Source organism: Camelus dromedarius, chromosome 9 (assembly GCF_036321535.1).
Source record: "Camelus dromedarius isolate mCamDro1 chromosome 9, mCamDro1.pat, whole genome shotgun sequence".
Classification (NCBI taxonomy): Eukaryota; Metazoa; Chordata; class Mammalia; order Artiodactyla; family Camelidae; genus Camelus; species Camelus dromedarius.
Window position 1 is genome coordinate 65918447 of NC_087444.1, and position 115244 is coordinate 66033690.

Sequence of the window (115244 nt, forward strand, 5' to 3'; positions counted from 1 at the left end):
GGGAATAGAATCCTAAATTTAGAATAAAGATTATTTTTTTAGAAAAATGACTCTTCCTACGTACCAGTTTAAACTACTCATATCCCAATTGAAAAATGAGCAGAAGCCATGAACAGAAATTTCAAAATGGAAGAAACATATGGGCAGTAAACACAAAGAAAATGTGCAACCTCATGAAAATGCATGAGACACACAAAACATGAGACACACAAAGTAAATCCATATGATTGGCAAAAACTGAAGTCCAATAATGCCAAGTTATTGGCACTGGATGTGGGAAGGATGGAGGAGATGTGGATCCACAAAATCTTTTATGCTTTACTGGTAGAAATGTAAATCAGTATGATCATTTTAGAAAATAATTGAGGATTATCTAGTAATGTCAAACATTCACCTACTCTATGGTCTAGTACTTCCACGCTTGATATATACACAGAAGAAACTCTGCACATGTGTACCCTGTGATATTTACCACAATGTTAATAGCATCACTGTTGAAACAGCAAAGCCCTAGAAAAACCTAGCTGCTCATCCACAGGAGAACGGGTGAATGAATTGTGTTATTCTCACACAGATGAAAATAAACGCAAGGAAATTATGAACACAGGATTCAGGGAGATCGCTGACCTCCATGGGTGGAGTAAGGCATTGAAAATGAGGTGGGCACTAGATTCATGACTGCTTATTTAAAATAATTAAATAAATAAGTCAGATCATGCACTGACTAATGATGAAAGCATATTGGACAAAGGATGACGGTAAAGCCAAAGTCCTGAGGTCAATTAAAGGAGCTTAAGAAAGAAAAGGTGAGGGAACAGAAGGGAAGGAAAGAAATCACGTCACTTTTCATTGCTTCTATAGCCTTGTCCCCAAATAAATTATCCCCACAGGCTATCTGCCCCCCTCCCCCCCTTGCAATTCTCTGGGCTGATGATTCTGGCCAAGCAATGGTACAAATGTTCTAGTAGTTGCCAACTTACTACTCTTCCTGGGTAACACAGTCAGCTTTTCTGGCTGACTTAGCCCAACAGCCAACCATCTACTTGTGGAAAGTTTCAGGGCTCAGACAGGCCTCTGGGGGAGGTATTTGAGATCAAGAAAGATTGGCAGTGCCTGCCTTCAACTAGATCTCTGTGTGAATGACAATTGTTCATCTCTGACGCAAACCACTTCAGGCTGAAATTTGATTTCACTTTCTAAGAGTCCAGATCCTTCTTCTCTTCCCTATCAGTCTGTGTCCAGAGCACTATTTCCAGGCCCCCAGTGTGTCTTCTCAAAGACTGGCTGAGCCACTTTCCAGATGGAGCCAACATCATCCTCTATCTGATCCACAAATCATGAACAGAAGGCCGAGGAAATGAGAAGTGTATACCCACCAGGAAGGGAGAGAAGCTTCCAGCACGGGGTACACAGCAAGATCACAGAGGCACAACCTAATTCTCCAGAAAGCCAGTTCAGATCAATGACAGGACAGCCTGGTTCCAGATGAAACTCTCCTGGATTTTAAAACACAAATAAATAGTAACATTGAAATGAGATAAGATTTACCACAAATTTAATCTGACATATTTAATGATATATATTATGATAATTATGGCACCTGAAGACCAGATATAAAGAGGAAGCCACTGACATATTTGACAATATTAGCTATTCCTGGGATTCCCTGAGACAAGAGATGGGAAAGAGAAAAGATAAAGTGCATGAGCTTCTCTCCTGCCAGAAGGGCACAGGGTACTGCTCCAGTCCTCCTTCCTTAAGAAGGATTTAAGGTGTGCCACAGTACCTGGAAGGAGAAACCAGCTTGATGCCCCAGAGAGACTGATTTCAGTGTTCATTTAGAAGTCAAAGTTATCAGGTCAGATCTCTCTCTGATAACAGCAGAGAGAAGCCCTGCCTGGAGAGGGCAGTGGGGAGGGTGGGCCTTTGTTCAAACATCAAAATACTGTGGGAACAAACTGCTGGTTAGTGAGAGATGGTGGGAGGACAGCTAGATATATCAGCAAGCTGGAAAAATAGCCACATTTTCAGTACAACCTAATAATAATCTTTACTCCTAGTATTTTCTTAAAGTGAAGCTTTTTACTACATAACACATTCCAAGTATACTAGGAATTGAAATGAGAAAGTCCAGATTCCAGGGTACCTCTTAAATACGGGCAGAGGATTTTAGACTTCATATACCAGGGCAGAGGATTTTAGACTTCATATACCAGTTCCTTGATCATCAGTAAACTCGTCTCTAAAATTTGACCTAAAGGTCATTGGAAGAGTAGTTCTTAGGTTAAAAAAAAAAAAAAAAAAAAAAAGCCCAGAAATAGGTCCCTGTGCTGCCAAATGAGTTCTGAACTGGTGAATTCCTAAAAAACAGGACACAGCTTCCTGCAAATTATTAGGAAGTAGTTTTTGCCTCCAATTTACTGGCTTTGTATTACAACGTCTATCGAGGACGCTGGGTTTCCCCCACCCTTGCACTCCCTTCCTCCTTGGATGGTGGCAGATTTGGGACAAGGACCAGGAGAAAACTGAGCTGTAGTGCTAATGAGTAGATATGTGAAGAGTGAAGAGGATATATATTTTTTTAAATCTTGTCTCTGCATAATGTACCTACCTGAATTCCTCTTTTGGATTCTTTATCCTTATTTAAACCTGTCATTTGAGCATCTGAAGTAAAAATATGGGCCCAGGATCTACTTCTTAATGAGAAAAGCACCTCTTCTCCCCAACATCCTCACACGGAGAAATCAATTAAAACAGCCTCCAGTCAAAGGTCAAGAAGAAATCAGAGGGGAGCTGGGGAAATTAGCAGTTAGCAGGCAGGTGAGCCTGGCCATGCTGGGTCTTTCCAAGATCTCTAAGTTGTCTCTCATGAACGATCTTTCCCTGGCTGGGTTTGACTTTTGTGGGTTTTGGTTTAATTTTGCTTGATTTTCTTACTGTCGATAAGTAAGGCATTGCGGTAGTGTAGGATTGGTAAGGCATTAAAGTTTAGGAAGTGAGCCAGGAAGGAAAATGGCCAAGGAAACAGCCTGGCTGCCTTCAGACTAGCCTTCAAAGTCTTGGGGACAAATGGGGTCGTTGCAAAAGCTCATGGTCCAGCTGAACTCACCAGGGTCAGAAGAGCCACGTGCAAATTGGAGTCAAAGTGCTGTCATAACGAACAACACGTACTCCTTGGGGGTGGTTTTCACCTACACACAGATCTCCCTGGGGAACCGCACTCATTTGGATTTTTTTTTTAATTTGCACTGGGTTTTTTGAGTTTGTGTTGAGTTTGCATTTGAGTTTGCAGATTCTGGTCATGGCCACTTTCTTTGTGACCAACACTTATAGCATCTCCCACTCCAGTCGTGCAGCTCTGAGGTGGCTGCGGGAGTGCTGCCCATGAGTGGGCAGGATAAGCTGCGTGCACGCCCTGCAGGTCCCAGCTGGGCAGATCTCTGCCTCCTACCCTGTCCTCTGCAACTCAGAGGCACCTCGGGGACAACAGGGCAACCACATGAGGACATCTTCAGATGCAGAAAAAGGTAGTCGTCACCATGCCATCACCCTGAATCCTTAGTTCCACTCCTGACTGGTTCAAACAAACCTTTTTCTAGAGCTCTGACCATTGCGGAAAAAAAGTTAAGACACGAATCACCTAGATTTTGAAACTCCAGACTTTTCTGGTTTGGTTTTGCATCATCACAAGGTAAGAATCACAGTTTACTAACTCAGATGTGAATGGAATATGGCTTTAAAATATCCTAGGAAACAATATAATTTTACGTGACTATTTCATCTCAACAAGCAAATCAGAAATTCAGCCTCAGACATTTTGGAAAAGTCTACCCATCCCACACCAGATTGGACCGTGGTTCGAAGGCTTCACATAGTGACCAATTGGAGGGTCTTAGTCCTCAGTCGTCTGTTTATCTCCACTAAGTACCAAGATATGTGCTGTCCCTGTTTGTGCAGACCCAGACCTGGTGGCTCTCTGACGCATGCCACACTACACATGGGCCTCAGGCATCCCTGTCTGATGCAAAGCTGAGCTCTAAAGTGCCTGCGATCTAGGGTTGCCAAGTTGAGCAAAAATAATAATAATAATAACAACAAAAAAAAAAGACACTCAATTACATTTGAATTTCAGATAAACAGCAAATCAATCTTTTAAGTATGCTCCATGCAATATTTGGAACATACTTATACAAAAAAAGACTGTCTATGTGAATTTCATACTTAACTGGATGTCCTGCATTTTATCTGAGAATCCCGTTGTAATCTCTGTGCCAATATTCCTCTATGAGATCGTGCTGCCTCCCTGAGGCATCTTCTGTAAACAGGACCTGGGTCGCTATGCCTCTGTAATTATGAACCTCTTCTAACACTAGACGAGGGGAACATTTTTCTGGGGAATTATTGTTCTCAGTGGGATTAAACTGTTTCAAACAAAGCCAGAACATTCTACAGATGGTTCTGCTTTCCACCTGTTTTACTGGCCAAGAGGCAATGAATTAGTCTATTACCTTGAAATTGGAGGCAGTGGGCAAGGCAGGAATTAAGGTGTCAAATAGTTTATCCATACTCCCCTCACTTTTGTTCTTTCTCTCACTCTGTCCCTCCCACCCCTTTCTCTCTTCTTTCTTTTTGCAGTATCAAAAGAAAATGTTTGGAAAATGCATTTTTCTTTAGGTCAAGTGATCAGGCAGTTTTTACACTATGAAAGAGATTTATAAAAATACAGTAAGGTCATATGAATCCTTGGAAGTTAGAGTAACTTAAGTCACAAATACAAAGGAGAATATAAACTCATGTCACACAAAAGTTCTTTTTCTAAATGTACATTTGAAGACCCTACACTTTTTTCCATAACAATGTTATCCCATTGTAACTCAAAGCAGAAGTTACTAAGAAAATGCATGGTTGTCTGGTAACCACATATACATGTTATAAAAATATTTTAAACATATTTTATGTGCATTTGATTTAATTGTTGATTGGACTATTCCAAAAAATCCAGGAATACATTCTAATGAATGAATGAATGAGGCAACTGCACAAAAGCATGTGTGAAAATATACTCACTGCAGCATTATTTATGAGAAAGAGAAGACCAATTTAACTGTCCTTCAATAAAATATTAATTAAATTGTGCTGTAATTACCTACTATGGCTCTTAAACCTGATATTTTATTTTCATTCAATCAGAGTTCCTAAAATAAGGGAGAGAAATTAAAAGACTTAAGTAGTGGAAAAGAAGATAGAAAACTGTCATTTTTCAATGACAACATAAATATGCATGTATGAAATTCAGAATAATCTACAGATTCATTATTTGAACTAGTAAATAAGTTTAACAAAGCTGCCAGATATAATGGCAATATACAAAAATCAGTTGTAATTTTATAGCAGTGTAAATAGTTCGAATGTGAATTTTTTTTTTTTAATTTACAGCAGCATCAGAAAAAAGGAAGGGAAAAGATTTTCAAGGACTCTACACAGAAAACTATAAAATATTATTTAGTGGAATTAAAGACAAAACAGGAGGAGGGATAGATCAAGTTTGTGAATTACAAGATTCCATGTTTCTAAAATGTCAGTTCTCCTCTAATTAATGCCATAGATTCAGTGTAAACCCAGTCAACAACCAAGCAGACATTTTGTATGTGTGATCATTGACGGAGTAGTTCTAGGACTACAGAAGCATTGCAAAGGGCCAAGAATAGCCAAAACAATCTTGAAAATTAAATTTCCAAGACATCAAAACTTACGATAAAGCTGCAGTGATTATGACACCGTGGTATTGCATCAAGGATTGGCAGAGACCAATGGAACAGAATAGAGTGAAAAATCAGACCCACGCACGTGGTCACTTGACCTATGACAAAGGTGGCACTGCAGAACAGTGGGAATAGGACACTCTTCTCAATAAATGGTACCGAGTCAACTGGATTACTCAGATGCCCTTTCAGGCCTGAGGTACTCATTGTTCCGGTGGCTGGGAGAGTTAGATGGCTGCTCACTGCTCACAGCTGCCTCTCCTCCTGGGAATTTCCCGTAGCCAAAGAAAGCAGCTTCTTCCAAGATGATTCTCTCTCCCTGAGGATACTCCTACATCAATGACTGGTCAACGCAAGTATGGAAAGTCCTGACCCTTCCTGGATTGGCCTCTCAAGGACCATTCTAGTTTAAGAGTTCCCCTTGGGAACAGCTTAGGTCATGAAAGCAACTGCATCCTCAAACTTAAGTCTCCCTCCACCCCATCTAACTCCGTATACTCCCTCTCAGAAGTTTACCCCAGTAAAACTTCTGCATACAAATCTTAGAGTCCCAGATTCTGCTTCCTAGGGAACTCAACCTGGAACACACTGGAAAAAATTAACCTTGACACTACCTCATACCTTACATACAATTAATTCCAAGTGATAGTTTATCTAATGTGAGTCATAAAAGATAAAATTTCTATGAGAATCTAACATAACCAAGCCCCCACTACTTTGGGGTTGAAGAAAGATTTCTTAAACAAGACACAAAAGCACTTACCATACAAAAAAAGGCTGATAAATTGGACCACATTCAAATTAAGATGTTCTGTTTATCAAAGGATACAATTTAGAGTAAAAAGTCAAGCCACAAATTCAGGGAAGATAAACACAATGCCTATAAGCCACAAAGGATTTGTATAAAAAAATACATAAAGAAAGACCAAAAAATCAATAAGAAGATAGAAAAATCCAATAGAAAAAAAGAAAAGGGTAAGAGGTTTGAATGGGTACTTCCCACTCCCCAAAAGATATCAAAATAGCCAGCAAACAAATGAAAGGGGATTCAAAGTTATTAATACTCAGAGAATGCAAATTAAAACCACAATTAAATATTCACCTCAAACCCACTGGAATGGCAAGATTAACACTACCAGGTGTTGGTGGAAAATGTAGAGCACCTAGAATACTCAGACACAGCCTGAAGAAACTTGTGTTACATAGTCTAATAAAATTGCATACTTGCATGTATGTCTCTTTTAGGAATAGCCCCAACAGAAATGAGAGGACGTATATATCAAAACACTTACGTGTAAATGCTCATAGAAATGTTATTCATAATAACAAAAAATTAGAATAGTCCAAATGCCTGTTAATTTTTATAGACAATAAAAAAAAAACAAGGCAAGGAAAATAGAGTCAAAACAGAGGAAGCGTAATCAGGAAGTGCCTGAAAAGCAATGAAATTATGTTGAGGTAGAGGATCTAAAAATTAGGACAGTCTTGAATAAGAGAATGGCAAAGGGGGATAAAAATTTAACATTTTAGATATGGTGTCTCAAACAATTAAAGAATTATTAACACTTGATTTATTTATAGAAATGTATATAATTCATTCCTTCCTCTAACTAGAGTATTATACACACCCAGCTTATAAATTGAAATGAGCCAAACACCAAGAAAGTAATGCATCCCGTTACTGGGATCTCTGCTCCTCTGAGTTGTTCAGCACAGTAGCAGCGCACCAGAAACTTGCACCACGACCACCAGCCTGCTAGCAGGCAGCTGTCCTGAATGTAGGCCCATGATAGTTAATTTTATATATCAACTTGCCTGGGCTATAGTGTCCAGATATTTGGTCAAACGTTGTTCTTGATGTTTCTTGTGAGGGTGTTTTTTGAATAAGATGAATATTTAATTGATGGACTTAGAGCAAAGCAGATTGCCCTCCATCATATAGGTGGGCCTCATCTAATCAGTCAAAGGGCTCAATAGAACAAACACCCCACCCCCCACCCTACATCTCCCTACCCCAGCAAGACGGAATTCCGCCAGTAGACTGTCTTTGGTCTTGAACTGCAACTCTTTCTGGAGTCTCCATTCTGCCAACCTATTCCATCAGATTTTGGACTCACAAAGCCTCTTACAATCATGGGAACCAATTCTTTAAAATCAACAGATCAAACTCTCAGTCTCTCTCTGTCTCCCTCTCTCTCTTCCTTTCTCTCCCTCCCTTTCTACCCCCCCCCCACACACATGCATGCACACACACCCCGTCTTGTTTTCCAGAAAAGCCTGACTAACACAAGGCCTAATATCTGGGAACAGCCAGTTCCCCCACCTGGATGAGCCTGGCATGAATATTACTAGCTTCCTGGTCCTAAGTGCAGCCTGCCTCTTCAGTCCTTCTATGCTCTCTGAAACTCACAGTCTTAAACATATCCTTTCCTCCCAGTCTTTCAAACTCTACCATTTCCTCTGTGTCTTTACAGGGACCAAGCTGAAGACTCTCTGCATTTGGGGACAGAGTCATGTGTCTGTGCCAGGCTCTGGCTCCCCACTGAGCTTCCGTGTCTGCTCTGACATCCGCTTCTCCTCTGAGCTGGCTTGTCCTATCCTGAGTGCCCCTGACACCTCAGTCTCTTCAGGATCCTTTCCGTTGAGTTTCTATTGAACAGGTTGAAACTGTCCATAAAAGAAACTCTTCTATTTAGTGTCAAAAGCATCTCAGATTTCAATTTTTTTCTTTAATGAAAGCACATTCCCCAAGGTCAGTCAGTCTCGCTCAGCGCTGCTACTCAACAAGACAAATATTCTAAGGTTACAGTTTCTTCCCTCTGGCTCACTCCAAGAAATCCTTTGTGGCCCTAAGGTTGATTCACTACCTGATCATTCTTCAGCTTAGAATCACTCAAGGGCTTATAAAGACATGGTCTCAGGCCCCCGTTCCCAGAGTTTTTGCCTCAGTATTTCTGGGTGGGGCCTGGGAGCTTGCATTTCTAACATGTTCCCAGGTCAGGCTGAGGCTGTGGGTCCAGGGACCACACTTTGAGAACCACTGTTCTGGCTCTAGTTCTTTAAGTGCTGCCTCCTGTGCCTGTTCCTCCATTGACTACCTGTAGTCCCTAATTCTTTTATAGATATCTCTCCTGGTCCACGATGAAACTTGGAGGGGTAAAGGGAATGGGAGCTCTCACAGGCTTCCACTGCAGGGATAGGCCAAAAAAAGGGGGAATTCAATTCAACATTGCAAACACTTTTTTTTTTTTTTTTTGAGTGGCTGCTGTGTTATAAAGCACTGGCGGGGAGGGGTTAAAGAGATAAATGAGTTTCTGTTCTCAAGAAACTTAACATGTAACAAAGCGAAAGCCCAGCATAGCACTAACTATAGGAGAAGGAAACATGTATTATATTACAGTACATTCCAAAGCCCTTAGGACTACAGCCAACACTGTTGTTCTACCAAGCATGTTCCCTAGGCCGACCCCACAGGTCAAGGGCAGACTTTTTCTCAGGGTCATGAAAGTTCAGGGTCAACAAGTCCACAATCCTGAGGGAGCATCTCCTTAAATTTCACATCCTGAGGGTCTCGCTATCCTCCTACCAGTGTTGGCATGCCAGAGGTCACAAAAGAGTTCTACAGCTGCTGATGGATTCCAGCCTTTCTCTCCATACAGGTATTTTCTACCAGAGGAGTTGGCCAGGCGGGTCTGAACCACACATACAGTTGGTGATGGAGCCAAGAGCTCATGAAGTGACAATGCAAAGTGCATAGAGCAAGAAAGAGCAGAGGGCCTAAGGCTGATATGTGAGGAATGTCAGCCTTCCAGGGATGGGATTTAGAAAGCTAAGTGGGAAGAAAAGCGGGACAGTTGGAGATCGGCTTTGATGCCTGATTGAAGTGTGTTAGATGTGGACTTGCTTTCGGGAAGCTTCCAGGCTAGTAGGGAAAACAAGATAACTATTCTAGGACCAAGCACTAAATCAGCGTTAAGGAGAGAGTGTAACAAAGAGGGATAAGCTAAGGCTTGCCTTCACTTGGGCAATAGGATCCTCAGTTCTTCCATTTAACATTGTTGACAGTGATGTTGATTGCAGAGTGTTTTTATGAAAAGTACATAAAATAAACTCCTAAGCACAGTCGCTGGCTCACAGTAATCATTCCCTAAGTTGTTTTTATTGTAATTTCTGTAGTGATTCTGTTGCTGGTAGTGATGAGTCAAGTTTCCAAGAAAGAGAGGGAGTTGTGGGCTGCGCTGGGGGTGATGGGTGATGGACAATGGGGAGTTGGAAGAGTCGGAACATTGAGCAGGATTCACCTGCCTCCTGGGACAGGACACGTGAGCAAGGAGCAAGGTCGGTGATTGTCAAAGTGTAGGAACGGGCCGGAGGATCAGTTGGTTCAGAGTGTGTACTGCGTGGGGGTTGAGGCATTAATAGTATGTTTGTTTTTTGTAACTAAGAATGGTGGAAGATGGCAACCAGACTTATGTGGTGATCGTTTCACAATGTATACAAATATTGAATTATTATGTTGTGCATCTAAAACTAATATGTTTTATGTCAATTATATCTAATTTTTCAAAAAAGGAGTAGATAGGGTCCGCACTATGAATCTTGGGATAGGAAGCTTGGGCTTTGTCCTAGAGTTCATCAAGAACCTCTGAAGATTGATGACAAAAATTAACATATTATTGAAAACAATCTTTTAGTGAGATTAATTTATAAATTGCAAGTAGTAGTTGGGGAGAGTGATGCCACGTAGTTCAGCATGTCAAATATGAGATGATGCAATGTTAGTAGTGGAAATGGAAAGAGAATATTCAAGACAAATGCAAAAGAAAACATCAATTTAAAAGAGAAGACAAAGGCATTAGGGTTAGATATGAAGGTGTGGGCAGAAGCAGAGGCAACTCTTTCCTTCATACCTGGGCTTCCTACCCGGTCAGGTCTCTTAGAGAACATTTGTATAACCTGCTTGTGCTTCCATAATGGAATGCCCGACTGGGTGGCTTAAACAAGACATTTATTTTCTCATAGTTCTGAAATGCAAAAATTCAAGATCAAGGTGCCATCACGGATGGTTTCTGGTGAGACCTTTGTTCCTGGCTTACAGGTGGCTCCCTTCTCACTGAGTCCTCACCTGGCCTTTCTGCTATGCCCTCACTGTGAGACAGGGGTCCCTTCTCTTCTTATAAGGAAGCCAGCCCTATTGGATTAGGGTCCCATGCTGTGATCGCATTTAACTGTAATTCTCTCTCTAAAGGCTCTGTCTTCAAATACAGTCACATTGTGGTGGGGGGACTAGAGCTTCATCATATGAACCTGGGCCGGGGGTGGTAGGGGATCCTACTCAGCCCGTAGCAGTGGTGTCATATGCTACATGAGACAAAGGAAGTATGAAGTTTGAGCTAACGGAGAGGAAAATAGTTTTGGCATTAAATGCAATGGTTGGTTAATCTATAGAGCCATCCAGAATAACATTCTGTAATGACAAAAATGTTCTGTGTCAGCATTGTTTGTTACGGTAGCCGCTAGTCACAATATGACAACTGAGCATTTAAATGTGGCTAGTGAGTCCGAGGAAGAGAGTTTTTAAGTATATAGAATTTCAGTTTAAACTGTATTGAACAGCACAAATTAGAACTACAGGAACCCTAGGCAGCGTAAGGAGGTTTTATCAATATTTAGGTATCTAAGGCTTCTCCTAGGCTGTAAGGCCTTGTACTCTAGATACTCAACTTCCAACCACCTCTTGTCAGCCAAGAAAACTCTGAAGCTCTGAAAAGATATATGACTGTTCCAGGTTGACACAGCTGGTTACTAGACCCTAGATCATCAGTCAGGGATTAAATATTTTTATGGCAGCAGTCATGCCATTAGAAATGCTTAACAGGCAGCTGGAGATAAATAGCTGTTTGTCAAGGACTGAGATCAGTGCTGGGGAGTCAGTGCATGGGTGTGAAAATGTGGCCGTGAAAATGGATACAACATACAAAGAAAAGAAAATGGGGCTCCACGTCAAGCCTTGATAAATACTGACATGTAAATGGAAGGAAAATAAAAACAAAGCATAAAAGGAAATAGATTTTCATCTGCCAATTTTATACCAACAATTAGATAGCCCCAGATCGCCACCTCCTCAACATGCTCACAATTCATCTCAGACAGGTGGGCACAGTTAAAGAGCGAGAGCCCTTGCTGCCCGCCTCCCCACCACGAGAGAGCTGGCTGCCCACAGCAAGGCACTTAACCTCTCTGTGGTTCCATCTCCTCCTTTGTCAAATGGGGTTGATGACAAGACTTCCGTCAGAATGCTTTTGAGATAAAGTGAGATGCATGTACAGTACCAGCAAAGCCCTGGCGCATAATACAGATTCTTTAAATTTTAGATTGAAAAAAAACTTGTCTCGTCCCCAATCTTATTCCTCTTCCCGTGTCCCTGACCTAGGCCAAGAGCCTTGCCCTTCAGCTAGTTGTTCTCTCTGGAAATCTGAGTCATCTTTGATTCCTTCTTCTCCCTTAATCACCACATCCAGTAATTCACCAAGTGTTATTGATTCTAGCTGCTCCGTCTTTCAGATACAGCCACCTCTCTGTATGCCCTCCACTACAGCTCTCACACACGTCTTCTGCACTTTCTGAAAAAAGCATCCCTGTTTCCAATATGTTTGCTATACCCATCCATTCTCTACACCAGGATGGGATTTCTACACCATAGGATCTCCAGAGTGGGATTTTGAAACCTTGAGGTGTCCAGGGGAAGATTTTAACCCCAAGTCATTTTGCAGCCTTCCCCAGCAGTTTCTTTTTGCAGACAGGATTAAGTTGACATTCCTCAGCATGGCACTCAAGACCATTCACAGCCCGCCTGCAAACTACCTCTGTTTACATATTTCACCTTTTACTTTGAACCAAGAATACATAAATAGGAACCCATGCATTTTAAAAGTTCAAATGAATAATAGTCTTGTGACTCAGTGTGGACCTGGGAGGAAGAAGCAGGGTTTGTTTTTGTTTTTCAGATTGACGTCTAGGGGAAAATGTAAAATTCGCTGTCAAACCTTGCAGAGAGATTCCTTACCAGCACCTCCTGTTATTAGGTACTATTCCAACCCAGCCTTGTGATTTTCTTCTCTCATTTTTCATGGTAGGGAGGTTCCTTTTTCAGTGCCTACAGCTTCAAGCCTGCCTCCTGGAACACACGCTGCGTGTAATGTGGATCGTTCCTAGTCTATGTGAGAATGAAGTGAAGAGCCCCATAAAATAAAGGATCCCATTGAATTGGTTACAGATGGTTTGGTGTCTTTTTCCTAATCCACCACTTACATGGTCTTCATTTGGAGCTCAGGTCTCCTGTTATTGGGGCGCATGGATCCTTTCTCCAGGGGTTCCCGTGTTAACACTCCATCCACGTAGCCCGGTCTCACACGCACTCGAGTTGGCTTTTCTCTTTCATTTCTCCAAATATATTCCCTTTACAGGTTTTTCTACAATATCTTATCTTTACCTTTTTTTGAAGTAATTTTCATCAGTTCCACTCCTGTTTAATCTTTCTCAGAAGCACAAGTTCACACACACACACACACACACACACACGAGTTCCCCACACCTGTGTTTAGGTGCCATTTTACTAGGCTGTCTCTGTGTTTGACTTAACATTTTCATTATTCCTCAATATCACCGCATTCCAGGAAAGACAACCATTTTCCTGTGAACTTCTCATTTTGATCCACATGTCTCAGTAAAATGGAGAAATAGAGTCACAGACAGACAACATGAGGGCTTTGTTTAAGATGCTGGCCATACATAAATACATCGCACCTGTTCCCAAAGATAAGCCTGTGCGTCTGAGCTCTGACTGGTCATTTCTCGCCATCTGCTGGACACAAAGAGTCACAAGCTGGGAAAATCAGATCAGACTTCATGATTATCAGGTGCCCAAAGCTGACCTAGAACTGTGCTGAGCAAATTACTTCCTGCTGGAACAAAGCTTTATCTCCCCTTAGAACAAATCTCTCCAACTCCTCATAAATATCTCTTGGTTAGATTATGATGCCCAGTTGTTTGGTCAAACACCAGTTTAGAGGTTTCTGTGAACATGTATTTCAGGTGTGGTTAGCATTTAAATCAGTACCTTTGAATAAAGCTGATTACCCTCCATAATGTTGATGGGCCTCATCCAATCAGCTGAAGGCCTTCAGAGGAAAGCCTGAGGCTCCCCAAAGTGGAGGGAATTCTTTTCATGACTGAAGCGTGGAAACCCACTCTGAATCTCCAGAGTATCGTCCCTTGGAATTCAGACTCAAGACTGCAACATTAACTCTTACCTGAATTTCCAGGCTGCAGGCCCACCCTACAGATTTCAGACATGATAGAAAGCTAGACAGACAGATAGACAGAGAGTTGGATAATCTCCTATTATTTTCATTTCCCCCTTGGAGAACCCTGACTAATCATTTTACTATATCCCAGTGACAGGGGTATAGTTATGTTCATAGTTATAGTAAAGTACATTGCGGTCATCATGTAATGATATGTGTAAATGAAGTCGTTATGCTGTATGCCTGAAACTTATAATGCAGTGCTGCATGTCAATTATATCTCAATAAAACTGGAAGAAATAAATTGCAACTTGGGAGACACAGGTTTGGGTAAAACTGAATGTTTCAAGGACGGGAGTCAGGGGCTTATAAAGACAAAAAGCCAAGAGGTTGTCAAAAGTTGCCTGATGAGAATTGTGGCTGATACTAATGTGAGCCAGTCAGGAAACCTTTTCCTTAAGGAATCACAGGTTATTTTCGGGTTGGGGCTTAGTGAGTATCTTAAGTTTCTGGCAGGTGTTCCAGATGACTTCATTAAGGCAATGAATGCTCACAGGGTTGGATTCTCTGTGGGCTGAGATGTGCATAAGTCACACCTCCTTAGAGAGCCCTCTCAAGCAATGCAGATTCCATTTTTATTTTTCTTTCACAAAGGCAACCTTCTGCTGCCAGGATCAGTGACCCGACCTCAGCCTGGAAGACATTCAGGTGAGCTTCAGCTCACTGGCTTGTGCTGTAGGAATAGCAGTGTTTGCCATCGATCTCTTCCCTGCAGGCGAGGCAGCGCCCACGCCAGCTGTAAATGAGCACAGGCTCGTGCTGGGGCGGGGCTGGGGAGTGGTCCTCTACCCTTCTAGGTTCATCTGGCTGGTCTAACAGTTAAAATAACATGAGGCAGATTAACAGGAGAAAAATAAACAAAAATTGAATAACACGTGTACTTCCTGTTTATACCCCTGGGAGACAGCCAGGAAAAACTGAGTGAACTCATCAAGAAGGCTGAAGCCCTCACCTTCAACATCATCTTCAGCTAAAGACTGAAGAGGTTGCTGCAGGCAGCTGTCAGTTACAGAGGTTGGTTACATGGAATGGCTGGAGGCATGAGAAACTTCAGTTAGACAAGGGATGGAAAGGTGTCACTTTGATTTAGACATGGGAGTCATCAGGGACTCGTTGCGTGGGGATGGAGGAAGGGGAAGACACACCAGATGGGTGGGGACAGACTGCTGATTGGGAAGCAGGCAAATCTTTCAGGAAGTTTGTCATCGGAAGTAAGACTGTGTGGTTCAAGTTAGAGGGAAGAAACAGAGAGATGTTTACAGAGAGGGAAATTTGAAATCATCACTGAGAAGGAAGAAGATGCAAATTAACTAAATAAAAGTAGTAGGAACACTGGGCAGTGTGTGGTTGTCTTCAGCAGCACTTAGATGCCTGGGGGAACTTAAGGGGGAAGAATGATAATCAGTCAGTTGTGTCATTGGGAGTTTTGCCAAGTAAGTACACTGCAAGGACAGAAAAGGGAATAAAGGATGTATGTAGGAGTTATTAAAATTGTAGCTCTTGGAAATTGTTGAGAAGGAGAATATTTCCTTTACTCTCTTAGGTTCAGTGATTGGGAGACTGCAAATTAAATTGACTAAAGCCAATTACTGTGAGAAAAAAATTACATATGAATACATGCAAGAGTTTACAAAGAAATGTGATTGGGAGGGGTGGCTAGAATTGGAGGCTTATATACAATTTAATAAGTGACAGGAAAAGGAGAAAGGCATTTTTTGAAAAACAAATGACTTCTTGGTGAGAGGGGAGAGAAAAGGTGCTAATGGTAGAACAAGTGACACTTAGGAAAGATAAATAGTGCCTTAGGAGAATGAATGGAAGATGTGACAGTTTTGTGACAATGTCCACTTGAGTCTGGTGCTCAGAACTTGTCTCTAATTTTAAGACTGTTTCCAAATGTAATTAAATAAATAGAGAAGATGAAAAGCCTGAGGTAGATTTCATTTCTCCTTGAGGAAATAGCTGTGAATCAGTGTTTAAGGTAGCATATAGAAAGTTTGATGGCACTGTAATGATTGTTGTGATGCATCAGAACGCTGACAGCAGCCACACCAGATCCGAATGCTGTCCGTCTAAATCTTCAGGTCTATATAATGTGATTAACAGTGGAAAATTCAAAAAAGCTATCAATCAACACTGCTCAATATCAATGAGAAGTTTGGTGGGTGGTTGGGTGTTGTTTAAACAGCTGGCATCCGGGCTCAGTTTGAGTATGTAATACCCCAAAGTGCTGGGTTTTATTCCCAAAATCGGCTTACAAGTTAATGAGATGCAGAGAAATGTGGCTTAAAATACCACATTATATGTGCATGAGTTTTAATCATGCACATATAATACAAAAATATTTTCCTTTAATAAACATTGTCTATATCTTACTTAAAGAGAAATAACTAAAATGTTACCCAAGCAGCCCAGCAGGTAAATGTTTACTGTTCCTCTGTAACATCGTATAACAGATACTTTCTCTTCAAAACCTCCTCATATTCTTTACATGCGTTCAAAAGCATATCGTCAATTAATCTTGACTCTTTTGAAGATCCTCGAGGAGTTCGGTAGGACTCAGACTGAAGTTTAGGAGTAGCTGGAAAGAAAATGAAAGAATTAGATTCCTTATTTAAAATACTTCATAGGTAACTAAATGTCAGTTACTTTTAAGCTGAGACTTTTCTAAGTTTTAAGAAGAATGAAAAATACCTACATATGATTACAACACAAACCCAAGATTACTACTCTACACTTTGCCCAGGGTTGCACGTTGAATTAACTGCTCTTGTGGCTAAGGATCAGAGCTCCTGCTTTTCTCATTACTCATTCATTTACTCAGCAGCCATGTGCTAAGGCACTGTGATAAACACTGGAATCCCAAGATGAAGAGGACACAGTCCACCCTGAAAAATCATGTACTGTAAACTGGAAAAATAGATGAACAGGCAATTTTGGCACAGAGACATAAATGCCATGACAGGTATAAAAGAGGGCACAGGTGGAACACTCAGAAGGGACGTCCAGCTTTGTGTCAATACTGTCCACTCTTTGGTGGCCGTGATATGTAAGCAGATACCTGAAGGACGAGGAGAAAGTGTGGGGGGGGGGGAGAGGCAACAAGCAGACTCACAGAGCAGAGGCAGGAAGGGCGCCCGCGGAGCTGGAAGCAGTCTGACCAGACGCTGGAGCAGAGGGCGGAGCAGGGGAGGAAAGAGACGTGGCTGAACACTTTAACAAGAGCCAAAGTGATGTGGGTATTTTTCCTCCAAGCTAAGAAAGTTGGAGTTTTTCCTGAGGGCAAAATGTTAACCAGTGACAAAGGGAATGACAGGAAATTTAACTGTCATCCACCAGGTGACAGCTACATGAACTGTGATTGCTTGAGTCTGGGGTTGTTGGCCTCTGTCACTATGAGAAACTCGAGAAGCTGATGAGCTCCATGTGTTCTGAGAACAGTATCCATGTGCAGGTGACAGGCCCACAGGGCCAGCAGGAGGGGAAGGGTACAGCCAGAAATAGAGAACACAGACTTCTTTTTTAAAGCTATGGATCATGATGAAGAAGTGAGCAATAAGTATATTTATCATTATGAATGAAATTGTGCTTTCACAGTTTTCATTAGATACGTGTAAGCAAAAAATTTAACGTAGTATCTGTTTTTCAAACAACAGAAAGAGGTGCCATTTACTGTTACAGTGCATTTCAGGAATCAATGTCTAAATGCAGGAATGTTGGCAACATACCTTCTTTTACTTCTCTAGCTGCATTATTTCCCAACTTCTTGTGCATCTGAAATAAGTCAAATATTATTTTTAATGTTTAAGTTAAACAAGAAACACTATCAGAGGAATGACAGCTAGCTTATGAAATGTGGCCTTTAAATAATACTTTTAGAGACTTGACCTAACTTGGGGATTGCTTAAATAGAAAAATTATCAGATGAATAAAATAAAATAAATTCCTACTTACTTTGATTTTAGATAATAGAGAATGTATATATGAAAGGCTTAGATTCCTCTGATGGAAAGTACAGTAAACACTGCCCTGTCAGAGACACATAATCTCTGAGGGCGATGTCCAATCTTATTAGCACAAAGAGTTTAAACAATTCAAGTCATGTTCTACACTGAAAGCATTAATTTGCACTACTCAGAAAAACTGCCCTTTATAAAAGTTCAGTTTTTTTTTTTTTAACTTTCATGGACTTTTCCTTAAAATGAGCTTTCCATTCCTGCACTTTTATAAAACTAAAATTTTAAGGTCTGTTCTATGCTAAATATGTTTTTAACACAGCATCGTAGATACATAAGATGAAGAAAGGGGTTCTGTTATAATGTGAAGTGAAAATTCTACTGGCAAACAAATTAAACAAATGGATGTTGCTCTCTGTATATGACTAAGACATTTATGTCAGAAAAGCTGCTTGAAGAAAAGAAAAGGAGAGGCTAGCACCAGTTTTCAAACTTGGATTCTGATTTACAACTTCCTAGACTTAGAAACAAGGAAAACAATACAGAATTCTTTGACTGTAACTTTGTTTCTGTTCTAGAAATTAGGGGCAACTTTTTGAAACTTGACTTAATTAGGTATGTATTTAATTATGAAATGTGTGGGGACACTTCAAACTACAAGTGTCCCCATCTAGAGTGTTCTTTTAAAAATCTTTCTTATAAAAGTCACCCACTCACTAAACAGGGTCTAAAATAGTCCACCAGACATAATAAACACTGTGGTGATAACAGTAACACAAGAGCCGAGGCCTTTGTAAGTGTTAGGGGCAAAGACAAAATTTCCGGCCACCGTTTGCCGATATTTTCAGAGACTGTTTTCCATAACACTGTCTGACAAGAGCATTCTAGAGAGGCCTTATGCAATCAACAATGAGACAACAGTGCTAGGCATGTCCTACGAATTCAGTAACACCGAACAGATGAAGGGAGAAGCCTTTATTGAAATAATTTCATATAACAGTATGCAAAATGTAGATCACACTTTTACATGAATTGAAAGTAAGATTACTATCTTTTCCTCTGCAAGGCTATATTGTCAGTTTGTAACTATTAAATATATGTATTTTGCTGCAGAGAAAAGAAATGAGAAAGAATTTGTTGATCAAGGAGCTGAAAAATTAAGTATAGGGAAAAGAGTGAATGAAAGAAAAAGAACTGGAGGAAGTTAAGTGATTGTCTCACAAAAGATAACGCTTCCTCATTTGTCCATTCACACAAAATGAAATGAGGGCAGGAGGGAGTCCACAGGGCAGAGAACTGATACCAGAAACAAGGTCACTAAACTCTGCCTCTGCCTTATGAGAAATGAGCTTAACTACTGTGATAGTTTGATTAGAATTAAAATTCAGAGTGGATGTCCCCTGCCTTGGAAGGCTACTTGTAAAAGAAACGTGACCAGATCCTGCTGAGACACAGTGCTGTGTCATGTAAAAAGTTACAGTCCTAGGAATATTAATCGTTTTAGCTCTGGTGCACTGGTATAATCCCATTTAGAAAAAGGATTGCTAAACTGAATGGATAGTTGAGAAATTTAAAAATTACTTAAATAAATCATTAGACAATGTTTGAAAGTGTCAGTGATACACCAAAAGCCAAAAATCAATCAATCTAAAATTTAGTCTTCCTATTTAAAATAGATTTGAAGGATATTTATTTACTATTGTGGCCATGCTTCATGTTTGGCACACCAATACTTAAAACTCTTGAACATAACAAAATCTTTAAAACAGAGAAATTATGTCTGTTATAATATTGTCTGGAATTAAGTTTTCAGTTCTTAGAAAAAAATTCTATGTGCAAGAAAATCTAACAGTGATGTATCTGCTCAGGCTAATTGTAACTTTTTGTATTCTATAATAACATTATAAATAACACAGTTGACTAAAACTGTAAAATTACTTTTGACATGTAGGAGAGAACATCCCAGAAATAAGCTAGAATGTGAAATCTGAGTGTAAATATTAGCAAAACAGTTATGGGGTCCATCTGCTACCACTACAACGATGTCAAGTGACAAGGCTATACTACATGTAGCAGTAAGAGAGGCAATAAATCCAAGCGTTATGAACTGGAGAAAACTTGCTTCAACAACCAGCACGACTGAAATCACAGACTTAGAGCAATACTTCCATCAAGTTAGAAAAAAAGGCTGAGTAAGCTAGAACTTCACAGTAGGAACAGTCCAAACTGTTAAAACCTTGCAAATAAAGGAGAATGTTAAATTCAATCCCAATGCCATTTTTAACATTTTGCTTTCTGGAATCATAGCTGAAAAGCTGTGGAAGTCTGTTGTTTTGTTAAGCCCCATCCAAAAACCCATCCCTCCCTGTCATTTTAAACACTATGTTCACACCTCTCATAGCATTACTTTATGTTTTCCCAGCAGAAATCATTACATCCCTAGCAATTCCAGAAGGCACCTTCTTTCTGTACGTCTGACTAAGAATTCTGTAAACAGTAACTGTATAATAACTCCTTTGAGGTGCTCCGTAGTGGTGGTGAAGACGTGTCTTTGCATCTGGACAGAGCAGTGCCTTTTCATCTCCCTTGCTACATCTAGCATGATTTGGCCCCATGGCCCCACAGAAGAACTACGTGTACCTTGGAACTACAACACTGAGTTTAAAATAAACGATTTTCCAACTTATCTAGAAGTACTAAAAAGTAGACACCTCTTTCCGCCAAGAACATTAAAGGAAAAAACTGTCCTCCGGGGCTTTCTCTTGCACTGCTTTTGCACTCACACTCTTCCACCATCATCCTGTAAATTGACACACTGTCAATTTTTTGGTGACAACTAATGGGAACATTTCAAGTTTGCATCATGCTTAGCCACTGACAGAAGTGTTAGCCATGCATTTTGTTTCATACCACGCAGTCCAGTTTCATGACTCTGAAGCACTTAGACTCAATTTACCCACCACACTGTCTATGAAACCTGAGCTTTTTCTTCTTTTATTATGACATGAAGCCAAGTGAGAAAAAACAGGTTGAGACCTCACTTAACAGGGGCCCATGCTACCTTTCTCTACATCAAGAAGATCATGAAAACACCATCAAACCATAAACCAATGTGCATGGCTTTGAATGGCTTTTAAAATCAATGATACACAATGGAAACTAGTTGTAATTTAAAGGCTCCCTATCATTGCCACATCGGTATTTCTACAGGTGAGGGCAAGACAGAGACATAAGAGAAATTCATTTTAAAAATTTAAATATGTGTTTACTTGACTGCATATTCAGAAATGTTGTACAATCGGTCAGTAAAACATTTTATAACAATTAAAATAAAAATGCTATAGGTAAAATAGCAATTAAGGATGTACTCTTACAGAAGAAAGTGATAAAAATTTTAAACTTAAAAACGCAGCTTAGTGTTTTCAGTGTTACAAGTTTATTGAATTCATAAAAAGAATTTATCTTGGATTCCTTTAAATAAAAAACATCCATATGTGGTTAAGTATCTCGAAGCCGTTTACTTATACTTCAGGGTAGAAAAACTGGGGTGCGTCAAAACTTGAAAATTACTATGAACCAATGCCAAACCGAAATCAATCAGAAACTAAGCCAAACATTGGAAAGTATATCTCTAGTTATTAGGCAATGATACTTAATTTCTGAAGTAGAATTTAAAATGGAGCTTTTAAAGAAATTTAAAATTTGTCAGTTTAGTTGCATTTATTGAATAAAGTTAATGACAGTTATCTCTTGAAAATGAGAAGTCCAGGGCCTTAAAAAATTATAAAATTTCTGTCTCCTTTCTTTATTAGTACAATTAATTATGGCTTTTACTTAGTGTGTGTAAGTCAAATAAGTAACTCAGAATTTCATGAAATTAAAAACAAGAATTATATCAGAAATCTGAAACCCAGGGGAAAAAAGATAGTATAACTAACACTGAACAAGCAATCACTCACGCTAGTTGAAGGTTCTGAAAAAATCCTGAAGTTTGTACTTTGAGTGAGAGTCCATTTGTGCTCTGAGCTATCATGAAATTTTTCAGCAGGCCTTGTAGGAACAGTTTTGAGGACAGAACTCTTGTACTCTTCCGCCATCTGAAGTTTAGTGTTCATCACAACCAGCCTCTCGTTAATCCTGTGAGGATTGCAAAACACAGATTTCATTCATTTCATTTTTTTCCTAAGTGATGTGTATTTTTAAATTTGCTGTAATAGTAAACAGATTATCCCATTAAACTGTGTTTTGGCAACGAAAATACGTCAGCGCAGACCTACTGTAAACAATTACAGTTTAAAACTGTCCTAAAGAAGGACATATGCTCCTGGGGGGGCCCTTAACTAACAAGTACTTCAAAGTGGGGAGAGTCAGAGATGGAGATGCCTCCACAGGGGACCCCCTCTGCCTTCTGCACCAGCTGCATCTAGACATACTTGCCCTCAAGAAACCAGTTTAGAAATAAAAAATAAACCATCCCTCAAAGCCATTATCAAGTGTTTGCTTTCACCACCCTTATGTACACATTTCACTCATTACCTGGGAGAAATTAAGCATGCGGCACTGAGGAACAGTTTAGAGCCACCACCTCTGGGGGGCACCAGATGGAAGAGTCGGTGATGGGAATAAACTGTGACAGCTCCAGGGGCAATTTCAAGTGTCCCCCAATTTCCCAAAGCTCACTTTGTTACTTCGCTTTTATCAGCACCTGTTTTCCATAACGAAAAAACTCTCAAGCGCATTTTCACTTTTACGAAAAAAAAAAGCAAAAAGCCAGAATAGCGCTGGGTGTTTGTTTTAGCCCGAGCCATCAGAAGGGCAACACGCACCCCGAGCAGCAAGAGGGGCCCCACCGAGCTCCTTCCCCAGAACCACACTCAGTATCCCGGCATCACGCAGCCTCGGCTTTGGACTGTGTCTGTGAGCTCCTGTGCTTTATGCATATTTATTTTGTGCATCCACCAGCAAGATGTGTCCTAAGGTAACTGCCTCTTTGCTTTACACAGACAACTTTCATAGGAACACTCTACTTTTGGATACCAGGGAGACATGTAGCTTACAACATTGTTACTCAGGCACTAGAGGAGGGACCTGCCCTTTCTGTCTTCCACACACCCCCTCGGGCAGGCCACCGTATTCTTTTTAGCCACTTCATGAACTACTATAATGACCTTCACTCCTTTGTTAGTTTCCCCCTATTCCCCAAGCATGTCTTTACGTAGCAGAGACAAATTTAGAAGGATACAGTAATTCGTCTCAGGGTGCCCACTAGTGGTGATACCAAATATCACAATCAAGAAAGTAAATTCAACAAACACCAGAATGGAGCCCCTTGGGTTTAAATTGTACTCTTCCAAAACACAGTTAACTTTAAACGCATTAACATTTCTATTTATGGGAATTCCAGCTAGAAATTTTGTGATAATATGGCTGTCTAAATTACAAAGTTTGCAAAACCCCCAGTTTAAAGACTAGATCAGGTTAAATATATGCAAATATAAAATATAAAATCATGTAAAAGCAACAAAAGGCAAGGAGATGCAAACTGCCCTCGACTAACATTTTAAAGGAGAGTTCATTTACGAACATCATTTTCCAAAATTATACTATCTAGTCAGCTTTCACTTGCTACTCACCGCATGAACCTGGCTCAGTAAAAATTATGCCTTAGAAGCAAAATAATGACCTAAATTATTCTCTATAATTCTATGTTTTGACTTACGAGTGTAATTGACTTGCCCATGATGTTCTATCTTCTGGCTCTTCGAGGTACAGTTGTCTGTATTTTTCCAGTTCTTTTTTTTCAGCATCTAACTGAAAAGTTTTACTTTTCAGTTCAGATTCCAGATATTTAATTTTATGCTTCATTTGACTTATTGAAGCATTTTTATATTCTCTTAACAAGTTTTCTTCGTACGCTGCTTGTGTCTAAAGTGAATTAAAAGGATACAATTTTAAAAATAATTATAGCCTGAGTAATTGCAGTGTATTTGTTCTCTTTAGTTTTGAGTCAATGATTCAGACAGCAATTTTAAATGTAAAAAAGCTGAACTTTAAAGTACTTATCATCGATGTCATGTGAATTAAATCTGAATTATGAAATTAAATTTGAATCACTCTTATATCAGTACTCATGTAATGTGATAGTTCAAAGAATAGTAGGATCAACTAGAAATTTTAAAAATTGAACAATAAAACCTAAGAGTAATCAAAGAGTGTGGTACAATATTTAAATCACAATATTTTCTTTTCCTCCTAGGAGTCTTCATTTACACCAGTTGGCCATAAAAATGATTCTCTAGTGAGAATTGTTCTGAAAGATCAATTTAATGATAGTAATGATGGAAATTGAATTATTTAAAGGGAGTAACAAATGCGGCCTTCATTCCAGAAATCTACAGAACAAACTGCTATATAGGAAGTAGAGGAAAGATAAAATGTATACATCCAAACTGTAATTCACAGCAAAGTGAATTAGAGCACATTAGAGATCAATGCTTCACCTGTAAAAACTGGCTGAGTTCTTTCAACATTCCTGCCACATCCTGTTTTGCTCGCTCTTCAGCCTCCCTCTTGCACTGCACGACTTGACTGAGTTCTGTCAATTTTTCGGCTACATCACGTCTTGCTCGCTCTTCAATCTCCTGTTTGTACTGCTCCACTTGACTGCGTTCCACTGTGTTCACTTCTAGGTGATGTTTGAGGTTTACTACTTCTTCCAACTTCTTTTTCTCCTCCTCTAATGTTTCACATTTCTTTTGCATCCTTTTCATAGATAATAGCTCTTTTAGAAGGAGCTGAGTTTCTGCACTCAGATGGAGAAGGGCTGAAGTTGTCGACTGCAGCTTTGCTGTAAGATCAGCATTCTGCATGAAGACGATAAAATTGTTTGGTAATGAGGTTAGCAGACTGAGAACATCCTAACTCTAACCCAGCATCGAACATTGAAATAAATTCAGTTGCAATAAAATGGTACCTACTTTGTGGAATGGAGAAACTCATATTACTCAGAAAATCAAGAAAAAAGTTCAAACCACCAAGTGTCACAAAAATATACTGTTTACTGTCATCATCTTTGTTATACATTTGTAGTTGGTTTTACACTCTTATTGCTCTGTAATTGTTTCATGTCCTTCCTACATAAAATGACTATAAGGCACCTCTTAGTAGAAAGTCTCTTACCCCTTCCTCCCCGAAGTCTTAACTCTTCATGATTTTTAAAGATTTAGGGAGATCATATTGAGTTACTCAGGGCTGAATTAATAAACCCCTCCCAAAACAAGTCTTTGGATATAAGACTGCAATTAATACATCTTACAACTATGGATTCTAATGCCATAAGCCTTTCTCTGAACTAGAAATATTTTATGCTAGTTTGAATTGCATCCCAAGGAGCAATGAATGTCTTGCAGAGTTAAGGAGAAATCCATCTCCTAGTGTAGTGGTTTAGTAAGATGACCCATACATTTTTCTAAAAAAAAACCTAAAAAGCCAAAATTCTTTTAATCCCTTGTTACTCTTCACAAAACAAGAGAACATACTCGACAAAAACAAACAAAAATCTTGCTGGGATTTCAGTGACACTGACTTGGGAAGAACTACTTTCCTTCAGATAGGAGGGTTATTTGGGAATTCAAGGCAGGCGGAGGTGGTGGTTGTAAAACATCTCTACAAATTCCTTGACACTTCCCCTGTGAAGTTCCCTCCCCTGAAATATGTACTGACCTCGGCATCTGGTTTCAAGGTGACAGAATGTGGGGGCACAGCTGTGTGATTTCTAAGGCTAAATAGCTTCTGACTGTCACTCTGTAGGGTCGCTCTCACTTAGAACCCAGCCACCACATTGTGAAGCCCAGGCCACCTAGTGAGACTTTGTACACGCAGCTGTCCCAGCCTATGGCCCCAGCGAATGTAGTTAACCAAAGCCAGCTCCAACTTCCAGACATGTGCATGAACAAGCCTTTAGATTATTCTAGGGCCCACTTGATTCCAAGTGCAGAAGAAATAAGCTGGGTCCACTGAGCCTTGTCGAAACGCTGGTTTGTGAACCAACCAAGTGCTGTTTTGAGTCACTGGGTTTTGAGGTGGATTATTATATAACTTATTAGCAATAAATAACTGGCACAGATATTGATATTAAAAATGGGGTGCAGCCATTAAAAAAGAACCAGAAATGTGGGGATGCCTTTGAACCTGGAGGTAGGTGGAACCTGAAGAGATGTAGAGAAAAGCAAGAATGAAAAGCCAAAGTGCCCATGAGACTGTTAGTGGAAGCCTGGGGGCCTTTGAAGGGCTGAGAACAAAGGCTTCTAGGCCAGGGAAGAAAATGACACTGAAACCAGAGGAAATGGGTGTCTTGCTACCAAAGAGTTGAAAGTAAAATTGATGAGAGAGGTAAGCTAAAACAAACAAACAAAAAGATTATTGAATATAAAGGAACCAGGGCTCACTGGGTTCAAATATCTGTATCCCATTTAAAGCACTGCCACAAGCCCAATGGTCACATAATGGGTAAACAGAGAAATGGCTTCTAGGCTAAGATCAAATCTAGGGTGCTGCCAGGAAAACACAGTCTAAGGATGAAACCAAGACTTTGTTAAGACCTTGGAAAGATTTAAGGTGCTGCCTGAAATTCCTTTAAAGTTCTTAACAGCATAAGAGTTTTAAAGGCATGGTCCCCCAACAGCTAGCTCCACAGGGAGCCCAAGATGGAGAGCTTATCTCAAAAAGACTTGTGAGGTTAGCTTTTCCAATGGCATGAACCCCGATAAAATTCACAGGAAACTCAAAGTTTTAAAGAGAACTGTGCTAGCAAAAACACTGCCTGCTAGCTTGGACTGAAAGGGACCAACACAGTGCAAAATGAGAAGAGGCCTTTGGGTTTTTCTTAGAAGGTCTACAAGGAGGAAGCTGGCTTGAGAGAACTACTCAGCTGTAAACACAGGTCATTGCTCAGGAAAGGGACAGAACCAAGAGCTCAGAGAGGGCAGCGAAGGAGAATTCCTCCCAGGGTTAGGACTAAGTCCTAAGCAAAGAGCCGGCAGCAAGCATCAGGCTGCATTTGAGAACTGCTACGGACCAGTGTGCCTCCCATTTTCCAACTGTGAGTGAGGGAGTTTGTGTGGTGGTAAAAATCCAGCCTCCTTATCCTCAAGCCTCAGCACTGAGAGGAGTGTACCCAAGGGGCTGTACTCTAGAAACCACACCCAGGAACCTCAGCCCCACCTGGACCTGATGAAGATGGTAAATAAGACCCTGGACTGGAGCCTGAGCCTGACAGCATAGTGACCGAGACCTGCTGGGGAACTGAGTAGGGATAAGGGTGTTTCTCATATGGAAGCAGTAAGAAAGCATTGTGGCTAGTGAGTAGATTATGCTGGCTTTTGAATGTCTCCATAAATTTTCAAAATTAATTCCATAAAAAAGGTGGAATATGGGCCAACCTTAAGTGACTTGCTCCTGATGAAGAGAATACAGTGAAGGTGGCACTGGGTGAACGGCAGGGCTAGGTTTGAAAAGGCATTTCAGCTTCTGCCTCACTCTTAACCCTGGAACCCAGTCTTATGTTGTGGGCAAGCTCAGGCCACAGAGACAGCTTAGGTGTTCCAGGGGAGGGGGCCCAACTGCCTGCCCCATCAGAGCTGCAGCCAACTGCCAACATCAACTGCCAGACATCAGTGGATGAAGCTTCAAGTGATTCCAGCCCCCCACCTTCCAGCGGCCCCACCTGAAGCTGAGAGGAAGAGAGGCCAGCTGTCTTGGCCACACTTTTCCTAAATGCAGATTGTGAAGAAAATAAATTCTTGTATAAGCCACTGAACATTGGGGGGTTTGTTAGGCAGTAACAGATAAACAGAAAAGTGGATGCAAAAAGATAATAAGAAATGTAACTTGAATATAGTAGAAATTGGTCTCCTACAAACTGTAATGTAATAAACGTTGAGATGAACTTAATGACAAAGTGCTGATGAGAAGAAGCAGATAACTTAAAGAAAGACCTAAGAACTAGAGAGAAGGAAGATTTTTTAGAGTTCCCTTCAATTACAATTTCTTATAAATAGGCATGTATGCCTTTTTACTATTTCCCCTCAACTTTGAGGATAAGGAAGACTGGTAGGCAAGGAGACATATGATTTGAAGACTAATAATTGAAAAACAACTAGAAATAGTTTACTGAAATCAGCCTTTTTACCTCATTTCAATTAACTGAAACTCTAAGAGACAGGCAGCTTTGAGAACTTACTAATCTGGCACTCACTCTTCATTTTCCTTTCCTCAGAGAGAAAATAAAATATTATGGAACCATTTTTAATCTTCTCAGTAGTAAAACAAATGTAGTGTCCTTTGGCAGTATTTAAATTAAACACAATTTTTCCTTTCCCATACTTAAAGCTTGTTTGTAAGGGAAGGTAAGACTGTCTCACCTTTATGTTGTAGCACAATGCTTCTCCATATCACACAGATTGGCTGTGAACTTTTGAAATTCAAATTACTAATCTGTTATCTGTTTCTGATAAACTGATTGAATATTATCTGATTTTTAACAGTTGTATTCTTGAAAATTTTTCCTTGGATGCGGTGAAATATTTATTTCATCAATTATGCATTAAGCTATAGAATGCAGCTAGGCTTCTCTCTTGTTAAGTAAAAGGAGGTAGACACAGGGAGCTGAGAATGCAGGATCTACATGAAGAGCAGGATCGGCACAAGCATTACACACAAGAATGAAGCCAAAAGAGATTTTCACTGTGAACCACAAGATGATGGGTTAGAGAGGCTTCTAAAGAGGAAGGTTGAATTCATCTTTTCCAGGCTTAACCTTTTGCTTCTAGATAGTGAAACCTATGGGTAAGTCTATGAAGTATAATGAGTGCCACATAATGAAATATATTGCAGAATGCGTCAGCAGATCCCATGACCATGATTTGATGGAAACTGGAGTGAAGTGGGAGGTACTATGTGAGAAACTAAAGGTCTGAATTGGGTGTGGGGGGGAAGGAATGGACTTTATCTTTGCAAGCCTACTTTCTGTCATGTCACAGAGTCAGCAAGGAATAAGCTGGCCACAGGCTTCTTCAGGAAGCAGCAAATCTCCACAGAAGTAGAGTTACAGACAATCCTCTACACCGACTTTCTATTTTTATGTAAAACAACTGGTAATGTGCAACATGACTCAGAAAGTGTTCTCATAACTTCTGTCTTGGTACTGGCATAGGACAGACATAGATCAATGCATCACCACTGAGAATCTAAAAGAAACCCTCACATTTACGGTCAATTAATTTTCAATACAAGTGTTAACTAAGTGAATGAGACAATAATAGTCTTTTTAACAAATGGTATGGGACAACAGGATATCCACATGCAAAAGAATAAAATTCGACCTCTACCTCATACTATATATAAGAATTAACTCGAAAGAGCTAAAACTACAAAATTCTTAGAAGAAAACACAGGTGTGTGTCTTCATGCCTGGATCTGGCACTTGTTTCTTAGGACAGTAAAAGACAGAAATAGATTAACTGAAATTCATGAAGATTAAAAACTTCTACTCTTCAAAAGACACTGTCAAAAGGTGAAAAAGCATGCTCCTAAATAGGAGACAGCACTAGAAAATCCTACATCTGATAAAAGATTTGCACCAAGGATACAAAAAGAACTCTTACAATTCAATCAAAAAAGACAATCCAATTTTACAATGGGCAAAAACCTGAACAGACAGGTCTTCAAAGAAGATACACAAATGGATAAGCACATGAAAAGATCCCCAACATTCTTAGTCATCAGAAAAATGCAAATCATAACCACAAGGAGATGCCAACTCACAACTACCAGGAGAGCTAATGACGAGTTTGACAGGAATGCATACAAATTGGGAGAATGATATACTTTCGATAAAAATGTTAAATGGTGCAGCCTCTCTGGAAAACACTATGGCAGTTTCTCAAAAGGTTAAACAGAGTTACCATATGACCCATACGACAGCATTTCCATTCTTAAGTCTATTCCCCAAGGAAATGAAAACATGTTTACACGAAAACTTGGACAGAAATGTTCACAGCAGCATTATTAGCAATAGCTAAAAAGCAGAGGCAAACCAAAGGTCCATCAACTGACGGATGGATAAATGGTTTAGCCCCACAACCGAGTAATGTTTGACAGTAAACAGAAATGAAAATACTGACAAGCACTATGACATGGATGAACCTTGAAGACGTTATGTCAGATGAAAAAAGCTAATCATGAAGGACCACACAGCATGTGATTCCATTCATGTGAAACACCCAGAACAGGCACATCTATAGAGACAGAAATCAGACTGGTGGTTGCTGGGGGCTGAGGGAGATGGGGGCTGGGGGTGATGGCTAAGGGATGCAGGCTTTCTTTTTGGGGTGATGGGAATGTTCTAAAATTGATTGTGGTGACAGTTGCACATCTCTGATTATACTAGGAGATACTAACTATGCATCCTAAATGAGTGAATTATATGATACGTGATTTTTTTTTTTGGGTGGGGGAAAGTTCTTTGGTTTTACTTATTTATTTTGAGAGGAGGCATAGGGGATCGAACCCAGGACCTTGTGTATGCTAAGCAGGTGCTCTACCACTTGAGTTACACAATCCCCCCTATATTATGTGAATTATATCTCCATAAAGTTAAAAAAAATCCAAAGGCAGGATCTAGAAAATTTTCTTAATTCTCTATTTTGGGTGTACCTACACGATCTGAACTTCTCCATGCTTTTACAACACGTCTAAAATGAAAAGAAAATGAAGGCAATGCCTAACTCCAACTGGTTTGTGTAACGATTTTTCTGCACAAGTTATCCTGAAATCCATGTAATCGGTACACACAGATTCTATATCCATTCACAAAAGTGAGGATGAGACATGACAATTTTCTGGACCATGCCATGAATCATTATCCTCTGATTTTTATCTAGCTTGCCTCACTGTGGTGAGAGATCACTCAAAAAATACTGTTTAATAGGAAAAAAGTTAACGTCTGTGAGGAAAGATTTATAATTTTCAACTTCTCTAAGGATAAATATTGTAAGAAAAAAATATATAAAAAATGGCAGAATGAGAGTCAAAGTATAAGAAACAAATGCATCATAAAGATAATAAAGCTGTAATTATAATGAAGATGCAAAAGAAAGCTGTCCCTGAACAGCTAGTGTCCTATAACACCATGCGCTGTACATTCACATCTGACGTGCTCAATTTCATACATACTTGGTCTGCAATTTGATGTAATTTCCTCTCTAAATCCTGTGTCTTATTTTCTACATTAGTCTGATGACGTGCTGTTGTCACCTCCAGGGAAGCTTCCAACATGAACACTTTCTTTCGGGTGTCAGTCAGCTCTTGTTGAAGCCGTCTCACACAGGCCTAAAAGGATAACTCTGTTACTGATTTTTAAGTCACCTCATCATTAAGTTACATTAATAATATATAACTCCAACATATGGACTTTGAGAACTATCCCCACAGATGTCAATTTGCCTTCTTTTACCCATAGGTACACATTCCTGTTTACTGACTTTTGTTAAAGACACAGAAGGCATGACCCTCCTGCCTTATTGACAGTAAGTTAACTTAGACAATGAGTGCAGCCCCACCAGCCATTCCCTGCCCCTCCCAGGAAGTGGCTGAGCTTTACCCCCACTGAAGTCTCAAACAGAAAGGGGTGTGCAGGTGGGATGAGTGGTGGTAAATCCCACACTGTGGAACATTCTTTCTCTTTCTCATTAGAGGCTTAATTTCAGAGTTCACATATTCAGTTTGGTGCTTAAATCCTTCCAATAGACTCCTATCTCACAATAAAAATGAGGTTATTCCAATGGCCTTTGGGGACCCTAGACAACCTGGCCTCCCCTGCCTCCTGGACTGCAGCTCCTACAGCTCCCCCCACCCCTCCCACTCACTGCCTTCCTGCTGCTCAGGACTCTGGCCACTTCTCCTCAGTCTGAAAATGGGACACCACTGCCAAACTCGTACAGCACAGAGCGCCCCAGTTCCTCTGTACTGGACAAACTTAGATCCAAATGACAGTAACTGAGCCTTGGAATGAGAATTGTGAGCAGATTATTTGAAAAAATGTTCAAAGTAAATTATAAATAGATGGGGGGAAGACTAAGGCAAACACAGTTTTGCTAAAATTCACATTAGTCCCAAATTATGACAGAATGAAAAGTAGATGACTTTAAGGAGTGGAGAGGTCACAGCAATACATGATTTGAGATGGAAATATTTCTGAATTTAATTCCAATTGACATGAATAAAAAGAAAATTATATCAACTAAAAATGTATGAAAAGCTACTGAAGGAAAAGTACTACAAGATGCAGCATTTACACATCGGTTCATCTGGGAAATCTGGATTTGACTGTCAAAGTAATCCACACAACTGAACCTTCTCTCTCTCTCTCACTCTCTTTCCTTTTACTTTTTTTGTTCACACAACTGAAGCTTAATTTCAAACTACTCATTTTAGGTATGAGCATTTCATTTATCTGCTTCATCACGATACTAAAATGCGGTGACAGAAATATTAAAATGATTTGGGAAGTATAAGACTAAATTGCTAATACCTCCCTGTATCTGTCAACAACTTACAGCTTAATCTCTTAAAATTTCAGGCGACAAGGCATATTTACTCAAAGTAAAGCACCTCTCAGGTCTAATTTTTGTTTACTGGATACAAGATATGCTTTTACTCTGCTTTACAGGGTATATATTTATAGCCCACACATTTTTAACATTCAACTAGTTTCAACATTTAGCTTTCATCGGACACTGCTTTGAATTTTCTTTGAGGAAGTCTGAAAATTAGTTCTGTTTCTGGGTACTTACTTGCATTTCTGCTCTGTCAGTTTCATACTGATACATTCTGTCTTTTACACATTTGCAGTCATTGATTAATTCCTTGTTTCCTTCCTCCAGCATCAGAAGTTGTTTATGCGCGGCTTTACTCATATGGTCTGGAAACGGCTCTCGGATATTAATTGTCTTTTTACTTTTGGCTTCATTTTGAGCAACTTCCAGTTGCTGTCGAAGCAACATGTTTTCACTTTGTAGTTCACACAATCTGTCCTCCAAGAATGCCTGCTTTGCAGCGTATTTATTGACTTTCCCTTGTTTGTGCCGATACAAGAGTTCAATTTCCTTCTTTGAACACTGGGCTTGGGTTTGGTCTCTATGCACACATTCTAATACCGTCACTGGTCTAAGAGCATCTCTCCTGGGACGTAGCTCAATTTCTGGGCCACGGTATTGACTTTCAGCTTCAGGAAGTTGCGGAGGAAGCACCTCGCCGTTATCTTTTGGGTCAGACACCTCAAAATTCATTGTGTCCTGTAAGTGAAACGACTCATCTCTTACTCTTTGAACTGTACTCAATAAGCTGACGTATCACAATTTCCTTTGAAGTGAAAGACTAATCTCTAAGTTTATACAATAAGAAGTTTGCAATAACTGGATATCCAATTGGAAAAACTTAAGGTGGATACAAGTCTCAAACTTTATACAAGCAGAAATCCCCAAAAGTTCAAAAATTTAATTAAAGACTGTGAATCCATGAAAGTAAAAAAGAAATCACAGAAGAATGTTTAAGAAGCTGAGAACTGGAAAGGCTTTTCTTTCTCTGAAATACAACAAACCCAGAAGGCTTACAATAAAAAATGAAAAAATCTGACTACACTTAAAAATTGTATCTCATATCTAATCTTCACAGCTACCCCCTCAGTAAGAGCCTTAGCTCTGATTATATAACAATTTACCTTCCATTCCTTCATTCAGAAAAGACACAGAGCATCTACTAGATGCCAAGAACACCAAGAAATTAGTAAGTTAAGCTGTAAATGTCATAGTTCCTATTTAGGATGAGATAACTTTTAAATTTGCTTTAAATGAAAATATAGATCAATTCAAAAGAATAGTATAAATACTATTGATGAAACAGTGTTAGAGATATGAAATTTTCTCCTAAGACTAATTTACCTGACTCGGTTTATTCCTTATGCTCTTCAGTTCAAATTCTAGTGGTTGGAGAGTGCTTTCAAGTTGTTGTTTCTGGAAAACCTGTTCATTGTATTGTTTCTCCCTGAAAATTAATTTTGTTAGAAATTAAAAAGTTCATTTTATGATCTAGTTCTTCACATGCCGGTTTATTACCCTAATGCAATTTCTATCTTCTCATTTTGTTTTTCATTTCTAAGTCTCACATTTTAAATTCCTCACTTCAATCTCTTCATAAAGATATATATATTTGAAAAGTAGCAATGAAAAGACATAATGCTACTGAATTTCAGTCAAGAGTAACTCTGGTGAATAGTGTAGGAAAGAAATTTTGCAATTATTCAGTAAGTTATGAGTTAAAAATTACCCCCTTTTTCCCACATAGCCATAAATAACTCCTTTATTAGAACAGAGAATTTAGTTACTTATTAAGAGAAGTTGCTGTTTAGAAACAAGTTTTTAAGTTCATGAGAAATAAAATTTCAACTTCATGAAATACTACAGGTATTCCTAAATGGTCTACAGTGGGAGGTAACATCCACAGATGTCTTTTCCAGAACACAGATCCCCTAATTAGCATAATCCAAGGCGAGGCTGGGGAGTCTGCTACCTGACGCCCTACACTTTATGTTTCTTCTTTTGCAACACTTTGAACTTACCTTGTTGACTATTATTTATTTAGTAAATCATTTTTAAATCCCTTTGGAAACAAGGCAGGATCCATAGTAAGTAATTAAACAATAAAGAGTAATCTGTGCTTTCAGCATACACCTTTGAACTGATCTTATCTCTGCATGAGAGAGAAGCTGAAGAAATTAACCAGTAATCACTTTCCACTTTAGTTTTTAGTCCATCTATTCATATGTCAAGAATAAAACTGCATAATTTTTTTAAAGTTTCTGCCTTGAGACAATTGTTCATTTCATAATTCTGCAAGTGGGAATGTAAAGTAATATAAACTTTTTGGGGGACAATTGGGAGATAAGGATCAAAGATCTTTTTTTAAAGAAATATAGAATGAGGAGATATATATATATATATATATATTGCTGTTTTATTTCCAAGAGTCTCATATTCCACAATATTAATGAAATTTTCTCCCCTGTAAAATCCCAAAAGTTCAGTGAGCAATCATAAGACTTCTCCTACATATCTTCATATTAAATATAAAGAGTTCAAATATTTCTTTAAAACTAAGGAATTCAGTACCTCATACTGCAGAGCTCTCGTTCCCACACCACATTTTGACGTTCTAACTGTGAATTCATGTGTCTTGTTTCCAAAAGCTCTTTTTGTAGCTTGTTAACCTTATTTTCCATTTTTTTAACTTTTCCTCTAAGTAGTTCACAGTCAGATTCTTTACATTCTATTAAGCTTCTGAATGAATGAACTGCATTCTGAATTTTCAATAAGGTAGCATAATCTGCATTAGGAAGAAAACACAAATAGAAATAAGATGAATGAGTAATTTTTTGTGTATAAAGGACTGTGCATTTCGCATTCACTCATCCATACATTGAACAGATGGTACTGAGCATCTATTCTGTGGAAGACATTCTTCTAAGCTCTGCAGACATTAAAAGAATGACAAAGTATTATTGTGAACATTATGTAAATAAATTTGACAATTCAGATGAAGTGGGTAAATTCCTCGAAACAGAGAAATTACAAAAGCTCAATTAAGAAAGAACACATAAGCTAAAAATCCCTATATCTTAAAAACCAAAATGAAAGTCCTATTTAAAGACCTTACCACAAAGAAAATTCCAGTCCCAATGGTTACACTGGTGAATCCTACCCAATATTTTAGGAAAATTTAATACCAATTCTACAGAAATTCTCCTCAAAAAATGAAGAAAAAGAAATATGTCCTCATTCTAAAGAAGTAGCACTAACCTGAATCCAAAACCAGACAAAGATATTACAAGAAAGAAAACTAATGTCATGAAAATGGAGGTAAAATTTCTAAACAAAACATTAACAAATCAAATCCAACAATACAGCATCATTCATCATGGCCAAGTGAGGTGTATCCCAAGAATGCAGGGCTGTATTAACACGTAAAAATCAATTAATGTTATTCATCATATTGACAGACTAATAAAGAAACATCATATGATCATGTCAGTGGATAAAAAGAGGCACTTCCCAAACCTTAACATCTATTGCTGATAAAAACTTCCAGAAAACTGGGAACTAAGGGAACGTCTTCACTATGACAAAGATCTGTGCCAGCTCTACAGCTGACACCATGCGCAATGGTGAAAAACGGAACGCTTTTCCCAGAAGGAGGGGAACTGGACAGGAATGGCTTCTCTTACTCCTTCTATTCAGCACTGTACTGGAGCCAGTGCAATCAGGCGAAATAAAGAACCAAAAGACATCTGGATGGGAAATGAAGAGGTAAAACTGTCTGCTAATCAGCGGGGAATATGATTACATGGTGTGAGTCAGCTAACTCCAACCTGTGGGCTGGGTTGCTTGCTTTGGTAAATAAAGTTTTACTGAAATACAGCCACATCCATTAACTTCTGTATTGTCTATGGCTACTCTTGTCATAACAGTGACAGAGCTGATTAGCTGTGACAGAGAACGTATTTATTGGCTCCAAGTCTTAAATATGAACTATCTTTAGTAAGACAGTAGTTTAAAGAAGAAAAACTTGACCACCTTTGGTTACATAGAATATCTGAGACAATCCATAAAAAGGCTACTAGAACTAATCAATGGGCTCAGCCAGGTTGGAGGGCACAGAGTCAGTATACAGAAATCAACTGTATTTCTATCATCAGAAACTAAAATTTAAATTATATTATTTTAAAACAAACAAACAAATAAAAATATACTACTTACAACCGCACTGAAAAAGAAGAAATACAGGTAAACTCATGAAAGACGGAAAGACCCAGACACTAAAAACTCTAAAATATTACTGAGAAAATCAAGGAAGACCTATATAAGTGGAGAAATGAAATTTGTTCAGGGTTACAAATTCCATATTGTTAAGAAGTCAATTCTCCCCAAATTAATCTACTGATTCAACATAATCTACATCTAATTTCTAGGACACTAGCAGACTTTTTTTTTTTTTTTTTCGCACATTGACAAACTGATTCTAAAATTCATGTGGAAAGAAGGGTAATAAAATGAAACAAGATGAATCCAGAGGACTGTGGCCTTTAACCATGGAGATGTGAGAAGCAGTAGCTGGATTTTAAGCAAGGGGTTAATAAAAATCTGAATTTTAAAAACTATCTAGTAATCACGGTTGCGGTGTAGCCCAAGGTTCCAGGAGGTGGAACGGCGGAGAAAAAAGTCCTGAGGTGATTTCAGTGTTCTAGGAGGGAAGTAGTGATAACCTGACCTTGGGTGAAGGCATAGGAGCGTCAGAGTCAACAGACAGCACAGGGAGTGGGAACGGTCACAGCCCCTGGCTGGCAGCGCACAACACGTCTGATTCTGCTTTAACACAAAGCAGGTTTCTGAGACGCAGCGGACTGTTACGTACCCGCGCTCCCTGGGGCAGCACTAGGTGTGCACACGTTACCGCGAGATACTTCAAAAGGCTTTGTAGTCATACAGGGGTCCTACCTTTCCCCTCCAGGCCAAGTCGTTCGATTAGCCTCAGGGTGTTCTTATAATTAGGGTAAGGCGACTCGCAGTCCTCAGAAGCTGTTTCCGGTGACAGAGTTAAGTCATCGAGGTCACCCACAGAATTCACCTGCTCTTTGACCTACAAATAAATAATGCTATTTCACAGTGTCTCCAAGAAAGTTATAAAATATGCTCAGTGTACTGAGGTGATAAATATCCATCTTTTTCTGAGAGCAAAAACACAGACACTTCTTGAAAGAGCTGATTTTTGTCAAAAGGCTAATTTTATCAATAGTGTTTGCAAATTATTTTTAAGTAAATGTCTCTACAACAAAGGAGGATTTTCTGTTTTTCCACTCTATGTTTTATAAATTGTTTTACTAAAGGATAATATTTTTATAATTAATATTTTTCTATACCTTGTCCTTTTTAGCAGATGTTTTCTTTGAAGACCTAAAAAAAAAAACAATTCATTTCAGCCAAATACTAAATATTGAAAATACAAGAAATATGTAAACATGTTATTTTTTATATAAAATCTTTGCATTGATAACTAATTTTCAAAACAAGGGATTAAACAAAAATGGAAACCATAACATTAAAGGACAAAGAAAGTATATCAATTATATTATTAACAATGTATTAAATTTAGATCAAGTGGACAAACAAAGAAAAAGGAAGAACATAAGGTTACTTGCATTATTTGATAGGAAAAAATATACCAGGATTTTCCTGTTGTTGTCATTTTCAATAAAAACTGGTATTTAAGGCACTAAAACCTATTTGGAAAGTATTACTTAAGTCCTAATATGAAAAAAACCCTTTTCTAATAATCATGGAATTAGCTTTCTCGAGGACTTAGTACGCAACTGCTATGCATTATTATCAGCACTTTACATGTCTTAAAGACATTTTAATCCTCTCAACAATCCTGGGAAATAGGTAATACATTAGGTACTTTACCCAGGAAGAAAATGAGGCACAGAAAGGCTAAGTCACTTGCCAAAGCCCCTGTGTCTGCCCAGAATTCCAACCCAGGCAATCTGGCTTCAATACGTGCATTTCACAATATGCTAAGAAAGTAATATTTATTTTTAAGTATTTTTAACTAATGTAGTAAATGAATCTCTATTATTATTCTATGTCTAGGTATAGTTATAAATAATAATTTCTGGGGCATATATCCAGAAGGAACCCTACTTCAAAATGACACCTGCACCCCAATGTTCTAGCAGCACTATTTACAATAGCCAAGGCATGGAAACAGCCTAAATGTCCAACAGATGACTGAATAAAGAAGAAGTGGTATATTTATACAATGGAATACTATTCAGCCCTAAAATCCAACAACATAACGCCATATGCAGCAACATGGATGTTCCTGGAGAATGTGATTCTAAGTGAAGTAAGCCAGAAAGAGAAAGAATAATACCATATGAGATCACTCATATGTGGAATCTAAAAATAAAACAAAACAAAACAAAAATTCAAAACAGAAACAGACTTATAGACATAGAATATAAACTTGTGGTTGCCAAGGGGGCTGGGGGTGGGAAGGGACAGACTGGGATTTCAAAATGTAGAATAGATAACCAAGATTATACTGTACAGCACAGGGAAATATATATAAGAACTTATGGTAGCTCACACCAAAAAAAAAAAAAATTGTGTCAATGAATATATGTATGTTCTTGTATAACTGAAAAATTGTGCTCTAGACTGGAATTTGACACAACGTTGTAAAATGACTATGACTCAAAAAAGTTAAAATAATAGTAATAATAATTTCTGAATCTTAACACCTATTTTTTAAAAATTAAAAGACTTTAGACCTAGGCAATACTGGAAATCAACTTTCAATAAAGATTTGCTTTTGTTAAAGAAATTAATCAGTGGGCATTCATTATCCATTCAGCTGTTTGTTCATGCATTTGACATGTCCTTATAGAGCAAACAAAACATGTTAATGACACTTTTGGTACAGGAATGATGGCTTTTGTAATTTAGAACTTAGTAATCCAAAAGTAATCATCTGTGATAGACTGTTAATAGTTTATTATTCTATTGTATACAAACAAAATCTTCCCCTTCTTCCTAGAATCTAAACAAATATTAAGTTAATATAATCTGATAGTTTACAATAGCATACAAAACCATAGCCACCCATGATGATACTGTCAAAGACACTATAATATCTAGAATCATCAAGGAATGATTAAACCCTATTCAGTATGGCCTAAGTGTGTGTATAGTTATTATGAGTATACAATTTAAAAAAATCTATGTACAATAGTGTAATTTTAAAGTCACTATCTGCATATTGAATTGTGTAAGAATATTACGCTTCAGAACCAATGAATAAGCCCTTACAACAACTATATGTGAATAGACGTTTACTAGAATCTTTTAAAGATAATGTAGTACAATCAATACACTTTCTTATACCGGAAATGCAAACAAGGTTAAACTGAAAATCATCTCTTCTACGGAATCAATTCCAACAGCAGAGAGACATGCTCTACAAACTACCATCTTAGTATTAAAAAAAAAAAGAAAGGGAACCCCCACGAGACCCACATCCCCCTTCAGTTATCACCCAGTCCTCTCCTGCCTTCCCAGTGAATGTTCTCTAAGGGGCTGTTTAGACCGATTCACTGCAGCCCGGCTTCCATGGGGACGTATTATTGAAACGCCTTCTGGTCAAAGGCACTTGTCCTCATCTTAACCTTTCGGCAGCGTTCCTCTGATAGTTGAGAAATCCCTTGCCTAGGCCTTTGCACTATATGATGCTGTTCTATTTCCGGAGAAGGTAATCACTGCCAATATGTCTTCACCTAGAAGTAAAGAATTTGTAGATTTTCCCTGTCATGACCTAGATCTGCTTCACTTAAACTGCTGTTGTCACTCATGTGCAGGAGACCACCAGCCAGTGAGGCAGTCTTCTCAAATACATGTGAAGTCACAGATGCTTTTAATGTCTGTTTTCCACTTTCATTCTTCTTTACTTCCTTCATAGGCAAGCCAGGAGAGCTACTTTAAAACAATCCATAAAAAAGCCAATTTTTAAAAAATTATTCTACTAATAAATTTTAAGAAACCAATTTTTGAAAAATTCCAACTCTTATCCATATTCAGTCATTTAATAATTCACAAAATGGTTATCAAGTGCCAACCATAGGCAAGGAAATACAAATTCTTGCTTCAAGGCAGATTTACAATTATGATACAATGTGATACGCAAGAGCTGACATATGGAAAGTAATAAGTGAGCATAAGAAAGGCTTTACAGAAGAGGGAAAACAAGCAGTTCATGAGCAAAAGAGACAGGAGGAAATGATTCTACCTAAGAGATTAGAATGTGAGCACAAAATTAGGCATTTGGAATCTAAGAGTGTCCTTGGAACCTGGAAGGAAGAGTGCAAAATACATGGAAGCAAGTACAGAGATGAGTCTGGGAAGAAATTCTGAACAATACTAGGAAAATAATAATTATCTACTATTGAATACTGATATACGCTTACCTATCAGAAATTTCTTTCTGCAGAGCAGGTAACTGCTGGTCATCAGTTTCTCCCCTCTTCCTCCGCTGAGTTCGTCCTTTATAACAGTTGCCATCACACATGGTTTCTGATCCTTCCAGTTCACCACTTTTGTTCCTGTTCTCTTCTACTTTAACCTTTAGTGAAAGTTTGATACAAAAGGTAATTATTACTTTATTCATGATAAAGACGTTCTTTCCATTCATTTTATCATTTGACTCAGAGTTTGCCCTGATTTCAATTGATTAAAATATATTTGTTCTTACTTTAATTTTATCATTTGAAGACATTGAAATGTTTGTAAATTCTGCTTCTTTCTGTGTGAGGAAAAGAAAGGGAATTTCCAAAATTTTAAAAGGGCTTTCTTAATGTTGTGCTGTTACATCCACTCCTCTGCATGTGAATGAAAGAGACAGAGAAATAAAAAGACAAAGGCATAAAATTTGTCCTCTTCTGTCTTTACCACCTAGATATTGTATTAAACAGCCAGACTTAGAAGATGTCACACCTTGGCGCTTCAGTAACACAAAGGAAACAATCTTCTTTCTGTGCTAAAGCTATCTTTTCCCCACTACATTTTATAATTCTTGTTTCATTTGGATCCTGGGGTATCAAAAAAGTGGTGTTTAATATAATATATAAACCCAAGTTTACCGAAAGGAGCAGAGTGAAACTGATGAATTGCCAGTTAGTGTGGAATTCTGGAAAAGGAATAATGATTCCCAAATTCACATTCAATAACCATGACCATTTTATAGCTAGAGGGCATAGGAGCAGTGAGTGATCTACCTTAGCCCCACTGTCTACTGATAATGGGAACACAACCAAGAAAGGTCAAGTGATTTGTCCAAAGCCCCTAAAGCAGCAATCTTCAGCATTTCACGGTGTCAAAAGAGATGATACAATTCTCTAACACTGAATCTAATAAAGTACCAAATAAATTCATCAAATTGATCAGATAAGTTAAAAGTGTGACTTTGGCAAAGCTGGTGGCAGGGCTCATCTCCTTTTTCTATTAAAGGAGAACAGCTTCAGATTTCTGTCTACCTTTCACACTCTTTGCACTCACACAAAAGAACACACACACACATTTAAAAAATCCATTACTAGAAGTGAAGAAAACCATTCAGTGCATCTCAAAACTCAAGATTTCTCCTTTGGAGATAAATACAGATTTTTTTCCCTGAGGGTTCATACTACCTATATGATGTCAAAACTTACTACATTTTATTAAATAATACAATGTAAGGGTCTGACTCAACAGAAACACCCAAGATGGTGATTCAAGAATATGTGGGAGCACATGTATTTGTTCTTCAGTATATCTCAGAGTGGCCGTGATGGATTTCTAAGTGTCCAGTGATCAGTAAGACACATAAGCCACACTCACTAAAGCACAATGAATGGATCAGTTTAGTGAGAGTGTGTGCTTATATCCCTTCTCTCAGTCACTGCTTCCTTCCCATTCTATGGAAATGCAACTTATATTTGAGCCAATAGATTAAAAACAAACAAACCAACAAACCTTGAGCTTATTATATTTCCTAAGCCATTTCACTTGCGTTCATTCTGGCTCAGAAGGTCACGTGGCACACAGCTGAATTACTTTCCCACTCCATATGAAAGACTGACACAGACACTTAATGTTGATTAAGGAACCAAACCCAGGAAAATACTTCCCTGAATTCGTGTTATTTAGATGGCAGAAATAGTCTGTTTCTACACAATTACATATTTAGATCATCCCCGTTTTATATATAAGCTATTTTCATAAGTGGAAAATCAGATCAGATATGGATCAGAATGGAAGAGATGATTGATAAAGAGAAAAACCAGAGTAGCAGCAAAGGAACCTCTACCTCTTTTTGAAGTTGAATTTTCTTTTTCCAAAGCCAGGAATTCTACTTGTAACATGCCTACCTCATTCTTAAACCTTTGCATATCTTGGTGGAACTCTTTTAGATATACTTTGTTCTGCTACCATTTGATAGGGAAGAACTCACATTTCCTAATTTGGGGTCCATGAGTTTAGAGTTATTAGCACCGCAGTTAACTGCAAGCAATGGCTTCTGGAGCTGGCCTTGTATTGGTTTGGTTTTCTTATAAGTATTTGAAACTGCAGACATAGCGTGACTTTTTGTCTGAATCATTTGTTTCATCTCACTGGATTGGGCAAGCCACAAGACAAAAATGCTTTTTGGACCACTTACCAGAGGTGTATGTCTGATCTCTGATTTCCAGGGAGTGTTTTGGCTCCTTTTTTGTTTTCTTTTCGTATCAATTTCTTGGTTTTCTTTCAGCAGCAGCCGAGCTCGGTTCCTTACTTCATTTTCTCTATCAGTAAAGAAACCCTCCTCATTTTTGTCACAAACATGTTCAGTGTCTTGTGTGTCATTTTCAGTTAACTTATTTTCATTTAAATAAAGTTTTGAAGATGACTGGCAGCCATACATTGCTGAATCAGCCTTGGAGTAAGATGGGGAAACACTTTCCAGAGTGGGCTCTTCGTGTTGAGGGAACGCCTGGAATCCTACAGAGATGGAGGCTCCAGGTGCACCTTGTTCCTCAGAATCACATATATTCTTTGTCACACTGGAAGGTAGTTCCTTTAAGTCACCATGTAGTTCAGAGTTGCCATGTAGTGACTCTGTCTTACGATGAACAGTAATTTTGCATTTTTCACGGATTTTACTGACTTTCTGATTTAACTTCTTTGTGATAAATTTTGTATTAATTTTCCAGTGTAATTTGCCTTTTTTGACCCACATGTCCTCATGCTTCTCCACACAAGGATGTTTTGAAGATACAGGTACGTCCTTTCTGTCCTGTTCCTTATTCATTCCTGGTTCTCCAGGCATTTTTTGCAGATGCACAGGTGAAAGATTGATCTGCCTGATTTGACCTTCAGATTTCTTTCCTTTCACAGTACATGCTTGTAAAACATATTTATCCTTAAGTAGTCAAGTACAGATAAAGAAAAATTAGAAAATAATTAAAATTTAACAAACTTCCTAATCTATGTTTGGCTACTCACAAACTAAGAAGTGAAAAATAACTTGCCTTAGCCTTGAAATAGGAGAAAAATAGGAACTCAGAAACCTAACTTTGTCACTGTTTGTTTGAACTAAACAATTCATACATGTTAAATCTACCAAGAATTAGAGATTATGTTTTTAACATTACAGAGGCTTCCTCACTAAAAAATAGTTCACCTCACGTACCTTAAATAGTGAGCCCCTCCAGTGCATGTAAAGGTTTTTTAAAAAAGGACTAATAACCAGAGAATAGGCAAACTGTAAATTATTAGGTGCCAGAATCAATTAACTTCAATCAGAAACAGGAACAAATTCATAAATTTTAATGCAAACTATATACTATGATAGTGATCTACCTCAATATGTGTTCTCTGCATCCATCCAGTTGTATTATACTCTAGTATTCACTAGTGAGAGTGAATAAAAGAATTTTTAATAATATTTACTGATTTCCTACCCTGAAATGAAATAAATTAGAAAGGTTTTGTTTGTTCCCTAAAAGGAAAGGTCCAATCCTGGAAGGTTTGATTCTCTTAATAGGCAGTTGGGTTGACTCTATGACCCCTATTCTCTCCCTGATTGTAGATTATGAAATCAATTACATAGAGGTCTCAAGACAGAAGAAATCTTTCATCTGGGCATCAATGACTTGCAATTTTAAATTGCAAATTTTGGACCACTTTGACTGTTCCTTACATAAAACTAACACAGTGGTCATCACTGTTATATTGTTTACAATTTGAACTACTTAATCACATGATTTATTATTTGATATCACCTTCTTTATCATGTGAGGCAGTTATAAAAATGGAAGAAGTAAACAATATTCAGGAAGGATTTTTGCCTCAATTCCAAGGATAAAGTTTAACTATAAATTATCAAAGACCCTAACAATACTTTAAGCTTTGTAACTAGATAAAATGCTATTAAAAACAGAATATGATATAATTATTTATTGACTCTAAAAGTGTAGTTTGAAAGGCAATTTCTTTTGAACTGTGTTATTAAAGCACAGAAAACAATATTAAACAGAAATTTAAATTTACATTTTTACATACCTGTGACTGGTTGTTTTCACTTCCATCACGTCCTTCTTGCTCTTCCTTCGATGCCATTTCTAAGTCTAGGTCTGCTGGAAAATGAATATGCGTAATTAAAGTTAACTGCTTAGAACAGCTATATAAAAGGCAACATCTCTATAAAAATAGATAAAAAACATTACATCAGTTGACAGTTTAAATTAAGCTTAATCTTTAGCTGAATATTTACTTCTTTAAGTAATACTTCTAATTAACTAAAACTTCAAGGAAGTGTTTGGGAAATACTAGATGTTACCAGATTAAAGGCACACAAACATTTCAAGGTTTCATTCACAAATTCATCCACCAGACATGAACAAAACAAAGAGAAATAGTACAAAATTTAAAAATACAGTAGAAACATACAGAGTCACAATAGACTCTATTCTCTACCTCCTAACTACCTTTTTAACAACATACCAAGCTTCAAGAGCAATGCTATTCATGGTTCCCAAAATTACTGTTACTTTTTATGCTTTTATCTTTCCTTAATCTGAAATCTTTCCCTCTATTGTTGTGACAAATTTCTTTTCCTCTTTTAAGACTCAGCCTGCTTTGTGAAGTCCTCCTTGATTACAGCTATCTTTCTACAGAGACACAGGGATCTCTTTCCTTGGAGCTACCTTGGTTCTTCACAGATTTTTCTAGTGTATCTTCATCAGCTGAGCTGTAAACTATTTCCTTACATGTCTATCCTCTTTGGTCCTTTGCTGTAGAGGACAAACTCTTAAAAGTACCTTTGTAGAAACAGTCTTTATTTATTTTACTCAATAATTACTTATTGAGTTCCTGCTTTAGCAGTAGTCACTGGAGTTTAAAGAAGAATGTGGATAATAGGTGTCAGGGAAGGCTTTTCTAGAGAGAATGCTGAGCTGAGACTTCAGCAGTGAGGTCAGCCAGCTTCCCAGGAAAGCGGGATAGGAGAGCAAGAGAACACGCAAGGCTGGGCAGGAAGGGAGAGACGCACGAGAGAGGGTCAACATTTGTGTGAAATCCAGGGCAGATGAGGAGGGCATCACCAGCAGCTCAGAACAGCAGAGCAAAGGACAGACAGAGGGCGCTAGAGATGGAGAGCCAGGCAGAAGTCAGACCACGAAACCCTTGCCTGTCCCTGTAAGATGCCTGGACATTAATATGCTTTAAAGAGTGTTTCATGGTCATGTGTGCATTTGAGATAGATCACTCTACGTGCTGAATATAGCTGTAACTACTATTTATAAATTCAGAGCTAGATAAGAATAAAGCTAAGAAACCATACTTTGAGAAGGGAATCTGTGGATGGCCACCTAGGTTTCCCAACCAGTCAGAAATCTCTAGACACCATCCTCCTACCGGCTCTCAGGACTGTGCTGAATACTAGTCTCAACGAACTTACTTTCTCCTAACCCTCTTTGCTATTTAATATGCTGCTTTGGTCAGAGGATGAATGTAAATGTCATGCCAAAAGGCATTGTCTGGTTCTAGGTAGCATAAAAGGAGTAAACACAAAAGAGATCCTGACACAAAGTGATTTCTGCAAAGTCAGAGTGCGGCGAAGCCACGCACAGGTGGAATACGGCTAACTCTCTGTGCTGCTTTATTACCTTCTTTGCTGCTTCTGTTCTCTGGCAGCTGTGATTCACGCAGGCCACGGAGCGCTGCATTTTTTGACAGAGACACGGCTCCAATATTCATCTGGTCTTTATCTACTAGGGCCGTCTGCCTCAGTTCTGTGGGTGCTGACTGGTCTTTGGTCACTGATTGTGATAGCGACGGACTTTTATTGACTTCCAAATGCTCAGCTCTTTGACCAGGCACATTATTGGGTCTCAAACTAGTAGAATCCCAGTCTGAAGAATCCGAAAACAAAGTTTCCACTTATTAGAATGTGAATAACAATACAAACTTGACTAACTTGTACGAATTGTCTTTCCAGAGCAGCAGCCCCACGTCTGTCCGCAGCCCCACATCCTCCTCTCCCCCCAAACACACTGCTCCTTCCCTGCTGGTTGTACTTTACATGTCACTGCTGTTCACATAGGGAGCCACTGTCTCTCTTTTTTCTACTTTTAATTCTCTATTATCACTTATTTGGATTAACTCACACTCTCTATTAAACAGTCTATATTCCATAAGAGCTTTATGAATAATTATGAGTCTTCAACATATGAATTTTTTTAATTAACAAAATGTATGTCTAACCAGCCGTTTACTGGACGTTTAAATATGCATGGCAGTATTGTGTCCTAGAGACATGTGTTTAAGAAAACTTAATGAACCTTACTACTTTAATTACAATGACACAGTCTTTCCTCAGTGTACCAATATCTTCAGAATTCTTCCCTTAAGGCTTGGATAAACATCATCAATTTATTTAAGAAAGGATAGCCTTGAGTGACTAATTTTTTCCATAGAAAAATAGGATAAGTCAAGGTACAAACTAGATCCAAAGAGTACAGGGTGCCACGAGACAGGAAATATGTAACAAAAATATTTTCCTTTTTTTTAAAAGAATTAATTTGTCAGATTTAAACTTTTTAAGAAAAGTTAAAGAAAAAAAGGTAAGAAATGTAGAAGTGAACTTTAAAGCCCGTTTCATCACAAGGGCCCCTGTATCATTTCACATCCATGAACCCTGTTTAAACCGCAGTTCTCAAGTGTCATCTGAGAAGCCCTGCAGCCCCATGTTCCCTCCATCTAGGGAGTCCACGATGTCAAAACTATTTTCACAATAATACTGAATGCTATTTTCATTCTCATTCTCCATTAAGTGTGCAGTGGAGGTTTCCAGATACATGACATGTGATAACATCATAGCTCTAATGGCTAATGGAATGTTTGTGTGTGCTTGTATTTTAAATCTTTCAGTTTTAGTTTCTAATATACTAAACATCAATAGATACAAACCACTTAAGAGTTCTTTGGAAGTGTCTATAATTTTTAATAGTCTAAAAAGAATCCTAAACCCCAAAACTTTCAGGATTAGTGTTTTAAAAGATCGTGTCTACCAAATATTAAGGTAGGACTAATTACTTCCATCATTTTTAATAATCAAAGACACCACCCCCTGCACACACACACACTGCTAATCAAAACATCCAGTTGGCTTAAGATCTTTGGGGAAGGGAAATAGCTCAGTGGTAGAGCACATGCTTAGCATGCACAAGGTCCTGGGTTCAATCCCTAGGACCTCCATTAATAAATAAATACAGAAATAAATAAATATCATCAATGTGACAGCACTAAACTAATTAAAGTGAAATATGACTGATCTGTTAGCTAGTGAAGCTTTAACCTACGTAAAGGTCAGAATTCAGTTAAGCATTTTAAAACTCTGGAAAAACCTTAGAACCTAATAATCAATCTCTCAGAATCCCTAAGAAATATGGGGATACCAAACTGAGCACTTCAGTGTCTCCGAACATCAATAGAAATATCTGAGTCAAAACTCACATTTAAAAAAATCTTTTTCTTATGCTTATATATTTTATTCAATCATGGATGCCAATTATAACATCTGTCTTATTTATGTCATCTTTCAATTATATTTGAAAAAAAGAAAGGAATTAGGAATAAGAAGACTGTACTTCATTTCAGAGTTAAATTTGTATTGCAAAATTTACCTGATTTGAATGTTTGTAAATTCTTCATTCCTCCTGGTTTATTAGGAACAGAATCTTTCACTCCAACGGCAGGCTGAATGGTTTTTGAAACAAACCGATTAATAATGTACATTTGATAAAATTTGTAGCAATAATTTAAGGGGGGGAGTGTCTAGCTCAGTGGAAGTGTGCCTGTTTAGCAGTGCATGAGGTCCTAGGCTAAATTCCCAGTAACCTCATTAAAAAAAAATTCATGATAAAAGTATAAAAGTTTTTACCTTCAAGTTAGGATGCATTTCAGTAGAATCTAAAAGCCAAAAGGGACACATAATCAATTACATGTAAATATGAAAGCCAACTATCCATTCATGCAGAGTTAGTACTGAGCGCAATCCTCATGCTTGCTTTGGAAATGGGTACATTAGGTTTTGGTGTTTTGTTTTTGAGGGGCAGTTAGGACAGCAACAAGACAGAAATATGAATCTATTATAGATACTGAATAAAGAACAGGAATATAGGTTTAAAAAAACATGCAGTTGAGATTTCAAAAGTACGATTATGTTTCAAATGACTTTATAAGATAGAAACGTGCACATATACCAATGTGAACATGCTGCCTGAGGAGGAGAAAAGCGATCTTTAATCAGAAGAACAAATCAGGGCTCCAAGAAGACCAATGTGAAAGCTGATGGTAAAATGCAACAGCACAGCGTTCATGCGACTGACACCATTAGACTACAAGTATTTATCATGCTCTTCAACTTGTCCTATCATTTAGGAAGTCCACAGTTGTGATGGCAGTTCATTTGAAAGTGCAATTCACTTATCATCAAAGTGTGATGAATTGATCAGCTTGGATACACACTTGTAGAATAATAGTTCATAAAAATATTTATTTTTTCCATACCCACATGGGCTATTGGTATGCCTACATTTCTTGGATCCTCTAGCCATTGAAGTTTCTTGATCCACTCATGCAAGAAAGAATGTATACTGAGTTTTCAATATTGAAATCTGATGATCAAAAATAAAATTTAATTGCCACAGAATTATTAGATATTAAAAGTCTTTTATATTTCAAAACCTTTGTAGTATTCACTGAAAATAACAACTTTAACATTTATGGAAAGAAGCTTATTAATTTCTTTTGTTTCCTCTATACACAAGTCTACCCTCTGAGCGTGGTCTGAAGACCAGCAATGAGGGCATCACCTGAGATTGTTAGAAACTGCTCAGAATGTGCAGTTTTCACTGGGTCCCCAGGTGACTGAGTAAAATTTGAGAAACTCTGGTCTATACCGAGTCTGCTTCTACAGCACTTGGACTTAATTGAGCCTTCTGAAATCCTGCCTCACGCGCCTCCCTGTAACACTTCCCCAAAAGCTGCATCAGAAGTTGCAGACTTTCCAACGGACTCTTTACCAGGCTCCAGCTCCCCTGACCTCCCCGGAATGCACCGTGCTCTCTTCCTCTTTCCCACTCTTCTGTTGGCCTCTGAGACACCATCCTATATGGCAGCAACACGCTGCATGACACGAAGGTCCAGACATTTACAGCTGACCACACATGCCTATGCTCATCCACGGCAGGTACCCCCAGCTCTGCGTGATCAGGTACCGCAGTCCTCACCGCCTTCCTAATGATCGGGGGGCCGGGGGAGTGGAACTTTCTGCTGTGCTTCCCGGACAAGCTTTGGTGCTGGAAGAAGCTCACTTCATACCCATCTCATCTCAAACACTCTTCTCTTCCTTCTTCTAAAGAACTATTCTACATTACCACCTCCTGCCAGGGACCCCCTTCCCTTTAATTCATTTACTCCCCTCCTCCCTGCCTCTCTCATTCTTCACTCCATCCTTCCCTCCTCCTGATTTCCTGGCTGTCCTCAGATCACAGAGCATCTTGAAAGAAAACTAACAACTGAGCTCCTCAAACAGCATTCTACTATAATCATTGCTGACACCTGATAAGATATACAATTTACCTCTTTTTCTCCTCTTTTTTCTCGCTATATGTTCAAAAGGTGATTTTCTTTGGCTGAGAGAATATATCCGAATTCATGTTTTAAATCAACATTCTGTCAAATGACTTTTTTATAAAATACAGTGCTTACTTTCTATTTGTCCATTTAATGTATTTTTTTCTCCTTGACCTGCAGCTCCAGATAACTGATCAACATAGTTCGGTAGTTGAACCTTGGTGGTACTCTGTTAAAATTAATATTAATAATGAATTGCATAAAGATTTCCTAATCCCTTTCTAAGAAAATATTTGTTTCCTACCTTATTATTATTATTTTTTAATTTCCTACTTTAAAAGCAATTAGATTAAAAAACAAGATAAGCATACTCTAGAAACTTAAACATTTAAATAGAAAATTTCATATACACTCTCTAGATCAAGTCTATCTTTTATCTTCAGTTGGCTTTTGACTCTGTGAACTGAGTATGGAAATCCAGAGCAAATATTTTCACAGACAAAATACTGACATGTGCAGATTTCAACAAAGAATTAACTTCAAAACACCTAATTCCATTTTGCATTTCTCAACAAAAGAAGAGGATTTTTTTTTAAAATACATGTTTTTATATGTATAACTGAATTGCTTTTCTGTACACTTGAAACTAACATTGTAAACTGACTACACTTCAATAAAAAATAAAATTAAAAATATACATATTTAAATATATCCTTTAATAAGCATATGTGCTATAAATTTAAAATGTTTCTTAGGGCAGATATTGACTTTAGTATTAAAATAACACACTTGGCATGAAAAGAAGCTTTGGAGTCTGTCATGTTGAGTATTAACAGAACACTGTGGAAACTGCTACACTTCAGTAAACAAAGGCTTAGCAGAATCTAACTATTATTTGATAAAACTTTCATTGATAGGAAAAAGAGTTGAATAAGGTAGCAAAGTAGAAAGAAAAACATTTATGCTTAAATTAACAGCAGAAAAATTTTAAATGTAGTTATGCAGCTCTTCAAAAAGTACCATAAGCTTTACTTTAATATGGGAAGAATAAGAACACTGTTTATTGACCATCTGCACATGCCAGGCCCTTATCATGCACGTTGTCTTTTCTACACACACCAATGATAAAGGTGATGCTAAGGACGGTTACCCACTTGCTGCTTCCTGGCCACTCCAAGATGCTGGAGCACCGTGATGAGCAGACGGGACCCGCTGTTCTCTCTGACCGGAACATCCCTCCCCTGGACCTTCGTGTGCTGGCTCCTTCCTGTCTGTCACCTGGCAGCTTTGGTCACACTCAGCTCTTGTCTGACTACCTAAATTCCACCCTTACTCCACCCCAGTCCTAACTACAAACCCCCCCACTGTTGTCTAACCTAACTCTCTCCACGTTCCTCATAGAAGGACTTACTGTCCCTGAAAAATGGTTCCTGTTTACTTGTTCTTCTGTTCCTGCCACTACAGCCTAACTCCTCAACTGCTACATTAAGTGTCTAACGGCCCGATGCATAGCTGGTGTTCAGGAACAGGAATTTATTTAAGGTCAAAACATCTAAAATCCCCAGAGGTCACCAAGTACCAAAGCACTATATACCTATCGGAGATGTCCGATAACAGCCCACCGACACTCAACATACCCCAAATGAGAAATCCCGTGCCCGCTCTAACTTTCCCATCTTATCATCCTTCAGATTTTAAAAAAGCGTCCTCAGGATATTAGTAGGTCACTAGTGGCCACTGTCATCATTCTGTCTTACATTTCTATAGCACCGTTTACAGCTGACAATTTGTTTTCATATTTGTTACCACATTTTTGTTCATGACACATAACCTGAGGGGTAGGTGTCAGTACCATGTTTTTGAACGAGGTCACTGACATTCAAACAAGTCAGACAAGTTTTCCCAAGATCCCACAGTGGGTCACAACCAGGATGCTACCACGTCTGCTGACTACATGTACAGTGCTGTGCCACTAGGCAGGAGCTGCCGAGATCCAAGGGCTGAGGCTCTTCTGACCTCTTTCCACGGCTATCACTTTGGAATAAGTCACCACTACCCTGCACTTAGCTTCCTTCATTTCGGTCGCCATAAAGGTACTCAGTGCACGCTACTTTCCCTGCCCAAACTGGGCTGTCCTCAGTAAAACATCACTAAACCAAACTGCTGGCATTTTAACACCATGTATTTATTACTATTCCCCATGCTTTTCCTTCTCCTGAAATGTTCGTTGCAGATCTACCTGACAATCCAAACATAATAACACTTTCAAGTCACAGGCACTGTCTTTTCAAGGTCAAAGTGGTTAAACAAACAAAAAAAACACTTTTTTTTTTAAATGTAACTTGTTTCTCTCTGAATCTCACTAGGAGTTTTACACATCCATTTATAACAAAGAAACAAACATCTGGTCACAGGCTGACCAAGAATAATTCATTAGTTTTTAGAAAATATAACTTCAGAGCCCAAACTGATTCCCTGTGACTTCTAAGCCTTGGTTTTTGCACTACATACACCCGTTTCATTAGGTGAGTCTGGAAAATTAACAGAAGTTCACTCTGCAGTGGTATGACATGTAGCATGGAATGATTTTACTAAGTGCAGGTTAAAAATATGAGGGAACAATTTTGCTGGGCAAATGCAAAGGTGAGAAAGTGAAGTCAAAACATCCCTCCATTTATGTTTTAACATCACGCAATGCTTATATTAGAAAATAATAATAATAGAAGACAGTACCTCAGAGTCCCAGGATGGTTCTACAGCTTCCTTTTCTTCTAATCCTAATGCTGAGGTTGCGCCTACAAAATGTAGTCACAGATACATTAATGAGAACACGTACGACTGGGAAGTTGAAATACATATATAAGCGTATCTTCATTCATGACTATGTCAGTAAAATAAAGTGGCAGGGAAGAATTTCAGAGGGTTGAAGCATTTTCTGGAAGAAATCTTGGTCATAGTTGGGATATTTATGAAGAAAGGTGGCAAAAGAAAGACACTTGAAAAGAAAATTGTATCATATTTGGATCTACACACTTCAGATTTTTTACATTATTTTTTTTTTAATTGAGGTACCAGGAATTGAGCTATACCCTCCCCCCTCCAACCATACTAGCTTTTAAGCAGAGAAGGAAATCCACAGATGTGCACAAACTTACCACCTTTGTCATTTTTATGTGCTCCATCAATAGAAACCAATTTGTTATGATCTGCTTGCTCCTTTAGGACACTGTTAATAGTCCGAGTGCCGTTCTCTTTTCCCCCAGTTTTTGGCTTTGCTGCTTCTTCCTATAAAAACAAAACAAAATGTAACAAAAACCCAACTTCAGAAAACATCATATTCCTGCACTTGGTCATTCAGTCAATCAGTCAGGAAGACAACATATATTTACTGTATCCATGAGATCATAGGCATTATCCTGGGAGAAGCTGGCAATATGTATAAAAGACAGATTCTGCTCTATATTCTAGGAGAGGTAGAGACACATGAAAATGAATCAACACAGACAAGTATAGCCAAAAAGAAAAAAGGTGAGGATCAAATTTTCTTTCCATTGTTCATAAAATCAGCTCTATGTCCTTCAGAAGAATCTGAGCATTTTCCATGACCTGACTTTTCCTTCCCTTAATTTGAATTTGAGATTATTCTCATCATAATTTGTACTATAGAGCTCCCGCTCTCACTTAACCCCACTATTTCTGCTGTACGTGTATAATAATCTCTCTCATTTTGACACTCATTTATCTTTATATTAATCTCATCCTTATTAAATGAATCCTTCCCCTTTGTACTCCTGCCCATCTTCATATTCATTCAGCTGTTCTTTTCAGTTGCTTTCTTGTTCTTTCCTTTCTTAATGGCACACTTGAGAACTGTTTATTGCCACCAAACTTTACAAATCTCAGTCCTGCACATGTGCCTCTCTTGTTATCACTCTGTTTTCTATTGTGATCTTGAGGACTTCCATTTCTGTGTAGGATCCTTTTCATCCCCATGAGAATCAGGGGGACGGTATGGGAAAAAGCACAGGAGGAACAAGTTAAAAATAAAACGGCTTACCTCTGTAACACCAAAGACTGCTGAAGATGGGAGAGGTTCCGGTGCTTTGAAGGCAGGATGAGAAAAGCCTGGAACTTCGGTTGATGGTTCGGGAAAGGTTGTAACCACATCTTCATTTTTATGATCAGAATTATTGTCCTCAAAGGAGGTGCTAGTTCCTGGTTTCAAAACACCATCTTTTGCCTCTGCTGTAGTGAAAACAAGGTACGGTAGATGAGATTATCTATAATTTCTAGTCAGTGAAAACACAAGAAGGACACTCTTCAAATAACTCACTGTTTATCGTGGGATCTTGCCAGGCCTGAATCGGCTTTGTGAACCTTGGATGCCAGACATTCTAGGGAAGAAAATAACAGCTTTAAGAACAAGAAATATGAAATTGAATAAAATAATTATAACATTCCCCATTCCTAGAGGATCTAACACAAAGAGCACTGGCTTTGGAGTCATTCAGATATGGATTCAAATCCTGGTTCTGACCTTTACCAACCTACATCTTCTCATGGGGTGAGGATTATGAGAGATGATCTGAGGAGTCCCAAAATGTTACTTTCCTTACCCCTCATTGATTACTATACAAACACTGTGGGATCCGTTAGATGACTTTCTTGACCAAAATGATCTAGAACAAAAACTTATCCCTGACAGTTTAGAGTCCTATTGAAAAAACTAACGTTAAGAAATTTAAAGTAATTGTTCTATTTTGAAATGTGCTTGCATGATTTATATATGTGTGAATGATCTCTCATGGGGGAAATATGAGAGTTTACTTTTTAGCAGTATCTTATTTGGATGAGTTAGAACAGCAAACAGTATAAGCTACTTGTATTCCATTTGCCAAAATGCTAAAGACAAATGATTGTTTAAATTCAGCTACTTCTATGAAAGAGGAATTAAAAACAAAAGTAATTCTGAAGGGCAATGACTCATGAGTGAGAGCCACACACATAGTAAACAGAAAGCTGTAACTAAATACAGTCACAGAGGCAGAGTGAGATGGACTGAAAGAACAGACACTGAAGAAGTGTTTTCTGCAAAGAAATATTAGGTTTGGGGCAAATCAATAAAAAAAAATTGGGGGAGGAGGAAGAAAAGGCAACATGAGACATGACTAGTCAAGAACAAACATAAGGCAAGAAAAAAAGGGAAATGTAATTATAACAAGGCATGTGGGGATATATATATATTTCAGTATTTATATATATAATAGATCAGTGATGTATGAGTATTGTTAGGTACATACTATCAATGAAAGCCTCTGTTTTACCTTTTTATTATATAAAATTATATAAATTATATATGCAAGTATATATATTGTTCTTCAGCAAATTTTTTAAAAATATCAAAATATATTGTATATAAAACATATATATAAAACAGAGGACTTTGTTCATAGTGTATCCCCAGTAATACTGACGTGAATTTCTCTACAACTGTTTGTTTGTCAATACTACTATAATAAAGGGTTAAATTTTGTCACTGTTAGGCATTCAGTTGAACATGGTCGTCTCTCACTACCTGAATGCTGTAAATTGTTATTAGGGAGAGAGAAAAATAGATTTTTCAAAGTTCCTAACACATCAACTTTCCAGAGAGATAACTGATAATCAGGATTCTAAGGAGAATACATAGCTTGAAAAGATATATTGAATAGAACATGAGATGGGGCTAAAAAGAAGGTTAAAGAGTTTTCATCTCAAATTCTAAGCTCACAATTGGTGGATACTGAAAAACAGACTGTAACCTTTTCCTATTTATCATACACTTCTTATCTATTTCCTCGGCATTTATGACATATTTCCTCTCATAACAACTGAACTTTTACAACCTAAACAGAGGGAATACAAATTTAAGTCATATTTTTGGAAATCAAATGGATTTCATTATGACATAGTACACATATTATATTACCTGTACCATCTGATAGATTTCATTATGATAGAGTGTGCATTTTATATTATCTGCAACATGATACAGAATTCCATGTCTCCTCATGCATTCACATTCAAAAGATACTAAAATGTTTCTTATATTTAAGACCTTATTCTAGGTGCTCCAGGAAATGCACAATTACGTTTCCTACTCTCTAGTGGAGTATACTGAAGCAGGGGCTATAAAATGAATATGTAAATAACTATACTACAAAATGTCTGAAACTTGAAATTTTTGAATGGGACACGAGGACTGGACATACTTTTTAAAACTATAATACAAAAGAATTCTGAAGTAGGTTTCATCATATGGTTGTTATTAAGAGTCTACCTAGAGAGCTGATTGTTATTTTAGGGAAAACATGTATTCTTCAATTAGATGAAGAGTTTTGAATGAACTCTTAATGGGATAATTTAGAAAACACAGAGGAATCTCTTTATAATATGGGTTTTGAGAAACAGAATTTTAATGTCTAAATTTCTAGAATTTCAACTATTATTTTAGTCTTAATGCAGAACCAAAGGTAGAAATGAGGTTAAAAACAAACAAACAACAACAACAAAAAAACCTCTTTCCTAAAAACCCTATGCTATGAAAATAAAAAGTGTCCAAGGCGGGGGGAAAAAAAAGACACATGCTACATAGTTTTGGAACTTAAAGGCCCCAGGAACAGCCCATGATTATCACAGAGAGTAGCTGTGTGCACTGAAGATGTCCCTGAGGCACGAGTATTATACAAGTGCCATCAGTGTGGTTTAAAAGTCAAAGAACCCCTATCTTTGGCCAAGCTTCACACTTCCTCTATCGTGGGAAAACTTTTCACAGCACAGTTTTCCTGTCACTATATATTTTCTGGTCCAATTTGCTTCAGCCTCATCTTCAGTATTTACCAAAATAAGAAAAGAAAAAATCAAGCAGTCGTATTTTTATAAAATGGTTTACTCTGACCAACTTTCCAACACAAACATAGAACAATGATAGGCAGACCACTGCTAAATTTTAAGAGTAAATACTACACAAAACTAAATTCAGAGCAGAAAAATTAATTTCACAAGAGAGCACTTTACCTTCGGAGCAAGATCTGCGTCATCATCTGCTGAATGCCATGAATCATCAATACAATATATGGATGAAACACTTTGGAGCAAAAATACACATCAAAAATGAGTGAGTTCATTTCTTTAAAGAAACAAAAGTCTATGCTGAGGGATAAGAAAGCAGATTTGGGAGCCAGGCTGCCTGATGGTCAAGTCACAGGTCAACTACTTGTTAACCAAGGAATCATGGGTCAACTAGTCAACCTCCTTGAACTACAGTTGCCTAGTTACCTAGAAGTAAGCTACAACAGCACAGCTACTCTGCAAAGCTGTTGCAGTAACTATATGAGGTAACAAATGTGAAGTACACAACACAGTGTCTAACCCAGAGTAGGACACTCAACAAACCTTGTTTCTTTTCTCTGTGTTCCCTTAGTCAACATATAATTTTTAAAAATCCACAAAATCCTACCTGCTTACAGAGAGATCTTCAATCCTCAATGGAAACTTAACCCTTAAAGTCTCTATTAAAGAGAAAATTAAAATAGATTTTGTATCAGCAATAGAAAAATACAGAATACTAATAGTATAAGACCAATGTTTTGTTAAAAAGCATTTCTTTGGGACCACACCTGGAGACTACACACTTGAGTGAATATTGAGTATACTCCTGGTGGGTAATTAATGAATAAAAACCACTTCCCCTCCTTTACATTTATCAAAAAAAAAAAGATATTTCACAAACTTTGCTATCTTATAGTGAACTGTTGCTTACAAGGACCAAAATCCCAACCAAACTTTATGAGACTCTCAAAAAAATGATAATCACTAGTAGAATCAGTATCATAAACTGACAATGTCAAACTTACATAGCATGGTGTTTCTGGATGATACCCATGGGACAAACCCACCCTGCCATTTGGCTTTGTCAGCCTCGTGTTATCTGGGCACAGTCATCCCTATTCACTCACATATGGCCTAGGGCTGTTTTCACACTGCAATGACAGACATGAGAAGATGTGACAGACACCACATGGCCTAAAATATTGACTCTCTGGCCCTTTATAGAAAAAGCTTGTGCATCCCTGCTTTGTGTCATAACCAGGAAACCCTAAGACTCAAATCAAATCTTCTTACTCTTCTCAACACTCTTCAGTGAATCCGTGCAGCTGCCATTGCTGGCTCCCAGCTCGGCAACCATGTCTTCTTCGTTGTCCTTGCTGGACAACTGCAACTTTTCTTGGGTATTTTCTGCCCCAGTATGCGAAGAAGGTACATTCTCAGCTGCAAAAAGAGAAATGATTATTCTGCGGTCATCCCAGTAAATACATCTCCTTCCCCAGTGGCGTTTAGGAATGAGCATGTGATGTAACACAGCCAGTGAGATGCTAGGGGAAGCCTACCGGCAGCCTCTCTATTTTCTTCCTCATTAACAGAAAACATGCAGAGAGAAGCAGCCCTCCTCGCCTGCGGATACTGTCATGTGAGAAGATGACGCTTGGAGCTGCTGCCAATCAGCAGACCAGGAAAGGCGACATCACACGCCAGCAGCCTCACTGCTGAAGGAGGGACAGCATCTGGGATCCTGATGACATCACTGAACCTTCTAAACAACCCTGGTTCCTGTTGCTGTAGCCACTGTTACTTAGGTCTCCTATTATTATTTGCAGCTAAAAGCATTCTGACAAATTTCTTAAGGTCTACAGCAGACCTCCTCCTTCCTATAGTACTAGAAAGGCTTTCAGAAGCGTGCCTGAGCTAGGTAGTCACCTCGTTCCCAACCATTCCTACAGCATCCTTTTTGCACCAACAAAATGAAACTCATAGATCCTGCAAAGTTCACCGGCACATCTTAGTGTTTGCATTGCTGTCCTTTCTACCAAATGTAATCTTGAAAGATGTTCTGCCCACCAAACACTGTCCTTCTGCCTCCTTCCCTGGCAAACTTCTACTCGCTCTGCATGCTTACCTGACATCCTACCCACTTTTAAAACACTCCCTTCCTCACCATGCACTTAAAGAATCTGGGACATATTAAATATCAATAAAAAATACATAAAGACAGTTACAAAGTCCTAGTGGGCTCTGGGACACAAGAGCACAGAATAAAGTCAAGTCAATCATAAACATGGTGATGACTGTAACGAGCTCCTGGAGGCCAGGAACTGTGCTTTTGACCTGTTTGCATTCTGGAACGTCAGAGTGGTGCTTAGTACCTAAAACACTTGATAGTCATCTGTCAAGTGGGTGAATTCACAGATAAGAATGTTTTCTTTGACAATCCTGTTTTAAAAAAACATACAGACACTAACCAGGGACAACTCTATTGTGTTATGAGCACCTTGAAGGCCAAAACTCTGTCTATTCCATCTTTGTATTTCCTACAACAGATGTTCTATCCTTGATCGAGGTCTACTAAGTTTAAGGTGCCCTCATACAGTTCAGACTGAACAGCACGTTAGGGGTCACATCTAGGCAGAACAGTCGTCTTTTGTTTTTTGTTTTTGTATGTGAAGTATTTCTGTGCTTTTATTGCAATTTGCTGAGTCCTGAGTTGTGCTATTTGAGTATTTATTATGACAACCCTTTAACTAATGGCAACAAAGAATCTTTTCCTAAGAAAATTAGAGTTTCAAGACAAGTATCCCCCCCAAAAAGAAGAAAACATCTCACTCTCATGAAGTCAACATATCGCATTCTGTCTGCACTTATGAGGAATGAAATTGGCAACCGAGTGAGACCTTGTTGGTATAATGATGCAAAAAGTAACCAGTGCTTCTCAACAAGGCACTGCTTTTCTGACTTCTGCGCTATCACTAGGTATTTTAAAAAACAATCTCTTATTAGTATGCTGCACACTGGCCCAGTTGTGCAGTTCTAATTGTTGGCCATTTGTTTATAGCACCAGGAAGGCACTGCCGAGTTCCGTTTTAAAGACAGTAACATTTTTAGTGAGAATAATCACTATGCAATAACTAGCGTTCATTCACCCAATGTAATCCATTCGCTTTAAAAACTAAAGATCCAGTTGTATACCAAGGCCAATTTGTTATAAAGTTAGAGGAAATGTACAACAAAGTTAAAAAACGTTTTCCTTATTTACACAAAGATATAATATGGGATTTCAGGGGCTATGATTAAATAAATGAATTTCTTTTCAGACAGTATTGTCTCAGATTTTAAATTACCTACAATTAACTTCTTAAATAATTCTGAATACTAGACCATTAAGAGAAACTTAATTAAAAAATAAAAACATACATGAAATTTACACACTGGCTTTTTTTTTTTTACTGCTCTTTCATTATCAAAAGTTCCTCAGTCTTACTTCCTTATCTATGGTAGGACCAACAAGAGTAACTTATTACCTGAAATCTGTCCCAGATCGCTATTTTGAGAGGGAGTATTTGGTATCTTTCCTTCTCTGTAGTCGACAATCAGCTGGTAAATGCTATATATAAAATAATGTGATAAATAAATATTACTACTTGAATACTAATATGAAATATAATTACCAAATGTATTAAATTCTTAGATTATTTCAGATAATATCAGAGATATCAAAACTTCAATTGTCCCATATACGTCAAATTTGTACAATCTACAAACATTTAAATTTAGCATGTGTAATTAAAGAAGAAAAAAATTAAAGTGAAGTAGTCAGGAACTGAGGGTAGTACAGCTCAGTAAGTTATCTAGAGTGAGCCTGACATATGGAAAGTGTCTCAAACTCAGAAGTCCCAGCTCTATAACCAACAGCTATTTGTTCCTGGAAAAGCTGCTTCTCTTCAGCCCAAAGTCTTCCTTTATACAACTGGGATCTTACTGTCTTCTTAGGCAGTTGGTTATTAATACTCATAAGAGTATTATGAAGATTTAATGAGATAATGTACCCCCCCAGATGCTCAGAGAAAGCGTGGAAGAATGGAAAAATTTGTTCTTGAACTTTAATGCTGGAACTATTTGAGAATCCCAAATAAAACCCACTGTGTGTTTTTTTCACAGGTGTAATATTTAAATGTGGCAGTTTTCAGGACAACGTTACAAATTATGGTGATTAGCTGTTCTTCGTGGTTTATACTTCAGGGCACCTCAGCTACTATATAATTTGTAGCTAAACTTATTTATAAATATATGACCTCATACAAGCATATGTATGAGAACTAAACAAGCTGTCACGCTGGTTTACGTGTCGATCACCATGAAGACCACGGAAACTGAATCAGCACAGGCATCCCGGGAGCAGAGGTCAATCATGACCAGACTGCAGGACCAGTTTCTTTTTCCTTTTCTTCTTTTAAAATTTTAGTAAAGGTCTTTAGAGAGCAACGTCCAGACCCCAGACTCAGCTGCCAAGGAGATCCTGTTAAAACCAGTTTTAGTACCAACACTGCAGCAACAGAATCAAGGGAAACAAGAGAATGATTAGAATGCCCTCGCCCTGCCCCAATGTCTTGTGGGAGAGGACTGTCACTGTGATCTTAGGGAATCCCTCAGGCTCTTGGAAAATTCAAAAGGAAGATTATAGAAGAAAGTCCCCAAAGGAACATACAGGATTTTCTGCTCAACTAAACATTTCAAGACCTAAAGAATTAGTTAGAAAAATCAGATATGTGACATTATTTGTACCTCCATGCACAGGGGTTACACTGGAATGAAATGGAGAACAATAGGATCCCTAAGGATAAAGGTCTTACAAAGCCTGAGATAAAGAACCCTGTGCCCACTGCTCCATCTCACTAGTCTGGCCTTTTGCTGGTTTCCAGCTGATGATTTGGAGTGTCTCACTGCCATCCCCAAAGTGCCTGCTCCCAACTACGAACTCTCACCTGTCACATAACAAGTAACAGTTAGGTCATTTCCAACCTCAGTTAAGAGATACTTGGCATTTTAATGTAAACACTTACTGTTCAAACCCATTAGAATAAGCATATTGTTCAGCAGACCATCCGCGTGAATCTTGAGAATAGGGACTAACACCTTCCTGAAGAAGTAACTTGACTATGTCCGGGGAGTCATGAAATACAGCAAGGATGAGTGCTGATCTAAAAGAAAAAAGAGAGAACTTCACCCTTAGGAACTTAGTTAGCTTCACTTAAACAGTTAACTTGATCTATTTTACCAAGTTAATATCCTGCCCACCCCTGGAGAACTGACCATTTACATGCTCAAGTGCTCATCTCTGCAAATTACCTCCAAGGCCAAAATGGAGGGATAAAAAAGAAGCCTCCTGTCCTACTTGGGTAGCACACAGTAGAAGTTGCTAATTTAAAGTCCTCTGATGGACAGGAAAGGATGCTGAGGTCACTTGTCTGAAGTAGGTAAAGATTTAAACAAAGGATTCCCCATTTCTTCCCTAGTCTGAAATATAGTACTTTAAAATCAGCTAGAGGTCACGTAAGGAGAAGCTGTCTGCAGGCTGAAAACAGTAATATGAATAAAAATGGCAGTAAAACTAGTCACGGCTGCAGTTAACACGCTGAGAAGCACGTGCCCGGCACTAACCTGAATAGTCTACGTATGGTCTTTCTCAGGCACAGCCGCCCTGGAAGGATGTACGACGACCCTCCTTTACGTGTCAGGATACATATTTGTTGATAAGTCATGTCCCCCAGGCAACACACCTGACCAGCAGGAGAGCTGGGAATTCAAACTCGTCTGACTCTAAACCCCGGCTCTTTCCTCTTTATCACCCACCAATGACTTGTCTTCTTTAAAGGGAATGTTTATTCAATAATTAGAGCTATTTTTCTTCCTCCTACCATTATCAATTAAAACTAAGAACATTAAAATGTACTAGAAATGAAAAAGGATAAAAACTGATGAACCCACAGTATCTGGTAATAGTTACTCACTGAGTGATACTCACTTAGTGATAACCTAATAACATCAGTATCCTTCAAAGAAAGTAATTTAAAGCAGAGTCATCCAAAAGACAAAACAAACTCCTTTTTATTTAATATGTATCTTTTAAGACAAAAATATATGCCAGGAAGTGGTTAAAAAATTATAAAAGAATGAAGAAATTCTACACTGTCTCATAAGCAAAATTAAAATTAAAGTCCGTACTAATAAAAGTAAAATGAAATCCCTGAACTGTTGTAAGATCACATGACCAAGAAAATCAGGTTGCAAATGACATCAGTCACTATTACAAAGGAAGATGAATCCTGCTGCATACTGTTCTTTGTGACACCCACGCAGAATATTTGCTCTTCTACCTAACTGATGATGTGTTGATTCTAAGTTAATCCTCTTCTTCTTAAGTTAATCTTTCTGATTGGCTGTTATTACTCTAGAACATCATTAAGGTTTAAAAAAAAACAGAGAGAACCAACTACTGTACCTTTGCACGTTGTCGACTGCATGTACATTTGCCCCGTTCTCTATCAAAAATCTGACCATTTCCTTTTTGTTCTCCTTGACAGCGAGTAAAAATGGTGTCAAATTACTCTGTAAAACAGCAAAAACAGTTGATAATGTACAAAATTACATATAATTTTCAAAACTGAATTTAAAAACTTAAGTCTCTGAACTTAAACATATACTATAAAGTAAATAACAAGCAGCCCCTTCCTCTTTGCCCCTCTATGCTCCTTCCCTTTAAAAGGCTCCTCCTTGATCTCTTTGAAAGTTTACCTGTAAAGTCATTCTCTGAAACTCACTTAAGATATTCACTGGTTCCAAGAACCTTTGCTTCTATCGCAGTGTCTATCAGGCATTCTGTAGTTACCTTACTGCTCAACTACTACTTCTGACCCTCTAAACACTGCTCCAGAGAGAACCATTTAGCTACTGAGTCAAACATTTTTAAGGAGCCATGCTGAGTAGAAAGATACCATATTGTCTGCAACATGCATAGCCTATCCAATTATAGCTATGACTAATCTCATAAAGCTTGCAGACATTCCAATGGGAATATGATTATTTGCATGTAAAGAAAAAGGTTTCCTTAAACCAACTTATAAATTCTAATTTGAAAAATCCCATCCCACTCTTAAGGGATTATTATAAAATATGAAATAGACTATAAATTAATATAGAGTGTCTTTAAAATCTTGAAATATTTATCAAAATATATTATACAACAGGAATTGTAAATTCAAATGTTTACAGAAGCAATGTAGGTGACCTGAGTAAGTGAAGGTCCCAGGTGAGGACAGCAAACCGTAGAACACATGTCCCACTGAGAAGGGACCACCTCTGCAGGGCAGTCTGCTAATAGCCTCGGCTCAAGGGGGACCAGATTTGATTCTTCAGGAGAAGTTCTGAAATGCAGATTTCTGCACGAGTCTGCTAAATTTTCAATGTTGACTCAATGTGTGGGGACAAACTGAACATATCCAGGGCCATGTTTAGTCTATAGCCCACTTGTGTTTTTATGTTTGTTGTGTTTCCAACAGTTCGGTATAAATCAAGTATTTGTATGTAAAACATTGCCTTTCTTTAGTATCATATGTCTTACACACAAAAACACTGGGCCCCAAGATGTAATAAAAATTGAGATTAAGACTCATAATACCCAGTTTAAGAATTTTTCCAATGCTACTAAAACTACAATTTATCTGTGTCAAATTCTCCCTGATTGTTAATGAAATGTATAATTAAGATTAAGGATTAAAAGGCATAAACAATCAGGCATAAAATAAGCTACAAGGATGTATTGTACATCATGGGGAATAGAGCCAATAGTTTATAATACCTATAAGTGGAGCATATAGTTAAATTTGTGAATCACAAAACTGTATACCTGTAACATATAATATAGTACATCGACTATACCTCAATTAAAAACATAAGATATTGTAAAATAAATACATTTTAAAAAGCTTAAAATACCCCCTTCAAGAATTTTTCCATTGCCTACTAAAACTACAATCTACCTGTATCTAATTCTGCCTGATTGTTAATCAAATGGATAATTAGTTAAGAAGCTGGCTAGAACTAAATTATTAAAACAATTCCAATTTGTTACTAATGTCATGGGTTTTGATGTTTAAAACTGCCATCTTGCATGGTGTATTTATATATAATTGAATACGACTCATCCATAAAAAAGAATGAAACAATGCCATTTGCAGCAACATGGAAGGACCTAGAGATTCTCATACTGAGTGAGGTCAGTCAGAAAGTGGAAGGCAAATCCCATAGGGTATCACTTGATATGTGGAGTCTAAAATACGATACAAATGAACTTATTTACAAAACCGAAGTTGACTCACAGACATAGAAAACAAACTGACGGTTACCAAAGTGGGAAGGGGGTGGTGGAGGAATAAATTAGAAGTTTTGGACTAGCAGATACAAACTACTATATATAAAATAGATGAACAACAAGGTCCTACTGTATATACTACAGGGAACTATTCTCAAGATCCTGTAGCAAACCATAAAGGAAAAGAATATGAAATATATAAGCATGGAAGACCCCAAGGTGTACATGGAGGGCCATGTGGCCACCAGCACAAGCGAATGACCCTGCCGGATATCAAACATGACCTGAACTCACTTGCCCAAATTCTAGGACCTGGGATCCTGGGGTGCTCAGGGCCTGTGGCTTGCTGCCTCCCCTGCCCAGGTGCAGTCACCCAGCTCCCCCTACTGGGTACTGTGTTCCTTCCTCCTCCCACCCATCCCCTGTGGCACACCTGCCCCTGAAGGCAGCCAGGCCTTCACATCACTCCACTCACCGCAAGCCTTCATCTTCTGTAGGCGCTGAGCCTGCAACCCACTCCCAGACACTTCCTAAGGGGAAGATTTTTCCTTCTGGGGTAGAAGTGTGGCTGGGAGACAGAGATCTGCCCTTTCTGTGGGCACTACCTCTAGCCCCTGGCCTTGGCTTTGGAGTTGTTTCCATGATAACAGGGCCTGATGTATTGCATTCAGTATACATATTACTATAAATAAAACACTTGTAGCTAGAAAAGAACCTGTATTTCAAATATCTTGTAAATAAAGTTAGTTGAGCTATACCTTGTTTATCGCCTCGATATTTGCATGATGGCGGAGCAGCTGTGTTGCAATTGACACACTCTCTTCCAAGATGGCATAATGGAGAGCAGTGTTTTGACCGCCGTCCTCAAGATTTGGGTTAGCACCGTGTTCCAGCAGGATACCGGCACATCCCCTGTTCAGGGATTGTACAGCCTGTTGGTATCATGCCAAGAAACAGACTGTAAGTGCCAGGCATTCCAAGTTAACATTCCCCAAGTTCCATCAGTTTGTTATGTTTAAAATAGATAAGTTAATTTTTATTCTAAGTAATTAAATCGAATCCATCTCACGTGGACACTGTTGGCAGCTACATACCCTGATGAGAGCTGTCGTCCTTTCCTTGTCACGAGCATTCAGATCACAGTTGAACTGGATAAGGAGAGCCACCACTCCTGGACAGCCGCTGATGCAGGCCAAGTGTAGCGGAGTCCTGCGAACATGAGAGAACTTTTTAGGGAATAGAGCACACTAGTTCAAAGATACAATTATTCATGTAATTGTAAACATTCAACAGCATGCTATTCCTACCCCTTTAAAACTAGCATTTAGTCTTCTTATCTTAGTTCTTCCTATGGAGAAAGAACAATATTTATTAGCTCTTATTACTCACCACTTTAATGGAAGAACAACCTGTTTGAATAGAAAGGGCATGCCGTTGAGATTCAGCTCAACTTGGGTCTGACTCCTACGTTAACACTGTCACTCATTAGCTCTCACTTAGCCTGTCTGTGCCTCCGTGTCCTCATCAACAAGATGGGCATGAAGTGGTAGTTATCTTACAGGACGCCACTGTGAAGCTTAAATGAAAAGCTATGCAGAGTGTCTGGCAGTTTCTTGCACAACAAAACAGCTCAATCATTGTTAGGTAATATTATAATTGTTAACGTTACTATTTCACAAAGACAACATTTCAATTAAGTTAAATAATAGTATATCTACTTTGCTGCTGCAAGGATGAGAGACAACCCCGTACTTCAATGTTTCTAACATGTTCATTTTCTCACACTTCAACATCTCTGACATGGGAAGGCAATTTAAAATTCATGTCTTACAACCATAGTTGGCAGCTCCTCCCAGGTCCGCCCACCCCCCCGTCCCGCCACTGTTACCTGCCGTTCTTGTCTCTGCTGTCTACGGCATTTTTCTTACGTGACAGCAACTTCCGCAATGTTTCATCATAGCCTGAACATGCAGCTCTGTGGAGCTTTGGTAGCTCACGCTTATCGGTGATGTACGAAGGCTCAGGTCTCTCAAGATTCCTGAGGCCCACCCAGCTCGTGAACTTAATCACTTTCTTCATGATCCTGCCTTTCGCCTTCCGACACCACACCCTTCCCGCTTGGCCTCTTGCCACCTCCCAATCTCAGCGCTAGCGCTATGGAAAAGCCACAGAGATCGCGCTGCCACACCTTGGCTGCGAAGCTCAGAGGCTTGGAATGTTTGGTCCGGAACACTCGTAGCCTAGCAACAGACCTGACCCTCAACTGCCCCTCAACTGTCCCTCCAGAGCCAGTGACCCTGCACGTGGGCACGGAGGCCCGGAGGCCCAGTGTGCCCCGTGTGCACGTGGGAGCCTAAGCCATTTCAAATCTCTGCAATGGCTTGTGGGCCATTTTAGATTCCTTTCAGATGTCAGTGCTAGGTGGCTGAGTGTTTCAGGACATTTCCAGAAGTGAGGCTTGCCCCTGAGAAAGTCGTGTTTGTATGTGACAGTGGTTAGAGTAGGGTGGAACTACAGGATGCTGAAGGCCTCGTTCCCCAGAGAGCTCCCCACCAAAAACCTCTCCATCTCCTTATCCCTCACTGTATTCCTTTCCGCATCCCTCTGGGCCCCAGCCACTCTCCATGGACTTTAGCAGATGCAAACAGCAGGAAGCTGTTTTCACGGTTTCAGAGACTGTGGCATTATGCATCATTAAGTACAAACTTGAGAAACCAACACACGCTCTGCAGATGAAATGAAAATGTGTTTCTGCATGTCTGCTGCCCCTGCTCTGTGGCTCAGCCTTATGTTACACGCTTTCTTCACTTTTATTTAATTTTTTGCTTTTATTTCCACCAATTAAATCTTTAATCAATCCAAGATTTATTTAGGAGCATGGTACAACATTTGAGGACTTTTTAACCATATAACTACTAAAGCACCACGTCAGTGACTCAGCGAGGCCACGCTGCTGGCTGACCGCTTACAGGAGGGGTGGAAGGCAGGGCAGGCCTCTTCTTCCTGCCTAGCTCCATACTTCCTCCCTCTGCTGGCTAATTATGGTTTCTGGCCCTGCCTGGATCAAAACTGCAGAGGTGCACCAGCTCCTCCTGAGTGGCTGATACTCCTGGGAGCTCGTCTTGAGTGGACAGGACCTGGCAAGTGTTTTAAAGCTGACTCTCTCAGGGGCACTTCTGTGCCCACACCTACAGCTGCGGGCAGGAGGGGATCATTCAATTATCATGAGCAATTATTAATGACTCCATATCATTTTAAATTTCATGATCAGAGTACATAAAGAGACCTTTGGAGGTAATCCAGTACAGCACCCTCTGAAAAGAGTGTTTTTTCTAAATATACTCGAGTGAGGGAATTCACACTTTCCTGAGGAGTCCTGTGATCTCACAGGACATTCACACACACAGACAAAACACCCATGACACGTGGGCTCGGGGCGATGATGCAGGCTTGGGGATATGTTGTAGCCTTCGGGAGATGTGGGCTTGGATAGATGATGCGGGCTTGGGACATGATGTTGGCTTGGGGAGATGTGGGCTCAGGTACATGACCGGGCTAGGGGAGATGATGTGGACTCGGGGAGTTCTGGGCTCAGAGAGATGTCTCTGGCCAGGGAGGTGACACGGTCTCAGGGAGATGACATGGCCTCGCGGACATTATGTGGGCTTGGGGACATGATGTGAACTTGGGGAGATGTGGGCTTTTGGAGATGATATGGGTTGGTGAGCTGTAGGCTCAGAAAGATGACGCCGGCTCGGGAAGATGATGGTGACTTGTGGAGATGACATGGACTTGGGGAGATGTGGCTTTGGAGAGATGATGCGGGCTTGGGGAGGTGAAAAAATTTTTAAACTCTCTTCTTTTTATATGTTGCTCTTCATACGGAAGAGCCACAGGACCTAAACTGTTAAAAACCTTTAGCTAACGGATCCCAAAACAACAGTTTCTGCTTCTTTCTCATCAAGGTAAATCACTGTACATCTCTTGAGTGCTGACGACATGACAGCTGTGTTTAGGTACTGGGGATAAAAGATGAAAAGGACTGGTTATTGTCCTTGAGGTAGTTTTATTTTTTCTCTGGACTGAGAAACCTAAGTAGACGGCTCCAATGCAATGTATTAAAGTACAAGGAGGTATCAAGAAGGTACAGCTTCAAGGACTTGAAACCTACACAGTCGGCAAGTGGCTGTGCTGGAAAGATTTGTTTTCCAGGTTTTATCAGAAATATTTTCACACCATTTCAGTATTAAAAATCTGTCATCCCTGCCAACATCAGCTGCACAATGGAAATGTGTGAACTACCACAAAAGGGGATATGAAAACAAATTCAAGGGGAAAAAAAACTTAGTGTTTCTTTTATCACCATCCTCACAGTCCTCTCCCTCCTCAGTTTAAAAGGTCTGTACACATTCTGTTGAATGGCGTATGATGTGGACTGAGGCAAATAAAAGCCTTCAAATTTCTGTTGTAGACTCAAGATCTAATTTGTCCAGACTTGAAGTCTGCCTTAGCACAGAGCCTTTAAGGGGAAAATGTAAAGTGAAAAAGCTTTGACTACCCTTAGAAGAAACAGGGTAGCAAATAGGGAACTTGAGAGAACCAAAACAACAATTCGTCTAGTCAACAGGATACTTCCTGTTTTCTGGGGCTGTAAAGGTAAAAGAACACAGGTCAAAACCTCCAAAAAAGCAGGCAGAAATTCTCAGTTTCTCAATGCTTAGAGAAACAAAAAGTTGCTTTAAGCACACTGTCAACTTTTTCTTTCAGTATTCGTCAAATTTTGAAAATATACAGTGTGTGAGCCTGGAGATTTGGCTCTGAAGCACAGAACTAGAGTCCCAACAGTATTTCATTCCAAAGAAAAAGAGAACTCTCCAGGCTGTAAACCAGATGTGTGGGAGAGCCATACCCTTGAAACAAAGATGAGCCAGAGACAGACTGTGTAACTTAAATACAAACTCAGCTTCAACCCATCCTCCGTAGTAACACAGCCTTCTTAGAAGGACACCAGTCACTGGACTGGGGACCTCCCTCTATTTCAGTATGACCTCAGTAATTACTAACACCTGCAAAGATCCTATTTTCAAGTGTGGTCACATACTGAGATTCCAGGTAGACATGAATTTGGAGGAAAAATCTTCACCCGATTCTAGTTGGTATGCCCCAAAGAAAGGGATTCTGCTTCTATTCTCGAATAAAGAAAATTCTGAAAGTCATCATCATACTACTGCAAGACCATTCAGGAAGACAGACACCACTCCAAATATTTAAAAAAGAATTGATTTAATAACATTGGTTACAGTGGCACTTGGATGGTTGCAGCAGTCAAACCGGGGAAGAGGAGGTAACCCAGACGTTAGAACAGAAGCAGCCCCTCTCACTCCTGCGTGTGAGCAGAGGGAAGTGATGTTATCAGAGCCCAGGGATGCCAGCCACCCAGCAGCAGCTAAAGCAACAGTGAGCCTGCCAGGCACAAAGCGGACCCCTGAGGGGACAGAGCAGCTGGCAGGGGTGGATCACGGTGGGAAAGGGGAGAGAGCAGGTGGGGGGACCCTAGCTTTTCCTTCCCACTGCCCTCTAACTCCCCACCCAGCCTCCATTTGCCAGGCACAGCTGGAAGCCAACATCACCTGGGAAAATCAGCCTGAGAATGCTGACACCTCTGCCAAGCAAGGGAGAGGCTGGGAACAGATCGATGGGCAAACTGGCCATGGCCAGCCCAGCAAACATGGAGGAAAGTTAAAAAAAAAATCCTCAGATGTTACTAATTAGGATTTAAGCTTAAAATTAAATGTCTTAAGGAGGTAGGCATAGCCTCAAGTGCGTCCACTCTGTTCAGTCTCCTCACTGACAGGAAATGTTGCTTTATTCTTAATTTTTGGAAAACGGACAATATAATAAAACAGTTAATGGACTTAGGAAAATCCTTTAAAAAGCTCAGTAAATTTTTAAAATGTGTGCAGCCTCACGTGATACATATGGTATTGACCTAAAATCCTAAATATCTGTTTTCTAATTTCACCTCTTCTCTGGGCTTATTTTGAGCTTATATAGAAGCATTATTCTGTCAAAGAAACCACATTAAGAAAGCAAATAACTAAAAGTCTCCTTTTTCTTTCCTCCTTCCTCCCCATTAGAATTAAGAAATGTAATGAACGTAAGAGTCTACAGCCTCCTTGAAAAAAATCCCCTTACACATTCTGATTCCAACTTTCTAAGCCATTATACAGCATTGTAAAGCATTCTGATTCTCTTATTACGGTACAGAAAAAAATGGTTTTACCATACACTGATTTAGTAAACAGAATGGAAATGATATCAACATTGATATTTTGTGAATTATCTACGAGCCGAGTACAGCTCAGTATGTCCAGTAAGAAAGAGCTGGGGGGAGGGGTAGGAAGAATGAAAGAAGGGGAAAAAGAGCTTTGAAAATAATGTATCTACTTCAAAGCTATTAAAAACCATTCCATTTCGAGCAAATGCCAAACCGCACTCCTTGCCAAGTCTCTGTATTTTCATTGTTAACGATACAGAAATAAATGAAGACCAGTGTATCTCAATAAGGATATAAATCCCATGAGGAAAAAGCATGTTCACCGATTCTCCAGCATACAGAGTAATGCTCAGAGCATATGTTATATAAAAATGACAGATCAGATGAATAAACGGCAGCTTCCCTGGACACAACAGCCAGAATGCACAGCTTATTCCTCTGCAATCCCACAAAATCTAGCTTCTGTCACTGGTGTGGACCCCATCAGTCTGCCTGGTACATAGTACCCTGTGCCCTGTGTTGTCCTCCCCAGGCCCCCATCGAGTAGTTGAATACAGAGAATGGCTAATTTTTTTCATGGTAACAGCTCATGCTGTCCTCAAAACATGTCTCCGGTTGTTTCATGCATGACCATCTCATCTCTAAACGGGATTGTCCTCATTTCTGTCCTCCCTTAATTTATAGTGTAGACTCAGGTGGGTCAGAGCTGCTTTGAACTGGAGCCTGCTGTCTGGAAAAGGAGATGGTTGGATCATATGATCCAAAGCCCCTTCTAACTCCAACAGGCTATGATTATCTTAGGGCCTGAAGGTAAAAGACTAAGAAGGCCAACAGGGTCCAGGTTTCCAAATGAATTCCAGTTTGGTGCCTTCCATTAATTTGTAAAGTCAGTTGTTATGTGTTGCCGGTAACACTGGTTTATATTCAGAGCAGTGGGGAAGTTTCCATGTATAACACAAGGAGTACAGCATGGCAATGAAGCATCCATCCTTTGACGACAATCTGATCTGAAAAACAGGACAACAAAACCAAAGAACTGCTAGGGGTAAAATGTGTTGATCTTTTGTGTCTTAGGGCAGAGACACTACTGAGGAGCTCCCCACCAGACATAAATAAAATCCTTTAATGCAGAGGTAGTTTGTTACAGTCTCCACAAATGATGCAGCCCCAACACCAAAGGAAAATGCATTAGTATCAGACGTAGAATTTCCAAGACTTCTATGTTTAAGTTTTTCTTTAAACAGCTACCTAATATTAATTTATTATGTCTTCAGTGGGTGTTTACTGACTACCTGCTGTCCAGCTGTGGACTCTGCACTAGGAGCTAGGTGAGTCTGAGCAAGTTATTCCACTTAACTTGTGCCTGAGTCTCTTCATCAGTTGAAAGGGGATAATGTTAGTGCCCGATTCGCAGAGTTGTTGTTTGGATTAAATGAAGTAACAGGGACAAAACCCTAGAACAGAGACTAACACATAGTTAGCAACAATTTAAGTGACTTTTGTTGCTAATGGTGTTACTGCTGTTGTTCTTTTACTGTTACTTTCCCATGCAAGGCACTCAGCTAAATGTGTTGGAGAGCTTTTAAAAAGATATCACGGGGGGGAGGGGAATCACTAAGCAGAGCACAGAGGATTTTCTGGGCAGTAAAAATATCCTATGATATTCTAATGGTAGATACATGTCATTATATATTTGTCCAAACTCAAAGACAGTATAACACCAAGAACGATTCCTAATGCAAACTGCAGATTTGGTGTGATTGTGATGTTTGGATGCAGTTGCAGCAATGGTAACAAATGCAGCCTTCTGCTGGGGGAATGTTACCAATGAGGGAAGCTGTGGTGGAGGGGGAGAAAGGAGCACATCAAATATCTCTGTCCCTTCCCCCCAGTTTTGCAGTAATCCTAAAACTGCTCAAAAATTTGTGTTAAAGCACACAACATAATATCCATGTCTCACCCCTCAAAAAAATCTGAAGTCATAGAAGTGACAAATGACTGTATTAAACGGTAAAAGTAATAATGCCATGAGAGAGGAAAAGATAAGATGCTATGAACATTTAGAAAAAGAATTACTTGCAAAAGTTTCCATTCTATCCCTTACCACACAATATGATTTTTTTTAAAAAACATGCTTTCTGTCCCTCCTACCCATCCCTAGTGGACTGAAAGTCACTTGGAAGATAAGTGTATGGCTAATTCATCTTTCACTCACTTTGCCTTGCAAAGAACATGATATAAAGGAAGATTTCAATAAATCTTGATTTAACAGGAGTAAACATCACTAAGCTCACGTTCAGATAGTTATCATTTGACTGTGAACTGGGCATCCACATAGAGATGTCTGGAAAGAAGTCAGAAATAGCAATTAAAGTTTCTTAAGTAAAGGAAGGGCCTTGCATGGAGTCCTATACTTCAAGAAAATATTATAGTTGTCTGCAGGATTATCAAAAAGCAAGAGGTCACTTAAATTTTCCAGTGTTATTCCAGTATCAAGAAATTTAATCCAACATATTTTCAATTTTCCCTGAGTTTTACATCTTTACTAAGATTCATTAAAGTTTTTATTTTTTTTTTAAACCTACTTCAAGTCCATTATTGGAGTGGTACCACTTGGCTCATTATTAAAATAAAATAATGTTTGGACATTTGAAATGTGAGGCCATTTAGCAGATACTGAATTTTATGACTTCTTAGATAATACTCATGTTGTAGATACTCTCAGAAAGAGGGACCTTGGCTAAGAAAATATTATTACAGATTCTGTGACTGGTTTCCTATCCATCTAATCCTCTCCGTGAGGATTTGACTAAAATCTAGAACCTTTAGAAAGTAATTTAGGGCAACAGTTCCCAGTTACACAGAAAACAGAAATAATATATCAGCCCCCTCCAACCTGTAGGCACTGCAGAAGCTGTAGTTCAGGTAAAACATTCTCTCTAAATGCTATCTTGCCACACCACCTCCCCAAATTGAGATATTTGCAAAGTACTTTCCTATATTGTAAGGCAGTTATTTACTTCCTTTATTCCCTTCTTCTCCAGAAGCTCAGAGTAATTAAAATTGTATTTCCTATTTATTTCTGAAAAGACCTTGAGACATTTGTTTCTGGCCATTTGGGAATTAATACTCTGAATCCATTATGACAAACTACAACATAAAAGAAACACACACTTGATAAAGCACAAAAAGTTTATTTTTTGAAATGTATTGCTAATCCAAAAAGGAAGTGTGGAAAAAATCCCCAAAAGTAAGGAGTGATGATGATGATAAGCTAAATGAAGAGCGATAAAGAGAGTAGAACGTAACCACGGAAAGGAAAATGGAACTGAAACCATTAAGCAGCGAATTGGCATGTATATATAACACACACCACTTACTTAACTGAGTAATAAACTGAATTCAATTCCAGCTGCAGCCAGTCCCCCCAAGTACTTGGGTAAGTAAGTTTACAATAGTTCCTTGCTCCAAGTACTGCACTTGTAGATTTTCTTCCCATTTTGTTGAACAGGAGACAGCTGTTCCTAGGATTCCCCTTTAATTAAAGGAAATTACTTGCTTTCAACACTTCAGAAAGTAAGTTTTATTTTGTGGATTTGGGATCCTGAAAAATACCAAATACTTAGTAAAACTGGGGGACTGTAGGTTATTCACAAACATGAACTCTGTGGCTGCTGGCATTCCATGGATCCTATCCCAATCAACCCTATTCAAAATTAAAAATCACGGCAAACCCCAGGCCTGCCTGCCAGCCTGAACCGGGTGACAGCTGAAACACTCCTTTCTGTGCAGCAGAAAGGTGGCAAACGGCGGCGGCTGAGCCAGAGAAATTGCACTCTGCCCCCAGGCTGAGGGGCCAGGGACGCTCCTGCCAGCCAGCAGCGACTCAAGAAAGCGAAAGGACTTCGGAACAGCGATGAGAGAAGAAGGGCTCACCCAGGCAAACTCCGCGACTCGCAAGCGCACCCCGCCCCCCCGCCGTCCCGCCACCCGGAGGCGGGGAGCCCGCCCGCAGAAAGTGAAACCGAGGAAACGCCGCGTCGGAGGCGGGGGGGCGACATCAGCCCGCCGACGTCCGGCGCCGTCCTTCCGGGATAAGCGGGGGAGGCGGGGCGGAGGCGGGCTTGGGACTTGCTGAGGCTCCGGTGGGTGGGTGGGTTCAGACTAAGGGGACTGCGGGTCAGCGTTGGGCTCAGTGGACTCGAACGAAGGACTCTCGGGCAGGGACTCAGCGCGGCGCCTCCTGCCGGGTAGCAGGGCGGCCGGTCGCGGCTTCCCGGCCAGCCAGTGCCCTCCCCGCGCGGTCCCAGTCGGCTTCTCCTCGGATCCCCGCGGCCAGCGCCGCGGTGCGGGCCCCGCGTAGAGGCACCTGCTGCTGAGGGACCCCGCGGCCCGCCCAGGTGCTCGTGATGGGGCTGATCTTCACCAAACCGTGGAGCCTCTTCTGTAACCAAGGTAAGAAGGATGGAGCTGCCCAACGGCTGGCACCGGAGGAAGTGGGTCTGGCTGCCGAAGGGGACAGCTCGGGAGGCATGGCTCTCTGAGGACACTTGCGTTCTGAGACGCAGAGAATTCAGTGAGTTAGTCAAGAGGGTAGGGTAAAAACTCAGTATTTAATGCTGGGAGTAGATGCTGGAGAGACGTGATGACGGGGAGAAATGGAGAGTCAGAAAACGGGCATTTGGTCTCCCAAGAGCCAAACCAAGAATTTGGGGATTTTAGGGAAGGAAAGCGGAAAGCACCTAATGCTACCTGGAGGCACTTGCAGGGCCTTTTTCGTCTCTCGTTAAGCATCCTAAGTGTCCTGCCTGAGGATAAGTGTCTCCTTCCAAACCTATCAACTTTTTAAATCTAGTGCTGCTTTGTTTTCTGCCCTGCTCTTTAAGCCCGTGCGCCTTCACGTTCTCTTGTTTCACCTGCTCACCAGGACTCGGGAATATGTTGTCCTGTAGAGATTCACGGGTTTCCTGGAAATCTTCATTGCAAACCGATTATTCCTCTCTTCAGTGCTGGAAAACTGAATGCTTTTGGTTCCATGTACTATGTTGCTTGTCCGTAACTAGTCTAGAAGTGTTTCTGAGACATCTAAAACTTGCAAGTCCAAAGGGCTGAGAAGTTGTAAAACCTGTTGTGAGTCAGAGTGACTCAGATGTGATGCCTTCTGAAGAGAGAAAATTGACCCACACACAAAGGGCCAGCAATAAGTAAAGTTTTAGGCATTCTTTTAACAGGATGTTTTCTCAGTAATTGAAGCCAATTTAAAAACTCAACTAGTTTCATTTTGCATTTAATGCCCAGGCCTAAAAAAAGGCAGTCTTTTATGGCCAATTTGTTACTGCTAATATGGTGTGGTTTTTTTTTCCTGGACTTAATAAGTCATGAAGAGAATGAAATGGCTTTAGCTCACTTGTGCCGTAGATTGATAAGAATACTAAAATAGCCTTTTTTCAAGGTTACTAAAGATAGATACATACACATATACATTGCCTGCCTTCCTTCCCTGACCACTCTTACCACCCCGACACTCAGTCTCTGTCTTTACCATTTTTCTGAGTAACAGTTATCCCTGTCATCATATAAGCTTATTTGTTTACTTGTCTTTTTCTTTCAATCGAAACTCACTGAGGCATGAACTTTGTCTTACTACTTGTTGTAGCCCCAATAAAAAAACTTCCAATTTTTTGTTTTGTTTCTCAACATAAAAATTTTATGTTGAAGTAACACAGACATTCTTTTAAAAAAGTTATATAATGTTAAAGTCTGAAAATGATGTATATTAGTCAAATGCCTTTAATGCCTTACCCTTTTTTCCCTAGTAGTTTACTTTGATATTTCTGGATAATGTGCATATATGGAAATTTTAAACAGTATAATTTGTCTTTTTAAAAAAGTGGTAAAAATCAACATAGAATACTTTATTTATTTCAGATGTACTAATTATTTCTTATAGCAGAACAGAAAATACTTTGGCGCTTTACCCTTATCACCCCTATATAGTATTTTGGCTTAATCCACACTCTGTCTTTTCATTATTGTCACTATAAAGTTTAGTTACTGCTGTGCTGCAGTGTTCCCCTTTTTCCTACAACTTTTTTCCCGTAGAGTAACTAATATTTCATTGCCTTAGTTTTCTTTGTATGTTTGGTTAAGTCATTTCATGCTATAGAGAAGCTCTCCTGCATGTTTGTCCACACACCTCTCTGCCCGGTCAGTGTTCCATCCTGCTCCAAGTTGGACCTGTGTCCCTCTCCGTGCCTGGTGCACAGCTGTTCTGGACATGTCCTTGCTATCATTCTAGGAATTTGCCTTCCTTTTCTGTTTTATTAGAACTTATGTTTTTCTTGCTTTACTCTTTGATGAAGCACATGCTTCAGACATTTCCTGCAAAGTTTTCCAAAGTGATCATTTTTCTGCAGTTTAAAATACTGAAAATGTTTTGGTCTGTCTTCCCTTTTGATTTATAATTGGGCTAGATACAGAATTCTGAGTTGGGAAAATGTTTCTTTCAGAAGTTTGAAGATGTTGTCGTTGTCCTCCAGCTCCTAGTATTGTTGTTAACACCAGTATTTTGCGACTTTTTTCCTAGTCTTTCTAGTAGATTTTAGAATCTTTCATTTATCCTTGGCGTTTTTAAATTTGAAAGAGTTGTGCCCTGTTATGTAATTTTTTGATTCATTGTGCTAGGCCTTCTGCACCTTTTTAACACAAAGTTGCATTTTTTTCCATTCTAAGATTTTTTTTTTTTTTTTTTTTTTTTTTTTTTTTTTTTTTACTATTTAGGATTTCTACTTTCCTGAGAATCTTGTTGGTCATATGGTAGTAAATTTATTATCAGATATTCTTTTCCATTTTACTTTCACTTTTTTAAAAAAATAAGTTTGTGGGATATTTCCTTTGTCTTCCAAATCTTTTGAATATTTGGTTCAGCTATCTTATTTTTAGTTTATAAATGCTTTTTCTTATTTGCTGTTTTTTAAAATTCTTGTGGCATTGCTTCATAATGGTATGTCTTAAGTGTCTTAAGATTTTTTTTCCCTTCTGTTTCTATTTTTATGTTAGCTCTTCACTGGAAACTTTCCTCATAGATCTATTGGAAATAATTCTGTTGCATGAATATACTATGGCTTGTTTCTTCATTTGCATCATAATAGGTTGTAGTAAGTGAAACTGTTAGATTTTCCAAAGTGATTATACCATTTTTGTACTTCGACCAGCAACATTTGACATTTCTAATTATTCCACATCTCTACTGACATGTGGTGTTGCCAGTATCCTAATGTCAGTCAGCCTGCTGGGTGTGCAGTGGTACCTCACTTTGCTTTCACTTTGCATTTCTTTGATGACTTTTGGGGGTTAAACACTTCTTCATGTGCTAATTGGCCATTTGTGTATCTTCTTTTGCAGCATGTTCAAATCTTTCCCCATTTTTTTGTTTTGGGGTTTTTTTGTTTGTTTTTTGGTCAAAAAACTATTTGTATTTATTTATATTTTCTGGAATTGAGTTTTTTATAAGCTACATTTTGTGAATATTCCCCTTTTCCTCTACCATGGCTTCCCTATTCAGTGTCTTTTTTTTTTTTTCATATTCATTTTTTTAAAGGGGAATTTTGCCAATGGAGTTTTTTGTTTGTTTGTTATTTAACATTTTTGAATGAAGATTTTTTATTTTGGTGAAGCTTTAGCTTTTATGCTTACGCCCATGAGCCATCTAAAATTATTTTGGGGGTTATGTGGGTAGGTGTTGTGACTTACTAATTTTTTAGAAGAATATCTGCTTGTCCCCGTATAATTTACTGAAGATTTTTCTTTCCCAGTGGATTACTTTGGAGTCTGTTGAAACTCAAATGATTTAAAAAATTTTTTTTCTTTAAGTATAGTCAGCTTACAAAGTTTTATCAATTTCTGGTGTACAGCGTAATGTTCTAGTTATACGTATACATACATATATTCCTTCTTATTTTTTTCCTTATAGGTTATTACAAGATATTGAATATAGTTCCCCGTGCTATTAAGTAGAAACTTGTGTATGTATTTTATATGTTGTAGACAGTATCCGCAAATCTGGAACTCCCAATTTATCCCTTCCCACCCACATCCTGCCCTGGTAACCATAAGTTTGTTTTCTCTGAGTCTGTTTCTGTTTTGTAAATGAGTTAATTTGTGTCGTTGATTTTTATCTCTAGACTTTGTCTTCTCCTGCAATGACTTCAGGTACATTTTGGAAGTAGTTTCTCCCCATTTTGTTTTGTTAAACTTTTCAAAGAAGAGATGTTTTTCCTCTATTGTCTCTTCCTAATTCCTGTTGTTTATTTACTTCCTTCTACTTACTTTTGGTTTACTTTACTCCCCTCTTCCCATCTTCTTAAGGGTTGGGTGTGTGGCATTGTTTTTGCTTCTTTTTCCTTTCATCTGTTAGCATCTTAAAGCTGTAACTGTTCTGTTAATTACTGCTTTAACTTTATTCCACAGGTTTTAACATGTTATATTTCATTTAGTTTGAAACATGAAAAAATTTGATTTCTTCCTTGACCTATGGTATCTTTACAAGTGTTGTTATGGTTTCCAAATATTTGTTTTCGTGATGCAGGGAAAAACGTATGGGGGGTGTGAGGAGGGTCCTCGGTTGAGCCCTTGGGACCTGCCTGGCCAGGACTGGATTCTTGGCTTCAAGCAGGAAAGAATTAAAGAGCGAGCCACAGTTGAGTAAAGGTAGATTTGTTTAGAGAGATCCATACTGCATAGAGTGTAGGCTGTTCACCGAAAGGCCACAAGGTGTGTGGGTTGGGTGCTTAGGTTATAGTAAGAGTAGGTACACACTCCCTAGACAGTGCAGGCCATCTCTGAAGAGGAGGGAGCCAGAGGGGGCAATGAGCTTCCGTGTGGCCAGTTTTTATGTGCTCCTTAGCTTCATAAATTCACTGGTGGGAGGACCATCCTAACTACCCTGGGGAATGGGCTGGGATTCCTGGGAATTTGGCCACTGCCCACTCTTTGACCTTTTACAATTAGCCTTGGAGCTGTCTTGGTGCCTGTGGGCGTGTTATTCATGTTATTCATGTTAAGATATTACAGTGAGGATATAATGAAGCTCAAGGTCTACTCGAAGCCAAACCTTCCACCATCTTGAGCCTCAAGGCCTAATGGGAATTGAACTTATGCCATTTTGGTGTTAATTGCTGTCCATTCTTTGAATGGCTGTGCCCTGCCCTCTTCCCTCCTGTCACAGTCAGAAGCATGCTCTGTAAGCTTTTTTTTTTTTTTTTTCAAAAATTTATTGGGACTTTTATACTTCATCAAAATAGTCTGTTTGGTATATGTACCATTTGCACTTGAACGTGTATTCTGTATGCAATGTTCTATGCATGTTTGTTTAAGGTGTTAATTTTCTTTATATATTTTATATCTTAATGTGTATCTCTTGTAGAGAGCGTATGTTGGGATCTTGTTTATTTTATCTAGGGTGAAATTCTCTTTTAATTGGAATGTTGACCCAATTTATTGATATGTTTGGATTTATGATATGGTTAGATGTTAAGGTATGTTGTTGTATCATTTGTTTTCTGTTTGTCCCATCTCTTTTGTTTTGTTATTACTCTATTCCTCTTTTCCCACTTTCTTGTGGGTTAACTTATTTTTTTTGAAGGATTCTATTTTAATTTATTTTTTGCCTTTTTTAAAATTCCACTTAGCATCATTTTGATGGTCATTCTAGGCAACATATATTCTTACCTTTTTGCAGTCTAAGGCTACTAAGGGTTAATAATCTAACGCTTGGAAGTTTTAAGAATCTTTAAACTGTATATGGAGTTGTACTCTCCCCTCCTCTAGTCCTTTATACAGGTTACGTGTTTGTATTGTGTCTACGTGTGTTGTAAGTTGCAGAATACAGTGTTATAATTTTTGCCATAGACAATCACGTCCTTTAAAGACAGTAAATTTTTCTTATATTTACCCACATTACTATTTTTCATGTTTTGAATTTCCATCTTGTGTAATTGCCCTTCAAGCTGAAAAACTACCATTTTTATAGTGTGGTTTTATCTGAAAACGTCTTTATTTTGCCTTTATTCCTGAAGTATATCTTTGCTGATAATAGCAGGTCCCCCCCCCCCAACTTCACAGGCCTGTAATTTCTATATCTATAAAATCTGCCAAGTGGGCCAGGTCAGTAGTTCTGTGCATTTTTGGAGACCTGGGTTCCTCAGGTTTGCCATATAGGTGGTGCCTTTCTTGATGAAGAGGTGGAGGTGGGAGGGAAGGAGTAGAGCTCAAGTTCTGCATTCTGTTCCAAGCCATGATATTTTATCATTCTATAATAAGTATAATATAGGGCAGAATTTCTTGGTTTTTTTGTTTTTAAAATAGCTTTTCTCTTTCTTCCTTTCTTTCCTTCTCTTTCTTTCTCTTTCTTTCTCTCTCACTTTCTTTTTCTCTCTCCCTCTCCCTCTCAAGAGGCTGCCTTGCTTGGCACCTCCACATTGCTGTCTAGGGCTTCAGGTCTCAGACTGTAGTGTTATCTCTGACATTTTACTGCCTACCCCATTGCAATAATGCAAACTTATTTTCTGTATGTGCGATATTCCAGTTTGGAGTCACTGTCTTTGGCAGAGGGCATTTCTGTTTATTTAGTTAGCATCGTTCACATACTCTGTTATGTATGGCTTGTTCTCATCCCATGACAGTCTTAGCACAAACATCATGTACCTAGAAGGTAGCAATCCGTATTGCATGACATTTCAGGGAATTTCTTATATCTTAAAAGTTGGTCATTTCATCACACATTTTAACGATATCCAATTTTCATGTGATTAAATAAATGTTAACATATTATTTCACAGTAACACTGTGAAGTATTTAACTGCCAGTTAACTGCCAGCATTTAGTGCTTCTCTAATACTTTTCACATGTTATTCTATATACATTGTTTGGTATTCTGCACTAAAATTTCAAAATGAGTTTAGTTAAAAAAAAAAGGGGGGTGTCAGTAAGAGGATAAACTTTTTCTTTGATTTTTTTCTTTCACTTAATTTTTTAAAATTCCTTTTTCATCATTTTTCTTTCTTCTTTTTTGGTGGGGGGAGGTAATTAGGTTTGTTTATTTTTAGAGGAGGTACTGGGGATTGAACCCAGGACCTCCTACTTGCTAAGCATGTGCTCTACCACTGAGCTATAACCCCTCCCCACTTCATCATTTTTCTTGATAGCCATTTTACCCATATTTGTCTACAAGCAAGTGTGCTTACTGATTTTCTTTTGAAGCCTCATCCTGTATAGTCTTTATTCCTTGCTTACAAAAATATATGAGCCAGCTTTTAAGGAAATCCAGGAGAATAAACATCACAGCCAAGCCTGTAGAGAAACTTGTGTGCAAACACTTGGTCAAAATTAAACCAAAGCTCTGTGATTGGACCTTTTCCTTCATTTAATATAATCAGACATGCTTTGTGTCTGGCTCTGGAGAGACATCCATGAGTAACACTGGAAATACTATTCTCAGACCTTTGCTGGGAGGAGAGGTGCAGCTTGGTCTCTGGGAAGAGATTTGTAGTGAAATAAGATGTCCAAAGTGACCACGTGAGAACTCGTCTGTGAATTAGGGCCCCTTTTTTTGACTGATGCGTATGGACACTTTAGGGTAGGAACATCAGCTAATACTTGATGAGATGTATAATCTGAATTTTGACATTCTTCAGAGGTTAACAAGAGCAGCAGGGTTGTGCTCTGAAATGTGTCAGATCATTCACCACAAATCAGCTGATTGTGTGAAGGTTTATGTGACTTCCTTACATACCCTGTTGAGGTTCACTGGTAGCTTTTTATGCATTCTGCCCTGGGGAGGAGGAATCTTCAAAATATTCTGTATAGAGAGGTTCAAATCTAGAAAAGAAGATATCTGGACTGTTCTAAGGAGGTTTCAGAACATCTCCCACTTAACAGACTAATTAGACAGGCGTTAAAAATCATTAAGAAAGAACTGCCTTGTTTTCAGTGCATAGCAGCAGACCAGAGGAGGGAACTGAAGAGATGTTTTGTTTTTATTTTCTTTTGTAATTGCTTATTTATCCATAAATTAATGGAAGGAGTGAAAACTGGTTGAAATTACGTGCCTGTTATTGACAGGGAAAACTTCAGTTTTTATGCTTTCAGTTGGGTTTTGTTTTTTTTTTTTTTTTTAGTGAAAAAAAAAAATCTTGGTACATGTAAGTGGGGAAAACATCCAGGTGTTTGGATTTAAAAACTTGATAAAAAGCTAATTTGATTGGTAGAGGGCAAACGTGTGTAAAACATTTTATTCCTTTGTACTTAACATTTTAAGTCCTTAATGTCTTGGCTTTCCCCCCCAAACTCAGTATAAGTGATGCAGTCCTCTTGTGCTTCTCTAACTCATCTCCCACATTCTTTTATTTATAAGAGATGGAAAAGAATATCATACTAGATTGTCTCACTTAAGGCAGGTAGCCTTGACATCATAAAGCTCTCTTTCCATATCTTAATCCAGGCATAAATATCCAGTGAATGATTCTCATTAGAGAGCTTACTAATAATCATTGTTGAAAGCACGTAACTGAAGTATGCAACAATGTTAACTGTTTATGGTTTGCTTTCTGTTTGTAGAACACAAAGTAATCATAGTGGGACTGGATAACGCAGGGAAGACCACCATTCTTTATCAATTGTAAGTATGTGGGTTTAATTAAGGTTTTTGTTATTTTAGTTATTGGAACTAATTTTGTATAATTAGAATGAGATACCATTATAGTGGGAAAACTTAAGACACGTGGTTTTGTCTTCTACCAGACACAAAATTTATTAAAAAGTGAATAGTGTAAACTGTTGTATGTTTGCTACAGCCTTCAAAAACACATGTCTTTTTCCAGCCTTGAAAGAAAGAATTAATATTAAACTAAAACTAAGTGAAGCACACATCCTCGCGCTGGAACGAAGGGATAAAGTGCGTTTCACTTAGGTCTTCCCGCTCTGAGGTGCATGTGGCCAGACAGATGCCTATCTAGGAAGTTTCTGCTACTCTCCTGCCTAATAGCTCTGGAAGTTTTAAACATTTCCAGACTTGGCAACTCACCAGAAATGAAGATCGCCCCTGATAATAACTGCGTTAGTAGCTTGCAATAGGAAGAGGCTTGAGCCTTTTAGAGAAATACTTTAATACTTTAAGGAAATTTTAACAGGTCATCAATCCCCTTGTCAGATGACCTCCCATTATCTTTGGTTCCAAAGAAATGATCCTTGTTAAGCAATGGAAATGAATCTGTGTCCCTACATTGTAACGAATAGTTACTAAATGCCGCGCACCATCGTGTGTCTCTTAACCTCTCCGCGCCGCATCTTAAGTGTAGCAGCTGAGAGCTTTCACTTAAGCAGTTCTTATGTATTTTCAGCTATTTTGCTAAAAAGCTACCAACTTCTGGCTTGTTTCAGAGTTTAATAACCACGTGTTTCTTTTTTAAACATTCATTCATTGGCCATGATGTATTTTAATATGACTTAACCTTTCAGAAACCTGCCATCACTGTTGAAGTAATTTTGCACATAGCTTCAAGATATGTATGTACAAATATATAAAACCCAAGAGAGAGTTATAAGCTTTTCCACCACAGTACTGATGTGTTATAGGTAAATATGTATTTGTTGAATTAATTAGTGTAGCTTCACTGGTGATTCTGATAATACATGTGATAGGAGCATCAGCATTCTAATACGTACATTTTCATTTGCCCAAGGTGTTTTCAAGACTGCAGTTTCAGTTAATAGGCATGCAGTAATTTTTATGCCTCAGCTGGGTCTGTTTTCTCACATAAATAGTCTTCAGAATTACAGACAGCCTACTGTGCAACGGTGACTACTTTGCAAGTTGAGGAAAGTCACCTGGAAACCTGCTCTTTCAGGATGGGGCATTGGTTCTGCTCTAGCCAGTAACAGGGCACGGGAGCTACTGGAATTTTGGCCACAGAGATGCAACTTCTCCTCACAGTTGCCTTCTATCCAGATCAAGCCTGTAGTTTACTCCATTAAAAGAACAAAAAAACCAGCCTTCCTTCAGGATTTGTTCTGTCTAGGTATTTGCACAAATGTTCTCTGGGGTTCCATTTCTGTTGCTAGTGGTTACCATCACTGATGCAAGTAAGGAAGGTTGATTCATATAAAAGTACAGGGAAAATGTGCTTCAGGTTCTCGGGATTGACGAGGTTTTATGGTGTCTGTCTTTTAACAGCTTAATGAACAAAGTGGTTCATACATCTCCAACCACAGGAAGCAATGTTGAAGAAACAGTCGTGAAGAACACTCATTTTCTCACGTGGGATATTGGTGGTCAGGAGTCCCTGCGGTCATCGTGGAACACATATTACACAAACACCGAGGTACGCTACAGGTACTTCTGAATTTGAATGAAAACAACCAAGGGGTAAACCCAGAAAACAGACTGGACATAAGGCATAGTGACATCTGCCTTTCAATAAGATTCTCTTTTGTGAGGAATGTGAGGTCCTCAAGTAGAAGAGAAGGGCAGGCGGGAGGAGTAATGGGGGCTGTCGTCAGTGGAGTGCTTTCTGTAGTCAGGCTTGCTCTTGGTGGCCCCTGAGGGTGATACTGATAGAGCTCCATTGTTGGAGAAATCGGACACTGGAATAAACTATGTAAACTTTCCCAACTTTGTAAGAGGCCCTGGTTAGGGAAGGAAGAAAATACTATAAGTGTAATTTAATACAGGATTTTTAAGTAATATGAAATTGAGCATTCACAGTTTTGGGAGGATTTTGGTTTAATTGAAGAGCAAATGGATATGCAGGCCAGCCCCTCCCCAGTGTTCTCTTGTCATTTATTTTATTTTCCTAGTTCACAGTCAAGCTGGACAACAATTCTGGAATATCTTCTACTTTTGTTTTTATTTCTTACAGGCAGGTTTTTTGTTTGTTTGTTTGTTTGTTTTAAACTGTGCAGTGTGATTGAGAGAGGTTTGTCCTTGGGAATACTAATGCCCATTTGGGTCTATAATTTTTCTTTGCAAAGGGGTACACAAAATTAATTATTTTTTCTAAATGGAAGCCTCTTAAAACTTGAGTCTTTTTTGAGGGGTGGGAGTGCAGAGGAGGTGGAGTACTGACGCAAGGAATTTTGAGTGAATAAATTGCCTTTAAAAAAAGAACCATGTATTCCTCTAGGTTTATATTGTAATAGCATATGTGTATGTGCATATATAGTCCAGGGCAGTGTACGAGTGGTCACACCAAGATGGCACATCATAGATGTTCAGCAGATGTGGGAGCACTAAGTTTTTTTTTGTTTTTTGGTTTTTTTTTTTTAGTTTGCAGGGGGAAGATAAGTTGGGAAGCTAGTATTTATGGTTATAGGTTGGTTTAATGTATCTTTCTGCAGTAAAATATCATTCTAAAACTAAAATTTGTTAGAGAGTAAGGAAAGAACAACATTGAAGCATAGCTGTTGGAATGTTTTCAAAGCTGACAGTTAGCTCCAAGTGTGAAAAGGACACTTATCTTTGGTGAATAGGTAAAAGTTGGTTCTGGCTGATCCACGTATATTTACAGCATTACTAAGTGGTAGTTTTTGAAATTGCTGGAACTTTAGAAGACTTTGCGTGGATCCAGAAAGGGGTACATTATTACTGATGCCATTTGCAGGAAATGTTCTTTAAATAAACCATTTCTACAAGAATATCAAAATTACTGCAAAGAACCTTTGGCCTCTGATGTAAGCCCACCAGCATAGCACATGGCACTTGCAGTCAGACTCTTGTAGGGCTCTTGTGTGTGTGGTGGTTCTCCCATCGCCTTGTTCACCCTGGTCTTGCTTCTTCAATTCTTTACATGGAGGGATCATTCAAAAGCTGAAATGTCTCCATTTTAATACAGCGAGTCAAAGTTGTTGATTAATTCCTGACACCTTCCTCTCATTAATTTATAGTTACCTCCCCATAAGAAATTTTGCCGTGTTTCTTATATTTATCCTTTCTATTTTCTTTTCTTTTATCATTCTCAGCCCTTTCTCAGTTTATATTCAGGTTCCTATAGTTGTCTCTTTCCCTAATTTTAAAGCCATCTGAATAATCTGATTCTACCCTTCCTGTGTCGATTTCGTTACATCACTTCTCTTCTATAACTCTTGAAACCACTTCATCTCACTTCTTAGCTTTTTCTTCTGCATAAAGTGTTCCATTTAGGGGCCCTTTCTCACTTTATCTTCTTATTTTTCTTATCAAAGATACATTATTTTTAATGTATTACCTTCACCTTTCTTCATGCACAGCATTACCAATAGCTTTCTCCTGTTCTCTTTGCACTCTTTAATTTCATCTGCATCTTTAGTATGTTACTAACACCCAAGTATATTTCTACTTAGCACATTTTTCTTGCCCTTTTATTGTTGATATTGTCATGTAAGAATCTCTTGTTAGTTTTTTAAAACGTGTTTCTTGTCTTTCTTTAAAACTAGCCTCTTTCTAAGAGGCAGGAGACTGTCTTAAACATAATTATCGATTGCTTGAATGAGTACAGAGTACTTTTAAGTTTTAGTGAAAGTTACTTAAATTACTGTGACTTTCTTTTTAAAAACTACTTTTTATTACCTGCATTTTAAAAGAAATCTTAGTACATATTAGGGTATATATTATACATTCAAGCATCACCATTTGAAAATAAACTTGGGCATGGTTTTTATTTGTTGAATTATGAGTTATTTTTCTTATTAACCTTTGGATTTTGCTGCTTGATGTGATTCAGTATAATGTAAACTCCTGATGATGAAAATTCAATAGACCGTTTTATAGTGATGATGATGCCATCACAGAAAGTACTTCTAGCACTTAGAGTAGTTTTGCAGAGCACCTCACATCCCCTTCAATTTTCTTCCTTTTTCTTTTTTTCACTTCTAGTTCATCATTCCTGTGGTCAATAGCATTGACGGAGAACAACTAGCTATTACAAAAGAAGAATTATACAGAATGTTGGCTCATAAGGTAAATTATGAAAGCAAACATAAAATAAATGGAGTAAGGTATCCATATACAGGTTTTGCTTTTTTACAATGATTAATGTCCTCTGCTGTCAGTTATTTTATTGTTAACAATGTTTCATATATTAAATTGATGAAAGCTTTCAAGTCAAAATTTTTAGTGCTTTATTAAACTTAATAAAGCCTACCACATTAATTTGGAGATTAATACCATTATTGAAAATATTTTTCAAACTACTTAGCCATACCTTAAAAATTCTGATAAATTGAGGCAAGAAAGAGGAAAATATAAGTGTTTTTCCCCCTTGAGCTTATTAAAGCTGAAAATTCTTTAGTGAATAATTTGGGATCATTTTTTGAAATAGTTCTTATATACAAAGGACTTAGATAATAAAATACATTCATGTATCCACCAGTCAACATAAGATACTAAATCTTACACCTCTCCAATCTGATTTCCTTCCCTTGTCTTCAGAGATTTCTAAAAGAATTCTCCCATCCAAAAGGTAGTGATCATTACTCCTGTGTGTAATTTTATACTTTTATTACTTTTTTTATATACCTATCAGTTCTATACAATATAATATTCCATGTTGATAAAACAACTTTATATGTTGGTATCCTGTGTGTGTTTGTGTGTGTGTAATCTTTCTGTACCTTGGTTTAGGGGGTTTTTTGCACAACACTGTGATTTATCTATGTTAGTACATGCAGCTTTAGTTCATTCCTTTTAACAACTACATAGAATTCCACTGTATGAATATACCACATTTCATCTATTCTTCTATTAATGAACGCTTAAGTTATTTCTAGTATTTTGGTAGTATAAACAGTGCTGCAGTAAGCATTAATCAGTGAGCTTAGGTTATACAAAGACTAGTAATTATTGCCCAACACCTCCTAGAGTACTCTGCTTTAAACTTTGGAGAAATAACCAACCCTTAGTTTCATCTCTTCCATTGCCAACCCTTAGTTTCATCTCTTCCATTGTCTATTTTGTGTATTTCTGCTCCGATCTCATTATTTCCTTCCTTTACTGACTTTAGGCTTAATTTGTTCTTTTTCTAGTTCCTTGAACTATAACCTTAGATTGTTTAAGATTTTTATTGTTTCTTAATGGAAGACTTTATCACTATTCACTTCCCTGTTAGAAATTCATTTGTTGTGTCCCATAAGCATGGGTATGTTATACCTCCATTTTCACTTATCTCTAGATGCTTCAAAATGTCTCTTTCAGTTTCTTCATTGACTGATTCATTGTTCAGGAGCATGTTATTTAACCTCCACATATTTGTAAATTCTCCTGTTTTCTTCTAGAAATTGATTTCTTCTGGTAATTGATTTCTAGTTTCATACCATTCTGGCTTGCTTGATATGATTTCAGTCTTCTTAAATTTATTACGACTTGTTTTGTGATCTAACATGTGATCTATCCTGCATTATGTTCCATGTGTGCTTGAGGAGAATGTGTTCTGGATGGATATTCTATAAACGTCTAAATTCTAACACACCCCAAAAACCTACACCACCCTAGCAAATTCCTTCAGCCCTTTGGGTCTGAGTCTCCACTGTGCAATGGGAAGAGGAAAGGCATCAAATGAATTCCAAAATCCCTTACTGCTCATCAAGTAAGAATTAAGTCTCAAAGTTTCCTTTACCTTAATTTAAATTCAACAAACACTTGTATTCATCCTAGGCACTGAACATTTCCCTCCACCACCAGGAAGGTAACTATGGTTTAGCAAAATGAGATCCAATTCCATAGTACTTTAAGTTCCACACAGAACAATTCATATGCAAAACTAAAGGACTTAACTTTAAAGAAAACTCTACCGAGACATCACAAACCTAATGTGATAAATAAAAGTAATTTAGGGTATACCTTAAATTATTAACTCTCACTTTTTTTTTTTTTTTTTTTTTGCTGGAATGGAAGATGAGGCCTAAAATACTTACACTGTTTAGTCTATAACAAAAGACTCATGAGCCATTTAGGTAAAGCAACTAATACCACTTCTGGGGGGGGGGGGAAGAAAAAGAAATGAGCAGTAAGTTTCTCTTCCAATGGGAGTTTTATGCCAGGCCTTAGAATTTAAGAAACTTGTATCATTCTGAAACAGACGGGAATAAAATTTATTCTGAGAGGTGTTTTACAGTGATAAGCATTAATATAAGACGATAATTGAGCATGTTCTCCACATTACTTTTGAATTTCATGTACTGGATTTATACTGTCTAAAAATAAAATGTAATTTAAATGCTTGAATCTTGTATGCTAGACCTGAGGAAACTGTAGCTGAAATATTCACTGAAATTAAATGAAAATCTTAACAACAAAGTTTCTTCTCTTCTTCCATAAGAAAATCATTACCAATAGATTTTTTGATACTGATTTTTAAAAGCCTCATTTTTGCAAATAACATTCTGTAGATTCAAAATGTATTTAAAATCATGATTAAGAACTCCCATGGCTTCCCAAAAATTCATTTGTGGTTTACCCTGTTACCATACCTGTCATGTACTATTCAGTTACATTATAAAATTTTAGAATACACATCTTAGATGATAAAGCATCAACAATATAAAAAACCTTTGCCTTTTATGAGTTTGAAGAGACAGAAATGACACACTGAAATATTTTTTCTTAAATGTTTGAAGTAAACAATATAATATTTTTTAAAAAATCAGCAGCTGTATAAACAGCTCATACAACTTAATAAGAAAACTAACCATCCAATCCAAAAATGGGCAGAAGACCTAAGCAAGCAGTTCTCCAAGGAAGACATACAAATGGCTAGTAGGCACATGAAAAAATGTTCAATATCGCTAATTATCAGAGAAATACAAATCAGAACTACAATGAGGTATCACTTCACATCAGTCAGAATGGCCATCATTAAAAAGTCCACTAATGATAAATGCTAGAGGAGGTGTGGAGAAAAGGAAACCCTTCTATACTATTGATAGGAACGTAGTTTGGTGCAGTTGTTATGGAAAACACTATGGAGATTCCTTAAAAAAAACCAAAAATACACTTTCCACATGACACAGCAATCCCACTCCTGCGCATATATCCAGAAGGAACTTTAATTCAAAAAGATACCTGCACCCCAATATTCATAGCAGCACTATTTACAATAGCCAAGATGGAAACAACCTAAATGTCCATTGTCAGATGACTGGAGAAAGAAGTTGTGGTATATTCATACAATGGAACACAATTCAGTCATAAAAAATAATAAAAGAATGCCATTTGCAACAACATGGATGAACCTAAGATTGTCATGGTAAGTGAAATAAACCAGAAAGAGAAAGAAAAATACCATACGATATCACGTATATGGAATCTGAAAAAAAAAATTAGACAAACTTTTTTACAAAACAGAAACAGACTCACAAACATAGAAAACAAACTTATGGTTACCAGTTGGGGAAGAGCTTAGGAAGGGGTAAATTGGGAGTGTGAGATTTGCAGATACAACTACTATACATAAAGTAGATAAACAAGTTTCTACTGTACAGCACAGGGAACTTTAGTATCTTGTAGTAACCTATAATGAAAAAAATATAAAAATGAATATATGTATGTATATGTATGACTGAATTATTATGTTCTACACCAGAAATTGACACAGCATTGTAAACTGACTATATCTCAATTAAAAAAAAACAACAGCTTTGTTATATGGGCTTTTTTTTTTTTTTTTTTTTTCCTTTTTGGTCCTAAAAGATGATAGAGCGTAAACTATGCCCTCAGCATAAGTTGTGTGCAGAGGCCCAGAGAGCCACAGAAATGTGCTTTAAGCATATATTTATGGCAAGCATAGTGTGAAGCAGAGGCAGAAGGCCTGGATCCTATTTCTGTTGTTAAAAACTTGATATGTGATTTTTGGGCAAGTCACTCCACCTTTCTGATCTGCTCCTTTATCTGTGAAACAGGAGGAACCATCTGACCTAGGATTTCTTCCAGTTCCAATAATTAACATCTGTGTGAATCCTCAATACTGCACCTGAGGGGCACGGGACATGGGCAGAAGCACTCACAGGAGAGCGCTTACTCTGCTGGTCATGCATGCTGCCAGGAGGGGCCAGATCCTGTAGAGAGCCAGACACTAAGTGGCCTGGCTTCACGCCTTGGCCAAAGAACACCATCGATGACTATGAGGGCACTTAAAGAGACTCAGCAAGAAACACACTATTTTCTGAACGTAGTCCAAGAACTAAGTAGGGGGTATGTGAGCCTTCACAACCTCAGACCCCTTGTGTTTCCAGCCTTTTATCTTGGCTAGCAGAAGGCCTGAGTTCATTTAGGTGACCCATAATTTCTAAGCCTTAAGAGACATACTTCTGAAAATAAATGGTTCTCATCCCCAGCCCCTTGTCTGACCCTTGAAAATACATATATTTTTACACAGCAGCTATAATACATGCAGCACTCAGGACACCTTCATTAGACAGGTTAGCATAGTGGTTAAAAGTATGAAATGAGTGCAAATCCTGGCTCTACTACTTAGCTGCTTTGTGATCTTGGGAAAGAAACTTAATCTCTCTGTTCTTCAGGTTCCTTTTTGGTAAAATAGGGAAATTAATAAAACCTAATTTCATAGAATGTTGTGAGGATTGATCAAGATAATGCATGCAAAGCAGTTAGCATGGAGAGTAACATAAAATATATATTAGAGAGAGAGAGACATAAATAGATAGGATCCATCTTTCAATCCTGGGACCTGGGACTCCCTGAAAAGGCTTATGTGAAGGCCAAAAGCAATTTTCTGGAAGTAAATGGCATCTGCTGATCTTTCCTCTTCTGAGCAAACAATATGGCAAAGATTCAAAGCTAGGCTCAGCTCTTACTAATTGGATCCTGCAGGAATCAAGAGGAAATGAGATTATAATTAAACTAAGAAAGAGTTATGCTGGTTTAAGTCAAGATCCTTGTGAAAGAGATAGAAGGACACACACAGACGGAAAAAACATTTAATATGGTCCTACAGAATCGAAGGAAAGGGGTTGCTTTTCATTTATGCCTTCTCAAGCATTGCCAGTATTAACAGCTGCAGAATTTTATAACTGGATGGCTCCTTCAGACCATCTAGTTTAACTCCCTTACTTGATAAGTAGCTGAGGCCCAGAAAGATAAAGCAACTTATTTGAGGTCATTCAGCAGTAAATGACAGTGCCAAGACAAAGAAGTTTTCTGACTCCTCCCATTTGCCACCCAGTGCGCCTGCTGGTATCTTTCACCAAGTCATCATCCTGTCCTTGTGACAAAAGGGCAGTAAAATGCGCGCACGCACACAAACGTTTCTCACTTTTGCCCAGTTTCCCAAGAGGTAGAGAAGCAGCTCAACCCCTAAAACCTTCTTCCCACTGGGATTTGAGGAGGATTCCAATCTATACCCTCTCCCAGGCCCTCTTTGGAGTTTCTGCTCTCCTTTCTGTTCACTTTCACTCTTAAGAGCTCTTAGGAGTTCCTCACCCCAAAGATCAGGCACATCTCAGAGCATAAGTTACTACCTGCTAATTTGCCACTTTGCACCTTCCCACAAATGTTATACCTTGAGGCAGGAAAATACAGAACTATTATTCTTTCCTCTCAGCTCCCTAAATGAATTCAGTGAGAACTGATCCCTACCTCCCTAGGATAACTCAACCAGGTTTGTTTATATAGTGTCTGTCTGTGAAGGGCAGGAGAACCCTTAGGTATGCCTAACTCTGAAAGCAGGAGAAGGAGGGCACCAAGGAATAGGAGATAGATTGGGGGGAAGGAGGGAGATGAGTAGAAGGAACACAGTGACTAAATTGCAAAGTCTGGATCCTGGGGACAGCTATACTGTGAGACTGACTCACCGCTGAAGAGGCAGAACTGCTGAGGGGATTGCACTCTTCATTATGCGCTCTGGTAACTGACTAACAACAAACTGGCGCCCCCAAACTACACGTGTAGGAGGAAGCGGGCAAAGGCTATCCTGAAGTAGCAGAAACAATGAACTCTTTTTCCTCCTTCTTCCTTCTCCACTCTCATGAGAGGCTTGTCACTCTGCACCTTGCTGCGTACCCTGAGCTCACCAGATTTCAGTGCATCATCCCTGTCGGGGAACTCCTCTCTCTGATCTCTGGAGGGTTAGAGAGAAACAGGGCATATCTCAGCTCTACCAAGAGCTGCCCGTCCTTTGCCCCTTGCCGGGGAACTGACTTGAGAGAATGGCTTTCACAGATTGTTTGAAACTGACAAAAATGGGGCACTTCTTGTCCCTAAGCACATACGCCTGCCTGGGGTGTCCCTCAGCCTGGGTCTCTGCTTTGAGAGTGGGAGGCGTTAAGTGTCACAGCCATGCATTCCTTCCCAACACGCTCAACTAACAACAAAACCAGAAGGAAGATGTTGCTTTTATCTTTTTTTCCCTCCTTACCTGAATTCCGTGACCAGGTTAGGCTGCAACCTGTAGAAAGCAGCGGAGAGAGTGACCAGGCACCCGGGCTTGTAACTCCCGTTCTCGCACTCCAGATAAGGCGGGGACCAGTTGACATGGCTCTTGTCCCCGCTAAGCCCGTCCCTGCGCCGCCAGCTATGGCCCAGGCCCAGGGGCCCCTGATTGGAGCCGCGGCGGTGTAATGGGTCCTCCACTTGCGCCAGAGGCCGTGGAACCACTCGGTCTCCAGCGCGGCGTTGGCCAGGTGGTGTGCCGAGGAGGACAGGTCCTGGAGAAGTATGCGACTCTCCTCACGTGTGGCCTGGAGGAAGGCCCGTGGGGCCGGTGCGGACAGCGACTCCGTGCTGAAGGTGATGGCCGCCCGGGAGATGCTGGGCTCACACTCCAGGAGGCTCCGCACTAGTGCCCGGTACCACTCCAGGTCATCCTGAAAGTTCTGTTCCCGCGACTTATTGCTGTGCAGCATCATGTTGAGGAAGTTGGTGGCGTGTGTCAGCGTGTCCAGCGCCCCGTGCAAGGAGGGATGGGAGCTGGCTAGGGCAGGCGACTTTCCCGGCAGGCCCGCCAACTTGTGGCGACTGGAGCAGTTGGCTCGCTTCAGCTGGTGGGAGTTCCCGGTGTAGAGGTAAGAGGCCACGTCCATGGGCACCTCCTCGGCGTGTTTCTGTGCCAAGATGGTGCCGTCGGTGGAGCGGCTCCAGGGAGCTGAGGCGTCCGAGGCAGAGGCTCGAGCCCACTGTTGGGAGTGCTGCTTCGCCCTCAGGGTGCTCTCTCGAGGGGAATCCAGCCGACCCGGAGGGTCGCGGCTAGCGCCAACAACTCCCAATCGCAGATGAACGAGCAGGAAGCAGAAGAGTAAGGGGTAAGCCATGGCTCCCATCTGCCTCGCAGAGCGGAGAGGAGGTAATGGGAAGAGTCACTTTTAAAATTTTGGTCGTCAGTCTATCAACAGTACGACTTTTACTAGGGGTCTTGCCCCTGCTCCAGATGGCACCTAGTCCAAAAGGACTTTAACGTAAAAATGTTACAAAATACGCCTGGTTGTCTAAGCTACCGTCACAGGAAATCAAATCACCTGTGGCAATGCTGGCAATGGGTCCGCTCGGGGTTACGCACCTCGCAGCCTTGAGCCGAAAAGGTTACATCCCCTCTCGCTGCCGCCAGCTATAGTTAGCCTGCTTACGTCTTTCTGCTCAGCAGCTTCCACCGCCGCTTTCATTGAGGTGTGTTCGAGAGCCGCTGCTGCTTGCCGCCGCCACTGCTTCCCGCCGCTGCTTGCCGCCGCCGCTGACGCCCTGCCGCCGCCACTGCTTGCCGCCGCCTCTGCTTGCCGCCGCTGCTTGCCGCCGCCGCTGCTTGCCACTGCCGCCGCTGCCCTGCAAAAATGGTCATTTTTGTTAATTACTATGATCATTTCAAAACACTGTCATATAAACCACTTGTATTAATTCAAATCAGGCAAGACTGTTAAACTCTATTAAGTTTTAAAAATCTAACAGAGCCACAGGCCTTTAATTTCTCCATTATGCAAGATAAGAGGAAATTGCCAATAATCCCCCCTGACTTGACAGAACAATCTCACAAGTTTAGGAACTTGTTTAAGGAATCCAGAGACATCAATTACAGCATTTTTACCCAGCATCCGAGTTACCTATTGCTGCATAGCAGATTACTCCCAAATCCAGTGGCTTAAAACAAACATTTAACAGCTCACACAGTTTCTGAAGGTCAAGAATCTGGGAGCTGCCAGCTGGGTGGTTCTGACTTAGTCCCTCATGTGGTAGCAGTCAGTCCATTGGTGGGGGCTGTAGGCATTCTAAGGTTTAACTAGGGTGCAGGACCTGCTTCCAAGATGGCTATCAGAAGACACTTGGATATAATAAGGCATCAGTTCCTCCCTGGTTGTTGGCAGGAGTTCTTTGCTACCTGGGCCTATTCATAGGTGGTTTCTGTCCTCAATGATAAGGCAACCAACTTCTCCCAAAGTAAGTTGAGAGAAAGGGCTTGAACACCTCCAAAACAGAAGCTCAGGTGTCATTTACAACTTAATCTCAGTAGTGTCAGGCCATCACTTCTACTGTAAACTATTAACCTCAGACCTGCAATGTGGAAGGGGATGACACAAGGGTGTGAATACCAGGCATCGGGAATCGTTGGGAGTCATTTTGGAGGTGAGCTGTTATACCAGTTGGTATGACCACCAAATAGAATTGTTTTTCTAGAGAGCTATTTTCATAGGAAAAGGCAATCATTTCTAGAGGTGTTCCAAAATGATGCCTGGGATGTGCAGAGCACTGCGTGGATGGTTATTAAAAACAGGACTCTGGTGAATGCTGTTGGTACCCCACTTTGCCTAGGCACTCACCATGCCCATATGCTGTTGGCTGGCTTCTCCCTGAGCGCCTGCAGGCTCTGCCTGAGACCTGCCCGTGAGGCAGGCTGAAAGTGCTCGAGCTTTAAGGCCCCTGCAGTAGCCCTCAACAGTGAGGAACCAGAGATTACATAAATATCTCAGCTTCATCAGCCCTTGACTGGGAAAACTTGGAGGTGGTTTTCACACAATCTACCAGAGTTCCCCACAGGACTGAACCCCAATTACCCACAGGGGTAATCTTATGGATGCACTCTGTGGTGGTTTCCATCACTCCCGTCTCACTGACCCATCCCCTACCTCCCAAATAAATTGCTTGCACTCACACCCTTATTTCAGGTGGGCTTCTGGAGCATGAAAATTAATAAAGGAAAATCTCACTCAAATGGAGTAGGGAGGCCAGAAAAGGGAGATCTCAGGCAGTACCACTCCAGGTCCGTTTCAGGAAGAACTGTCAATTAGAGACCCCGACAGAAGAATCAACAGGAAAAAATCATCAATCACAGACCCCAACAAGAAGAGCTGTACATTGCATCTCCCACAGGAAATCCACTACCCCAGCAACTCAGCCAATGAGAAGCCGTCTTCACTCTGAATTTTCACTTTTCTCCAACGTACTTTGCTTCAAAACAACCCCTCCCAACTACCTCCTTTTTCTCTGTAAAATAACAGTTCCTGTTTTTTTGTTGGACTTGACCATGGTTTTTGCTGTGACTTGTTGTCTCGAATTGTGAGTCTCTGCTATTTAGGAATAAACTCATTTTTTGGTCAAGTAAGTTGGCTGTTTTATTTTTAAAGTCAACAGGGTCAAGCCACCTGAGAGAAAGTTCCCACTTTCAACATAATCTTTTCAAGATCCTCCTACTGGCCCACTCTTGCAGCTCCGCCCACTGGGTGAAGTCCCGCCTCTTCCTCCCGGGTCTCAGGCTCCCCGAGAGAAGAGCTTCTCTTCTTCGCCGTTCTCCCACGCCTAGAAAAAGTTTTACCTTGCTTTACGGGAGGGGAGTTCCTCGGGGGAGATGGCCGCGCTGGTTGCCCGTAAGAAGCGGTATGAACGTACGCGGCCATCTTACCTCACTGCTTGCGCTGCTGGAGACAAAGCTCAACTGCCGGGTCAGGGAGCTGCTCTGTTGGTCACAGGAGGTATGGGCTTCTGAGATGCTAAAAGCAGCAGTGACATCTGTGTTTAGGGACTCAGGAACACTTGCTTCTCCCTGTTCTAAATGGTCCAATCGCCTAACAAAGGCCGAATCATCCGCTGCACGGCACAGGCGTAATCATGGCCGCCCCCAGCAAGCGGCTGACAAGAGGGCGCGGCCATCGTACCTGCCATTAACGCTCCGGAACCCAGAATCCCGTTCTCTGGGAGGTTGCCAGGCGGCGGCAGCCAGCCTCCAAGTCGCGACTGAGTCTGCGCACGGTCACTCGGGATGGGAAGAGAGAAGAGCTTGTACTGTGGTGAGGCGGCGGGGTGCCACAACCCATTTCAGGTAATGGGCGCGGGTGCAGGGAAAATGGGAAAGGTCCCTGTGAGAAACAGTCAAAAATCGGGACCCTTGCAATAGTGAGCAGACGACTACGGTGGCCCGACTGTGTCAGTCGTGGGTGCCCGTAAGGGTCAGAGACTGAGGGGACTGGAGGGTTAAGTGATTGGGCGTGTGAGCCTCCTTGGGGAGTCTGTGGTGGCGGATTTGTGGGAGTCAGTGGCAGTGTCTGAAGAAAATGGGTTGGGAGTTCTGCGGGAATCAATAAATGAGAGTTTTTGATTGACAAGAGTGCGTGGGGGTCAATTTATAGTGGTCTTACGGGATCTGAGGCCAGGTGGGTTTCCTCAAAGACACTGATTTGAATGGCGTTGCGGCTCAGTGATCAGAATACTGAGGGAGTCAGTGATCGGAAGTTCTAAATAACGTTGGGTACCTGGAACTGGTGATTGTGGAAACTCTGAGGTTCAGTGATGAGGGTGGTCAATGAGGATCAATGTTTGGAGAAATACTTTTAGGCTAATAGTGATTGAGACTTCCTTTGGCTCATCGATGGGGGATCTGAGGGTATCAGTGACGGGACCTTTGTAGATAGGGTATGTGGAATAGACGGATCAATGAGGGTATCAGTGACTGAGACTGTCATAATTTTCAGGGGAGGTGGGACAGTGGGAATCACTGATTGATCCCCAGTCATTGGGCTATCATTGGAGATCAGTGTGGGTTCCCCAACTGGGATCTGTGTTATTCACCGTTCTGCAATCAGAACGAATCAGTGACCTTTGTAGTCACTGACTAGTGGTCTTTGACGGTCATATTTGGACATATGGGGATATCATAGCTATAAGGACGCCCGGGAGCTGTAGATTGGAGACACCAGGTGTGTCTACGATTAGGAGGCTTAAAGGGAGTTGGTGTTGAGGCTTGTAAAGTGCAGAGGAAGGCAGTGGGAGAGTCAAGGATTTGAGGCTGCAACCTTGCACAGTGGGAACACACTTCACCCATAGGACATACCCCATCTGATGAGCAGCCAGTTCCCTCCTGTTCCTCAGGGCCAAAGCCTACCTCGGAACTCTTTTGGAAACCTCCCTGCCCCTTTTTGTATTGTTTCTCACATTAATGAAAGTGCTTTGAAAGGATTAAGCGTTCAACTTCTGTAAAATAACATGTTATTAAAGATGTGGCTTCTCTTGCTCTTGCCAAGGATTTAATGCATATTTCTCCTAATGCTTCCTTTAAGGCTCTTTCTGGAAAATGTAATGACATATCCATCTGTGACAGCATCCCAAGTGTGAGCCTGGTTTCTAGAAATCTGTTCTGACTTCATGGCAGCTAGGATGGATGTTCCTTTGCCTGTGGTCAGGAAACAAAAAGCTTACTGAGTAAGTATCTAAACTGATACTGTAAAAGATTTTGCTGAAGGGGTAAACCTTGAGAGTGTTTGAAAATCCTTAAAAATAATGTTCTCACCACACACACACACAAAAGATAATTACGTGAAGTGATGGAGATGTTAACTCACCCTAATGTGGTAATCATTTTGCAGTATATACATGTATCAAATCAGGGGATTGAACACCTTAAACTTACACAATTATATCTCAGTAAAGCTAGGGAAAAAAAGATGACTCACAGAAGGAAAAGAAACTGGTTCTGGAAGTTATCGTGTTCTAAGAATCTTTTTACTTTGTTCTGGATTTTTTAGGCATGGCATGTTTGACTTCCGTGAACCCGTGCCTTATAAAATCCTGGTAGAACCGTTCAATAAACCTAATACCACAATAACGATGACAAAACAAAAAGCTACTTTTAGCAACTGCTCTTCACTGAAATTAAACTCAAAGTACTGGTGATTAAGATGGACCAGGACAAAATCACAAATGAAAGGAAAATAAGATTTGATCATTAGCTTAATAAAAGTGTGAAATGCTGAAACAGTCTTTTAATTGTTTTTTTTTTCCCTTTGGGGGGGTTAATTAGGTTTATTTATTATTTTTAATGGAGGTACTGGGGATTGAACCAGGACCTCATGCATGCCAGGCAGGTGCTCCACCACTGAGCTGCACCCTCCCACCCCTCCACCCCTGATTGTTTTAAGTAGTACATTCAATCCTTAGGCAATCTTCAGACAAAGCACAGTGAGAATAGCATCTGAAGAAACAAAGGAAGTGGAGAGGTGAGGCAGGTAACATCTTTCAGAAACCATACATGTCAGGCTTTCATTTTTAGAGCAGACATTTCCTATTTTTCCACTGCACAGAATCAAAGCCAGGTAATTTCTTCGATGCAGGACCCACACGCATGGGTAAGGAGTCAGGCATTTTCTTTTTCTTGTAGTTTCCTTCATCACCTACACTATGCCTAGTGCCAGGTTTGGGAGCAAGTAATATTTCTTTTTAAAGTTTTTAACATAAACCTTTAATTGAAGTATAAGATGCATACAAAAGTATGCATAAATATACATACAACTCAATGAATTGTCACAAAGGGAACACCCCAGGGTAATGTGTTTATCAGAAAACAGGAGATTGTAACATCCGGAAAGCCCCATGATACCCGCTCCCAGCCACTACGCTGCCATGGGACCAGTCTCCCAGTTCTAACATCACTGATTAATGTTGTCTGTTTTTGAAATTGAATTAAAGGGAATATTCATACCTGGTCAAGGGGCAGTATGTGGCTCCATTTGAAAAAATTTTTAAGTTTGAATCCGGATTATTTCATTTTACTTATGCAATAAACATTTTGCCAGATCATTTCCAGGCATAACATACATACATTTAAGTATGCTTATGTTAACGGCACAGCTCAGTGAATTTTTACATTGAAGAGAACTGTGTACACACAACCTAGATTAAGATATCTCTAGCACCCTGAAGCCTTATCAGTCAAAACCCACTGCCATCCCAGGTCTAATACAATGGATTAGTTTTGCCTGTTTTTGAACTCGAATTAAATGGAATCATAGAAATAATCTGAAGCCAAAACATTCATACAATGGGAAAGTATTGTCTGAAATTTTGAAACCAGACACACACCAGGACAAAATTCTAATCTGTAGCTCTGGCTTGGCCATTTGAGATTGTCTTTTTTGTTTGTTTGTTTGTTTTTGGATATTCCTTCTGGAAGTCAAAAACATGCACATTGAACATTGTGCTGTACAGCAGAAATTGGCACATTGTGACTGACTATACTTAAGTTAAAAAAACAACCAAAAAACAAATGCACATTGAACTGGACCCATGCTTTGTGCCTGACAGCATCCAGATGATGGTATCTATATAGTAACACAGCTTTTGAGTTCAAATGTCAGCGTGTGGTGATGAGGATGTATGAGTCACTATCACGCAGGGAAGGAGATGCTATCCCTTCAGATGCCTGCCATGCTGCTGTTGGGGGACTGACTGCGTGGTGGTACCGCTTATCAAGACTGACTAGCAGGACAGATGACTGGCTTCATCTTCCATCAGATTATCTGGTGGAATTATCCAGATTATCCACCAGAATCATCTACTTTTTAATGAGAAAAGAAAACTCACTACAATAATTTTACCTTGTTGTTGAGGGAAATTGAAAAAAAAATTCTCCATAGTTTCACCATATGCACCCAATTACTGTTTCTTGTCCTTTTTATTTTAGTCTGTGTGATACTGTGATTTATGATAAGAAATATGTATGTGGTCTTCAGTCCTATTTTTGGCACAGAGCTCCTGAAACCCTTGGAATTTCCTAAGTGATAAAAGGGATAAATGTGTCTTTTGTTATTCATAACTCAGCCCCTTTCAACTGCTCCTGAGTTTGTGTTAAATGAGATAACTTTTGGAAAGCCTCTAAGGAAGGGCTTTTTTTTTTTTTTTTTAATTTCTACCTTTTATTGTGGGTGCAGGGTGTAGGTAATTAGCTTTATTTATTTTATGATGGAGGTACTGGGGATTGGACCTAGGGCCTCCTGCATGCCAAGCATACACTCTACTGCTGAGCTATGCCCTCCCCACCAGGATGGGCTTTTTAAAATTACTATTTATCATTCCTGTTTTCACAGGTGAGGAAAATGAGGCCCAGGGAGGTAAACTGTCCTAGATTCCTTCAGTCAGTTAAAGGAATCGCTTGGCTTTCAGACATCTGTCCAAGTGACTTGTAGGCTCAGGGTCTTACCAGAAGTTGCCCCTCCCTCAAACCCAGAGCACAGCCATCACTCAGATATGTCTGCTGCTCAGCCCTCTTGCAGGCTTCTTCCTCCCTGGCCCCAGAGGACTGGGGGCTGCTGGATGACTTCTCACCATTGGGTCTGCTTATCTTCAGGTGTCCTGAGTGTACACCTTTGGGTCCCACCACCTTGTTGGACAGCAGGGCTCTCCTCGGGGCCGCAGGACCTCAGTCACACCTGCAGAAGCCTCTGTCAGTGGCTGCAGCTGAGGGTGAGTTCCCTTTGAGAGATGGAGCTTGAGGGCCTAATGGGCCAGGTAAAAGGCCCTCTGGTCCAGGAGAGGGGATCTTCTTCTGAAGGAGTCACCCAGGGTCCAAATCTCTTGCCAGAGCAAAGACTCAGTAACAGGCTTTTAGTATTGAGGGACACTGACGGCCTTTTACATTTACGTGACAGTTGGAATAAGTCATTTTTAAGTTCCCACGCTTACCTGACACATGAAAGTATATAATTCAAGGCTGTTATTCCAGTTGTGGCCAGTTTTTCTCGATCTCTTCTAGTTAATTTTCCTTGATCTGTGATCAGCTGTGAGACTTTGACAGTCACTAAGTTTGGAGGGATTAATCATCATTATGTAAAGAAACCTTAGGAGAGTAATTGGCTAGACCTGTTTTTCCAGGAGAGGACACCAGGATAGTCAAACATTATGAATGTCACTGTATTCAAGAAAAGCTCTTCTCTGTGCCATGGGAAGATTACAATCTCCTCTTTTTGCAGAGGAGAGATATGAGTTGCTCTGTTTTAAAAGTTGTGCTCCTAGACTATTTCTCAGTGGGCAAAGCCTGGATCTGGTGGGAATCAGCTGTGAGGCTGTCACTGTTTGAGTTGCCAGTCATCAGGGCCACAGCTCAAGAATGCCAATCAGGAAACAAACTCTTGTTGCCCGCGCAGTGGTGGGATGGTTTTCCTGCCCTCAAAGGTGTGAGTCAGTTCTGGTGGATGTAGGAGTTATTTTGTCTACGTCTTGCTGTTTGCTTTTTGCCTTTCTTTTCCTTGTCTCTTTTACTGAGGTATAAAAGACATAGAGCAAAACATACAAATAGTAAATATGCAACATGATGGATTTTTAAATACATACACACATTCATGTAACTATCATTTAGAGCAACATTTCCACCACCTTATAGCTGGGGTTGACATATAATTGCCCATGAGCCAAATCTGGCCTGCCATCTCTGTTTGTAATTAAAGTTTTATTGGAACACAGCTGTACTCATTCACTGCTGTATCATTATCAGTGGCTGCTTTCATGCTGGAACAGCAGAATTGAATAGTTGTGGCAAACTCCATAGGACCCACAAAGCCAAAAATATTTACTGTCTGGTCTTTCAAATAAAAAGTTGGCTGACCCCCTACGCTAGCAGGCTCCTTCCTACCCCATCTCAGTAATATCCATCCCCTTCCCACGTTCTGACTCTCTCACCATAATTTTACCTGTTCTGGAACTCCCTAGAAATGGAATTATCCAGTATATTCTTCCTAAGTTTGACTTCTTTCATTGGACATAATATCTGTGAGATCCACATGGATTGCATGGATATCAGCAGTTCATTCCTTTTTATTGTTGAATAGTATTCCATTATATGGACACGCCACAATTATCTAGTTCTCCTGGGCAGTTTCCGGTTGTGACTTACTATGATCAAAGCTGCCATGAACATTCTTATTCAAGTCTTCATTGAACACTATGCATTTATTTCTCCAGTATATTCCCAGGGGTGGGACTGCTGGGTCATGGGGATTCTACATTCAGCTTTGGCAGATATGGCCAAACAGTTTCCCAAAATGATTGAACCAAATTGCAGTCCCACCAGCCACAAGTCAGACCTCTTGTTGCTCCTGGATGTGGATTTTCAATGCCAGGCTGTAGCTTACTAGCACAGTATATTCAGACCTATTTATAAGGTTTCTCACTACTGTGAGTGAAAAGCTTGAATGTTCTTTATTAATGTTTTGTATGAATTTAGTTCCGTATTTCCTAATATGTGTATTTTTTGGAAATAGGGAACCTCCAAGTTATAGTAGTCTTATCTAGTTATAGTACCAGTTATTTTAAAAGGAAAATTTTAATATTGTGATTTTTGATTATCACTCCATATTTATAGTTTTTATAGACTAAAGCTTTGTGAACATATGCATTCATACGGAACTACGAGGCCATATTCGTGTGTTTAACTTGGGTAGATATGGCCAGTTTTCTCCAGCGCTACTGCTTGCAAGGTTGGAGCCCCTTGAGGCTGACCTCTACTCACCCCCTTGCCTGGACCTATCCCCTGAGGAAGGGTCCTTGCTTTCTGACACTCAAGATTGTAAAGGTGCACCTTGTATTCTTTGTTCCAGATGATGGACTCAGACATTTTCCAAGGAGCTCTAGTTCTTTCTGGTGAGAATGAGTGGTAGCGATCAGAATCTGGGTGCTGGCAGGCTTTTCCAGTCAGGATGACACCGTGCCCGGTTACTTCAGTGAGAATCGCCACAAAAGATATAATTTTTAAAAACCAAGAGTTATTCCACTGGTAATTTTAATATAGTTCTAACATTAAACGTTCAAGTACATCAAAGTATTTATTTATACTCTTAACCTATGACTTGCCCTTTTAAAAACAATTTAAGCCATTACAGTTATTTCTTTAATTAAACATCTTGAGTTGTTTGTTGTCAGCGGCTGAACATTATTTTTTAATGACAACACTGAATAATCTGCTGGGTGAAGGGACAGAATGGGATTTCAAAATTTGTAGATACTGACAGGCATATGTAGAATAGATAAACAAGATTATACTGTATAGCACAGGGAAATATATACAAGATCTTGTGGTAGCTCAGAGCAAAAAAAAAAAAAAACAATGTGACAATGAATATATGTATGTTCATGTATAACTGAAAAATTGTGCTCTACACTGAAATTTGACAGAACATTGTAAAATGACTATAACTCAATAAAAAAATGTAAAAAAAATTAAAAATAAAACCATTTATTGAAAAGACAAAAAAATAATAATCTGCTGGGTTAATATCAAGGTTTAGACTTTCAGTAATTATGTGTACCACAGTTTAAGTAACCATAAGTTTTCTTGAAGTTATACAGTGACTTTGCTTTGCTTTGTGTTCTTTGTGGTATTATCATAACAGAGATGGAAGCCCCTTTTCTGGTATATACTTGGGACCAGTGGTATAAGTTTGAAGGATTTTTGGCTTTTAATAATTTCCAGTTCTCACATGGTAGTGGCTTTTGCTTCCTGGGAAGTCTGTTCTGCGCATCCACATTCTGGGTTGAATGGCACCATGTTTTCCTTCTACCACAATGACTTAAAGCACGGGCTTTTGTGCAGGAGTTCCGTAGGGAATTTGCAAGTCCTAAAACAAGCCTGGTCTCTCACAGCTCTCTTCTCTCCTTCTCCATCCTCCTCCCTCCAATCTATCTTCACAGGCCACAGATCTTTTTCCAAGAACAACAGAAAATGATTGAGTACCAGGTAAGTATGACATTAACAAGCCTACTTTCCCTTCTTGGGGAAAGTGTTCTAGAAAAAATATATGCACTTCAACCACATATGCTCTGTCATGTGCTGGGTTCTCAGGAAAGCGGATTTGGGGTTGGAGATCTGCAAGCAGGAGGTTTCCTAGGGAGGCTCTTGGAACACCTGTAAGTCAGTGAAGGAAGCAGAGTGGGCAGAGGGAGTTGTTGAACAGAGGCATCAGCTGATCTTAGAAGATGCTCTGGAGTTGGGAAGCTCCTCAGTGTTGTCCTGAATGGAGGCAAGGAGGCCACTGTATTCTGAAATCAATCGGTCTTTGGTTGTAGGCTGCCCCAGGGAGGGCATGTAACCTTGGGTGGAGTGGCTCTCTTTGACCAAGGGAAATTCTCAAAAGGTCTCAAGCCTGCAACAGCCAGCCATCTCCTAGCAGCTGGGAGAAGTACCTTGGTACTCCAGGGGGATTTGGGTGGAACGCCACAGCCTCTCACTACACAGAGATACAGTGGCCAGACACTTATTATACATATTACTCTACCCTTTTCCCCCCTGATTAAAATGTCCAAGAGATGGTACCATATTGGTATGTTTTTTTTAAACAACATACATAATGCTCCATGATATGCATGGAACATATAATATACTCCCCCCTCCATTTTATGGACATTCTTGTAGTTTCCAAATTTCATATTACAAGCAATGATGCAAGGCACATTCTTTGTTGAAACGCGTGATGTACAAGGGAGAGATTCCAGCAAGAGTCACTAACTGTGCGCTTCCTGGTAGCCCAGCAAAAAGGCAGAGACAGCCCATGGTTTGTGCTGGCCATAAGGAAGAAACATATTGTTATTTCCAAAGAAAACTTAGCTTTTTAAAGCACTTTTTTCTAAAGACATTTCCCTGAGGGGCCTTCTTATGACTGAGGCCGGGCAGTACTGTTGCTGACAGCGTGGTCCCAGGATGAGGGCTTCTCCTGGAAGCTTGTTAGATATACCGAATGGCACGCCCCAGCCACACCGGCTGGACTAGTTAACTGTGGGTGGGGCCTGAGAATCTTTGCCTAACAAGCTCTGGACATCCTTCTGCACATGCAAGTGTGAGCAGCACTGAAAGAGTGGACAAAATTCTTAACGATCACTAACAACACAGAAGCACGTTTTCTGCAGGGCTTCAACTCATCCCTCAGAGTTGAGTGTCAGCCCCAAGGCGAAACTCTCAGTTCCCCAGGTGACCAGAACCACCACGGGCTCAGCTTCCCAATGATGTGACTGTTTTCTATCAATGTCAATGTTGCGTGAAGTTTTAACTCCTCTGTGCTTTGTGGCCCATGGGTAACGGCAGAAAATGCTAAATTCCAGTTAAAAGAAAGTGAAAATATGAATATTACTTCTTCTGTGAGGGGGCAGGAAGATTCCTCCAAGTTTACAGAAGTCCCGATTTTAATCTAAGGTATCGAGATTGAGGAACAGATGAACTGCCCATTGTTTAAGTTTCTGTCTTTCCCTTTAGGTGTCTCTGCTAGTTTGGCAGCAAACAGTTGAACGTCTTATTCCCTAGCATGACTCGGTGTGAGGTCTTCCCAGCCCCCCCACCTTCCTCACTGATTTTGGATGGTGAAGGACCCTGTGCCCTGGCCGGGAACCCCGCAGCCCCAGAGCTCCTGCTCTCCTACGTCTCATTCCAGAGACCCAGCTCTCCCCTCTCTGAGTTCTTTTCTCTCGTCCTTACAACCACTGTCAGTGTCTCCAACCCTAGAAACCATTACCATTTGTGAACCAGAACATCCTTTCCTTTCTCTCCTGGTCTCCTTCATCTCCCGAAGTGAGTTCCTCGCTCTTGCTGTTTCTACCTCCTGTTTCTCATTTTTTCTTGTGTCCAGAATCCTCTCTTCCCACTTAAATAAAACTTTTCTGGCCAAGGTCCCAGGTGACTTTGCTGAGGCTGAAGTCAGGAGATGCTTTTTGATGGCTGTGCTGAATTCAGCTGTACTTTTTGTCTCCTTCTTCTGTCTGAAAGGCAGCCCCATGTTCTGGGTGAGAGCACTCAGACCAGACTGCTGAATCTGAATGCCAGTTTTTGGCAAGTCCTTGAACCTCTCTGCCTGTTTTCTCCTTTCTAGTATAGATGTAGCATTAAATGAACTAATGTAGGTAAAGTGCTTGGAATAGACTTTGTTTATGACACTCAGTGAGGTTAGTCCTCCCTCCTTCATGCCGGGGACAGTGCTTCCCTACAGCTTCTCAACCTCTTCTGTGGTTTCTCTTTCCATCTTCTTACCTCTTAGATGCTGATGTTTCTGTGGGGCCTCTGGGGGTGGTTTCATCCACTCTTAGGTGGATACTGGTGAGTCTACAGGTGACGCCCTCGTCTACACCCAAGCCCAGGCCTCCTCCCAGAGCTCCCACCCCCTTTGCCCATGACGTGATCAGCATCGTCCCTGGCTGCCTCGTAGGACTTCACGTTTAATGTGTACAAAGTTGAACTCCTGGTTTCTGTCTCTTCTTCCCTGTTTCCCATCTCAGGAAATGGTACCATCCCACCAGGCAAGCCAGGAACCTGAGGTTTGTCCTTGACTTCTCCCTGCCTTCCACTTGTCTCACTCAGTCACCAAGTTTTGCTAATTTTACGGCCTTAGTGTTTCTTCCATCTCTCTCCTCTTCTTCCCTGTGTTTGGTGAAAATGGCATGGCCTCTAGGGTGCAGAATTATATCTTTTCTGGTTTGCTCTGTTCTGGGCTATTCCCTTCTATTCTGTTCCACCCCACCCCGTTCCGTCCCGTCCCAGTTAGCTCTGTTGGGGAAGTGCTGACCCAGAGCCTATCACTGAGCCAGGCCCTGTGCTCTGTGGCGAAGCCTGACTGCTGCTCTCCTGCTCCTGTGGTGCATTCTGGCATCAAAGAGGCTGTCTGCCTGGCGCCTTCTCTGTGCCATGGCCTTTGTGTGGGTCTTAGGGTCTCCTGGGCCAGCCTGCATGGCCTCCACCCCGGTTCTGGTCCTGCCTTCGGGTCCACCCGCCTGGGCCGCTGCTCAGGTAGCGCTGTGAGACCTGACATTCTTCAAGGAGCCCTGAGCCTCTTGAGGGTGGAGAGTTTCTGCTCTCAGCCCCTTCAGCCTCTGCGGGGCCCTGTCAGCACTTCCTTCCTCTGGCCAGTCCCGGAGGGGATGGGCCGGTGTCACTGGCACTGTGCAGTGCACTAGGGCTCCCCACCCCACCGACACCCAGGCACAGACCCTGGCCACCCCCTCTTTTTTGTGTCCTTTAGATTGTTTTCCCTTTCTTAATAGATTTTAAAATATTGATTTACAGTCTTTTTCTCCTTAAATAAAATAGTTACCTTTATACAGTGCTGTTATATGCCAGGCATAGTTTACACACGTTAACGCATGTAAACCACATAACTAAGAGACATACACTATTATCGTCTCCATTTAACAGATGAGAATACTGAGGCACAGAGAGGTTAAATAGCTTTCCCAGGGTCACTCATTTAGTGGCGGAGCCTGTAGTTGAACTCAAGCAGTCCTGCCCTGAAGTCCATCCTTTTTGCTGATCTGCTCCATTGCCCCTTGTTGTCTGTCAGCCAGCGTGAAGTTAGCGAGCAGCCCACAGAGCCACCCTCCCTTCTGACAGCAATGGTAAATTTGGAGGGTCCCAAGACCACCCTCAGGTTTGATAATTCTCTAGAAGGACTCACAGAATGTTACACTCACAGTCACGGTTTATTACAGCAAAAGTACACAGATTAAAATCAGCCAAGAAAAAGATACTTGGGGCAGAGTCCAGGAGAGCCCCTCACACAGCATGTCCATCTGTCCTCTCCCAGTGGAGTTGTGGACAGTGCTGAATTCTCCCAGCCACCACGTGTGACCATGTAGAGTACTGCCAACCAGGGAAGCCCACCTAAGTCATGGCGTCCAGATTTTTTTGGGGAGATTGGTCACTAGGCATGGTTAACTGCTGACCTCAGTCTCCAGCCGCTCTGGAGGTTGACCTGATGCCTGTGACCCATAAATCAAATTGCTAGACTTTCTGGTGCAGCCCAAGGACCCCCAGTGAAAAAAGAAGCCACTCTTATCCTGGAGGACATTGCAGGGTCTTAGCGATTAACTCCCAAGAGCTGAGGGCAAAGATCAGACCTCTCCTTGGGCAAGATTAAATTCTCTACAGTTGCAAAACTGTTTCTTCTACTCACAGGAATAGAGGAAGTTTTTTTCCCCCATTCCAACAATTCTCCAATTCTGTGCAGACTAGTTAGGGACTCAGTCTCCCGAGACTGCCCACCACTTCAGATGCCAGTCACAAGTCTCAAATTGTCACCTGAACTTCTGGTCAACCAGCTATAAATCGGTGGTTCCCATGACTCCCTCCTCAGTCTTAACTTGCTCTAACTCACAGAACTCAGGGAATCACTTTATTTACCATCACAGGTTTATTATAAAGGATACAAATGAACAACCAAGGGGGGAGGGTGTAGATCAGTGGTAGAGTCCGTGCCTAGCAAGCACGAGGTCCTCGGTTCAATCCCCAGTGCTTCCATTTAAATAAGTAAATAAACCTAATTACCTACCCCTCCCACATCCCCCCCAAAATGAACAGCCAGATGAAGAGTTACTTGGGGCAAAGTAGGATCCTGAGCACAGGAGCTTACGTCCCCATGGAGTTTGAGGTGCCCCTCTCCAGCCCTGGATGTGTTCATCAACCTGGAAGCTCTCTGGGGATTTTATGGAGGTTCCATCACGTAGGCCTAGTTGGTTAAATTATTGGCCTTTGGTGATTAGCGCAATCTCAAATCCCTCTCCCCTCGCCAGAGACTGGGGGATCTGTGGCTACAAGTCCTAATTCTCTAATCACATAACTGGTTCCTCTGGCAACCAGCCCCCATCTTCCAAGAGTTACGTCATTAGCATAAACTCTGTTACGGCTGACAGGTGCTTGTTACAAGTAACAAAAGACACTCCTATTGCTCCTAGCACTCCGGAAGTCGGGGGTTTAAGAAGCTCTGTGCCAGGAATCAGGGCACAGATGCATTTCTTCATACATCACAATATCCCAGGTGCCTTCTTAGGTTAGTACCGCTGGGTCTCCCTCAGCAGCAGGGTCCCAGGGCACTGGGCTCTTTGGGGAATTTGTTCTCTGTGCCCCAAACCAGAGGATTGCTGGGCTGGGAAGCCTCCTTTCCACAGTTGCTCCTCTGGGTCTCCCGCTGAACTCTTCTGCTGTTGGCCGCTTACATATGAGTGTCCCTCGTGGCTCTGGCCTGAGCACTTGGCTCCTCTTGTCTCCTCGCAGACGGATCCCGCACCGCGTGACAACTTTAGCTGCCACTTCTGGGCTGATGGCTCACACAGCTTTAGTACGACGCCCTCTTTGCTTCTGCTGTTTTTCTTGACTCCACTTCATCACCACGGTCACCCAGTTGCCTTAAGGGTGTTACCCTTATGCTCTCTTCACCCCACAACCAGTTAAGGCACAGGTTCTGCTCTTCTTTACAGTGGTTTTTCTCTGTCTCACTGTTAACATCCTACTTGTGAACCTCATTTTCCACCTGGGATATTAGTGAGTCTTTCCTTTCCCTTCCCTCCAGGTCACCTGTCACATTTCTCTTCCCATCCATTCACTTTCAGACTGTGAGTTTTGTATCTCTTGCAGGCAGCATTGCTTTTTTTAAAATCCAGTGTAATTAGATTTTATCTAATCTCTGCCTTTTTGGATTGTTAGTTGGGGGAGGGTATAGCTCAGTGACAGAGTGCATGCCTAGCATTCACAAGGTCCTGGGTTTAATCCCAGTACCTCCAATAAACTATATAAATAAATAAACCTAATTACCTCTCCCTTCCCTCCTCCCCCCAAAAAAACTATAATTAAAAACAAAAGAGGCTGATTTGCTTTACAGTTTACTTTAGGCTTATAAAGTGGAGTGTTAGTCATGTGTTAAATAACCTTATAATTTAATATGGATTAATATAAATGAAATTATATAAATAAATTAAATATAAATTATATAAATATATATAAACTGTAATAGTTTACTATAAATATAATTAATTATATTTAATATAAATATAATTATGTAACCTATGGTTGGCTTTGTATCTGTCTTTTTTGTATTTAGCTCTGTATTTGTCCCATCTGCTTTTGTTTCCGTTTCTTTTCTCTTATGTGTGTGTGTGTGTGTGTGTCTGTTTGTGTGGATTAATTGGACATTTTTTAGAATTCTGTTTATTTACTTCAGGACACCTCTTTGCACTATGATTACAGTGGTTACTCTAGGGATACGGTGTACAGTCTGCTACAGTTCCCATTGTACCGCTTGACACAGAATGCAAGAAACTCACCCCATGCCTTCTAGAATGGGCTTTCTACACATACTTGCCGCCGCCGCTGCTTGCCGCCACTGCCCTGCCTCCGCCGCTGCTGCCCTGCCGCCGCCGCCGCTGCTTGCCGCCGCCGCCGCTGCCCTGCCGCCGCCGCCGCCGCCGCTGCTGCTGCCCTGCCGCCGCCGCCGCCGCCCTGCCTCCGCCGCCGCTTGCTGCTGCCCTGCCGCCGCCGCTGCTGCTGCCCTGCCTCCGCCGCTGCTGCCCTGCCGCCGCCGCCGCTGCTTGCCGCCGCCGCCGCTGCCCTGCCGCCGCCGCCGCCGCCGCTGCTGCTGCCCTGCCGCCGCCGCCGCCGCCCTGCCTCCGCCGCCGCTTGCTGCTGCCCTGCCGCCGCCGCTGCTGCTGCCCTGCCTCCGCCGCTGCTGCCCTGCCGCCGCCGCCGCTGCTTGCCGCCGCCGCCGCTGCCCTGCCGCCGCCGCCGCCGCCGCCGCTGCTGCTGCCCTGCCGCCGCCGCCGCCGCCCTGCCTCCGCCGCCGCTTGCTGCTGCCCTGCCGCCGCCGCTGCTGCTGCCCTGCCTTGCCGCCGCCACAGCTGCCCTGCCTCCGCCGCTTGCCGCCGCCGCCGCTGCCCTGCCGCCGCCGCTGCTGCTGCCCTGCCGCCGCCGCCGCTGCTGCTGCCCTGCCGCCGCCGCCGCTGCCTTGCCGCCGCCGCCGCTGCCCTGCCGCCGCCGCTTGCTGCTGCCCTGCCGCCGCCGCTGCTGCTGCCCTGCCTTGCCGCCGCTGCCTTGCCGCCGCCACAGCTGCCCTGCCTCCGCCGCTTGCCGCCGCCGCCGCTGCCCTGCTGCCGCCGCAATGGTTGAGTTAGTTGAAAATTGTTGAATTCAAGATTATAATTTTTTGAAGGTTAGGAACATGGTTGCCCATTAATATCCTCTGAATTTCAGATGCAAAGAAGATTTTCCTAGAGTAAGAATAATAATATATAAAATTATATGTGCCAACTCTATTTGGGAATAGAATCCTAAATTTAGAATAAAGATTATTTTTTTAGAAAAATGACTCTTCCTACATACCAGTTTAAAGTACTCATATCCCAACTGAAAAATGAGCAGAAGCCATGAACAGAAATTTCAAAATGGAAGAAACATATATGGGCAGTAAACACAAAGAAAATGTGCAACCTCATGAAAATGCATGAGACACACAAAACATGAGACACACAAATTAAATCTATATGATTGGCAAAAATTGAAGTCCAGTAATGCCAAGTTATTGGCACTGGATGTGGGAAGGATGGAGGAGATGTGGATCCACAAAATCTTTTATGCTTTACTGGTAGAAATGTAAATTAGTATGATCGTTTTAGAAAATAATTGAGGATTATCTAGTAATGTCAAACATTCACGTACTCTATGGTCTAGTACTTCCACGCTTGATATATACACAGAAGAAACTCTGCACATGTGTATTTTTACCATGCGATATTTACCAAAATGTTAATAGCATCACTGTTGAAACAGCAAAACCCTAGAAAAACCTAGCTGCTCAACCA

The 115244-nt window shown here is 40.0% G+C and overlaps 3 protein-coding genes and 1 long non-coding RNA gene across 6 annotated transcripts; 2 read left to right on the forward strand and 2 right to left on the reverse strand.

The window, feature by feature from the left end:
- Window positions 1-1067: 1067 nt before the first annotated feature.
- Window positions 1068-55296, reverse strand: LOC135318499 (ankyrin repeat domain-containing protein 26-like). The gene is made up of 22 exons (XM_064489581.1): window positions 55237-55296; window positions 54961-55148; window positions 54059-54188; window positions 53637-53698; window positions 49207-49235; window positions 48950-49022; window positions 46931-47176; window positions 45327-45400; window positions 43444-44184; window positions 41216-41370; window positions 38114-38147; window positions 37692-37833; window positions 35310-35523; window positions 34083-34185; window positions 32937-33437; window positions 31318-31473; window positions 24585-24947; window positions 23804-24009; window positions 22044-22221; window positions 17857-17902; window positions 16531-16709; window positions 1068-1496 (listed from the first exon to the last, which is right to left on the reverse strand). Exons 5-21 carry the CDS (start codon window positions 49222-49224, stop codon window positions 16555-16557), a joined length of 3405 nt encoding a protein of 1134 aa, XP_064345651.1. The 5' UTR covers window positions 49225-49235; window positions 53637-53698; window positions 54059-54188; window positions 54961-55148; window positions 55237-55296; the 3' UTR covers window positions 1068-1496; window positions 16531-16554.
- On the forward strand, window positions 1496-13035 carry LOC135322112 (uncharacterized). The gene is made up of 2 exons (XR_010382420.1): window positions 1496-3691; window positions 5437-13035. It is a non-coding gene; the product is annotated as an uncharacterized LOC135322112 (long non-coding RNA).
- A 2447-nt stretch (window positions 55297-57743) lies between the features above and the next one.
- On the reverse strand, window positions 57744-96721 carry LOC135322099 (metabotropic glycine receptor-like). Of its 2 annotated transcripts, XR_010382411.1 has the most exons (8): window positions 68033-68414; window positions 67239-67353; window positions 66903-67076; window positions 64276-64382; window positions 61298-62974; window positions 59067-59213; window positions 58402-58453; window positions 57744-58029 (listed from the first exon to the last, which is right to left on the reverse strand). XR_010382411.1 is itself a non-coding variant. In XM_064489644.1 (3 exons), exons 1-2 carry the CDS (start codon window positions 96719-96721, stop codon window positions 67277-67279), a joined length of 978 nt encoding a protein of 325 aa, XP_064345714.1. In that variant the 3' UTR covers window positions 66937-67076; window positions 67239-67276. The 2 variants fall into 2 exon arrangements, 1 of the variants encoding a protein (XP_064345714.1); XM_064489644.1 differs by lacking the exons at window positions 57744-58029; window positions 58402-58453; window positions 59067-59213; ... (1 more) ...; window positions 64276-64382; window positions 68033-68414 and adding an exon at window positions 95821-96721 and having other exon boundaries at window positions 66937-67076.
- On the forward strand, window positions 76571-93780 carry LOC105104018 (ADP-ribosylation factor-like protein 5B). 2 transcript variants are annotated; one of them, XM_064489657.1, is made up of 5 exons: window positions 76571-76876; window positions 85037-85097; window positions 86652-86799; window positions 89328-89411; window positions 93347-93780. In XM_064489657.1, exons 1-5 carry the CDS (start codon window positions 76831-76833, stop codon window positions 93419-93421), a joined length of 414 nt encoding a protein of 137 aa, XP_064345727.1. In that variant the 5' UTR covers window positions 76571-76830; the 3' UTR covers window positions 93422-93780. The 2 variants fall into 2 exon arrangements, with proteins under 2 accessions (XP_064345727.1, XP_064345728.1); XM_064489658.1 differs by lacking the exon at window positions 93347-93780 and having other exon boundaries at window positions 89328-91329.
- Window positions 96722-115244: the final 18523 nt, after the last annotated feature.

Bases quoted from the DNA above. Each gene is read 5' to 3' on its own strand.
- LOC135318499 (XM_064489581.1), bottom strand. The intron at 31,474-32,936 runs GTAAGTACCCAG...TTATCCTTTTAG, and splicing joins CTGACAGAGCAGAAATGCAA to GCCTGTGTGAGACGGCTTCA. The intron at 22,222-23,803 runs GTAAGTCAAAAC...CAATCCTCACAG, and splicing joins TGGGCAAGTCAATTACACTC to GATTAACGAGAGGCTGGTTG.
- LOC105104018 (XM_064489657.1), top strand. From the start codon at position 76,831: ATGGGGCTGATCTTCACCAAACCGTGGAGCCTCTTCTGTAACCAAG. The intron at 76,877-85,036 runs GTAAGAAGGATG...TTCTGTTTGTAG, and splicing joins GAGCCTCTTCTGTAACCAAG to AACACAAAGTAATCATAGTG. The intron at 89,412-93,346 runs GTAAATTATGAA...TCTGTGAAACAG, and splicing joins ACAGAATGTTGGCTCATAAG to GAGGAACCATCTGACCTAGG.
- LOC135322099 (XM_064489644.1), bottom strand. From the start codon at position 96,721: ATGGGAGCCATGGCTTACCCCTTACTCTTCTGCTTCCTGCTCGTTCAT. The intron at 67,354-95,820 runs GTAAGGAGGGAA...TCATGTTCGCAG, and splicing joins AACCTGGTCACGGAATTCAG to GACTCCGCTACACTTGGCCT.